The sequence below is a fragment of the Mercenaria mercenaria genome, chromosome 3 (assembly GCF_021730395.1).
Source record: "Mercenaria mercenaria strain notata chromosome 3, MADL_Memer_1, whole genome shotgun sequence".
NCBI lineage: Eukaryota > Metazoa > Mollusca > Bivalvia > Venerida > Veneridae > Mercenaria > Mercenaria mercenaria.
Genome location: NC_069363.1, coordinates 50,567,939 through 50,689,834, shown reverse-complemented (window position 1 = coordinate 50,689,834; position 121,896 = coordinate 50,567,939). Strand labels below are relative to the sequence as shown.

The window sequence follows — 121,896 nt, the reverse complement described above, 5'->3', positions numbered from 1 at the left end:
AGCATTGCCTAGAGGACCTCTACAATTTTTTTTTCAAATCATGACCCCCGGGGTCAAATTGACCCCGCCCCATGGGTTATTTGATTGTACATAGAAAAACCTTCAAAATTTTCTAAAAATAAAGCAGAGGGCCTAGAGCTTAGATATTTGACATATAGCATTGCCTAGTGGACCTCTACAAAATTTGTTGAAATCATGACCCCCGGGGTCAAAATTGATCCCGCCCCAGGGGTCACTTGATTTTACATAGGAAACTCTTCAAAAAATTTCTAAAAATAAACCAGAAGGCCTAGAGCTTAGATATTTCACGTGTAGCATTGCCTAGTGGACCACTACAAAATTTGTTCAAACATGACCCCCAGAGTCAAAATTGACCCCGCCCCATGGGGTTACTTGATTGTACATAGAAAAATCTTTAAAATTTTCTAAAAATAAACCAGAAGGCCTAGAGCTTAGATATTTGACATGTAGCATTGCCTAGTGGACCTCTACAAAATTTATTCAAATCATGACCCCGGGGTCAAAATTGACCCCGCCCCAGGGGTCACTTTATTTTACATAGGAAAATCTTCAAAGAAATTCTAAAAATAAACCAGAAGGCCTAGATCTTAGATATTTGACATGTAGCATTGTCTAGTAGACTTCTACAAAATTTGTTCAAATCATGACCCCCGGGGTCAAATTGACTCCGCCCCATAGGGTTACTTGATTGTACATAGAAAAATCTTCAATTTTTTTAAAAAATAAACCAGAAGGCCTAGAGCGTAGATATGTCAAATGTAGCATTGCCTAGTGGACCTCTACAAAATTTGTTCAAATCTTGACCCCCAGGGTCAAATTGACCCAGGCCCAGGGGTTACTTGATTGTACATAGGGAAATCTTCATAAATTTGCTAAAAATAAACCAGAAGGCCTAGATCTTAGATATTTGATATGTAACATTGCCTAGTAGACTTCTACAAACTTTGTTAAAATCATGACCTCCGGGGTAAAATTGGCCCCGCCCCAGGGGTTACTTGATTGTACATTGGAAAATCTTCCAAAAAAATTCTAAAAATCGTCAGTTTTACATTTGAAACATGTAGCTCATATTACTCTGGTGAGCGATCCTGGTTCATCATGACCCTCTTGTTTTCTTTCCTTGACATTGTTCACAAGCGCACTAATTTATTGTGTACAGGATAGTTTTTGCCATTTTTCAGTAGTTAGTTATAAAAACCACAGCAAACTCGCGGCAAACTTTCCGTATACCCTATAAATCAGAATAATAATGTGTACTCTTTTCAAAAAGAACTTCTATGGTGTTTTTCCATGAACTTCGTAAACGTATCAAATGCTCTTTGAGACCTACCTGTCCGATGACTGAAGAGAAATCTGTTTATAGATCTATGTTTGTTAATTAAATCATAGATATAATTTTCATTTGAGAACCTTTGTCGCTCAATCCAGCCTCTTCATCATACATATATTGAAACGCATTATATCGAAATGATATATATTTTTGCGTTCATCTACATAATATATATTGTCACAGGTAGTTTTCAGCCTTTATGCTACGCACTATTCTAACCGGTTCAAGTTTAAGTTTATTTTGAAGTCAAGGCCCTTATGGGCATCTGACATAAACATAACAAACAATGTAACATACAACATGGCATTTGAAACAAGATGTCATTATTGTGACAGTGTACAAGAACTGATGATTCCGGAGATGGCCGAGGATTCCCGATTGAATGCATTGTCTATTTATATATAACTTCCGGTGTATTAGTCATTCGATGGTACGTGAATGTCTGTAATATCTATGTACATACTCCGGTTTATTAGTCAATTTGTCAACCAAGTACGGATACTTGGGGTTTGGACCAGCTACGACCCTGCCATGCCCTGATCTACAATTTGTCAACTAAGTACGGATACTTGGGGTTTGGACCAGCTACGACCCTGCCATGCCCTGATCTACAATTTGGCCAAACACAACAAAGCATCATAGCAGCACCCAAAATAACAGTTTACTCAAAATCTTTTTTTTTTAATCATAGAAATATCCACTGATCTCTTATCTTCTAGAGGATAGTTATCAAAAACAATCCATTATATTAATTGAATTCGTTCTTTGGCAGTGGTATCATAATTACATCATCTTTATTAATTTGGAAACCCAGTCTAGTATTGCATATTTTTTATTAATAGATCTATGTATTATAAATAGCAGTGATAAATATTCAAAGAATCATAATTATCTAAGGTACTATTGAGAGGCTACGCAAAATAAAGATAATTTATGTTTCTTTCATTAAAAAAAGTAAATTCGTGCTGTTTTTAAAGGGTCGTTTTGTATTTTTATTTGGATAAAGTCATCACTGGGTACCTTTTGTCTTGTATGTTATTTATCAGTATTAATAAATGTCGTGCCTTGGCATTCTGGAATGAAGGGCTGTACGTAATTCAGGTCCATACATATCCTTGTATCATTTCATTTAAGTTTATACCGAGGAATCAATAATAATAATATAATGTATCACTGTGTAAATAAAACAAACAAGAAAATACATCACGCTAACATGTACTAGAAGGAATGTTAGGCTTCATATTTCGTCGTAACTGAAGTTGCACTGGACTGTGTTGTCAATTAGAAGGTAAGACAATTCATATAATATCTTAGTATACGTAAGAGGATTCACATAACCCGCGGTTGTCTTACCTTCTATCACAAAAGTACACCAGGCCAGAACATCAATTTTCTAAAATTACGAAAATGGTCATAATTCTGACAAAAATGCATCAGAATGCAAATTCCTTTACATATCTATCGTTAAAAGGAGGGTATTTAAATATAAATCTGTAATAAATAATATATAGATAACCGCTCCATTATCCACTGGAGTTGCCCTTCCTACGCCACCTTCAAAATACAAGGATAACGAAATTCAGGCGTACATCACTTCTTATGCTGATTCGGAATGAAGTTCGTTTAATACAAATAACGTTTCTGTATGAAATATTTCAAAATTTATCGTCAAATGAAACAACTTTTTTATACACAGGATCATGGGCTCAATAGATTCTATATACTGTCTTGGGATACCATATTTTGTTTTCAACGTTACAATAAGATGGATATTGATCGAAAACTTGACTTATGTGCGTAGAGTTATTTACAATGGGATTTAGAAATAACGGTTCAGAATACCCGTCTAAATATACTGTAATGGGATACCACATGTTGTTCCCTATGTAAACATCGCAATTTTATGTCACATTTTAGGAAACAACGTTACTTCACAATTTGAAGAAGAATCGCACCTTTTTGCTCATAAAAGCCCTGTACGACAAGCGTAAAAAGTGCGGCAATCGGAAAAGACTCCACGTAGGCCTATGTGTTAATATTTTTATGCAAAAAAAAAAAAAAAAAAGAAAAAAAAAAAAACACCTCTAAAACTATGATAACCGTACTAATAATGTACACAACAGTTCTGTTTGTTTAATCTAAATAAAATTGGCGGGATTTACTCTCTCTGAAATTCGAGAGTAAATAAATTATTCTCTAAACTTTCATAACAGTAAGAAAAAAAAAAAAAAAAAAAAAAAACCACACACACAGAAAGTACGAATAAGGCTAATATTTGGCAGTAAGTATCGATTTACATTATATATCAACACAATACACGTTTAATTCAGTATTCATCTGTTCTTGTCGTAGTCTTGTTGGAATGGAATGGAAAACTGAAATGAAACTAACTTAGAATTGAACAAAATTTCAAAGTAAACTAAAATAAAAGTAACTGTGCACTGCTTGAACTGAAAAAGAACTATATCTAGAAATGATTAAATGTAAAGCCATCAACGTCATATCCCCCCGAGTAACTCCGCCTGTGAAAGAACTGTATGTCAAAATAAAAATAAAATAAAAAATACTAGAGTAAGAATAATTTCATTCTCGCTTAGTGTCCATAAAGATGCAGACAACTAGAAAATCGTTTATAAAAATCTGAACTATTATACATCGATTGATAAGAATGCTTTAAACCTCTTAAGCATATGGGGAGGGTGGATAGGGCATACACTATTGTAAACTTCACTGCCAAATATTTAACCTCAAGATGAATTAAAGTTACATTGTAATGGTATATATATACCCAATACACAAATGCACGATAATCACGAGACCTGAACTACTGTAAAGACTGTTAAATTAGCAATACCGTAAAGACTGTTATTGTCGTACCGAGAATAATTTCATCTAATGTATTGAAAAAGCTATAGATAATGACCATACTTAAACCATGTGGAATTTCAATAATATCACTAACTATCAATCTCCCGCGCTGTGTTTACATAAGAAATGTATTACTTGATGCTTAAACTAAATCATCAGTCAGATGGTTTTGTATCTACTGTATTTTTAAAAGGTAGTGAATCATATTTTGATCAAATAATGGTTTTGTTTTAGTAAATAAACTCTATCTCCCGCTAAACCGTTGGTCCGATTTTTGAAAAAAAAAATCACCGAAATGTTTCCTTAGTATTTCTCTACTAAAGCAGTTAAAGCCTGTCCGAAGGCCGGCGAACAAGTCAACGCCCAAGACAGATGCACTTCGGTCTGCGGGGCGCGTTGGCGAGTCGCACGGGCACCGTCCCTCTTTCAGCCTCTCTCTTGGCGGCCGGGCGAGCGACGCGGTCAATAAACAGGGATGGGTCTAGTTTCCCTTTATGATTGTACAGAAAGGTTCGGTCGCAGTGTTATAAAAAAAGTTCTCCTTTCAAATGTCATTTCAAAAAGTATTTAGATTTACATAATTGACAAGAAATTCATTAAAATAGTAAATGATGGTTTTTATGATTATAACATTTTTTTCAGAAATTGGAGAAAAGGACAGAAGCAAACAACTTCAATAATGAAATCGTTAAGGAGATTAAAAAACTATATCTCCAATACTCGGACCACTTCCAAAGAGAAAATAAACATTACTGACTCTCTCGATGAGGAAATTGACAAACCATGTTTTATATATTTGTGGACATCATCATGCTGCATGTTAGGTTGTGGGCACATTTCTCTTGGACTACCCAATGGGGAATATATAAGTTTTTGGCCAGCAGATGGCACTGGATGCTGGGATATATTGTATAAAAAGTGTAACTACAAATATTATGCAAGTCTATGGGATGAAGTTGAGGAAAAAGGATATCCGGACAAAGTTAAAGAAATCTTTAATCTAAATGTAAATGCTATAACACAATGGTGGAACATTTTCAAGAAGGAAAACCCTAAATATGATGTCTGGACAAGAAACTGTGCCAGTGTAGTTCTTACAGCGCTTGGCAAGGGCAATAAATGGTTCCTAAATGCATGTAAATTAAAAACACCAAGAGGTGTCTTCGAGCTTGTTGAAGAAGAGTTTAATGAGAATAAAAAATGTACACTAAATTGTGAAAGGTTCGTTCAGTATGTATTGTTATTTTGTATTGCACATTGTCTACGAACTACATACTGGACATGTATAGCAATCCAGCAGCGTTGTTCAAAAATTCCGTGCCGCAGAAAAAAGGCATCCGCGTTTCGTATACAAAATGTATAGGAATTGGAGATAATTGGAATAATCTAGATGAAAATCTAGTATGGGATATTACATATACAAAAACACTTAAGGCAGTGCACGACTGAATGTGTTATTCCAAGAGTTCCAAGAACGGCGAACGAGGAGGTTATAGAGCCTAACAAAACTGAATACAAAAGACTTGGAAGAGTGTGATGACAATGAGCTGATATTCGGGTGCTATTAAATCCCAGCCGATATTGAAAAGTGATAAATTCAATTACAAGTGTAAGTAATTATCTCAATGTTATGTTAGTTTAAATTGTAAATATTGAATAAGATACAGTTTCTTTTACATTTACACAAATAGCAATGATACTTTATAGACAGATACAGTTTAAAAATGCGAGTTGAAGTTAAAGGCACTGACCTCCAGATTTTGGCTAAAATGATGTGTCTTTAAAGGCATTGGCCTCCAGATCGTACGACAACAAAAAAGGAGAAAATATTAGGTTCCAGGAAATTAATGCTATATTCTTAAGAAAGCTTTGAAGATTAATTAATGACAGGCTATATGTTATGGAAAGACATGAGAATTAGTTGTTTTTACTAATATTTACACTAAAAATCGAAAAGCGTTCGCACCGCTTTACTCAAGGTAATTAATCATAAATATCTATATTTAACGCATTAAATACATGCATTGGCAAAGGCATCGAAAAAGTTTTTCACGGCCCGGGTTCGATTACCGACGCTAGTATCTTCTTTCTTTGGCATTTTAATATAGCTCAGAAACAAAAATTCATATTCTAATGTTTATAATTTTACCAAACTTCACTTTTATAAAAAAGAAAGATCGTTTTTAGCCAAAACCCGGAGGTCAGTGCCTTTAAAGTTAAAACTTAAAGAAAAACATATGAAAAAAAATGTTTCTAATGTTATTTGATAAAACTTTTATTGAGTGACTAGATGGTCAATAGTCAAAATCTTTTACCCTTAGCACTTCAGACCTCGTGCAATAGTTTTGACTGTTAACGGGCAAGACATGTATGTGTGTACTACTAGTTACCCATAAAGATTGGCATCTATATAGTATGTTATACTCTTATCGAATGACTCGTCGGCCAATAATCAAAACTTTTCGGACCTGGGACTACTCGTTTTCACTATTGATGGGCAAGCTATTCTTCATTCAGTGTTTTATTACATTACGTTAGGAATGAGATTCAGAGTTGTTATTTCTCTCAATTTTTCACCTTAGCCATGTAAACCTGTGTCGAACTACAGACCGGTCAAAAGCACAAACCTTTAACCGGCGATTTATAGAAGGAGTCATGTAATAAATATCACCATATTATTTTCAGAAAAAAATGCGTAGGGTGAGTGTACAGACAGACAGTCCCCAGCTCTACATCTGACTTGAAAAATGCTACGTAGCACGCCACATGTATCTCGTGCTCAGTTCTTTATGGTAATACTGCATTCACTGCCAATGGCAAATAGAATCTTGTGCTAAACTCCTACGTAGGTAATACTCCATTCACTGCCAACGTCAAATAGAATCTGGTGCTAAACTCCTACGTAGGTAATACTCCATTCACTGCCATGTCAAATAGAATCTGGTGCTAAACACCTACGTAGGTAATACTCTATTCACTGCCATGTCAAATAGAATCTGGTGCTAAACTTCTACGTAGGTAATACTCCATTCACTGCCAACGTCAAATAGAATCTGGTGCTAAACTCCTACGTAAGTAATACTCCATTCACTGCCAATGTCAAATAAAATCTTGTGCTAAACGCCTACGTAGGTAATACTCCATTCACCGTTAACGTCATATAGAATCTCGTGCTCAGTTCTTTTAGGTAATACTGCATTCACTGCCAATGTCAAATAGAATCATGTGCTAAACGCCTACGTAGGTAATACTCCATTCACTGCCATGTCAGATAGAATCTGGAACTAAAATACTCCATTCACTGCCATGTCAGATAGAATCTGGTGCTAAACTCCTACGTAGGTAATACTCTATTCACTGCCATGTCAAATAGAATCTGGTGCTAAACTCCTACGTAGGTAATACTGCATTCACTGCCACGTCAAATAGAATCTGGTGCTAAACTCCTACGTAGGTAATACTCCATTCACTGCCATGTCAAATAAAATCTGGTGCTAAACTCCTACGTAGGTAATACTCCATTCACTGCCAACGTCAAATAGAATCTTGTGCTAAACTCCTACGTAGGTAATACTCCATTCACTGTCATGTCAAACAGAATCTGGTGCTAAACTCCTACGTAGGTAATACTCCATTCACTGTCAATGTCAAACAGAATATCGTGCTCAGTTCCTACGTAGGTACTACTCCATTCACTGTCGGCGTCATTTAGAATCTCGTGCTCAATTCTATTTAGGTAATACTTCATTCACTGCCAATGTCAAATAGAATCTGGTGCTAAACTCCTACGTAGGTTGTCAACATCGAATAGGATCTCATTGTCAATCCTATATCAAATTTCTGTTCACTGTCAACTGTCAAATAGAATATCATACCCAACTCCTACATAGCTAGTACCCCATACACTGTCAGATTCGTCCTCAATTCGTATATTGATAATTATCCATTCACTGCGAAGCTCAAATGAAACATCGTGCACAAATCTGTATACTTAGTTATCCTTGCTGTGTCAAATAGAAGTTCCTAGTGATATTTTGTACATTACTTTTATATATTTTATAGACACAATGCAATTGTCTCAAACGATGTTCATTTTTCTCGCTTTTTGAAGTAAATAAAATTCCATACGAGCTTTTAATAACACTTTAAATCAGGAGAGATAATATGTGGTATGTAATCTGTGTGATATATTTGATGTTTTTGATACATTTATTGTTATTTGTGTTACATTTGTATAACATTGATTGTGATATTCTTTTACATGTGTGTGATACGTTTTGTAAATAAAAATGCATTTGTGATACAGATTTTACTATAAATGCATAATACTTGATATGTTTTATCTTTTGTATCTGTTTGTAATACATTGTTGTTTATAAGTCCATACATATTCTGGATAAAAATGTAAGGAAAATTCAATTCGATTTTATTTTGTAGATCACCTTTTTGATATGAATTTATTTATTTACAATATACAATGATATTTGCTTTTAAAAAATTGCAACCATTACGCATATTATTATATTTCGAAAACATTATTAAATCATTAAAGTAAATTTTAAATAGAAAAGGTACCTATCATAATACTTCCGTCTATTACTTTTTATCAGTTTCTATATGGTCTTAAAGTTATTTTTAGATGTGTGTTTAATTTTCTGTAGGTCTTACATTTAAACATGATCTTCTTTTCAAATTAAAATTTTATACAAATACGGGTTCGGGACATGTATTTCAAAGCAAGGTATTTTAATTCTGCAAGCCAAGTGTGTTCATATTTTTCTATCAGTATTAAGCGTAATACTTTTTAACCTTTAGCCTGCTGAATTTCTAAATATGACTGGTCCATCATTGAACTTGGGCAGTGCCATTTATTGTTCAAAGGGGTGTTCACTGAATATTTACTGACTGAATAGCGAACAGTGCAGACCATGATCAGACTGCACGGATGTGCAGGCTGATCTTGGTCTGCACTGGTCGCAAAGGCAAATCACTTGCCACCAGCAGGCTAAAGGTTAAAGATTCTGCCATCAAGTATACTTTGTATTGTTTCTTCTTTTGTTGTATAGTGTAGATTTTAAGAAAACAGGGTTGTGCCATGACAAGAGATATACTGTTACAACAACATAAATATACAACACAAGTATGAAGTAAGAATAATTGTAGTTGTGCTATTTTCTATAAAATGGATACTAGATCTTATGAGTGACATTTTTGACGGAAAACTTAGTCGATGTTTTATAAGGGTACATACATTTATGTTATAGATCTGCTAGTCAGAATTTAAGACATTTTTCCAATAAGCTATGCATGACCATTAACAATTCATTTAATATGTATTGGTTATGTAGATGCATAGTTTTGTTATTTTTAAAAATATCATTGGTAGGAGCTCTATGTTTTATCCTGGTGTGATGATCGTGTAATGTCTTAAGTTCAGTTTCACTACATAATATAACAGAATTCGTTTTAAATCATATCATTCCCTTATTTATTAATTAAGTCTGACTTCTGATAGTTTGCCGTTTCTTGTCAACTGAAGGGTATTCTGTGACTCAGGTTTTTCTTCTTATTACTATTGTATTTTGTTACGTATCTTGTACATTTTGTATTCAACATTTATTATTCAAATTTGTTATGTAGAGTCTGATCCGTAATCAGTGAAATTTGCTATGATGATACATAATACAGTAAGACATTTAAAAAAATCTTTTATATAGTGGGGAATCACATGATCAAAATAAGCTTTTAGCCAAAGTAAATTTATGAATAACATGGGAAAACTATTGAAGCACATTTTGCTGTACATAAATCTAAAATATATAACTTATCATCATTGCAACATAAATGTATTCCTGAGTTACATAGATTTCAATTACAATCACCTTCTGATTAATTAGAAAACTTCAAGAAACTGAGACCTTATTTCCATAAGTGTTTGTAATTACAAGAAATCATTAATCATTGTAAACTTCATAATTATTTAACAACTTTTATTAGTCATATGTTAGATCATGTTTAAATTTCATATCTTCTCATGGTAGGAAGTTTATTCATGTTCTTCAAAATATCACTTTGGCTTAGAGATTATTTGATCAGTTAGTTCCCCACACAGTAAAAATGTAATGTAACACACAGTCAAATAATTGTTGATATGCTTTCTATGATAACTTTGAAATACGTTATTTTGTTACAGAGTCTTTTGAAACATAGATTATGCCTATATTTAATGTGACAACATCTTTAACTTCTCAAAATATAACTCAAAAGGTAATTTTTTGAAAGAGTTGTTTTAATTATTGACAATATTTTGATACTGTTGGTCACTCTGCCGGTCGTTAGACCATCTAGTTTTCCATTCATTGGTTCTACACTTTTCAACTTCATACGATGATCCTTTATTTAGCCCAGACGTTAAACTGACAGTAGAATCGAGACTGAAAACGGTTTCTTATCGATAACCTTAATAGGATGATTACCTGTGGTCAGTAAATAACCCCTAAAGTTTTAAAGTTAGAAAGTTAAAGGTCAAAATCAAAGTAATCTTGAGACTGAATACAAATTGTGCTCAATAACTGGAGAAAACATTGGTTTTCAGTGGTCAAACTTCATTGAGATGATTGCATGTAGTCAATGAAACGCCAACGATTACCTTGGTTCTGTGAGTCAAAGGTTAAGGTCAAAGTGACCTTAAGACAAAAACTGGTTTCCGATCAATTTTTCCTGCGTCTTTCAAACTTTATGATATGATTGTTTTGATCAATATATGGCATATAATGGTTTTTGGGTCAAATGTCACCAAAATTACTCACCAAGTCACCTCCGACAGGCTATTACGTTGTTTGTTTTTTTTGTGCTTGTTCATAAAAAATCTGTTTTTGCTGTTGTACTTATTAATCTACAGTGAAAATGTTTCTTCGAATTCAAACTTTTTCTGGTAAATGAGCCATGATAAACATGTGTATTATTTTGTTGCATGTTATGGAAAATAAAACAAAGAGACTGTTTCAACTGTCTTTTTATACATATATTATAATCTGGCCAACGTTGGTTAATTCGCTCAAATAAATAACGTTAGTGCGAGTCGTCACCACAACTACAAAGAAAATATCATAAATACTAGTAATGCTCACCTAATTATAGTTTTCGACCTGTGTATTTTCCATAAATGTTGTAACGTCGTATAATATTCTTATCCGTCATAACTGAGATTTCTTCGTAGACTGAATATCAAGGTCTTTTCTTTTTATCTATTATTCTTCCTCCAGAGCTATACAATGAAGGCAGTAGCTCGAGTATTTCGGTGCCGGATAGTGAAACAGGGCACATCAGAGGAAGCTGGCGCTATCGCTGAAGTGTTTAATGACCCCAGTGTGGGTGATACTTTTTCATTATATTAGGGATTCGATTCAAATTTAAAATAGTTCTTGCTGATCATCTTCCTCATCATATTACACAAGGTTCATAATTCTTGCACACATATATTTTTTGATACTGGACAATGGTTTAAATCTAAAACAACTGTATTTAAGTAATAACAGAGATAGAGTGAAAGTCACAAAGTGTATCAATACATTGACTAAGTAGAAAGGGACATAATCCATGGATTATTTCTGCAAAAATAATACGCCATGTATCATATCATGTGGTTTATAATATGCAACAAACATTTCAAGTTAGAATCGAATCCAGTTAGTAATAAGTTATCTAAGAAAGAGCACATGTGCATAACAACATAAACCTGAAATTCTAAGTGAAAAGGAGCATAATTCATAAAATGTTGGTGCCAGAGTTATGGACCTTGTGTCATATAATGTGGGAATCCTTATAAAAAAACACATAAAGATTCAACCGAAAATCTAAGTAAAAAGGGACATAATAAAAATATATTTGTGCAATTATGAACTTTGTGTAATGTGACGAGTACGATAATCAGAAAAAACTATTTTAAATTTGAATCGAATCCCTTTTGAAAAATTAGAAATATAGTGAAAAGGTATCAAAATTAACTTGAAATTCTAAATAAAAAGTAATATTGACGCGAGAGATATGACCTTTGTGTCTTATAATTCTGGTGGTGATTTGGACTAATTATTTTAAGTTTGAATCAAATCATGTAGTGAAAATGCATCAAAAATAACATAAAATTCTAAGTAAAATGGGAGCATAATTCATGAAGAAATGGTGTCAGAGTTATGGATCTTGTGTCATGTCATATGAGTGATGATGTGAAACAATTATTTTAAATTCAGACAAATCCATTTAGTAATAACAGAGGCAGAATGAAAGTGCACCAAAACTTTGACGTGAAATTCTAAGTAAAAATGTGAAATATAAAAAAAATCATGCAATATTGGTGCAGGAGTTATGGCACTAGTGTCATATGATGTGGTTATGATGAGGAATAAGTGTTTTAAATTTGGAGCAATTCCATCGATAAAGTGAAAGAGCATCAAAACCTTAACCAAGGTGTGGACGCGGGACGGACGCCGACGCCGGACCGAGTAGGATAGCTCTCCATATACTTTGGATAGTCGAGCTAAAAATGAAAAACTGTTGACGTGACTGCCATTATGCTCCGGGGATTCCAACCATTTTAATATGACACATATCAGTTAAAAGCTGATAATTGTAAGGGGATTATCGATCTGTGTATTATAATGAGTTCTGGTGGATCAACCGTGTTTGGGAATTAGAGGGTGGGATTTTACATTTTACTTAAAAATTTGGTGAACAGGAACACGATTTCAAGAATAATAACTTTCCATTCTAGTTATTTTGAGTAGAAACACATTTCAAGTACGGATGATTACGAATGATGTGACAACCTTTGAAGATTTATATGAATTCTGCGAGAAATTAGATAAGAATATACCGACTGATACCTACCAAAATCATTAATATGATTCCTAAAAACAAACAATCGCACAAGTTACACGCGATTTTTATACATTTACGGTGAACGGAAAAAAATGAATCGACGCCGAGTTAAAAAAAAGGGTGTAAACAAGAGGAGAAACAAATACCTAAGTACATTGTTGGAGGCAGTGCGTATGGGGTTGGTAACAGATACAGCAAAATCTACTATGGATTAGATTGCATTTTTGATGCTACAAAAAGAGGTTATTATGAAAGGAACAAGACGCAGATACCAGATGTCAGTCTGCGCAGAAATACATATACGTCCCTGGCAAAACATTTCAAAAATAAAAATCATGCATTAATAGCACGCAGTTTGCCTTGTTTGCAACCGATTTTTCTCCCGTCAATATATGGGCGGGTCCAGAAAAAAGTAGTTTTTATGCACGAATGTAGTTCATTGGTAACATGCTTTAGATTAACAAAAACATATAATTATAAAATGTAAGGGCTATGCACTGCATTTCGGGCGCATCCATCTCGGTACACGCGCTTTTAATGGTTCTCAAGATTAACGCGGAGACATCCATGAGACACGCTCACTATCCGCGCTTTGCATTTGACAAGGCTTTGCCTTTTTATAAGATACATTCCATTTTTTGCGTGCTGTGCAACTGCAAGCCTAGCAGGGCGATTATCAATGTAATACCCGTATAACTGCCCACATGCTTTCTGGATCCCATTTTTACCTGCTGTTACAATTTTCTATATATTGTAGAGTTACTGCTGCGGCATTTTCACATTTATAATTATTACATTATTATTTATATTCCTCGTTAAGTTAAATGGTATCGGAAACATCAATATTTTTCCATACACTGACACCTGCATTAATTGTTTTATTTAGTTCAGTATTGTCAATCTTATTCGGGCTATTGAACAAATTCATAATATTTACATTACATTTATAAGTGTAGATATGTATGTGATAAAAAGGTTATTATCTTTTCATCGGGACTATGCACTCGTTCTTTAGCGGAAGAATATTGCGCTCCTAAAGTCGCGCAATATTTCCGTTGCAGAACTCGAGCATATTTCCCGATACAAAGCTAATAACTTACAAATATCAAACAGTGACATCATATAAATTTCCTTATTTTGCAGTTTTGAAGTCACAAAACTACACTGAAATGACAGTGTAGAATTTGTAAACTAGCGAAAAACGTTATGAAGATAGAATATAACAACAAAAACAAGACACCGTTGTTGTCGTAACTCGTCGAAGAAGAACCTCCCACGCTCGAAGCGGACGCTCTACCACTAGGCTATCGAGGCGGTCTTACTGTGCATTTTTTGTAAATGTCAATCAGTTGTAGGGATTCGTTTCCGAGTGGTTACGTTCTATATTATGTATTCTTTTGTAAATGTCAGTCAGTTGTAGGGATTCGTTTGTCGGGACATAAATAATACACGCCACGTTTTGCTCACTATTCAGTGATACTCGAGACCTACGACACAAACCCTTCATTGATGCTCGAAACTCAGGAGACGCCAATCTCAGAAAACGCTTTGGCTACGCCTACTTTCGCCGCGGCACAAACACCTCTTCTGTTCCGGGCACATCCATTTCAAAACAGACTCAGTTCAAAATGTTCTGACGATATCCAGTTTTTCCTAGAAAATTTCAAATTACCAGTATTTTCCAGGGAATACCAGTATTTCCCGGGAATTCCCAGTATTGCATACAAGTATTTACCGGTACTCGTGATTTCTGGGATAGGCCTCTTTCGGCATACTTTATGTTGTGATATTCGAATATACTGCGTGACATACTAAGCAAACGTACATGTATTCAGTGAAACCTGATGCTATTGGCACGTTAGTCAAGGTACATGCACGCTGTATTTGAGACATTGTAAAAAGTCACATCGACACATGCACTTCAATAAGTCGGGCATACTTATTTTGGAACCACCCAGAGACCTCTTTCATGACATACTGGCATGAATTTGAGATCTGACGTCAAGACGAAAATCTGACGAAGCAATATCGTGAAGAGAAGGAAAAAATACGAGTATAAATCGCTGGGGTTCAGACATTCTGGTCTCGGCACACGCTCTTCAGTGATTTTCGGGACATCATACATGCACATCTATTCGCGAGCACTTCAGTCATACTTAAGTCAGTGCGAGCTTTGACATATACACCGTCGATCTATTTGAGATAGCAATATGGGTAATACTTTGTTTTGCGGAACATCGTTATTGTACTTTATAGGTAAAATTTATGAGAAAAGTGAGGTCTATGCACTGGACTTCGGGTACTCCCATCTCGGCACACGTATTTCAATGATTCTCGAGACTCACCACACGCCAGTGATCCTCGATCAATAACCGAGGGTCACGTACATGGACGTAACAGTAAGCGATACTTTCCCGGGATGCCCGCTCACTAGTCTCGACTCCGGAGATATTTTCTCATTGTTACGTGATCCGCAGCCGCATCATAAGCTGGCCACCTGCCGATGCAAAGCCCAATAACAGTCCATCATATGCTTTCCGGACCTCATTGACGCCCTAAGTTACAGATACTTATATACTGTGGAATAAATACTGCGACATGTGTACAGTTTGGAGAATTGAATATATTTGTTAGAAACATGTTATAATAGAAACTGCAGCATAACACTTTCTTCGTACCGACTGCAAAGAAATTTTAAAGATTCAGTCTGCACATATTATATTCTTAAGAGGAAGCGTTTTGCAGAATAAAATGTCACAGAAATGTATTTATAGAAATGATAATTGTCTACTTTAAAAAGGTTTTAGTAATGAATGACTGGTTTCCGGGCATATCGCACAGTTACAAGACCGGGAATAAGACGAACACAATTATCGGCTGCCATATTAGATTCTTTGAGGTGAGCAAATGGATTCTTTGAGGTGAGCAAATTAGAACTTCAAGTTTCTGCATTTTTAAACATCAAGATGGGTTTTTATTTTTAACTATAATTATTATTAAGCGAAATAATACTATTGTAACATAAACAAACATTTAAACTGCTTGTACTATAAATAGACTATATACTGTCTAGTTACCTGTGTGCTTATCAGCATAGCAGAATATTGTGTTTACATTTTATGCTGCAACATATTCTGTTTTCTTCCTATGCGTTGGAATACAAGGGCGAACTGATATTACTATGTTTTTTATCTGTAATAAAAGAAGTGTAATTATACGTTCAAGGTAAATCCGCGATGTGTCTATAAAAACAACGTCGTAACGCTACGTTGGTATAATTTTTTAATTTCTCATCTTCTTTCAGTATGTTTTACAAAAATGTAAAAGGTTTATCGTCCTACATAGTGTTTAGGAAGCGTTTTGCAGAATAAAATGTCACAGAAGTGTATTTATAGAAATGATAATTGTTTACTTTAAAAGTTTTAGTAATGAATGACTGGTTTCCGAGCATATCGCACAGTTACAAGACCGGGAATAAGACGAACACAATTATCGGCTGCCATATTAGATTCTTTGAGGTGAGCAAATAGATTCTTTGAGGTGAGCAAATTAGAACTTCAAGTTTCTACATAGATAAACATCAAGATGGGTATTTATTTTTAACTATAATTATTATTAAGCGAAATAATACTATTGTAACATAAACAAACATTTAAACTGCTTGTACTATAAATAGACTATATACTGTCTAGTTACCTGTGTGCTTATCAGCATAGCAGAATATTGTGTTTACATTTTATGCTGCAACATATTCTGTTTTCTTCCTATGCGTTGGAATACAAGGGCGAACTGATATTACTATGTTTTTTATCTGTAATAAAAGAAGTGTAATTATACGTTCAAGGTAAATCCGCGATGTGTCTATAAAAACAACGTCGTAACGCTACGTTGGTATAATTTTTTAATTTCTCATCTTCTTTCAGTATGTTTTACAAAAATGTAAAAGGTTTATCGTCGTACATAGTGTTGTAACAGGAAAGGTTTGTATATATATTTCAATACATTTATGTTTTCATTCCATTTATCAATTTTATAATTACAGATCCTTTGGGAAACTGACTTATATTCAAGATGGCAACAGTACAATCTAATACACGAAAACGCGTATACTATTACCGTCTTCAAACCCTCTTAATTGATGGCGGAACAGAAGTTATTAGAAATGTCTTTGATCAGAAGATCAACATACCTTTGACTGTCCACCTAACCAATAATCACACCACCATCTTACAACTGAAGAAAAAACGCATTATTAACCAAAAGCAGTATGATACGTTGTTCTCGGCACCTGTTCTTCCAAAGCCACTAACGTCTGCAGACCTAGACATTACGATGTTGACCTGTTTGTTACAACATACATGTGGTCTTCTAAAAAGTACACCAAACAGTGTCTGGTTTTCAACTCCTGCCCAGAATGACACATCGCTTGAAGCTGAAATTGTCAGAATGAGACATTTTCGAAATGAGGTAAATGTTTTATGCTTTTTCAAATATGACCACTCTGATAAAGCTGGGAATTTTAAGCGACATTTTTTTTCTCATTCGTAGTGACAAGGAAGGGAACTACTTTCGGACTATATGGTGCACGTAAAAGTATCAATATTTGCATAAGTGGAAAGGTGGTCAAAAGATTAACATTTGTCGGAATGACTTAAATATAAAATCAAATTTGTACAAAATATATTTTCTGGAGAGACCATTATATAATAAAAGTGGCCAAATTGAATTTTTTAAATTGAAAGAAATTTCCCTATTAAAATGAACGCAGTGAAATTATTATGTTATGGTAAGTCATAATAAGATCAGTTAAGTTTTTCAAATGTTGTTTTCTGTTTTATAATTTTATTCACCCGATTCCTATATAACTGGATGAGGAAAGTTAATTTTACTATCCAAAATGAAATAAGGAAGCCACTGCAAATTCCACAGGCTATTTCTGAGGCACGCGCGCTAAAAATTGTTCCTTAAAGATTGTTTCATACCTTTGTCCATTGTTTTCAAGAAAAAATGAGGTTTAAGTTTATGTCCGTATCACCAAAGTCTTAAAATGCTTCTATTACAGCTTGCACACAAAAAGTCTATCCCGCTTTTACAGCAGTATTTCAGTGCTATGTGGAGCGAAATTGAGACGGTAACTGTTCATTTTTTTATGAATCAAAATATATAGAACTATAAGGAAGGCGTATGCGAGAATATTGTGTTAAATACTATCTGTTTTTTACATAAGTGTATGGCATACATTTTATGTCTGACCATACGTTTTTTATATTTTCTGTTTTTTAATAATTGCTAATATAAAAAATGAAAATATTGATATATGTAACTAGAACTAAAATGCAGAATGTCTAAAGGCGGAGAAGTTGTTAAAAGTTACTTTTTAAATACAATGCACTGTGTATTTATTGCTGTCGTAAGATGATACTGAAATTCTAGTTTCTTTTTATATTTCTCAGGTACTTTTAAGATTAAATGGTAGTACTACAAATAGCATTTCAAATCTGCAAGCAACAATAAATGCGTTTAAAACTGGCACTGTTGATGAAGAATCCCAAGAGCGAAATGATCAACTACTTGAAGACTGGGGAGAGATGGATAAAACTGTACTGGCGGGATTGGAAGAAGTTACCCAAATGTTGCACGACGAGAGATGCAGGACTACGGCAGTTGTAAAGGAGGTGACTGAAATACGTGGTAAGGAGAAGCATAACATATTGCAATTACCTAAGTAAATTATAGATATAGGTGTTAACCTCTTTACAGAGTACTCTTTACAGAGTAATATTAGAATATTAGAATAGGTAAAGTTTGATCTGCTTACATGCATATATCTGACAAAATGTTCTTGATCCTTTACGGTTCTCTGAGCGTTGTTTTCCATAATTTACTCTGCTTTTCCTCCGTTTCTCGGATCCTTTACTAATTTCTTTTTGAATCGTAGCAATACCAGATTTATAAAACAAGGTCACATGTGGCATTCTTAAGAACACAACTATTGATTTGAAATAAAATTGGTAATTAAATGTCACTTCTAACCTAAGAACAAAATCTATGGTCCCTTTGGTTCTTTATTCCCTGTGTACTTGATTGATATAATAACAAATTTGTATCTTTTTATTACAGAAAATATCCAGGCAATTCAACATAAAGTATCGCCAAGACTGGAAAGCCTTAAAGGTAATATGCTTAAACTGCCCTTCATTGTTATGACATCTAACATCACAGGATTCCACATAAGTGGAAACCTATTTTAGTAACACAAATGTATATTAGAAATACGCTCTAAAAAGCTAAATGTACGTTGCAGTTACATATATCACTAGGGATTGCTGTTGGAACACACTTCCTATGCGCAATATTGCATCCGGTAAAATAAAATTATCTCAGAGGATGATGTAGCGCCTGTTAACAAACAGCCAACCTCTAGAATATCAAGGGTTAATATAGTACATAGTAGACAAAATGTAATCACTTTAAAGGAAGCCATGAAAATGTTGCAAAATGGCAAAATGTCTGTGTTATACTCTATATGTTAAATAATTGAATCATCATTTTTCAGTTGTTTCACAGCGATATTTCAACAAGGTAAAAGAAAGGAAAGACCTGTTTGTAAAAACGGACGTTTACCAACTAGCATTGAAACGATTTAACACATCCGGGATTGCTATTTTAAGCGGCTATGCAGGAGAAGGAAAAACCACAGTTGCATCACAAATGCTTCTTGAAACATGTCCGGTGAATAAAATCCTCAAACTGTCAACTCCGAAAGATTGGAAACAACTGAATGTCAAAGACAAAGACTGGAATGGAATATTCATTGACGACATCTTCGGATCTGACGCATTTGATCCAGAAAAAATGAAAGGCTGGAAACCATATTTAGATGAACTCCAAGCTGAAGCACATGGATTGAATTTGTTAGTAGTTATAACAACACGTCAGAATATTCTAAACGAAGCAAAGGATCATCGTACTTTGGATCTTTTTAAAGAAGAAAATGTCACAATTCTCTCTTCTTCAGATCTTTCAAAAGAGGAGAAAAAGAATATCCTATGGCTTCATTTACAAACGAACAAAAGAGAGTGTCCTCCATCAAGTCTCAATTCGTGTGTTTCCCGATGGAAAGATGACGAGTGTAAAGTAGGGTTTCCAGAATGTGCAGTCATGTTTGCTCAAAATGACACACTGTTTAGAAAGGGTGCTGAATTTTTTGCTGCACCATTCGAATTTTTCCGCAAGTGCCTTTCAGAACTTTCGAAAAATGAGGATGAGTTTATGATACTTGTACTTTTGTGGACGAAATCATCTAGAAAATTGTCAAAATTTGACCTAGAGCCAACACATATTCACTCGCTGTTAGAAATAGCTGCAGAACTCAATTATCCACTGGAAGAGAAGTCAAGGACTTTACGAAAAACTCTTGACCACCATAAAGGTGGCTTTCTGAGCCTTACCGATAGGAAAGACGAATACACATTTAGCCACAGCGTTATTGGCGATGTTGTTGGGCTTGTTACTGGCGAAGAATACCCGGATGTAGCAATAAAATACGGACCAAAAAGCTTCGTTTTGAATTATGTTCAAACGAGAAGCAGCGACAGTAAAAATTGTATTCTTGTAGACGACAGAAGATACTCTGTTCTCAGCAAAAGGTTGAATCAGCTACTTTTTGAGAAGAAAGAAAGGTCATCAGAGTTAGATAGCACACTGAAAAAACCCACAATAAACAACAAAGGAATAGAAAATACACGTATATCGCAGTCAAATCCAGATGTTTCAGTTCTTGAGCACGAAGCATTCAACAATGAAACGTTTGTTCGAGAGCATATAGACCCTACAAATGGAAACGATATTGTGACAACGCCAATTTTAGAAGTTTATAAACATTTTCGCAATCCTTACTGCATTGTATTCGAAAACGGTCATATGGGCATGTGTATGCCAGCATTTTATCTGGCAAGGAAAAATGAAATAATGGTCACTGAATGCATTAAACGTAATATGCTGACAGACAGAGAAAAATATATAGCACTGCTGTTCGCTACACGCGACAATAATGAAATGATGGTCCGAAAGCTGATAGAAGCAGGTGCAAAAGTGAATGAAGACGCCTTGCATATTGCTACGGTCAATCAAAATATTGGGATCATGAAACTCCTGTTACACCATTTTTCTCAACTCAATGCAACCAATAATCATATACAGAAAAGAAATTCCCAACTAATCACCGCGACCAAGAGACATTCCCTAAAAGCTGTCACCTGTTTGCTCCAAAGTGATGTAGACGTAAATTACACAAATGAAGATGGCCTTTCCGCGCTTGATAAGGCTGTTATTTGCAAAAATGTTGCCATATGTGAGACTCTGGTTAAAAAGGGATGCAAACTTGATGAAAAAAGTGGAAAATTCAAACGCACACCTCTACACAAGGCAGTCGATTTGGGATGTTTCGATATTGTGAAATTGCTATTGAATGCCGGCTCCTCAGTGGATACCACAGATCATCGCGGAGAATACCCTATACATTCCGCAGCTATTCGAGGCCATACAGAAATCGTCCGAACTTTGCTTGACAAGGATAGGACTCTGGCAGTTAAGCCATTCAGTTTTCGCGGAAAAGTTTATTACAAAAATTCGACTCTTTTCCATTACGCTGTATGGAAGGAAGACGAAATATTGCTCAATCTTCTCAAAGAATTTGAAATAGATTCAAATATCCAGGATGGTTATGGTAGAACGCCTTTATACCTAGCGACTTACTATAACAAACCAAAATTTGTTGAACTTATGATAGATAAAGCAAATGTGAAAATTGCGGATCGGAATGGATCCACACCATTACATGCAGCCGCTTTCAAAATGTTTCCAGAACTTGTTGAATTATTGTGCAGGTTCTATACAGACATTCGGATGGTCGACCGAAACGGAAACACAGTGTTTCATGTGTTGAAGAATTCGAGCGAAAATGCAAGTAGCATCAAAGGAAATACTTGTTGTGACATTCGTGAAAACCTTTCAAAATGCGTGAAGATACTTTTAGAAAAGGACGCAGAATTTGAATACGCGCTCAGACGAATGAAAAACAAAAAAGGGATAATTGTCTCTGTGGAATGTGAGAATGGTGTATATTCCCTTACATATTACCGAGGAAATATTTAACAATAAACAGAAGAAGTGGAAACAACAGGCCGCCCAACACGACAAATATGAAAATGTTGCCGGCTCGGTTTCATTTAGCCTGTTCAAGTCCGCCTATAATTAAACATACTATACAAATTCTACGAATGGTACGTTTTCAAGGAAGCGTATTTGGTCTGAAAGGAAGAATTAAAAAATTTGCAAAGTTTTACCGAGACTTTTAATTGGCAGAATTAGCATGTCCCCCTAATTGCAGCAGACGATGTTAGAAATGCCAAGGTCAGTTCTAAAATAAAATATGCTGGGATTTACAGACCACCAAAAGGAAGTTGCACTAATAATTATTCCATACAGAGATCGTCCCAAACGTTTGGATATACCGGAACTTGTTTATCATCTGCATAACACGCTGCAGCGTCAACTAGTGCATTATGGGTTATATGTTGTAGAAACGGCCTTATCCGTGCAGTTCAATAGTGGCCATTTTAGCAAATGCACGTTTCCTTACAGCAAGGAGTATAAACAATTACACGTGCTACATCATACATGACGTTGATCTCGTGCCGAATAATGACCGTAATTTATACAAATGTAGCAAAGCTGGAAAAAAAGGCAATCTGTCTCGAGTAACGCGTTACGTTTCTCAATCTTCAAAGTAAAACTCAGTTAAAACAACTAATTCTCATGTGTTTTCTATATATAGTCTAACAGTAATTTCTTCAGGTATTAGGCCCATAATAGAGTACCTCCTTTTTGAAGAGTATTCAATTCCTACCATAAAACTACTTTGACTGCAATTTTCATAGGGGCGTAGGTTCAAGTCCCACTGGCACCAAATTTTTTCCCCCTAATTTTTTTTTTTCTAGTAAGGTTTTACTTCTTTCAAAACTTATTATTGATTTAGTGTACAAAAGTGGAAAAAAAATTGATAAGCGATTTCTTGATGTTCTAAGTGAATTTAACTATGAAACAGAAGGTGTAGAGTTAGACATTTTTAAAACTACTGAGTTACATGCGGTAAAAGTTCTCTATTTTGCCTTCATTCTTTAGATTACGTATTGTGGAAGAAATGTAGGTAGGGTTTACTTCTGCCCTAAGGTTATTTTTGAATGAAGTGAGCAAAATTCAAAACAGACCCGCAGGATTCGACCTTAATTTTTCAATGTTGGAGTTAGAATTCTGTCTCATTAAATCTGTTTACTTGAGGCACCCTAGAAAAAATGATATTGACAGCTTTATTTTAAATTTTATGATTGTTTACCAATAGTTTGATGTTTCTTTTATAAAAAGATAATGGTATAATGAATTCTCTGCAAACGTTTTGGATAAAGGCCATCACTTTGAAATTTGTCTCTACTTGAGCTTTAGGAAATACCATAAATTATACAAAATTTATAAAGAACGGCACGGTAAAAGTTTTTAAAAATTTGCAACACAGTGCGAAGCACGGCCAACTGTAAGAATATACCAAGCAAATGCCATTTTTTAAACATTACTATTAGGGGTCTAATACCTTAAGAAATATATTCTCTTTTTATTTTGTTATCGTATGATCTAGAGGCCAATACCTCCAATTACATAATAGGATGGGTGTGACATTAAGATATACAGGAAATTGTATCTAAATATATAATTTGGGAATATCAAATTGTTCTTAAAATAGAAATTACATTAGCGATTGTGCTTTATTCCCAAAAAATCAATACAAAAAAGTATGTATGATTAATAATAGGTAAGAATTTAAAATTCAATATTATCATTTTTCAACTATTAGGAAACAGAGCTGTAAGCGGTAGAATTAATTGACTTGGCAATGTAGTTGTTGTTGTTACTGCTGTTGCTGATGTTACGCTGATGATAATGACAAGATATGTTAATAAAATATCACGACAGCGATATTGTTAGTTCTGAGAAAGTTATATGACTCGCTGTTGATTGATTAGGTGATACGTGTGGTATTGCTGTTCTACTACTGCTGAAAATGTTTTTGTTATTGTTGTTGTTGATGATGATGATGATGATGATGGTGAAAGGGATGCCGCTGATGAGGATCGTAAGGATAAGGACCTTGATAAAAATCTGATGACTAGCCTGTTGCTGATGATGATGTTGACGATCTTCAATTATTAAAATACTAGATACGAGATATGATTTCTGTTTACGATGTAGTGTTGCTAATTGCCCTGTTATTGATGATAGAATTGTTTGAATTAATGATAATAAAACAAAGCATATTTTAACATATCAAATAATCGAATAATGAATATCTATAAATCGTTTTGAGATTTGATGTTTGAGATACAATAAAATGAATTCATGTTGCCCGTAAATGAATTTTGGATAATAAATAGTAAAACGGTGAATTTTTCTATTCTTTTTTTAATTTAAGGCATTACATGATTATTCCCAATTTAAGAACATGTATATATTATAATCTTTAAATATCTATGCTAAAATTAGATGGATCTATAAAAAGTTATAACCGATTCTATGAGATTTTTCTGATGATGAAAGAACACGTATCTTCTGTTTCAACTATAGTAAAAACAATTGATATCAATCACTCCAGTTTTTTCGCAAGATCAGGTCAGAATAGTTTATTTACGGATACAGTCCCATGGGCAGCAGACCAAACATAAACAACGGACATTGTATGATCTTGAGCACATTGTGTTTGGGTGAGTTAAAAAGTAGAATTTTTAATCACATCTTTAGATTTTTTTAAACTATATAATTAAGGAGAATTCTCCATCTGTATACTTGACATTTGTAGACACTAAATAAATACTGTAACACTAAGGGATTTAATCATATGCCGAGCGAGGAGCGTCTCTAAACTGCGACACGGGAAACCCAAGGAATATCTATATATATAATGTGGAAAACATCAATTCTATAAATAGAAACTATATTTGCGATGCAAATAAATAAATTAGCATAAATGAGTTGTTTATTGAATAAACATGCTATATCATAGTACTGTTGAAAAATTACAATGGTCGGGATTGATAGACTCAAATTGACATAGATGTAGAGTTGATTGTCTGATACTACTGCTACTGCTGATGATGATGATGACCAAATATTTTAATAAAAGATCAGTATTAAGACAGCGGTATTGTTCTGAAAAAGATTTGGTGATAGTAATGTTATTGTTAATGATGATGATGATGAAAATGATGATGAAGTTACTAATGATAGTGCCACTAATGATGATCGTTGGCATAAGAAAAAAATAGTATCCTTCATTTGATAACAAGACTTCTGCTGCTGCTGCTGACGGTGGTGACGTTAATCAATTCTTTTATGATGATGATGATGTTGTTAGTGTTGGTGATGATGTACAATTAGAAATAAATTACTGGGTAATATGTAGATGATAATGACACCTTTCTGTATACATATTAAAGATGGTCTTCGTTTTGTTGATGGCGTTGTTGATGACGTTTATGAATGTTACTATAAAACTCTTAGTATACTAATGGGTACTATTATAATGTTGACATTTTTATATTCATCATGATGTTTTGTCATATAACTGCTCTTTTGCTGTTCGATGATTATGAGTATTGCGAAAAAACATAAATGTGTTGAAAAAATGTCTATTTCAACAAATTTCGTATGTTCATCCATGTTAGATATGTCATGTTATTAGTTAGTTACAAGGGAATGATATTAAACTATTGCATTTTTCTTCCAGTCTGAGACACCTGCAGTAAATGTGGTATTTGCGAACAAAATAACAATCACCATTCGAAAGTACCATGCCTTTCATTGGGCTGGGAAAAGCTCTGTGGCATCAGACAGCAACTTATAATATGTGTTTGTATCAGAGCAGTTAAAAATATTAGGAAACGGGCATCTGTTTTATATCTATGGAAGTCGCCATCCTATATACCAGGCTTTGGTCATATTTCTCTTCTTCTCTCAAATGGGGTATACATAAGCTTTTATCCGATGGAACAGTCGAGCATTCGTGTAATGCTAAATGATACCTGCACTGCTAAGTTTAACGGAAGTTTGGCTGAAGAGAAAGAAGACATCAAGCGAGAACCGGTAAAAGAGACTCTAATTGTTGGACTTGATGTTGATGCTGTTACACGTTGGTGGATCAGTTTTGTTACAGGAAAACCAAAGTATGATCTTCGGACGCAAAACTGTGCAACAGTTGTATTTACAGCGCTTTGTAAAGGTTCAGATTGTTCAAAATACCAGCAATTGTGAAAAAACTCCCAAACTGGTTTTCCAGTAGGTACAGAAAGGATACCACGAGAGAAAGAAGATATCATGCGGTAAAGCATGCATGTGTTGTCTTGAAGCATTGCCCTATAAAGCTTTATGCTGCACGTGAAGACATTCGTATAAACTGCTCAAAAGGAAACCTTTTAGTAGAATGTTCAATTTGTGTTATACGGAAAGGAAAAGCAAAGAATAATTCTGATGCCCCAAAGTTCGACCTAAGGCAAAACTCAATCCAAGGATCAAAAAGCCTATTTTTATAAAATTTTGATATACCTCTGACAATCAAGAATATGTACCTCATCTGTCTCATTTTGACATTCGGTTATAAATTGAGTAATAAACATACTGTGCTTCGATCTTGCAACTATTCTTGCAAATTATAACATGTTCTGTACTCAGAATAGACTTTGATCGGTACTTCAGACATGTTTAAATGAGGAAATACATCTCATATGACAAGGCATTAATAGATGTGGATGTTAGTTTTTTACAATAAGGTTTGATATTAAATGGTTTCACGCGTAATACTGTTTGATATTTGAAATCTTTTATAACCAACCGCCACGGCCTTTTTCAGATAATAGTTTATGATAAATTCGTAGATATTGTTCTTACATTTATAGATATTGGTGATACAAATATAAAATACTGGGAAAACTGAGGGCTGCCAAAGGCAAGTTCTTTCATTATATGGTGTATAAGCAATTAATATGTCAACAAAAAAAAACCCAAAAGAAAACAGGAAAATATTACCATTAAAACCGCATTCTACAAAAACACGTGACATATTAATTTATAGATACTGGTGTTACGTCTGTAAATAGTTTTGATACATCGGTACATATAATTATACTACATGTGCTTTTAATTACTTTTTACTTTAACATGTTCTTCATTGGTATACAAATGATGTTTTAAATGACTTTTTTGTCTTCTAGTGTCATGATTTGAATGGCATTGAGTGAAGTATAATAAAATACAGTCACGAACGGAGCGTATAACGTTTAAAGAGTTTAATTATCATGCATTTTCCCCGTGATATTTATAGAAAAGTTTTCACGATATGCAGAAAATACCGACATAATAGTTTGCCTTTTTAAAACTGTTTGGCTTTTATTCTCTGAACCTGAAGATTGGTAAACAAAAGGCTTGGTATAGTGTATCTATACATTTTCTGGTTCTCTGGAATCATATATAATTAAATTTATGTCATTAGCGAAAGAAATAATTTTGCAAAATCCATGACTTACCGAAGTACACAGAAATATAATACTAAGTAAATACATTGTATACCAAACATCAGAAGATCCTTTCTAGCTGCTATACCTACATTTTGAACTTTATCACATCTCTATCATTACTAAAACTAATCTTTGCACAATTTTGACTATGCAGAAAAAAATTATTATATAAAATAATGATAATTTCTACATTGTTTTCACATTTAATCTTGGCAGTTCAAGTATCCATGTAGTATTGGTTTACCATTTCATCACTTATAGTATCGAATGTGTTCATAATTTTTACCAGTATATTTATAACCAGTTTCTCAGATTTAGACATTTATGAAACTGAATATGCTGTGTATTATATAAATTATATTAAGGCATGTTGTCAATTACAATACAACAAGTATGATGTATACAAAATGATGTGTTCAGTTTGGCATAATATTCATTAGTACTGTATACGAATAACATCCATCTAGAGAATGGCATTTTATTAAACTGTGTAAAATTGTTAATTAACCTTTAGCCTGCTGGGGGCAAGTGATTCTGCCTTTGCGACAAGTGTAGACCAATATCCGTGCAGGCAGATCATGGTCAGTCAGTAAATTTTCAGTGAACATCCATTCAAAGAGTAAATGGTATTGCTCAAATTGAATGATGGACGAGTCCATTTTAGAAATCTAGCAGGCTAAGGGTTAATATATACGGGCATTAAATAAAGTAGCCTAAAGGTAATTTTCATTGCAACTGCTCAAAGAAAACGTGCTTTACCTGACTGTAAACTTAAGCTTAACTACAAAGATATTTTACTTGGACAAAGTTCAGGCGAAAAACTTCTTGGCATATATTTTCAAGATAATCTTAAGTGGGATACTCATATTAAACATGTTTGCAAAAAAGTAGCATCATATATTTGGCTACTGTATAGAATCAGAGATTTTTAACAGTATCATATCGAACTTTGTTTTATAAAGCATATATTCAACCGCACTTGGATTATTGTGCTATTATTTGGGGAAAAAACGTCTATAATTAACACAAACAAAATTATAAGACTACAAAAACGAGCCTGTCGCACTATTTTAGGTAACGAATTTCAAGAGTTTGATCAAGCTTTGAAATTACTTAATATTCAAAGATTTGATAAGCGTCTTTTTTTCCAGAAGGCATGCTTTATGTATAAAGTGTCAACTAGCTTACATCCTTCTTATATAAATGAAATGTTTCTGTAAAAGCCACAAACAAACAACACATCCTTAACATTGCGTTCTAATACAAACTTAAATTTTTATATACCAAATACAAACAGTGAAATATTTAAAGGTAGTCTTTTATACTCACGGCCAATTGTATGGAATGGTTTGCCAATAGAAATAAAAACCTCATCTTCATTGTCATGTTTTAAATTTAACTATATAAAATGGATCGATGAATGAATGGATTTTAATGCTAACTACATTTCATGTATTTTTACTTTTATTTTATGCATATATAATTTCTTCTTTGTTTTCTGTTAAATATTTGTTACTATGATCACAATACTGTACATTCTAGTCGTTCATTCTAGTCGTAAGAGGGCCCCATGGATGATTAGCTTTGCTAAATGGGTTACCCTCTTTAAATAAAGAATTTACTTACTTACTTACTTACTTACTTACTTGCCTTATTTTATTACGAGCTTCAAACTGACAATGCAACTCAGGTATGATGTTTTCCTTTATAGAGGGATGTCTTTAAAATTAGATTTAGAGAAAGCAGTTGATAAGAAGACATTAGTATTATTATCCTTTAGATTTGTAGGATACACTACACTAATTCATATCTTCATATAAAGTTTCTTTATATTTGTTAAAATGTGAAGTTTAAAAAAATATCCTTGAACATTGTTCAGTATGTAAGCATATAAATATCACCTTTAAATTGTTAGATGAGGTGTAGTTACTCAGATATAATTTGAAATATTTTACATTTACAAAATTTTTATATAACTAATAAATTAACTCTTAGACTAGCCGCTTGACTGATAATAAAGATATTTCTACATTTATTTTGTTTAATTCAATTTCGTAGAGTCAGAATCGAGTCTGTTCCACAGGAACAATATAAAATTTTCATATGATATTGGACTTAGGATAAAGACTGACTCATACCACTTCATTGAATCATAAAAATATAAAAAGATATATGAGCCGTGCCATGGGAAAACCAACATAGTGGGTGTGCGACCAACATGGATCCAGACCAGCCTGCGCATCCGCGCAGTCTGGTCAGGTTCCATGCTGTTCGCTTTTAAAGCCTATTGGAATTGAAGAAACTGTTAGCGAACAGCATGGATCCTGACCAGACTGCGCGGATGCGCAGGCTGGTCTGGATCCATGCTGGTCGCATACCCACTATGTTGGTTTTCCCATGGCACGGTTCATATCATAGTACAGGTGCTAGTCTAATTAACCCTGTATGTTTTGGTAGAATGATGTTTCATTAGATCGGTGTTATAGGCAGAATAGAAAGAGGATGAACTTTACATAAAGAGCATTTGTTTCAATCTTAAAAGCGCATATCATAATTATAATTCTCGTCTTTTGCCATTTAATGCTATTCATCAGCCTAGAAATATGTATCCTCATTTTGAGAAATACGAAGTTTTGTTTGTAGTCTCTCAGTATGCAGTTTAGTATGCATTGATTATAAAATACTCACATAATTATTGTATTGATAAATTTGATAAACATCAGTGAATTGGTATTTCAATAAGTATACTATTGTGTTGTCTTTTAATCACGTCTCATTTATTTGTAAACAATGTCCGTCACATCTTTTTGTCCTGTACAATGTTGCTCACGTCCGCACTATAAAAATCCTTAATAGCTTTTATTAAGATGTTTCGGCCGGGAGCCTTTATAAAGTCACATGCACAAGTCTTAGATTAGATATTTAACAATTATTCTGGCTAAAAATATACAAGATAAGTTTTGTCATATGGACTGTGATTCCGTATAATGTAAGTTATTATTTGTGATGGGTTTTTGTGAGTGCAGTATATGTCGTAACCGACTTTTTCTTTAACCCTTAACCTGCTATATTTCTATAGTGGACTGGTCCATCTTTCAATTTGGACAGTACCACTTATTACTCAAAGGGATTTTCACTGAAAATTTACTGACTGAATAGCGAACAGTGCAGACCATGATCAGACTGCACGGACGTGCAGGCTGATCTTGGTCTGCACTGGTCGCAAAGGCAGAATCATCTGCCGCCAGCAGGCTAAGGGTTAAGGTTTGCAAAATTTCAAATTTTTATTTTTAATGTCTGATTTGACCCATAATAATGGCATCAGGTTTAACAACACATCAAGAAAAATAAGTTTATGAATTGAAACATGATAGAAATTAAGTTTTGGAAGAGTCAATTTAATGTGTGTAATGATTTGAACTGTTGCGTATCGTTAACGTTTAACGATATTTTCTGCCATTATAACTTGGAAATGTTCATTTAATTTACTAGAAACTTTGTCCTTCTGATAAAAATTTAAAACAGCATTTAAAACAGCACGTTAAAAAAAAGGTTCAAAATATAATCAGTTTGAGTGTTCTTGAGCGCACGCGCATATACGGGAAATATAGCTGTTTACAACAACTGTTGATTTTTTTTTCAAGATTCTTCAGAAATATGGGATAACGAAAGTGAAGGGATACGTTTTTAGGGACGGAGAGGGGACATAGGACAAATAAATGTATATCCTAACAATATAAAAGCAATACCATTTTTTTCGCCGAGACGTGGGTGCCTGTATTAGGGAGAGCGTTTATACTCGGCTATATGGTATTATATGCATATCTCAAAACATGCACAAGTTCACATTAATAATAGCAACGTCAGTTGATTGGGCTAGATCCACTGAAAACTGTTGCAGGAGTTATCCGGTTTCAAAATACAGAGTTTTGTAAAAACGTAAAGGAATTTAATTGTTGGACCCGGAATGGTTCAAATATATGGCAATATTCGCAAGATCTCACCATCATGATATATTTGTAATAACGAAACCGGGAATGGTTCACATAAGGCAATATTCGCAAGATCTCACCATAATGATATATTTGTATTAACGAAACCGGGAATGGTTCACATAAGGTAATATTCGCAAGATCTCACCATAATGATAATTATATTTGTATTAACGAAACCGGGAATGGTTCAAATATATGGCAATATTCGCAAGATCTCAACATAATGATATATTTGTATTAACGAAACCGGGAATGGTTCAAATATTTGGCAATATTCGCAAGATCTCATCATAATGATATATTTGTATTAACGAAACAGGAAATGGTTCACCTACGGCAATATTTGCAAGATCTCATCATAATGATATATTTGTAATAACGAAACCGGGCATGGCTCACCTAAGGCAATATTCGCAAGATCTCATCATAAAGATATATTTGTAATTATTATAACGAAACAGGGAATGGTTCACCTAAGGCAATATTCGCAAGATCTTATCATAATGATATAATTGTTTTAACGAAACAGGGAATGGTTCAAATATTTGGCAATATTCGCAAGATCTCACCATAATGATATATTTGTATTAACGAAACCGGGAATGGTTCACCTAAGGCAATATTTGCAAGATCTCATCATAATGATATATTTGTATTAACGAAACCGGGAATGGTTCACCTAAGGCAATATTCGCAAGATCTCATCATAATGATATATTTGTATTAACGAAACAGGGAATGGTTCAAATATTTGGCAATATTCGCAAGATCTCACCATAATGATATATTTGTATTAACGAAACCGGGAATGGTTCACCTAAGGCAATATTTGCAAGATCTCATCATAATGATATATTTGTATTAACGAAACCCGGAATGGTTCACCTGAGGCAATATTTGCAAGATCTCATCATAATGATATATTTGTATTAACGAAACCGGGAATGGTTCACCTAAGGCAATATTCGCAAGATCTCATCATAATGATATATTTATGTTTCATAATGTTTGATAAGTTTTCTTGTACGCACTAGACATAATCCAAACCAAGATTTTAGAACGGACGTACAGCGGCAACTACATGCCAACCGGAAAATATTTTCGGGAAACAAACATTTTATTACAATTATTACTGTTTGTACTGTTTGTATCTCATGCATGTTAGACGGCAGTCGTTTATACGAATACGACATTGGATTAGAGTCAAGCGATTCATCAACCACCATTCTCAATGATGGTATCTGGATTTAATAAAGGTGGAACAACGTTTTGTACAAAGCAGATATTTGCAGCTAGCTCTACAACATATAGTGTGATGTCAGCGGCAAACCCTGTAAAGTATTTAAGACTGATTAAGCGATCCTGACTAGAATAAAAGGAAGGACTGTTGGGTGACCACAGGCGATCCATAGAAACATCTCAACCAGGTATCTCATCTAGAACAAGAACCAATTCCAGCTAGACAATGCTGGTAGAGACCAACCCTGAACACCAGCACCTGGTGCTGTTTTACGATATAAGACCTGATTTTTCATCATCTAGCCACATATTAAGAAGCTAGGACTTGTCAAACATACCGAATAAATTTCACTCGTGAACATCATAATTTACTTTTTTATTCGTACACCACTCATGAAAATGTAAATTCTGGTGTCCAAAAGTGAAATACATTTCGATTTTACTTTGAAATAAAGAAATATCGCCTGTTTATTCCTTGTGTATTTTGTGTGTTGATGGTATTATTCATCTGGACTGCTATTATGGTTTTCAAAGGTGAAATATATTTCGATTTTACATTGAGATAAACAAATATCCTCTGTTTATTCCTTGTGTATTTTGAAATATTCTGTGTGTGTTGAAAGTATTATTCTATCTTTATTTCATCTGGACGGCTCATTTCATTGTTACATTGCGGATCGTACGACACTACAGAATCCCATTAAACCCGAACATGCACGCACGCACAGAATCCCATATATGTAGCGACAAACACGTGATTTTATATTTACATCATATGCATGAGTCAAATTGACGTAATTGCTTGATACTTGCTATGTTCATAAACACTTGTGACAAAACTATCGTAATTGCTTGCTACTTGATATGTTGATAAACACTTGTCACAAAACCGCATGAAGTGTAACAATATCTGAAAAGTACATCAGGCGTGTCAGTTATTTAGAACATTTATCAAATAAATTTGAAAATAATCTAGGTCTTCGGTAAGTTTATATGCAAAATAACTCATTTACCAGTACACATAAGGTCGTAATAATGTTTGTATGAGCGTTTTATTTTTCATGTTACTATGTCTATGTCTAACTGTAATTTAATTTTGATTTAATTTGTAGAGGCAGGGTAAAAAAGTTTGCATGCCGAAGTTTAAGCATATTCATTAAAGGGCAATATTATAGGAACATAAGATGTAGGATTAGCGGCTAAGTCAGTTAGTGGTTGAATGTCAATATAATCATCTTATCATCAGGTTCGTGACCTTTGTCGGTTTGACTTTCTGTGGGTGAAATAAAAGTCATACATAACCTGTGTAAGAAAACCGGTGATAACAAAGTTTAAATATTTGAATTCATTTTTGATCAGACACACGTTTTGTTCATTTTAGGTAAAACACTAGGACTTAAATCTTGTTATGGGTTCTAAAAATATGTTTGGAAGGCGGAGAGAGCTTCCGGCTTATATTCAATATTGTGACAATCAGGGATAGACCATGAGAGGTATTAATATTATCTTATCAGCAAAATTGTACGTGTACCGTTATTTAACCCGTTGAAACACTCCGTATTCTATTTTAAAAGGTTTTCAAAATTGTGTACAATCATGTAAACAAAAAACAGATTTTAGAAGGCTATTTCACAGGAGCGGCTATGTGAATAATATTATTATATATGTCAGAGAAATACATGTTTCTTAAGAAACGACTTTGACTGGATAAACTTTGTTCTAAAAGTAGTTTTAGCTAATAGGATTGAACGATAGTATGGTATATATTGTTGCCGTTCGAGGAAAATGGGACAAAATTCAGATTGAAGGGATAAACTCGTTAACCCGTTGTCTTAAGGTATATGCATTATGCCTGACCCTTGTTTATATGGTCAGGCATTGACCAGTATGTATGAAATTATATGTGACTTTAAAATTGAATACATATTATAAAATATTTATTGTTCATTTGCTATACTGTCTCCATATTTTTCTCGCCCCAGCCACAATAACTCGAGGGGCCTCCGTGGCACAGTGGATAAGGTCGCTAAGTTCGAAGAATCTCCTCCTCATCACCTTTCCGGGGTTAATATTAGACGAAGCTATCAAGTTGACTTATGAAAGATAAATGATTCCACCTTCGTTCTACCCAAGTTTTACACAAATCACACAAATGCTGTATCGTTCTTGAAATAAATAAGACTGGAAAGTCGTAATTTGGCGTAAATTCCGTCTATAAAAAAAAAACGAAAAAAAAAAAAAAAAAACAACCACAAAACTTTAAATGTTTTCTTTCTTAAAATCCTAGCTATTACTACTCTAAATCTATCACCATGTTTAAATCATAATATGCACACTTTTATACTAATGACTGAATTAATTTCTAGTCAAAATGCTCTATAATTCCAAGTACTGCATGGACACCAGGACTTCCAATATTTAAGATAAGATCACAGGGCTAAATGAGATTGCATAAGCTTAATCAATATTGACCAATGAGATTAAACTAAATAGTAAATTCAAACTGAGCGAAAAGTTTAAATATCATTTCACTGAGCACATAATTTGCTTAAGATTAGATATGCCTTATTATAAATATCTTTAATTATACATAGAATTGCAATGTTTACTCATGTGCATGTAGTTATTTATTATAGTTATAACTGTTCATTTGCCCATGACATGCTATGTCGATATTGCTAAATTAGATAATGTTTTGTTGTTGTTGTTGTCGCCATCGTTCAATTTATCTGCCAACCTTTCCCATGGAAGTGATGCACGTTTGTAAAATAAACTCCAAACAAAGTATCTACTTCAAGACATATAGAGGATATTACATGAGTGTCTTTTCATATTGACTTTATCGAACGAGTTGAATAAAATAATAAAATGCGAGGCTCTGCCGAGCATTTTATCAATTTTATTTAACGAGTTTAATAAATTCAATATGGAAAGTCACAAATGTAATATTCTTTTTATCACATGTTAGCCTTTCTTGTCGATAAATAAAAAATTCGACTTTCTTTTACTATATAAACAAGACAATTTGACCGACGTCGCCTATAGTATAAATGACGTCGCCGTCCAAGCTTTATTACACTAGTGTTTTATCATTTTTATTCAATGGCTTTATTACACTCCCGCGACGTCAAACATGTGATAAAACCACTTACTGAATTACATGCCTTTTTTGCTCAGGTGATTTGATGTCTTTGGAATCAGTGTTTGGTCATGGTGGTTTTTTGTTTTGTTTTTCTTTTGTTTCCAAGCAACAAGTTAAATTGTCATATATGCCTATCTAATTGATAATATGTTGCACAGTGTATTTCTTTCTTCTTTGAACACTATTGTATTCAAATAATTTTCACTCATTATCTTTTTGAATAGTTGCTCGATTTTAAAGGTCTTTCATCTTTTGATTGAATAGACGATTACTTCCTTTTAAAATGATGAAATATTTCATCATATATAGTACAGTATTTCCCCCATTTAAATAGACAATTTCAATACATTTTCAAAAGAATTCTCCCGTCAAAAATATCTCATAAGTACGACTCGATAATTTTAGAAGATTTTGTATACTCTGACAATATACTGCGTTGCGCTTGGAGTAATGCTTTGATGTGAAAAGCCTTGCTTCTGTTTCATCAGCTTTGAGCTTAAGCATGTCGCAATACATGCACGAGATGATTTCAGCGAGAAAACTCTCAATGTGGTGCAATGCCTCACTCTCCTAACCACAGGTTTGAATGGCTAAAGTGACAGGTATAACTAAAAGCCGTCGGCGCAAAAGTAATAAAGCATTCTGTGACGTTTGCATATAGCACATTTGCGTATAGGATACATTGTGTAGACCTTTGAACTTCTGTATTAATCCGTGAAGTCCGTTGTATTACATAGACGCCAATATTTCGACTTCAACGTACACTGTTTGATATAAGTTACTTACAAACGACAGCATCCATGCATGTTCTTTATATGTGACTCCACAATGATGTCGGAAACTACCCTCAAATCAAGTAATACGAGAACTGTTACAGAATTTGGTCAAGAGACCAGAGGACGTCATCCTGAACCATTATCTAAGCCAAACTTTTTGTAATCTTCCTTGCACTATTTTCATTATGAATTCCTGATAAATATCGTTTAATATTCGTGTGGATTTTATATGTGTACACGTAACACAACGTTAAGGCTTTTGTTTACTCATTTATTAATCGACATGTGATGTCAAATCTTCATTCACACTATCTTTCACTCACTTGATAATAGTAAGACCAGCATGCTCATTTATTGAAATGAAATCCTGCCGGCCTTAAGTTAGAGAGATCAGAATTCCTGCATTCCAGTTTGATGGTGATGATCTGATGACAAGTGATTAAACTGGTCACTAACAGTGCAAAACAAGCGTAAGCACTATTGCAATATAAGCGAACAGCCGAAAAATAGATACTTTTCCATAGCATATACCATAGTTTTATTAGAAAACAACGGAAAAGACGGAATATTTCAAATTTTGTGGAGATTTTTTAACTATAAGCCGACCTATAACTCAAAAAATAGGTCATATCCACGACCTATATTCTCGAATATTAGACATGTTTATACCGAAGAAATCAGCCAACCTAACATTTGTTAATTCACCATTACCTTAAAAATATACTGAAAGCTCTTTTTTAAATTTAACATACGCTTTTACAGAGCAATAAGTTATTGCTAACATTTCAAAGACTATGTCATAATAATATCTAGCAATTGTATCACTTCAACCCATTCTTTTTAAATGTTACAAATACACTAAAACGTGATGAATTTATAAAAATTTATATATCGAAAACCGATATGAGGGAAGAAAATGACAACACAAACAGAATAATGTCCTTGTCCTGCCCTGTCGAATAAAATTATTGAATGGGTGATATTTTCTGGTATGAAATAAAAATCTGATTTTTATATTCATATACACTTCAGCAAATAACAATGAGAGCGTTACTGTTCACTAATTTTAACTTGAAATATCATTGCATTAGATTTTGTGCATTTTTTACTTTCAGGCCTTCACTCAAAGGCAGTTAGTCATTGACGCTGTTGACCTCAAAATGCCATTCCAGTCGGAGTATAAAGTGCTGGAACAACTTCTACGTGATGTACATGAAAATGAAGTGGAAATATCAAGGAATCGTTGTCAAAAAGAGGCACGTGATATAAAAGACGCTGTAAATGATGTTACTGAGGAATTTCTTCTCAAAGTGTTTGAGAATGATAAAATATTTCACATTCCGAGAACAGAGATCGCAAGTCACTTACTACTGGTAGGAGGTGTGGCCGAAGAGTCGAAAATTAATGATCTAGACGAATTTGATTATACTTTTATATTTCCGCATTTTGATAGCAGAACTATCGAAGTATTAGGTCGTGAAAACAAAAGGGTGATAAACTCATCTCCATTCCGTCAAATTAGATATAAAGGACCAAAAGCAATAAAGAGAAAACTTCTCAAAAGGTGCATCCTTGCAAAAATTAATTCAGACGTTTATCTGTCAGCACTTGATGTGAGAAGCTTCTTTGAAAGTCGTGTTCGAAAAGGTTTGAGAAAGTTTTTTATTTTAGAAATGTTAGGGGTCGTTAAAAGTACCGGCAATTTGACACTAAATGAGTCTTTTTATGAAATACATGGCCCTGCTTTAACGCTGTATTTCAGATGGAAAAACAATGATGATATAAGATTTAATCGGAAAGGTTTACTCATATCAGTGGACATCACAATAACGATCATGTCAAAGGATAACTCAGTGACCACTGGTGTAAATGCTGCTGATGAATATCAAGAAATATTATCGGAAGCTGGATTTGGTAACCTTATCCCACAGAAATTTGAGTACCCTTCTCATGCAGGGTTCTGTTTTGGCTTTGGGAGAAACAAATATATTCTCGAAAGTAACGAAGAAATAATCGATAGATGTACGTTCAGAATTTCATTTGTACAAGCGGAAAAGAAAATTATGAACAAAATAAAGAACCAACAACCAGGATGGTTTGCGTGCTACAGACTGTTGAAATATTTTTGCGAGAGACATGCTTTATCCATGTATAATGAGAAACATTTTAATGAACCCAAATTTGACAGAGTATTTGGAAAGCAGAAGAGAATTGTTAAGTTTTCAAGCTATGTATTGAAGACATTAGTATTGACCAAAAGAATTGAAATACCTGACTGCGACGCGAATAATATTGCACCAAAGTTTATGCTTGTGTTTGATGAAATAATCGCTATATTAAAACGATACTGTGATAAGCCGTTGGAGCTTGGATATGAATGTGTACCGTCAATATGGTTTGAAGAATTATCAGCCATGCATACGCTGATTCCTGAAACGGATGAAAATGATAGACAGAGGGAAGAGGAATATCAGAAGGCACATACAAAGCGACAACTGACTAGGTTTGAGTCAATTAAGCGTCTTCTGCTACAAATAAATGACGATGAATGTTACTCATATAGAAAGTACAGAGATCTGTTGATACAGGAATGTTTAAATCTTCATACTGATTTACTTGATGTACTGTTTAAGAACAATACCACTGAATAAGCCACGCACTGATTGTGGATATTTTTTCCGGCCAATTTAGGATCAAACAATCACTTAAAATGTCTTCAGATAAGAAATTTGTTTCAGATTAAAATCAAAACATCTGCGGATGAATTAGAGGTGCAAAATTGCTACAAGAGACATAGCAACGAGTGAAAACTAATATCTGAATGACGAATATTTAAATATGACATGTAAACAAACGGATGTTTTGTCATGTATTTCAGTATCTCAACTACAAATAATCAATTTTGTCTGCAAATCCTTACACTACAGTGCTAGGAAAAACATCATATTTCTGAGAGATTTGTTTCTTTTTGGCATTGTAATTTAAACGCGTGTACATATTCGTTATCTTGTAAGAAGTCTTGTACATTTTAGTATTTTATGTTGTTCCAGTTTTTCATTTTTCAAGCTCAGTTTCGCATGTTTACAACCTCCTCGTTGAGATAGAATTGATGTCGAGTATAGTTCAATGTACATGTACAAGAATAAAAGGTATAATGAATACGTTTTCTGTAATTTGTATACATTAGCGGAAAAATCTCTGTTTGGATAAGTTGGATAGGTTTGTAATTCCAAAAAAAATGTCGATTCATTACATCGGCATGTGTATTGCCTTACTGTCACTGAATGTTTGAAAAATATGAAAGGTTCATGTATAATACATTGATTTATTCTTTTCTGAGCCATTTCCTTTACAACTATATGAATTAACGCTAAAATAGCAACTGACTTGGTCCCGTCCCAGAAAAGGGTCATTTGGGATAGCCGTCTGGAGTAAGTAAACCAGCACATTTTGCTAATTTTAGGTAATACACTCGGACTGTTGTCTTACCACGAGTTCAAATGATGTTTTTGCCACGTTACGTTGGGAGGAGCCTTAAGGATTTTGTTGTGACCATAAGAAGTATAAAATATTAATATAATCAAATTTAACATCTGCATTGTTACATATTTTGTGACATTTGACTCAAGTGTAACGTAATCATTTGATAACATTAAGATACCCTTTATTCTGTTTTAAAAAGTTTTAATGGACTGTGAACATGAATGATTTTAGAAGGCATCTGAGCATTTTGATTGGACTGGTTATGTGAATATATGCCAGAGAAATACATCAGTTCTTCGAGGCGATCCTGACTGGACGAACGCCGTTTTTAAATGACGTTTAGCTTTAACACTGAGTGATAATATAATGTACATGATGTTTCCCTTTAAGGAATTGAGATATCAATCCACATTCAGATTGGCTAACGACTAACACATGGAAGCTTTTCCGAAAAAAAATTCATTGAAGTTTAGTATAGTATAAGAAACATTTGTTTATGTGATTGTGATCAACAGACGTTATGCTTTTGTCAGGACAGTTAGATATATATATGTATATGTCCTTGTAATACACACCGACTAAACAATTTATGGCTCACTTGCTATAATGTCTCCATATCTCTTATTGTCCTGACCTCTTTCATAACTTTAGGGGCCTCCGTTACTGATAGAGACGCTGTGTTCGATTCTCTTACCCCTCACTTTTGCCGGTTTTAATAAAGATTTAGTACATTTTATGAAGCTGTCCAACTACTTATAGAAGAAAGGTTGTGGTTCTACCCGGGCTGAGTCGTTTCTAAAATGTGTAATTTAACTGAAAAGTAGCATTTTGAAGTATATTGTTTCAGTAAACACTGATCTTCAGAAATTTTAAATTCTTTCTAATGGTATTGGACCCGTATCGCTCTTTATTTCGTCAACATGAATACGCCCCTATTCGATGTACGCACGTAGGCCTATTGAGTATACTATTACCGACTAAAAGTTAGGGTTAGATTTAACGTAGGGTTAATAGTGTACACTCAATGTGTGCGTACACTCAATAAGGGAGATTTGATGCCGACCCTCTTTATTTGTCATGTGTTATTACACCTATATGTATTTGCATCTTTACACGTTAAATTGTGATATTTATGTTCACTATTATACAAAATCATAAATGATTTCGTAGTTTGTTGTATGAAACATTTTAGATCAAGTTATTAAGCTAAATGAGAATATGAAAGTAAAATCAATATTGACCGATCAAGTTATTAAGCAAAATGAGAATGTGAAAGCTAAATCAATATTGACCGATCAAGTTAAAGTAACAGACGATACTATGAATCAGTCAATTCAAAGAGAGCGAAAATACGACCCTCTATTAAAATAAGATTATGCTTGTTAACTGAAGCCAGTTCATTGAATATGGTATATATATAAGAAATGCCGTCATATATATATGTTCATCTTTCCTACAGAAAAATGAAAGAAAAATACATACCAGCCGCATGTTTTTGATAGTTGTAATATATGACTAAATTAGTGACGGTGTCACTGACAGAGTCACTTCCCTTTGCAGCTAAACGCCATTTGTGCATTAACTTGTTCGAATCACGGTAAGTAAATTCTATATGAATTTTCAAAATAGATGATAGAAGACTTGAATGCAAGTGATCAGCTGTGTTCAGAATATTTGATTTAGACTAAAACGCATATGATAACAGATTTGAATGAATTTTACAATGATAATAATGGCATTGATGATTGAATAACCAGTTTTCGAAGTACATACAGACATAATGCGGACAGTCCATAACTTTAAAAAAATTGTGGTGTGTAAATTTACAAACTATGTATGTCATTCAATGAAATTACAATTCCACTGAAATGGCAGGTTGAAATGAAATGTTTAGAATGAAATATGGCCCCCTGGGTGTTCACATGATTTACATAGACTTGTATAAGGAAACACTTTAAAAATCTTCTTGTCTGAAACCACAAGATCTATGTCTTTAATATTTGGTATGTAGAATCTAGCATTGCCTTGTGGTTCTCTATCAAGATTGTTCAAATTAATACCCTGGGGTGAAAAGAGGCCTTGCCCTGGGGGTCCCTAGTTTAAATAGACTTATATAGGCAAAAACTTTAAAAATGTTCTTGTCTGAAACTGCAAGCCCTAGGCTTTTGATATTTGGTATGTTGAATTGCTTAGTGGTCCTCAAATTATGCCCATAAGTTGAAAAGAGGCTCCACCCAGGTGATCCCAAGTTTTACATAGACTTATGTAGGAAAAAATAAAAATCTTCTTGCCTAGGCCTTTGATATTTTGTATGTATCATTGCCTAGTTGATCTTTAACACGATTGTTCGAACTATGCCCTGGGTGAAAAGAGGCTCCGCCCCGGGGGTCACTTGATATATGAGTTATATAGGAAAAATACTTAAAAAATCATCTGATCATATTTCCTAGAAAGTTTAGTTATAAATACTTGATGAACCCAAGTGATAAGGGGTCACTCGACTGTGACATTGGCCTACTGACCTACTTTCTTTTGTTTTAAGATACAGACTTCAGTGATTTTTTTCCCTTTTGGGAAAAGGTCCGGTACTGATAAATTGGGAAAAATATCGTTTTTTTTACTCAGATTGGGATTTTTATAGTTAATTAATAACATCATTTAGAATGCTTCTTCCTTTAATTCCATGTAAATATCATCAAACAAACAGTTTGAATGGTTAAATCATGGTGAATGTCAATGTAACTAAGTTTTCCTTCTGCAATCGTCAAAATGCAAACTTAATTTGGTCATTTGGGGAATTTTTGGATGATAATTGGGAAAAAAAGATTGCATTTTTCAATTGGGAAAAGGTCCTTTTAGGGGTACTTTATAAAGAAGGAAAAAAATCTCTGGACTTGAAATATGAAATATGGATGACATGTACAGTTTCGCACACCGATCTTAAAACTGACTTTAAGTGGCCATGAATGTGACCTACTGGCCTTTCTTGATTTTTAAGATACAGTCTTGAAATTTGGGTGACGTATATTCAGTTTTGCACACCGATCTGTAAACTGACTTTCAGTCACCCTAAATATGACCTACTAACTTACTTTCTGAATATTTTAAGTTTGACATTTGAAACAGGTAGCTCATATAACTCAGGCGAGCGATCCAAGGTCATCATGACCCTCTTGTTTAGTAAATAACGGGAAAAAAATATTATGTAAAATATTCCATCAAAAAACGAACAGGCAGAAAAAAATCCGTATTACACTATTTCTCCGTAACAATTCCTCTAAAAAAATGCAAACTTTATTTTTAAGCATTCTAAAAAAGGCTCAATTTGATTTCAATTAAACAAAGAAGAAGGTAAACATATATTAATATTTAGATTCGCCCAATTCTTTTCCATTGGAAATTATGACGTTCATTTCGTATGAACAGCAAAAGGAAAGGCGCGAAAGTTAGGCAGAGGGAACGTTCCTTGGATTACGTCGCAGTTGCTTCGTCAGGCGGACAGAGTGGCCGGGAAGCTGATTTTAATGTGTACAATTTATAATTTAATATTGTTAACAAATGGAAAGGAAAAATAATTTATCACATGTTTGACGTCGCGGGAGTGTAATAAAGCCATTAAATAAAAATGATAATACACTAGTGTAATAAAGCTTTGACGTCGACGTCATTTATTGTATAAGCGACGTCGGTCAAATTGTCTTGTTTATGTAGTAAAAGAAAGTCGAATCTTTGATGTTTCGACAAGAAAGGCTAACATGTGATAAAAAGAATATTACATTTGTGAATTTCCACATTGAATTTATTAAACGAGTTGAATAAAATTGATAAAATGCTCGGCAGACCCTCGCATTTTATTATTTTATTCAACTCGTTTCCTTTAATAAATTCAATATGAAAAGACACTCATGTAATATCCTCTGTGTAAATATAAAAAGTGAAACTTTTTTCAGTGTTCATGCGAAATGAATGACAGACTACGATCGGGAAATTAAACATCGCTAGCGCGATACATGGATTTTCTATCAGGACTATGTTTTGGTTCATTTCGCGTGAACACGGAAAAAATTCATTTCTGCAGTATATTCTGCTACAAACAACGGTTGTCGCGCGGACCTGTAAAAGATCATTTTGTTGTAATAACTCTATAATTTTAGGGAGAAATAAAGGAAAGATCATGTGATGGAAAAACTGGATCAAACAGCAGTAAATATCGACTGTAACGTATAATATTTTACTTTCAGATCATCAGTCAACGCAACTAACACAAACAGCAACGATTAGGAATGTCATTCCAGTCTGAATTTGTGGGATTGGAAGAACTTCTTCGTGACGTGTATGAAAGTGAAGTGGAAATATCAAGGAATCGTTGTGAAAAAGAGGCACGTGATATTAAAAACGCTGTAAATGATCTTACTGAGGAATTTCTTTTCAGAGTGTTTGAAAGTGATAAAATATTTCACATTCCGAGAACAGAAATCACAAATCACTTACTTCTTGTAGGAGGTGTAGCTGAAGGGTCGAAAATTAATGATCTAGACGAATTTGATTATACTTTTATATTTCCACATTTTGATAGCAGAACTATTGAAGTATTGGATCGAGAAAACAAAAGAGTGCTAAATAGATCTCCATTTCGCCAAATTAGATATAAAGGACCGAAGGCAATAAAGAGAAAACTTCTCAAAAGATGCCTCTTTGCAAAAATTAATTCAGATGTTTATCTGTCAGCACTTGATATAAGTGCCTTTTTTGGAAGGCGTGTTCGAAAATGCTTGGATACATTTTTATTTCGGGAGAAGTTAGGGGTTGTTAAAAGTACCGGCCATTTGGCACTAAATGAGACCGACTATAAAATACATGGTCCTGCCTTAACACTGTACTTCAGATGGAAAAATAATGATGACATTTTATTCGATCGGAAAGGGCTACTTATATCAATAGATATTGCAGCAACTGTCATGTCAGAAAATGACTCCCTGTTCAAGGATGTAATTGCAGTAGATGAATATCAAGAAATCCTATCGGAAGTTGGATATGGTAACCTTATCCCAGTGAATTATTTTAGATCCCCTGCTATTGCAGAGTTGTATTTGACGTTCCTACGAAAAAAGTATATTCTCGAAAGTAACGAAGAGTTAATCGTTAGAAGTACCTTCAGTATTTCATTTGTAGAAGCAGAAAGGAAAATTATGAACAAAATAAAGAATCAACAACCAGGTTGGTTTGCGTGTTACAGACTGTTGAAATATTTCTCTGAAAAACATGCATTGTACATGTTTAATGACAAATACCATAATGATCCCAAATATGACAGAATTTATGGATCACATGATTGGATTTTTAAATTTTCGAGCTATGTTTTGAAAACATTGATATTTACCAAAAGAATTGAAAAACCTTGTAGCGATGCGAACAACATTGCACCAAAGTTTATGCTTGTGTTTGATGAAATAATCGATATATTAAAACGATACTGTGACCAGCCGTTTGAGCTTGGATATGAGTGTGTACCGTCGATTTGGTTTGAAAACTTATCAGCCATGCATTCGCTGATTCCTGAAACGGAAGAAAATGATAGACAAAGGAAGGAGAAATATCAGCAGGCACATATAAAGCGACAACTGACTCGGTTTGAGTCAATCAAGAGTCTTCTGCTACAAATAAATGAAGATGAATGTTACACATATGGAAAGTACAGAGATCTGTTGATACAGGAATGTTTAAACTTCCATACTGATTTACTTGATGTACATTTTAAGGATCATACGACTGAAAAGGCTTCAGAATGATTTGTTCGCGCATATAGTGTTTAACGCAGAGGTTTAGAATCAAATGATCCTTAAAATGTTTCAGATTAAAATCAAAATATCTTCTCCAGATAAATAAGAGGTGCAAAACCATTTTCGGGATGTAGCAACGAGTGAAGCAATAATATCTGAATGAAAGATATTAAGAGCTGCCATGTAAAACAAAAGGATATTTTGTCATGTCTTTCAATGTTCTTAACCACAATTTATCAATTTCAGCCTGCACACACTAACACCAAATGTATTGATTTTGGGAAAATAACATATTTCTTTCAGATTTATTTCTCTTTATTCAGCATTGTAATCTGAATCTCCTTATATTCATTTCTCTGATAACAAATCAGGTACATATTATCTTAATTGAAATTTACTTAAGATAAAACATTTCCAGAATGTACAAGCATTCATTATTAAATCTATATTTACAGTCATTTCCATTGGTCTAAATACAGTCACGTGATAAATAATAAAAACTCATACTGACTCGTGGGCGTAGCCAAAAACAGGTATTGACCAGTTGTGACGTCATGACATTTTGACGTCAAAATATTGTAACTTTGTACACAATTTACTGTGGAAAAATGGCCAACCCCTGCAAATGTTTGCATTGTATATGTCTGAATCTAATTAAGCTTCAACATACATACGAATATACCGATTCCATTCACACTGACTTATTTGATGGAATGGATTTTTTTCTCTTTCTTTTCCTAAAGTGAGGGGCCTCCGTGGCCGAGTGGTTAAGGTCGCTGACTTCAAATCACTAGCCCCTCATCGATGTGGGTTCGAGCCTCACTCGGGGCGTTGAATTCTTCATGTGAGGAAGCCATCCAGCTGGCTTACGGAAGGTCGGTGGTTCTACCCAGGTGCCCGCTCGTGATGAAATAATGCACGGAGAGGCACCTGGGGTCTTCCCCCACCATTAAAGCTAGAAAGTCGCCATATGACCTATCATTTGTCGGTGCGACGTTAAATTCAACCGAAAAAAAAAGAAAAAAAAAAGATTTCCTAAAGTGGCAATATTATCAAAGCGCATTAGACGTATGGCAGGATAACTGTAGCAGAATCATTGAGAATGGTAGGATAGCAATTGTAGAATGAAATATTGCCACCTGCACTTACAACCTGTGATAGATTATTTTTCTTGCACACCGTATGTTACCAAATGATGGAATAAATAAAGCGAAACGAAATACTTGCTTTGTGGCAGCCTTTCTTATAGTAGAGTATTTAAACAAAGCTCGAGAAATTAACGTCCGTAAACAGACGTCATGACATTAACAATGACGCACAACAACAAAGTTCCGGTTTAGTTTTATCGTTTGTATAGTAACTTGTTGTTTTTGCTGTAAACTTATTCTAAATCGAGAAATACTATCAGGAACGAAGCGCAACTATATCAGGGTATTAGATCCTTATCGCATTTTACTTACACAATATAGTCGATGCACTAATCGTTAGTTGTCTTTAAAAGCACGAGAGTCGCCTAACATGAGGGTGCCAGATGTTTTTACCGGCATGGAACGCCAGTTTGTTGTGCAAGACTATAGTAGTATGTGACTGGTTGTAGATGTAGATGAGAAGACCCAGTTCGAGTGTAAAAGGGGCTCTTCCAGATAAGGTTTGTCGACATAGGTAAATTGGCCGGAAAAGCCAGTTTGGTATGCAAGCATAATATTTCAGCATGTACACTTATGTTTGTATACCATTATGTACATTGCTAATAAAAAGACATCGAACGCCTTTAAATATGAAAAGCGCTTACTTGCCTTCTATTCATTTTTCCCGACCACTCTGAATGAGGCTATTGACACTATAGTTGTTATTGATTTTCACATGTAACTGTATGCCTACTGACACGATGTACACTTTGTGGCATAAACGTATCAAAACGGAACAAAATATGGTGATTCGGAATACCCGTAAAAAATGGTTTTTGTTTAATATAAATAAATGTTTATGACAAACATTTCAAAATTGATATACTTATTGTTTGATAAGCTTGTCCATGCATTATTTCATTTGATACATTATTTAAGAAATAATTTATAACAAAACCGTGTTTTAACACTATTTATACACAATGGGCGGTTATACGCTGGGCGTAGAAATTATTTTGTACTACGAGGTTTTAGCGCCCGAGTGTATAAATAGTGTTTAAACACGGGTTTGCTATAAATTATTTCGATTCTTATATGGCTTTTAATGTAAATTGTATATCAAATATAATAGAACTGTTTCTTGGCGCATGTATGGCGCCAAACTGTAGATTTCCGGTCCAGAAGTGTATAAACAAACTGAGCGTGACGACCTATCATTTGGCACCATATATCCGCAAGGAAATAGGTCTATTACAATTGATCTAAATTTTACAATAGAAGACGTATTAGAACCGAAATAATTTATAGCAAAACCGTGTTTGAACACTATTAATACACTCCGGTGGTTATATTGTTACGACTCAGGGGTGTTGCGGAGATGGGTAGGCTAGGCGTACTGTAGAACTCTGGGTAAACTTTACTCAAGTAGTCGAAAGGGCAAATAGGGTATAGCCAGGTTGATTCAGTGTACCGTAAAACTAACTAAACCAGAGAGACTATAAGACTCAGGATAACAGTTAATGAAGTTTATTATTAAAATGAAAATATATCATACTCTGGAAAATACAGGTGAAATCAACACATTAAACAAACGCATCTCACTGATAACAAATGTAATCACAAATTCTTCTTGATAATAAACGTATTTATCTATTGATGGTTAAATTCTGTCAGTATAATTACAAACTTATCAAATTAAGCTTATGACTGTTCCGGCTTTCCATAGTTTACAGGTAGCGAAGCGAATTACAATGAACTTTAAAATGTTTTGCAAAACAATACTGCACACTCTTAAGGTACTAAAAATGCAAGATTCAATATACACCTCCTTTAAGATTAATCTACTTATGACTGATCTGGCGTTCCATAACTTGTAAATATTGACGCGGATACAAAGACAATGTTCAGCAACAGAAATTCCTTCTATAAAAATATAGTCACTTATATTCTCAGTACTTTAGAATAATCCATTAATTTACTTTACTTTAAATAAGCAATGAATATGAAATACATCTGTGCAAATAAAACTCGTATAAATGTTACTAAATGTTGTATCAAAAAGGGCTTACATAGACCTATGGCTTTTAATTAATATAAATTCTGATTGCAGAGCAACTTTCTTACATCTATGTTCAGCATAGTGTTCATTTTAATTAAAATCTGTTTAAACAAGCCAAACGTGGTTTTAGGTCTGAAAGCTTGAGCTGAAGTGATTGCAGATGGCCAAAATCGGGCCCTTTTATAGTTTTCCAGAGAAAGTGACCCAAAAAAGTCACCAAAACAGTCAAAATGGGTTACTTTGGGTAAATTGACCAAATGGTTAGGGACCGACGGGTCACGGTGACCGAATGGTCACAGTGACCTAAAACGTTAAACTCTATGCTGAATACTGCCGTATCATAAAAATGGCGACTTTAAAGGGTGTACAGATGAAAAGAACATCAAAATATGCACCATTGGGTTAACTCTAGCATGTACAAGTGGTTTAAACATCTTAAAAGATTGTTGTAGATTACAACGATATCAATTTTACTTAGCAACGGAAGTAAACAAACCCAGAATGCAATGCAAAATAAAGTACATCCTGTTAGGAAAGTGTGACAACTTCGAGAGAATAATGATGAAATGTGTAAATCACAGACTAAATAAAAGGAAGATACTTATCTTAAACAGACAATTCGGATGTTTGGAACAAATTTGTAGCAGCTGCAGTAATTAACACTCTGTGAAATGGATGAAAAGTCCGAAAATAACATCGACAGATGTCAGCGGAAAAGTAAACAAAGTTTTGGATTAGATTTAAACGAGCATGGGGATGTATGATAAGTGTTTGATCGTTCTTGTTAATTAGATCAACACTCATGTGTACAATTCTGTGCTTCGTTACATGCAACATAAAAGAAAATACACTGACCAGAAGACAATAAATGGTAAGCCCCCCATAATCCAGGTTGTTACAATATGTCGTACGAAATACGCCCTCGTGAAATTTTTTGCGCCCCATCGTGTGTTGCAACACTGTTTTGCTATAAATTATTTCTTAAATAAAGTAAGCGTTCCTTAAACAGAGCAGCTCTATAGAATATTGAATCAATATTATGTGTAAGCGTAAATGTCATAATCAACGGTTGTTTAATTCAACAAATAATATTTTAAGAAAAAAAAATGTTTTCTACTTTGTGCCGGAGTATTTGTCATCAACTGCGGAAGATACGTAATACCCGAGTATACTGTAGCATTAACTTGTCAACAGGGAGTTTATAATACATGTCCCTTGTATAATTGAAGATATATTTGAATTAAGTTTGATTTTATTTTAAACAGTAAGTCTTATTATTAAAACCCTGTTTTAAAACGTGAATAAAAACCTTTAACTGATGACCACCTTTACATTAAGCCTATGTTGTATGATTCAAAATACAGTTTATTTTTAACTTTGAATACGCTCTGTGATTCATATTGCGAAATTCCAATAGTTATTTTTACATTTGCGCATGCGTATGAACTTTCTAAATATATACCTTGGAAAATACAAGACATGCTATTTATAGTAGAGCACGTATTTATAATTATAGAACAGAGGCACGTGTGAACATTTTGCTATAATACATGCTATGATAGTAAATGGGCTCACTGAATAATTATTGATAGGTAAATTTATGTTTTCTCTTTGTATAAATGCTGTATTTATAAATTGTTTAAATCGTTTTACGTATGATAGGTGTTAATTTTCGTCTGAAAACGTTTATCTTTAAGTCTTACTGATTAAAAAACGGGACAAAACACAGAAAGGCTGTGAAATTAAATTCCTTAAAACGGATGAATTGATTAATATTTGTCATTTTAATCATTTTAATATACATAGTTTTTTTATGGAAACTATAAAATGTTTGAATGACTACAGTGTATTAAATTATTATATTTTGTTTTTATAGGAACACCAGAGCGTTACGTATTTACTGAAATAAACGACATGGATGAACAGCCTTCAGTTCTTCACATTTGGGGCTCGGATTCGTCATTAATAAGATTTGGACATGTTTCGCTAGAACTAATGTCTAACAAATGCTACATAAGCTTTTGGCCTAGAAAAGGTACAAAATGTTGGGATATTTTGAACAAGAGATGTCCCGCTGAATGGTATCAGTCTGTCAAGGAGGAGATTAAAGTTAATGGACATCCAACTTCAGTGTTTATCTATGGACTAGATGTTACAGCAATCAAATCATGGTGGAATAAATTCATTTCTTACGAACCAAAATATGATATACGAGAACAGAACTGCGCTTCAGTTGTGTATAACGCACTTTGTGCAGGATCAAGCTGGTTTGAAAAGAATACAGGAGAATGTGTTGGAATCAAAACTCCAACACGTGTACTCCACTACGTACAGAATGGTTACAATAAACGAACAAAAATAGGATGTGCAAGGTCATGTACACACTGTCTGTCGTTATACCCTTATCTAGTTTTCGGTCTCTTTTCTAATAACGTTGACAAATATGTGGTATTGGCTCAGAAATATCTCAAGTTCAGACATACAGCAGAACAAGGCAAAACTGTTAAGAATTGTAAACTTGAAGATACTTCATCAAATATTATGGAAAGTGATGAATCAATCAAAGATGCTACGTTATGTCAAGATTTGCATGAAAAGAAAGAAAACCTCCAACCAAGTGTACAACAAGACAATTTAGAAGATTTTATTGACTTACGGACGAAAGGTAGAAGAATAAGTTTGCCGGACATAAAGCATTTCTGTCAACCAGATAGGGATACCTACGGTGAAGCAATACTCGTTCCTTCATATGGTGAAAATGGCGTAAGATATAGAACATGAATAAGGGAATGTGTATAAAACAATAATTTTCACAGAGATATTTAGGCAAAATCACTCGCAAGAAGACAAGACATCCTTACTTCACAAGTATATAATGTCTATAGAAACTATATACAAAGAAGGAGACAATCGTTATCAGTTTATGCTGGTATAAATACAAGAAGCTATCCATGCATACACTGACCTGTTGAACGCATACACAGTGACTAAACTCTCCAAAAATTGTATCACAATGCTGAGCAATCCAAAGGATATACGAAGGAGAAAGAACAGAAAGGTAATCCAGAATATACATTTTTATCCTTTTCATGAACTCGTTGTTTAAGTATGAATAAAAAATTCAGGTAATACAGAGCTTTCGTGATCTGCATTATACAAATTGGCGTTATATTCATTACAGTAGTTTACGTGAATGTATGTATAATTATCTGTAACATACCAGTAATTGGTAATTCGTAATTGGGTTTTAATTGAATGTGTCTTATCAAACATTAATGAATGATTATTTAATTGAATAGATACTTGAAAGGCTACTAGCTCATTTCTTAAGTCTTTGTTAAAATTTCTACTAATTCATAAGAACACTTAGTGACCAAACCTCAAAGTGTTAATTCAGTGTAAGGTAACTTGTTCGATATATAATTGATATTATTTGTATAAATTGGAAATTTCATATTTAAGAGATTCTTCAAGGACATTGAAAAGTTCTTACATCAGCTCCTGCATTGTTGGGAAATGTGTGCTAACTCTAGTTATATGCTGAAATACAAATTTGCTTATGTACAAATTACATTTTTCTTTACAGACGTATAGCTGTCAGGACTTTTCGAAAATCGGCACGCTATTGGAGTGCATTCTGTGATCGACCTGAATACATGAATAAACCAAATGATCAACGATGCTGCTAAAGTGAATATATTGACGTAACAAAAGTGCATCAACAATTTTTGGATTGTGGATTGTTGTGTTGAATTGTTTTCGTGCGACTTGTGCCACAGTATGAAAGGACAGCGAAAGAGATTGTAGGTGTAGAAATGTTTAATGGAGAAGCAGACATGTTTTCATGCGTTAACGTTTTAGGGAGGAGAAACACAATTAATTTTATGTAACAGATCAGTGATGCATTTTTGTAAAACAGAATGCACACTGTATAACCATTTGTGAATTGTTTTTATGAAGTTGAATTGTTGCCTGATTACATTTTGTGAAAATTGTACTTTATCAAGGTTGTTTCAACAGTGTAGTGAATGTACATTAATTTTATCATGCTATAATCATATGATTTCAACACATTGATCAAATTGTATCAAGTTATACTGAAATACATCTATGCAATATTACGCTATTTGCTTTGTATTTTGATTTCTGATTAACCAGGAAATTTTGTGGTAATGTAAATTTTAAGAAAATATGTATAATGTTTCAATTAGTGTCCATCTTAATTGATATTTGCATACATTTAAGAAGCGTTTGTATTTTGGGAACAAGCATTTGGTCTGAAAAAAATGTACCGGTTTATCATTGTTTGTCTGTTGTTTATACTTTTGTTTATACTGTTGTTTATACATTCTTATAACTCTGTCTCGTAGGTGTGGCTTTTTGTCTCCACGTACTGATGGTTTCAGTTTTATGAAGAACAACGGTAATAACTAAAATGAGAAATGAGTATAATTGATTTAATATCCTTCTCTATTTGTTCTAGTACCCTCCTTTCATCATATAGATCAATTTCGTAGGAACGTATATGTGTTGTTCAAAGACATGGTCATAAACTATTAAGCGTTTTATTGGTCAATCCGTTCTTCGTATGATGCGTTTGTACTCTGACAATTACAAATTTGACCGATAGTTTGAAACTAGTCTTTATCTGTAACAAAAGCGCTGTTACTTGACAATATGTATCAGGGGTGGTAATACCATCCTGATCCGCCGCAAACCCCGACACAGCGTTACTTTCCCTTCCTTCACGCTCAATATATAAGTTACTGTTTTGTATATGCATAACTGAATAAAAACACAAACTGAAGTGTTTCGAAGACATTTTATGCACATTTTCGCCCTAGATCAGCATATATGTAGATTCAACATATGACAATTATACCAAAATTATTAAAATGCGTATTCACATTTCGTTATTTCCGCAAACATTTTACACGTGACGTGGGAGTGTCATTAATCTATTTTGTCAAGAATCAGAACAAATTAAATTTGTAATTAATTTGAATGTCTACAAGTAAAACTAGAAAATAAAGTGTTATACTTAATAAATTCCCAATTTGACCAGGGGTATTTTGCCCAAAATCCTAGAAAAAGTCCTGGTGTATGTTATGTAAAGACTAGTGTGTGGATAAGAAAGAAAATATAGCCTTTTCGTCATATCTGCGCCACAATACAAAACATCTTATGAAGTCTTACTAATTAGAACAAGACCATGGTCCAGCTGGCTTACATTTGGACCTAAAAGAAGCAGAAAAAGCTTGTTTTGGAAAATTGTAAAATAAGTTGTTTAATTTGCAAACAAATAACTCACGTGTATATGAATAACCAACTGTCTGTGCGTGCACTGCTGCATGTACGTTACGTTTCCAGACAATCTGTACCAATTCTAATATGATATTCTTCAGGCCCTGCTCTAGAAGTTTCACAAGATATATAATTATTGTTTAATCTATAGTATTAAAATATACATACATCCGCTCTTTATTGTCGCTCTTCATGAAGTCTTAATAAACGCTCTCGCGCTCCTCAAACTGTTTTCTCCTTAACACTCTTCTTCCTATTCTGCCTCTTGTTTCCTGTACTTTTCCAAATCCCCTTTCCCCCCAACGACACCAAAGGAAGATCTTCATCGCTGACAGAAGCCGGGGACTCCTGAAACAAACATTTGACATTGTATTAATAAAGAAATAATTTGCCAAAACATAACTACTCTTGGCAATGAAGCCTTGTTGTCAGTCGTCATTGAATATGCCTAATAAGGATGTGCGCCTCCATCCTATTAGATAATGCTTTCTTTGGTCTATCAGCTAATTGATTTATTTCTTCAAGAGAAAACGAATAAAAAAGTAAAAACAAATGCAACTTGGGAAGTGGTGATATAATCTGTCTATAATAGGTGATATCTCTTATATAGAGGAACATGATATCATGTGCTACTGCAGAAGTACTTAATAGTAAAACTGCACCAAATAAATGCTCTCATTTTTTTTTATATTTCAACTGCAATTTTCAAACAGAGCCATGCAAAGACACAAAATTTGTGGATTCATGTCGGATACAGCACCTTTTTCCTATAGTATACTATGATGAGGATCAGATAAAAACATAATGACCTAAATGCTGTAGCATATTATACAAGGCCCATTTTACATGTTTTAACTACTCAAGACCAAGGACCATAATTACCCTGCCAGTAGTTCTCAAACACCATTGCTTGCCAAGTCAGGGAAATGTTTATGTCAGCCAAAATATCATACAAGAAGTTAATGAATATTGCTGGGATTGCTTGGGTAAGAGACATTATCTACTGCATTTTCGTAGTTTCTCTTACATTTTCCTGCAAGTTTTCATAACGGGAACCTACGGAAAATCACAATTTTGATGACTTCTTCGCAATTAGAAATGTTGCTATAATTCAGATTTTTTCACAGTACATCAAAATAATGTCTATGGTCATATAGAATATATAGGAATGTGCGCTTATTTTCAAGACATTTTCAGCAATTTGAAACTGTAGTTTACAACTGATGCGTCGACATTTTTATCTACTATCAGAAAGAAAGTACAGTTGCCATTTTTATAGCTCTATACAGCGGGCTTCGAGTTTGGCTACCTCTTATGGGCAGCAATTCAATACATACAATCAGCTGTTTAAATAAAATAGGAGTTATGACTCCCATTTTTATAAATGTAGACCCAAGATGACAGTGTCATTTATATGCAGGATTATTTCCTTTTCAGTAATTATGCCGGGTCAAGTATTTTAATTTATATTATCGGATAAATAAAGTAACGCCATGGGCATCACGTCCGATTCATCAAACATGCAGAACTACCTTCTGTAAATTAGAAGTTAAACAATTGTTAGATAATCTTGGTTTTGCTTATATATGGAACGATGTAAATATTACAAATGTGCAGTTGCAACAATCAATACAAAGAGTTAAAGATCAATATATTCAAATGTGGTACAATGATGTTTATAACATGACAAAATTAAATACGTATTGTATGTTTAAAGAAGAATTCTCTGAAGAAAAATATATCAACTGTATAAGCAATGTGAATTATCGTAGAGCTTTAAATAGATTTAGATGTTCTGCACATAATTTGTTAATAGAAGAAGGCAGATAGCGTAATATTGATAGAGAAAACTGAAAGTGTACAGAGTGTCACATGAATGTCATCGAGAACGAATATCATTTTTTGCTTATACGACCACTATACAGGACTTGAGACTCAAATGTTTGCCAAGACATTATTGTGCTTGGCCAAATATTCAAAAATTCAAAAATATAATGAATAGTAGTCAAAAAAAGTGTACTTAACAAATTAGCTAAATTCATTTATTTGGCTATTTTAAAACGTGATCATGTAAGATTAAACACCGATGACGAACCTCAGTAATAATACACATAAACATGTTAATGTATATATAACAGCTGATTAAAGATATAGTTGTATTGTAGTTAAAATAGCAAGAGAATATAATATTATATATACAGATCAATGTGTAAATGTGATATGGTATTTGTAACTCACACCTTCTCATACTTTTCTCATACTATTTGTTTAACTATACCGCCATACACAAAGTATATATGTAATGGTGATGAACATGTATATATGTTTATGCCTAATAAACTATTGAATTGAAGTGAATTGTAAACGTGGACAGAAGAACCAAAGGTAACCTACCATGGAAGGGACTGAACCAGAGACCTCCTTGTCCTTAGTGGGACTAGTGAATATTCTGACCAATTTTCATTAAGATTGAACCAAAAATGTGGTCTCAAACAAGTATTTTCTTTGATTTGACCTAATGACCTAGCTTTTTCGCCACATGTGACCTAGATTTCATCAAGGCAGCCATTCTGACTACATTTGATGAATATCCAGTGTAAAATGCAGCCCCTATTCATACAAAAAGGTTTTTCTTTGATGTGACCAGGTGACCTAGTGTTTGACCCCAGATGAACTATATTCGAACTTGACCTAGATTTCATTTAGACAAACATTCTGTTCAAGTTTCATGATGATCAGGTGTAAAATGCAGTTGCTGTTGCATACGCAAAGTTTTTAATTGATTTGGCCTAGTGGCCTAGTTTTTTAACCAAGATTACCCATATTCAAACATGACCTTGATTTCAAGGTGGCAACCATTCTGACTTAATTTCATGAAGATCCGGTGCAAAATGCAGTCCCTATCGCATACACAAGGTTTTTCTTTGATCTGTCGTAGTGACCTAGTTTATGATCCCAGATGACCAATATTCAAACTTGACCTAGATTTCATAAAGGTTATCAATCTGACAAAATTTCATGACCCTCAATTGAAAAAATACAGCCTCTATCGCATACAAAACATTTTTCTTTGATTTGTCCTAGCGATCTGGTTATTGACCCCAGAAGACTCATAATCAAACCTGGCCTTGATTTCATCAATGCTATCATTCTGACCAAATTTCACGAAGATCAATTGAAAAATACGGTCTCTATCGCATACACAAGGTTTTTCTTTGATTTGACCTAGTGACCTAGTTTTTGACCACAGATGACCCATATTCAAACTTGACCTAGTATTCATCAAGGGAATCATTCTGACTAAATTTTATGAATATCTAGTGTAAAAAGCAGCCCCTATTGTGTACACAAGGTGTTTCTTTAATTTGACCGGGTGACCTAGTTTTAACCCTAGATAATCCATTTTCAAATTCGACCTAGATTTCATCCAGGCAAACATTCTGATCAAATTTCATGAAGATCTGGTGCAAAATGCAGCCCCTATTGCATACAAAAGGTTTTTCTTTGATTTGACTTAGTTAAGGTGTAAAAAAAAATTGTTTGTTTCCGGTATCCCGACCTACCCTAAATTTTTGGCCCGACCCTAAATGTTTTTATGGCCTTGGAGAACATTTTTTTCAACTTTTTGACAAAAAGTTGCAAAACTGCACTTTTTATGCTTTAAACGTGGACAGTGATGTTATAAATCAACTTACTGATGCTCTAGAGGCAAAACCCCCCTATTTGTATTCATTTTTTGACACAAAAATAATATCCGAAAAGTCTCCCTTAATAAAAAAAAATCAAAAAAAAAAAGTTTTTCCGACCTACCTACCCTAATTTTTTTGAGCATGTTACCGGAAACAAAGAATTTTTTTTTTAGGCCTAATTAGTTTTTGAACACAGATGACCCACATTCGAATTTGACCTAGATTTCATCAAGGCAATTATTCTGACTAAATTCTATGAATATCCAGTGTAAAAAGCAGCCCCTATTGCGTACACAAGGTTTTTCTTTAATTTGACCGGGTAACCTAGTTTTTGACCGTAGATGATCTATATTCAAACTCGCTAGACAACGAGCGATCACAATGTTGTTCGGAATGACCTTAAACATACATTCTTTGCGTCAGTAATATCAGCTAGGCAAATACATTGCCTACCCTGTTGGATGTTGTATTCAGGTATTGAATTTGCCGCAGAACCAATACTGTGTAAACAAAACGGTCGAAAAACCGACCGCTATCGTTGAACGCCCTAGTAATCATTTAAGTGATGTAAATATGCTGTTTCCCGTCGTATTTATCAGAATGAATAATTTGTTTTCGTTTTGGTAATAAGGCAGTTGTAGCGAAACTGTTGACCCCTCACTAAAATACATATTTACCACATATATTCTCACATACAGCCTCTAGTCAAACGCCTTTGATTAGACAAATATATATATATTCTCATATTTTACGTTATGAAAATTCCGCCATGTATTTTGTCTCACTGTCACGTGCTCGCTGAACGGAATCCCGTTCTTTTATGAACCGGGAGACCCTCTTGACGAATGCTTTTATTCTAAATCTATTAGAAAAAAAGAACGATTTTCAACAAAAGTAAATGAAAAAGTCATTGTTATAACATCAAATATGTGACATAGGCCTAAGGGTGAATGAATATAAGAAAAGTTTGATATTTTAAAATCTCACACCACGATGCGCAGGCGTCGCTTTATATCTATTTATAGGTATGTTTGTACATCACGTTAATATACTACAATTGTAATTTATGCCCTGAATATCTTTCGGTCTATATTTAGTAGTGACCTCGGGAATTACAGTAATTATTGGAAAATTTATTGAGTCATTTTAGTGGGGCTGGCATTATATAAAAGAGGTAAGTGTAAACAATAGTCATTTTAGAACACTGTTTAATAATAAACGGAATAAAGGTATTTTTAAATATAAATCAGATTCTTTCTTCTTAACTATGTAAAGCGCCTTTGAACGTGAAATTGATCATGAAAAGGGCGCTATATAAATCTGGTATAATAAATATAAATATTAACCCTGAAATGCTCTTCAATGGAATTAAATTTATAAGCAACATTTCGATCGTTTTACGCAAGTTGTTAGATATTTCAATGATCTTGTGATTTACGTATCCTTTTGTTTTCAGGATCAACAGAGTATCGCATATTGATCGAAACGAACGACATGGAAGAACAACCTTCAGTTCTTCATATTTGGAGCTCACCTTCGTCATTAACAACATTTGGACATATTTCGCTACAACTAATGTCTAACAAATGTTACATAAGCTTTTGGCCTAGAAAAGGTACAAACTGCTGGGATATTTTGAACAAGAGATGCCCCGCTGAATGGTATCAAACCGTTAAGGAGGAGATTAAAGTTAATGGACACCCAACTTCAGTGTTTATCTATGGACTAGATGTTACAGCAATCAAATTATGGTGGGATAAATTCATTTCTTACGAACCAAAATATGATATACGAGAACAGAACTGCGCTTCAGTTGTGTATAACGCACTTTGTGCAGGATCAAGCTGGTTTGAAAAGAATACAGGAGAATGTGCTGGAATCAAAACTCCAACACGTGTTTTCCAGTACGTACAGAACGGTTACAATAAAGGAACAAAAATAGGATGTGGTAGGTCATGTACACACTGTCTGTCGTTATACCCTTATCTAGTTTTCGGTTTCTTTTCTAATAACGTTGACAAATTTATGGTATTGGCTCAAAAATATCTCCAGTTCAGACATACACCAGAACAAGGCAAAATTGTTAAGAAATGTGAACTTGAAGATACTTCATCAAATGTTGAGGAAAGTGATGAATCAATCAAAGATGTTACGGTATGTCAAGATTTGCATGAAAAGAAAGAAAACCTCCAACCAAATGTACAACAAGAAAATTTAGAAGATTTTATTGACTTACGGACGAAAGGTAGAAGAATAAGTTTGCCAGACATAAAGTTTTTCTGTCAACCAGATAGGGATACCTACGGTGAAGCAATGCTCGTTCCTTTAACTGGTGAAAATGGCGTTAGATATAGAACATGAACAAAGGAATGTGTTTAAACAATAATTTTCACAAAGATATTTAGGCAAAATCACTCTCAGGGAGACATCCTTACTTCACAAGTAATGTCTAAAGAAATGTCTAAAGAAACTATATACAAAGAAGGAGGCAATCGTTATCAGTTTATGCCGGTATATATTCAAGAAGCTGTTCATTTTTCATGTATATACTGACCTGTTGAACACATACACAGTGACCGAACTACGAAAAAGTGTATCGCGATGCTGAGCAATCCAAAGGGTATACGGAGGAGAAAGTGCAGAAAGGTAATCCAGAATATACTTTTTTTATCCTTTTCAAGAACACATTGTTTAAGTATGAATAAAATATTCAAGTAATTCAGAGCTTTCGTGTCCTGTACTGTATTATATAAAGTGGCGTTATATTCAATACAAACTAATTTACATCAATGTATGTATAATTATCTGTAACATGCAGTAAAATTGAAATAAAATGTGTAAAAAGTGTTCGTTCCGGTTAAGCAAACAACTATGTTATTTTATACAATAAGAAAGGACAATAATGTGCATCAAAAGACTACATATAAGTATAGTTTGGGTTTTGTTCATCTACAAAACCTGATAAAGTCGTGAAATTTGATCCCAGTCTTCTTCTGTTTAATACGACATCTTGAAAATTGCAATTTTCACTAAAAACAACAACTAAATATGAGCCGCGCCATGAGAAAACCAACATAGTGGCTTTGCGACCAGCATGGATCCAGACCAGCCTGCGCATCCGCGCAGTCTGGTCAGGATCCATGCTGTTCGCTAACAGTTTCTCCAATTCCAATAGGCTTTAAAAGCGAACAGCATGGAGCCTGACCAGACTGCACGGATGCGCAGGCTGGTCTGGATCCATGCTGGTCGCACACCCACTATGTTGGTTTTCTCATGACACGGCTCATATAACAGCACAAATATTTTTTCAGTATATTCAGAAGTGTTTCAGTGTTTTAATTCGTAATTGGTTTTTAATTGAATGTGTCTTATCAAACATTAATGAATTATTATTTAATTGAATAGATACTTGAAAGGCTACTAGCTCATTTCCTAAGTCTTTGTAAAAATACCTACTAATTCATAAGAACACTTAGTGACCAAACCTCAAATTGTTAATCTACATTCAGTGTAATAATTTGTAAATCGTTTTCGATATGTAATTGATATTATTCATATAAACTGGAATTTTCGTATTTAAGAGATCCCTCAGGGCCACTGAAAAGTCCTTACATCAGCTCCTGCATTGTGGATAAATGTGTGCTATCTCTAGTTACTTGCTGACATACAAATTTGCATATGTACAAATTACATTTTTCTTTACAGACGTATAGCAGGCAGGAATTTTCGAAAATCAGCACACTATTGGAGTGCATTCTATGAACGACCCGCATACATGAATAAAGCAAATGATCGACGATGCTGCTAAAGTGAATATATTGACGTAACAAAGGTGCATAAACAACTGTTGGATTGTTGTGTTGAATTGTTTTCGTGCGACTTGTGTCGCAGTATGAACAGACAGCGAAAGAGATTGTTGGTGTAAAAAATGTATGTCTATAACAGGACATATATCTAGATTTAATGGAGAAGCAGAAATGTGTTCATGCGTTAACGTTTTAGGGAGGAGAAACACGATTAATTTTATGTAACAGATCAGTGCTGCATTTTTGTAAAACAAAATGCACACAGTATGACCATTAGTGAATTGTTTCTAAGCATTGAAATGTTGCCTGATTATATTTTGTGAAAATTATACTTTATCAAGGTTGTTTCTACTGTGTAGTGAATGTACATTAATTTTATCATGCTATAATCATAAGATTTCAACACACTGATCAAATTGTATCAAGTTATAATGAAAGAGATCTATTTGCTTTGTATTTTGATTTCTGATTAACCAGTTTATTTTGTGGTAATGTTATTTTTAAGAAGATATGTTTAATGTTTCAATTAGTGTCCATCTGAATTGATATGTGCATATAAGAAGCGTATGTATTTTGGGTACAAGTATTTGGTCTTAAATAAATGTACCGGTTTATCATTGTTTGTCTATTGTTTATAGTTTTGTTTTTACTGTTGTTAATACTTTTTTCTTATAACCCCTTTATGAAGAACAACAATAATGATTATGACGATAAAAACTGAAATGATCAATGAGTATAATTGATTTGATTTCCTTCTCTATTTATTCTACTGCCCGTTCTTTCATCACAAAGTAGCCTGGGAAGCCGTTGATAATATTCGTGCTTTGTTAAAAGAAATCATACCTAATATCTATGCATTAAAGACCACACTTAATTTGCGCTTATTAGTGTTAATTGGCATTCATCGAGTTTCTGATATTATCTGTCAATTTGCATGTAGAAAATAAGTTAGAAATTGTCAGACTGGATTCCCAGGCTAATCACATAGATCAGTTTCTTATATGTGCTGTTCCAAGCCATGGACATAAATTTGACCGATGAAGGAAAGTTCTCGTCTATCTGTAACAAAGGGTACATGTATCAGGGGAGGTAATTACATCCTGATCAGCCGCAAACCCCGACACTGCGTTACTTTCCCCTCCTTCACTCTCTATATATAATATATGAAAACTCATAAGACTGAATAAAACACAAACTGAAGAGTTTCGAAGGCATTTAACGCATATTTTCGCCCTAGATCAGCATATATTTAGATTCAACATTTGACAATTATACCAAAATTATTAAAATGCGTATTCACATTTCGTTATTTCCGCAGACATTTTACACGTAACGTGGGAGTGTCATGAATCTATTTTGTTAATAAATTACGTCTTCATTGGTCGTCTTCTTCCCAGTAAGTGCCATATTTCACTCGTCTCAATGTTGGCTTGTCATGCTTGTTTCTTCTAACTACAACACTATAGTCCGAAGGCAAAGTTACGCTTTCACATGGATATTTCTTGCCCGGTAAATCCGGATCAAACACGTATATTGTAATCATTCCTTTGTCTGTACATGCTTTGATTGTCTCTCCTGGCTGAATAAAAAAGATATCACTACGACCTTCTGAATGTTTTATTCTGACATGCACTGCAACATTGAGTCCGTTGCTCACATGAGTGTAATGATTCCCCATTCCTAGAAAACACAAATTCAGATACAGCATAAATCGTTAACAACTTTAAACATTGAAAGTAAACGTAATCTATGACGAACAAGTATCTTTGATGTTACTTTACGAGAGCGATCACCGACTTCACTTTTCACCATTAATTATAGTCACTGGCGGATAATTTAGTTTAGTCTGACCTTCTTTGCGGTTCTTTGGAGCAACCGAATCATGGAGAAATCTTTGGAAAACTTTTATGAAATCTCTTTGATTTGCGTGTTTTGCTGTTTTCATTTCATGTTTTCGCGTTTGCTTTCTAAAGTGGTCATTTGTGTAGATCCCCCCACCCCCACCACCCGCGCTATGCGTTTTACTATTTGCTTTCTGCGCTTTCCTTCTTGTTCCTTGCTTCTATACTTCAAAATGATCATATGAGCCGCGCCATGAGAAAACAAACATAGTGGCTTTGCAGAATAAACCTTTGCGACCAGCATGGATCCAAACCAGCCTGCGCATCCGCGCAGACTGGTCAGGATCCATGCTGTTCGTTTTCAAAGCCTATTGCAATTAGAGAAACCGTTAGCGAACAGCATGGATCCTGACCAGACTGCGCGGATGCGCAGGCTGGTCTGGATCCATGCTGGTCGCAAAGCCATTATGTTGGTTTTCTCATGGCGCGGCTCATATATATTTTACTGTTTGATATTTTATCTTGATGTATTTAATTAACGTGCACGCTTCTATAGGTCTATGCAGACAGATAGAAGCCGAATGCAATTTGAAACGCAATTAGCAAAGAAGGAAAAAGAAAATAATTGGAAAAAGCAAACGTTGAGTGAATAAAACATTTTCGATCTAGATTTCATAAAATGCAGCTAATTCCGCTGCTTAAATCTAAACTTCAATTTTATATCTTTAAAACTTGCTAAATACTTTGATGTCTTTTTTTTATAGCTATAAGGAGATATCTAAGCATATTTATTTATTTAAGAAAGTAATATAGCAAAAAGCAAGAAGCAAAAAGCAAATCGCAGAAAGCAAATAGCAAAAAGCATGTCGCGGCGGGGTTCCATATCCTTCTGATATAGAAAATGAAAGGCTTGACTTTGTAACATATCGCTTGATATGTTATGCGTTTTTGCATTAACATTTGAATTTCAATGCTCATTTCGTATATTGAATACTATCAGGAATAAACCATTCATTTTCAAATTCAAATTAGTTTTTCTTATATTATGATACCATATTTTTAGTATTACAGACTTAAATAATATTTCACAAATACATTCCATGGATATTTAGCTACTAATAACAGTGTGACATACATGTCAAATAGCATATAAGTAGCAATTATCTGGTCATGTTATGGCATTAATAATTTTGAAACAATAATTAGTATTCCAGAAAAATAACATTGTCCTGTACCAGTTATAACTTGTAACAGCAATAATATCCGTATAGCATCTGTTTTAAATTACCTGCAGTTCCGACTGGTGCCAACCAGATACTAGAGTATCAGTATCTTTTCTTATGTTTTTATTAGGTTGGAGATTTTGACGAACATTTTAACCTGTGTATTTGCAGTTTTAAGTTTTATGTAAGTCGCATGTCTATGACATCATTTAATGGCGAATCATACAAGACGCTACAATGCTCGTCACGTCGTACATTTGATCGCATGTACATTATGGTGCAAAGTCAGAACATTTCGAGTTCTATTATTGATTCTAATATGCTTTTCTTTTTTAAAACACTTACGTTACAATGACGTCACGTTTACGTGCGGTGACGTCATTGTTTTTGCTACGACCAAGAAAGAGAGCTACTATATTTTACTACTGTTTTAGAATCGAAATGATTTATAGCAAAACCGTGTTTTAACACTATTTATTCACTCGGGCGGTAATACGTCGTACAAATAATTTCACTCGGGCTGCGCCCTCGTGAAATTATTGCGCCCATCGTGCATAAATACTGTTAAAACACTCTTTTGCTATAGATTATTTCTTAATTCTAGCATGAAAACTGCTGTTCTTGTCACTTTTCGGGGGTGTTTGAACAGGAGAGAAAATGGTATGAACAGAGAGATTCTCGTGCTCACGTGCAGTTAAAACAACATTTATATATGCGCGTTCCGTGGCGAAACTTAAACGTACTACGGCACAAAAACGGATACTTCAAAAGGAAATAACGTCAATGGAAAAGAACAACGTAGTCTTTACAGCACATTTCATTGAAATTCGATAACGTTGAGAGACAATATATTCGTTTACTTGGTTTTTACACGTTTTATGCTAGAATACAGAACTCGGGTTTCACCCAGTCCCTCGGGATTCTGCAGATGTTATAACACGAAAAAACATGCGTTATCTCAACATATAAGTGAAGGTAACAGAAAACAAAACTATAGATATAACATACAAATCGCAAATAGTAATTTCCATGTGGATATGGAATATACAAATGAGCCGCGCCATGAGAAAACCAACAGAGTGGCTTTGCGACCAGCATGGATCCAGACCACCCTGCGCATCCGCGCAGTCTGGTCAGGATCCATGCTGTTCGCTAACAGTTTCTCTAATTCCAATGGGATTTGAAAGCGAACAGCATGGATCCTGACCAGACTGCGCGGATGCGCAGGCTGGTCTGAATCCATGCTGGTCGCAAAGCCACTATGCTGGTTTTCTCATGGCAGGGCTCAAATATATAATTGAGTCTTTGGAAACAAACCCATACATTTCATACCTAAAGTTTGACCGTGATTTATTTCTTTAAAACACTTCTTTATGAAATATGATAATCTGAAGCTTTATTTTAGTTTATGCTTTTTCCACAGCAACGTCGCAGTAAGTGGTAGATTAGAACAAATGCTTTAATAGAATAAAGATGAAACAATAATCATGAAGACTTCTATAGATATTTATCTAGTACATTGCTATTATAAATAAATTCCAAATGGCTTATTATTGTATTTCTAAATATGAGAATATGTTAGAAAAATGAAGTAGCGACTTACTTTTTGTACTCCAAGCTGAAAGTTTATTTTCCATTGAAGCGCGTTGATAAAATAATTTGTTAAAGGGTCGTACCTATACTTTTGAGGAACAAAAAGAGTTTTCAGTTTTATTTTCTCAAAATGGGCAGAGAAATACTTTATATACCACAGAAACATTCTCTAAGTTGTTAGATGATGGACAGGAAATACGGTATATTTCAAAGAAACACCACAAGGTTAGGTAATAAGCAAAGAAATATGATATATGCCTTAAAATCATCACGTAAGTGGTTGGAGAATGGACAGGAAATACGTTATATGTTACAAAAACATCATATTAGTGGTAAGGCAATGGGCAGATAAATACGATATATGCCATTAAAACACCATCTAAGTGGTTTGTTGATGGGCAAAGAAATACGTTATATGTTACAGAAACATCATATAAAGTGGTTTGGTGATGGGCAAAGAAATACATTATATGCTACAGAAGCCCCATCTAAGAGGTTTAGTGATGGGCAGATAAATGCGTTTTGTGCTACAGAAATCCCATCTAAGTGGTTTGGTGATGGGCAGAGGAATGCGTTATGTGCTACAGAAACACCATATAAGTGGTTTGGTGATGGGCAGAGAAATGCGTTATGTGCTACAGAAACACCACATATGTGGTTAGGTGATGGGCAGAGTAATGCGTTATGTGCTACAGAAACACCATATAAGTGGTTTGGTGATGGACAGAGAAATGCGTTATGTGCTACAGAAACACCATATAAGTGGTTTGGTGATGGACAGAGAAATGCGTTATGTGCTACAGAAACACCATATAAGTGGTTTGGTGATGGGCAGAGAAATGCGTTATGTGCTACCGAAACATCATATATGTGGTTAGGTGATGGGCAGAGAAATACGTTATGTGCTACAGAAACACCATATATGTGCTTAGGTGATGGGCAGAGAAATACGTAATGTGCTACAGAAACATCATATATGTGGTTGGGTGATGGGCAGAGAAATACGTTATGTGCTACAGAAACACCATATATGTGGTTGGGTAATGGGCAGAAAACACGTTATATGCTACAGAAACATCATATAAATGGTTGGGTTATGGGCAAGAAACACGTTATATGCTACAGAAACATCATATAAGTGGTTGGGTAATGGACATGAAATTTGATATATGCTACAGAAATACCATATACGTAGTTTGGTGACGGGCAGAGAAATATGTTATATGCTACAGAAACATCATATATGTGGTTGGGTGATGGACATGAAATTTGATATATGCTATAGAAACACCATATATGTGGTTAAGTAATGGGCAGAGAAATATGTTATATGCATGTAAGTGGTTTTGTGATTGGCTGAGAAATATGTTATATGCTACAGAAACATCATATAAGTGGTTGGGTAATGGGCAGGAAACACGTTATATGCTACAGAAACATCATATAAATGGTTGGGTAATGGGCAGGAAACAGGTTATATGCTACAGAAACATCATATAAGTGGTTAGGTAATGGGCAGAGAAATACGTTATGTGCTACAGAAACATCATATAAGTGGCTGGGTAATGGACATGAAATTTGATATATGCTACAGAAACACCATATAAGTGGTTTGGTGACGGGCAGAGAAATACGTTATATGCTACAGAAACATCATATAAGTGGTTTGGTAATGGACATGAAATTTGAAATATGCTACAGAAACACCATATAAGAGGTTTGGTGATTGGCAGAGAAATATGTTATATGCTACAGAAACATCATATAAGTAGTTGGGTAATGGACATGAAATTTGATATATGCTACAGAAACACCATACACGTAGTTTGGTGACGGGCAGAGAAATACGTAATGTGCTACAGAAATAACATATAAGTGGTTTGGTGATTGGCAGAGAATTATGTTATATGCTACAGAAACATCATATATATGGTTAGGTAATGGGCAGGAAACATGTTATATGCTAAAGAAACATCATATAAGTGGTTGGGTAATGGACATGAAATTTGATATATATGCTACAGAAACACCATATATGTGGTTTGGTGATTGGCAGAGAAATATGTTATATGCTACAGAAACATCATACAAGTGGTTTGGTGATGGGCAGAGAAATACGCTATATGCTACAGAAACATCATATAAGTGGTTTGGTGATGGGGAGAGAAATACGCTATATGCTACAGAAACATCATATAAGTGGTTTGGTGATGGGCAGAGAAATACGCTATATGCTACAGAAACATCATATACAGTCAAACCTGTGTTAAAGAACACCTCTGAACAGAGTTCACCTGGCTCTGAAGACCACATGTTTTGCTTCAAATTTTTACAATTACAATGTATTTTAACCTGTGAATAAAGACCACCTCCCAATAAAGACCACATTTTGGCTCTCCCAAGGGTGGTCTTTATAGACAGGTTTGACTGTAAGCGGTTAGGTAATGGGCAGGAAATACGTTATATGTTACAGAAACATCATATAAGTGGTTTGGTGACTGGCAGAGAAATATGTTATACTCCATATAAACATCATATAAGTGGTTAGGTAATGTGCAGTAAAATCGATATACACGTACGTGCCAAATAAACATATAAACTTTTAGATAATACGATTTATTCAATTACTTGGTCGGGCATAAACTGTTAATCAAATTGGTGGTACCTCTTTAGTTAATAAAAAGAGCAAATAAGGAAATATTGTATGCAATGAAAAAACTGGCAAAAGCAATATCTTCCCCTTTATACAACATGCCATAAAATTCAAAAAAATGTATGCAGGCATAGCTTTTAAGATTAATTGATAACAGGACAACACACCATGGTAGGAAATTATTTATTCTTTAAAATTCTGACAGCATTTAAACATACAATGTACATAATAATAAAAAGAAATATTTTCCTTGGTCTGGGAAGTCGTTGACAATTTGTGATTTGCCTGTAAAACAATCCACACATCCCAGCACTGAACACACTTGTTATCTTAACTGGTATACCTGAACTTTTCATTATGATATTGTAATGTTTAATTGGTAATAATGAAAAGGAAAATATCTACAAAGAGAAACACTGACCTCTTCGACATATGCATCTTTGAATTATGCAGTCCCTATTTAGAAAAGGAAACTTTTAAATACAATATCATTAACGAATTTATTCTACTTTATCGTTTGGTTTCATCTTCCTTGTTCCTTCTGTCGTTGAAATTTATAAAAGTACAGTAACATTCCTAAATTAGAAATGATAAGAGACTTCAATTTGGGACATACATAACTTATCAATTTTTTGTTTTATATCTGTTGCGTTACAATCGAGTTATTTCATAAAGATGCGTAGCATTAATATATGTCTAGCTGTGGTGTTCGCTTTAAATGTTGCAAACTCTGAAGCTAGTGATCTGACCATATCAGCGACAGACTATGAACACCTGCTTGATAGGATCAGTCAGCTTGAGAAAAAGGTAAAATATGTTTTATCAATATTAAACATTCATAGACCAGATTGCCGGTCAATAGTCAAAATTATTGCCTGAGGTCCGAAGGCCCAATGGTCAAATGTATTCACTATTGACCGACAAGCCATTCAATATGTGTTTTACATGACATCAGAAATAAATTTTAGGGTTACTAAAGATTTGCCAAATCGTTCCATGTCATGAAAATTATTGTAAATGTCAACTCTATTTCTTTAAATGTAACTCACCCTAAAAATAAAACAAAAATGCAGAATATTAATCTAATCTAATTCATAAATTGTCAGGGCACGTAACCGAGCGTTACATGGTACTTTTGTATAATGCATTACTTTTCTATTATCTAATGATTGAAAGAGGAAGTTGAATAAAAGGCTTATAAGTAATAAGTCAAGTACTTGCGCACAGATTATTTTATGTTGGGTTTAATTAACGTCACACCGATGCAAATATAGAGGTCACAGTGTGACTTTTCATCTTTTTCATGGTTGAGGAAGTGTCCAAGTGCCCATCCATGCATTATTTCAATATGGGTGGGCATCTGAGTAGAACCACCCCACCGACTTTCAGCTAAATGTCTTCCTAACGTGAAAAATTCGCCCGAGCGAGGTGTTTTGGTGAGGAACAAGTGATTCAAAGTCAGAGACCATAACCACTAGGCCTCAGAGATCCCAGTTGCTTAGATTAAGTTCCGATTCCATTCGTTTTACATGTATTTTAAGCGGCATACCAACTAAAATTTCAAACTCATTTTTTATTTGAAAATTTAACATTTTGTTTTTGCCGATTCGGTAAGTGATGTATTCAGCTCATACAAGGACATTGGCAAAATCAAAATGAAACTTGGTACGTTTATCTGATCAGGCTGAAAAACAAGAAATGCTGAAACAGAGATGGATAAACATGGAGACGAATTTACGTCGGCAACGCTACTACAGGAAACTTGTGACCTTGGAATCACGCATTGCCCATATAGAGTTGCAAGGATCTCGAGAGCAACAAGCAATGAAGTCTCAAATTATCCGTCTAGAGGAGGAAATGATTAACCAGCAGTTACTGATAGAGAAGCAGCAGAACACAATTGAAACATTCAGGAAAATGCTGGAGACGGAGAATGTTGAAGATACCGACACAGACAAAGAGGATACCGAGCTCGAACATGAATCAGAAGCTCCAAAACAAAATGGTAACTTGTTTTACTGTCAACGTTGACTTTTAGCAGTCAACGTTATGATACAAATTAAACGGTAATGGGCGAATCAGTTCGGCGGTGAATTTGCATGAGGTAAAAAGTAACATGTTTCAATGTAACTATCTTAATATTACTTGTGTTGCAAAGAGTTCACTTTAAAGAATAAGTTTATATAACTCTATCTTTACTAATAGATGTAGATTTGCTTTTCTGTCTCTAAAAATATGTAAAAAGACAATGTAAACTTGCCGCTGTCTTAAAGACACTCACCTACAGATGATGTGAAATTCTTATTTTCACCATTAGTTCAAAAGCGTTAAAGTGGTTGAAGTTACATCTTCACAATAGTTAGATTCTTGCAAAATTAATTTACCAATGAATTTGAACCATCGGTCACTTTCACAGCACTCACATTTTTATCGAATTTTGAGGGAAAATCACCTAAATGGTGTAAACGAGTCGCTTTAAAAATTACGGCTAGTAAGGTTTAAATCCAGTTTCAAATGATATATCAACGGTCAAAAGCGTTAGCCAATGCTCCAGGATTCTGTGACTCTACTGAAATATTCTCCAAAAATACTAGACCACTCAGTCACGTTTTTTTTTTGTTTGTTTGTTTTTGGTATTATTATATCATTAACTTGTAATAATAGGTTTTTCCCTGTATTAACATTTTGGTATGAAGTACTTAAAAAAGATACACGCAATCAATAGCTTTTAAGTTGCATTTAAATGATTCTTTACATTATTTCAGGAGGAAGAATAAAGAGAGCTATTATTCAACATCCTGTAGCATTCACTGCAGTACTAGACCATAATATAAACCATGCTTTGATTGATCAGACCGTTATCTTTAACAAGCTCCTTCTGAACGATGGCAACGGTTACAGCACTCATACCGGTTAGCAAGGTTTACCTCTAGCTTTTTATTCCACGTCAAATTACGTATTTTTTTAAAGGATATCCGTTGAGATGCACTTTCTCTTTAAACAAATTTTATGTTAAACAACCATAATATGAAATATTTGGCATGGTTGAATAATATCCTATATCAAATTATGACAAGGACAAACCGAGGACCACGTTGTTTCTAAGTATTGTTAAGGACGTCATTGTTGTCATTGTTTTGTATTCGACTACAGTATATTAGCATAATCCTGCACCAAGGGAGGTTGTTAAGAAAAAATGTCTTAGTGACGGGGAGCCTAAACTATCCGACCGCTATACAACTTTGAATACCTCCTCCACAAACGTTTGTATGCTTAATCAGAATCAGCAGAAACCAATGCCTTACGAGTTTACATAGTAGTATCGGGTTGTACACGTTTAGATTTAAGAACACTAAATTATGACATTTTCATATATCTTTAAACGTGCAGGACCCTTTGATAAACACAGCCCACTTCGTTCTATAAATTATAGCAAAATTAATTTTTGGAAGATGACGTAAAATTGTTTCAAATGATCATGAAAATTTTGAGTAACTAAGATGTTTTATAAACGAAAAGATCATTAAAATAAACGATTATTTTAATCTTTAATTTAGGCGTGTTTACGGCGCCCAGAGAAGGAATGTACATGTTCTATTTCGTGTTTGCTTCCGGATACGATCCGCAGTATGTGTGGATGCAGATTGTTGTAGACGGAAGCAGTAAAGCGGCTGGAGTAGCAGACACGTTGCAAAGAGCTCACGACGCGCAAGGCTCAAACCTCGTTATCCTACACTTACATCCGGGCGATTCCGTGTGGGTAGAAACAATTAAATATTCCGATGTTACAATTTACGGTAGCAGAGGCTTCACAACGTTTTCTGGTGTATTGCTTTATGAATATTGATATGTGTTTTTGTGAAAAGTATTTGATTTACCTTGTTGTGAAATTCAACGAAAGATAATAGAATAATTCTGATATTTTGTTTATGTTTTTATTTGCCTTGTTTATGAAATATAAACTCAACATAGATCTGTATGTCATTAATCTAAGCAATAATTCCTAAATATTTGTTGTCATCTCCTGCTAGTTAGCATTTTTGATAGTAATGTCATAGTTTATTATGCTGTTGCATAGTTATAAACAACTTGTGACTTCTTTACGACATAGTCACTACTCTTTTTACTATTGCTCAATGTTACAGCGATGCTAAGAATATTTCTGTATAACTAGCTAATCTTTACGACCTCATTATCACGAAATTTCAAAATGTTTAGTTCACCAATTTTTTAACCCTCGAAATTTAATTTAAAAAACAGTTAATGTAATATATTTATGATCGTATATGCACGGGTCTGGGTCTTACGTATGACACGTTGTCTTATTATGGGGAACATTTCAAAATCTCTTGATGAATGGCAAAGTGATGGACCGGACATGAAACAGAGCCTGTTAACATCTTACCTCCAATTGTAAACTTGACCTAGGTGCTAGGGATCTGGGTCTTAAGCACGATATGCTGTCTCATCACGGGAAATATCTGTGCCAAGTTATTTCAAAATCCCTTCATAGATGCCAGAGGTTTGGACGGAATTTCTATGTATATTTCTATTTCTACGACGAAAACGCCCATACCAACGAAAGTCACAATTGCATTACGTCCCGTGAATATCGCATATGCCCGTCGTCCGCATTTATTACCACCAAACAACGGTACCAGCAAGTCGCAGCATAACACTGGCCCTGGATAACTCACAGCGCCCAACTGATTTTCGCGGAAGACACATACTAAGGAAAAGCAACGTTGGAAGAATCGATTGGCCCGCATATAAAAACAGTATAGCACAAATAGGACTTGAAACGACAAGTACAACACCTGTCGCACACAGCCTTCACAAAGTCACGAATTCTCATAACCTCTGGATCCAGGGAACGCTGTCTGGCGACAAAGTGGGCTGCAACATGCATGATATTATTGTGATGTAATATGCAATTGTGACTTTAACTGAAATGGGTGATGTTATTTAACCTGTTGTTATTCGGTGATTTTTTAACTGAATGAAACAAATATTTACACATTGTTGCTAATATATCAACAAAGGTAACGGTACAATTATTTACCATTATGTTTTGTGTTTATATTTATATCACAACTGGAAAGCTTAGGTGACTCATTTTGAAAGTTAATAAATGTATATTAAATAACCTTTTCCATGAACCGTTTGTGTAATTAACAAACATGAAGATTCTTACAATGACCTCCCTTAATGTTAAATGGTTCCTTTTGATTGCATTGTATGGTTGTCATTAATTTCAAAATCAAATGAGTAAGCGAAAACCAGCATCACCCTTTGGAATTTCTAGAGGACACTTTTCACAATTTTTCATTCGAGTAACAAAAAACGCTCAAAATGTACATTTTTTTATATTTATTGTCATTGAATTATCATTAATACCTGGTTGTGGTTTGTATGTACACTTTCAACTCATTGTGGTACTGAACTGCAGTTATATAAAGTACAAGTAAATACCAAAATTGAAACGAATTTAGGAAGTTACTGACAAATTGCTAAATTGCGTAGCTTCCATTTTAAGACGTAACAACAGATTTATCGGTGTCGTTGTGGACTCTAAAATGTTGTACAAGCCAATGAGGTGACATGCTTTGTCCAGTAAAACGAAAAGAGGATGCATTTACTGCGTTCTGGAAGGTATTTCCAGGACATATCATCATAGTGCGATCGTGAGAAAATAAGCACTTTAGCATCAGGCTAGTCTGGGTCAACACCTCTCACCTCTGTAGAAAGAATTCCCGAAACAGAAAATCTTCCATTTGGGCACTCTCTGCCTGTACTGTCCATGTAAAAATATTACCAGGTCAGATTATGGAGTTTTTCATGAAAGGCTATTATCATAATTTAAAGCTAATTACTCCAAAATGTAGTTCCGACAAGCCATTGTGAGTATAAGTAGGTGCTGAAATACAACGTTATCTAACCATTTAAGAAATATCAAATCTAAAATAGTTATTTTGGCGTTAAAAATATTACTGCAAGTATATGCAGTAACATTTGAGTACTGTTATGTACATGTCTTCATTTTATTATTTTTGCTAAATTGATGATCCATTGTTTACTGTAAAGCGGTCCTAGTTATGAGATACCATGTATGTCAATAAGTTATTTATATTATGTGGTTTTCCGGAAGGTTCTATCACAAATACTGGATTATTCTGGGATTTTCGAGAATCTTCTTTTTTTTATTCATGGTAATACACGGAAGTTTTGGAACTTTCTATAATGCTTTAAAGGGAAGCTGTTTGAAAAGTTACCAGTTTGGATATTTAACATTTGATGATAGATTTACATTAACATTGTGGATTTAAATATTTATGTTTAAATACATGATTTATATTCTTTGGCTATGCTAAAATTAGTTTGGATTCTTTGAGAAATTTGGAATTATTATCAACTGGATTTAAATTTGACCAGGACAGGATTTGAACTATTCTTTCATATTAGAACTGGACTTTACAGCTAGTTCATATTTTCAAGGTATTTGAATTGTTACTTTTCAATTGTTAATAGTTGGCGGTCTGTTTTTCTAGTATTTCAAGTAACAAGCAATTGTTACTCTTAGGCGTAACAGTATCTTTTCAAAACTGATCATGATGTGATGCTTTTTTGCCTTTTGTAGCAGTGTGTATATAATGTATATGATAGGTCTGTGATATCGATTGTCTGATTAGCTCAGTTCGTAGAGCATCTGACTTGCAAGCAGAAGGTCACAGGTTCGAGTCCTGTATCGGGCTGCACATTTTTCCGCTGCTATTGCATTGGTGCCGTGAGTGTGGTGACTAGCCTTGGAATCCTAGAGCTAGGGTGAAGCAATGGCTGGGTTAGTCAAAATAATCTGAGTTTGTCTTTTAAAAATGGAGGGAGGAATGTAGCAGGGTGTATATAATGTATATAATAGGTCTATGATATCGATTGTCCGATTAGCTTTGCTGGTAGAGCATCTGACTTGCAAGCAGAAGGTCGCAGGTTCGGGCTGCACATTTTTCCGCTCCTATTACACTTTCATCAATTATATGATTGTACAATAGGTAAATAGGTCCTACAAGAATAAGTATGCTGTTACATCCATAATATGTCCAGCAGTATTTTTCTATTGTATAATTCGTACATTAATTGTTTACATTCAATATATTACTTTAAATAGTCTAAAAATGCCTCATCACTCTGCATTCATATTTATCATTTCAATGTTTTGCCTATAAGTAAGAGTTGTCAATTATAATAATTATTTGAGCCACACCGCGAGAAAACCAACATAGTGCGTTTTCCGCGCAGTCTGGTCAGGATCCGTGCTGTTCGCTTTCAAAGCCTATTGCAATTAGAGAAACCGTTAGCGAACAGCATGGATCCTGACCAGACTGCGCGGATGCGCATGCTGGACTGGATTCATGCTGGTCGCAAACGCACTATGTTGGTTTCCTCATGGTGCGGCTCATTTATATTAACTTTATACACTTACCTGATTTTAAAGTTTATTGCCATAACGATTGCAGTTTTTGTTGAATTGATAACAATGTTTGCCTATTACTAAGGCGTTTACAATATTATATTATTTAGTTAAAACACAGTTTTTATTATATGATAATAACTAGTGACAAAATACTTCTTAAGGAAAATAGATATGTTATTAAACAGCAATATCATAAAAAGAAGAAAAAAAGTTCAACCTCTCCTGCATCATAATTTAATTTTTGCAAACATTTTAACTGCATATTAAGTATGTAATTCAGATTTATCAAACATAGAAATATTACGTTTGTCGGTAACTTAATTAAAAGAAGAAAACAGCCGAGGAAAAATCTAAAATAAACAACGGGTAAAGTGGTGAGAGACAATTATGACGTCAAACTGCAAAATTACATTGCGTTGAATGTAGATTATCAAAGTTTATGTAAGCAGGTAAGAAAAAAATAATGAGGACATTTATGTCATATTTGTCTAGTATACCATACATTCTGTACTTTGATCCGTTGTAAATTACTGTCAGTATTTTATAATTCGCAGTCTTATCTGTTTATTTTATACATTTAGTTTATACTAATTTATTTTAGCTCGATTGTGATGAAAGCTTCAGGCTTATTTGAACCACTCTCGAGTCCGCTTCCTGGAAAACCCAGTACTAGTGCCATATAAAAAGGCATGGTCGTGACCCCAGTGGAGTTTGATCCCACGACTCCTGGCAACTTAACCACTAGACCACCGCTCCCCTCCAAAACTTTTATACATTTAAAAATGATACTATCCTAAAATAACGCCAACACATCATTTTCTGTTCTGGCATCGCCATATTTTCCACGGGTAGAAACTGACGCAAATTTTAACAATTTTGGACCAACTCCATTTGGGAAGCTTCGCTCGTCTGTGCGTCCGTTCCACCATTCTTATCCGGGCTATTGACCTGATAAATCATACTATTCCATTACGTAAATTAGAATTATATCACTTAGACGGGTCCCCCTTTTCTTGCTCTGCATCCTATGTTCATGTCATACCCCACCCCCTCCCACAAAAAAATACGTTTCTGGTGTATACTCAGATCCAAGTACATGTATGGTTTCTTCTGGTGTTCCTCAAGGCTCAGTGCTAGCCCCCCTCCCCCCACGCCCACCCCCTCCCCTCCCCTCCCTGGTATTTTGATATACATAAATGACCTGTCACTGTCTGTTGACTCTGCACTTGCTGATATATTTGCAGATGATAAAACCCTTTATAGTTCCCATTCATATCTTAACCACATATTTAAACACATGGCAAATTGCATTCATTCAATAATTAAAATGAAATTTGTGGCTGAACTATTGTCTAAAAACATAGACAATATTGATACAAGGTGTATAAACGAATGTATATCAATTAATTTAGCAAATAACTAAAGTCTGGTATATAGCATCAAAACATAATGACCCGCCTGTCGTTCAATTGAGAAATGAACCACTTGCTTTTAAAAGCACAGAAGAAAAACTGCTCTGATACACCAATTAAATGATTGTTCGCTTATGGAAGATTTAATATATCTAATACAAAATTAAACTAAGTCGTAGGTATTAAGGATAATATGGTGTAATAGCCATATTTCATATCTTGTAACTGGATGGTAATATTTAAATGAAATTTGGTCACTTTAAAGACATTCAAAATTAAAAACGTTTCACCGAGAGATTTTTCGATTTTTATCATTTTTTTGGGGAGATAATCGGTATTGAAGTTAACATTGATGCCTATGGGAAATATATAATTTCTTTGATTATGAGAATCTCAGCTTGAGTTTCGAGAAAATTTTGCGGTAGAAAGCTGCATTATATGATTCTGATACAAATATCAAAAAGAAGTTTAAAATTCCCCGTAGAGAAAAGGAGAATTTTTTTTTTCTAGTTGTCAGGGGAGATAACTCATGAAAAACCAAAATTATCAGGGGAGGTAATCAAAAGGGAATTTTTGAGAACTTCTGTCACTATATAACTTGTCAATATGCACCTTGTTTCTATCGTTTGACATTTTCAAAGCTTACATTATCAAGCTGTATGTACGCTTTTGGTGAAATTGAGGCCTATTACGTGTAGTCATCCTTAACTTCAGCTGTATTCAAAGTGTTTGGGAAATTAATAATTTTAATATTTGAATTGTATCATATTGAACATTTAACTCCACTACCAGAAAAAAATCTTCAGCCGAGCTTGAATTGTGGCTCCAGAAGAAAAATATATGTTCATTTGTCCGAAGTAAACGGCAACGAATTTTTCTAGTATATGTTTTAATCGCTTTAACGTTAGTCTGTAATAAACCGACTATTCAAAATCATTTGAATGATGACAATATGTTCTGTGAAATTTCAAGTTGTTTTACGTAGATTTATCACAAGTTTGTCCTCATAATATTGGAATATAGGCATTGCATAATTTTGGTATTACTTTTATGCAAGTAGTAACATTTTGATGTTGACGTCATTTCAAGTAAAGAAGATGTTGGTCGAATTGACTTGGCCTAGGATAGGTGAAGACAGAAGGAATGTCCATGTTTCAGCACAACTGAATATTAACATGTGATGAAAATAAAAGACTTCCATCATCCTCTACAAAAAGGGTAAAAAAACAATAACTGAAGTCACATGATCTGTATTTATGCAAATTTGAATGTTTCATTTGTTTTAATTAACATCGTAGGCCTATTAAAGAGGTATGATTGACGAGATAGCATGAATAATAAAATTAAAATCTTTATTGTTTATGTGTCTTCATTTTTACAGTTACATCAGCTCCCAATCGAACATTTTTGCTCGGTTGGTGACATATTTTCTATTTGTCATAAGCTACTAAATTCATACAGAGGTCTGCGATTGGATAAGACTGGCTCGGCCCACGGGAATTTTATACAGTATTGCTTATAACATGAGACCACATTAAATCTTTGCTTACTTTGAAACGTGTGCACACTTGAATGTTCACAGTTCTTACATTATTTTTTTTTTATTATCACGCCTAGTTCTCTGCAGTCTGAGCAATATGAGAAATTCGACGCTATTGTTTGCCAAAATAGCAATACTGGTTATTGCTTTAGGAGGTAAGTTATATTCCATTTTATTAAATTTGATAACGCTGTAAACTAAAGACAGATTGTGTAGCTTTGTTATGTACAGATATTTCATTTTGAATGTGATAATCCTACAAGACTAAAAACATCCCGTAGGTTACGGCTAGTCTTCAACGTATGCAAACTTTTTTTAAAAACAAGAACGTTTGATATTATAAACCCGGTTTAAAAGTTCAATGCGTCACTTATAAATTCCTATAAACGCTGCATTCTCACGAAGACTAGTCTCAAGAGTTGTCATGTAAGGGGAACAATACGTTTTTTTTTCTTCTTCAGAAGTTAAAATTGTTCAAGCGGCATACCCGCCTGCTTAGCTCAATAGGGGGAGCGCAGATCTACGGAACCTCGGGCAGGGCGTTTGTTCTCTGTGACAATTTAATAGAAGACATTGTGTCTGGAAGCATTCGTCCTCCACCTCTGATTCATGTGGGGGAAGTTGGCAGTTACTTGCAGGGAACAGGTTTGTACTGGTACAGATCCGGGAACACTGGTTAGGTTAACTGCCCGCCGTTATATTACTGAAATATTATTGAAAGACGGCGTAAAACCCAAAACAAACAAACTTTGTCTGTAATTATGTTTGAAGAGGATTTACAAATCACTCATTATTTGCATTCTAACCATTGTAATAATAATTTGAATTGTGTTTATGACACATTATCATATGAATTTTCTAGGTGCACATAAAACTATATTCCAAACCTTTGCTTCAGGGTACTTATTAGGAGATTCAAATTGCCTCATCAGCTTCCCAATACTCGAAATTTTTATGTTTCCTCCATTTTTGTTTACTAAACATTCGATTGACGTCAAAGGCTGCAGGGAGGACTGCATACTTTACATTACAAAAGAGTTAATGACGACTTGTATTTTTAAATATTGGAAGAGACGTTGATGATATCGAGCACTTGAGACATCTCGTGATTGTCTGTTAATATGTTTAAAACTGGCATTGAATCCATAAAAATGCTTTGTGCGCTTTAGCAGACAATTTGTACGACTTGTTTATGGGTTTTGACAGATTCATTCAATTATTATTGAAGCTAATTGTCAGAGCTTTATATTATCGCCAAGAGCCGCTGGGGGTATATTGAATGACACTTGGTATATCTTAACAGAAACTTGCTAAAACATGTAGATTGATATCGCTTTATGCATAATTTGTTATTTTTATCCCAACTTCAGCGGTGACAAGATGTTCTGCAGCCGCTGTTTAGGGAAAAGGTACCTTAAAGGTTGGTGGAATACAAGCGGATATATCGGGTAAGAGCACTGGCAGTCTGGCAACAACAGTGCCTTTCAACATGTGCCTTTATCTAGCTGTCTTCGCATTCCTTTTCAAAACTTTCTCATTGTGTTAAAATATGGGACATACTGGAAATATTCAAGACTTGCAGATCCATGATAGACATTAACTTTTAAAGTCCGAATATTCTGTGTAAATTTCCAGGAGGAGTACTACCGTATAGAAAACACGTTAATTTAACAATTTTTGTGACTGAAGTCTCTGAATGGATACATCGAATCTATGTTTTAACAAAACATGTGATCCAAAACAGATAAAGTTTTATAAGACGATTCTACATCCGCTGTGACATTTTTCACACTAATTTTACTATTTAGATAATTGAAAGAAAGCACACAGCAATACATGTTCACAATTTGAAGGTATTATTTAATCTGGAGTTAAAAATTTAAATCGAAAATGGAATTTATGGTCTTCAGGGTCAGTGGTCTCTGTATTAGTGTTTCAGAGCAAGTGGTTTCTTATCTATTCATTCATGTATATCTATGATTTTTTCCCTGATATCTTTGTTTTGTTAACTGTATGCATGCACAGATGTATGACATGATTACAATATTAACACATTGTTCCTATATTTTGTGTCATATTTTTTTTTCAACAAAATTAAAAAGTTTTAGTTTAAAATAAACCAGTAAAGCTAATGTGTAAGGTATGTTTCAATCCGTTTTCTGGTTTCACAAAAAATCTTGAATCTAATATATTGATGACACTGGGTCCGTGTTTATTGGTGATTCAAAAATATATTTTTTGAATTCTCGGGTAACAATAATGATATTAAAACATACATTATGACAAGTGTATGAATGTATAATGTGATATCTGTGCTTATTAAACTGATATATCTTTGTTGCTTCTTGTGCTTTAAATCTTTACTCATTTAGCTGAATGGTTATCTGATGTTGGTAAAACCTGATAAAACTGGTTTTGCATACTTATTTTCCGTCAACAATATGCTCACATTACATTGAAAAGTATATCTTTTTACAAGTGTTAATATATTTTCGAGTTGAGGGGAAAGCAGCTTGAGTCAGCTTCATGGTTTTTAAAAATATCAATTTTATTTCAACTCAGTCTGACATTATGTCAATCTCCTCTTGGTCCAAACAGCGGCTAGGGATATAAAGTTAAAACGAAAACTTTGCATTTTGTTATTTGCATGTATGGTAAAGACATATTATCTCTGAAAGATTAAACTTTGCAGAAAAACTGGAATAGAAATATGCAGTATTTACCTAAAACGTGAGTGAGTAAGAAAATAAAGATGTAAATTTCAAATGTAAACATATTACCACATCCAGCTGGTTTACGACAGTATGTCATAAAATCATAATCACGAGTACTCAATGTTTTTTTTCGGCGACGCCGTCTAAATTCGTTTTCGTTACCTATGCCACGTGACTTCAGTTTGCAAATCAAACTACTTGATAACGCATTATAGATAATTTATCAAAATGGAAGATTTGTGCAACACTCTGCCTGATTGGACGAGAGTGTCAATTTCTTTCACTCTGTTGATTGTGCTACGCTGAGTGAAATGTAGACAAAGCGTTTATCCTAAACGACGCTGTTCACAGTTTTAAAGCTAACTTTGGCTCAGTATATTTAGCAAGAATATTGATATATCTCAAAATGATAAGTAAGTTTAATAAATATGATAAAAACCTGTTCAGATACCAAAATATATCAAATTAAAGAAAGAGCTGAATACGGTCTGCGTATCACATGAATAAGGCTGTGATAAGAGTCTTTTATGTAGAGAAGTGCTTTTTAAAAGAGTTTCCTTGTTACAATTGTCGTCTGTATATGAAAAGGTTTCTTGCTTTTGTGACTTATTCAGATTTCATATTAAAATGAGTACTTGTTTGCTTTGATATATTTGTTATAAATTATTTAAATGATTTATTATATATGAATATTTTTCTTTAGTATGGTATGCAAATATTGAACTCAGTTGAAATCTGTTTCATTATATATATGCTATATAATGACTGAATCTCATTACATTGAAATGAAGGTACGCTGCATACAGTTTATCTATGTGATATGACTAGGGTCAAACTTTGCTTATGAAACAGAAATATTGAAATAATAACAATTGTATGTTTTGCTTGAACTTCACTTTTTTATAGGTGTGACGTCATTGTCCAAAGATTCATGAATAGCGAATATGCATTTGTTAAAGCGGGATCAGTTGGCCTATTTTAGAAATAAAAATAATAAATAAAAAAATCCTTTAATTGATTTTTTTCTCATGTATTCTAATCAAACTTGATTTGTAGCATCTTTATTAGGCCCGCAGCCAGCTTTGTTCAGCTGGGACATTTGACCCCTTTTAGGGGCTGCTAGAGCTAAAACTAGAAATGCCTTTATACAGCGTCTCATGAACAGCTCGGTGGATCTTTGTCATACTTGGTCTGGAGCATCATTATAAGGTCCTCTTCCAAATTTATTTATATAGGAACTTGGGCCCTATTAGGGACCACTATAGCTAAAAGTAGATATGTCTTTCTTCGCATTAACCACTAAAATGTAATGGATTTTTATCAAACTCGATGTGTAACAATATCGTAAGGTCTCCTGCTATTTTGTTACAAATGGGGATAGGGACCAATTTAGCTAAAAATATAAACACGTTTAATGACCTCTTCTCATGAACCGCTTCATGAATCTTCATCAAACTACTGCTGTAATTATTCGTCTAAGGATAAACGAAACAAAATTGTTACGAAACCTTTGCGAAAAATTAAAAGAGAACCATTTAAATTGTTAAAGTGCGGCGTTTAGTTTTGCAATTTGAAAAATGTTAGATGAAAGATGAATGTTAGATGGAAAAATTCATAAACTTCTTTCCTTATTACAATTCGCCGACCATCATTTTTAAAGATATTTCTTGTATTTTTTGTTTCGTCGTTTTTGCATAGTGGCAGGGTCTATTAGGAGAGACAAAAATAGGTCATTATACAAAATAGTATTTTTCATAAATATGTTACACACTTTTTATAAGGAAATGACTTTAAAACACATTTTTCATAAAAACGCATTATTAATTCTAATTCGGATGAGTTGAAGGCAAATTGATCGCCGATTTAGACATTGTCTTATTTTTGTATGACGAATGCTGTTATTGTGCTCTTTATATGCATGCTCAATATAGTAGCAAATCCGAGTTAAAAAAAGAAACTTCTAATTAGAGATAATAAACGTAGGACGCAGCCTCAAAGCATTTTGAAACATTTAATATCAAAGAAAAAGCATTAAAAAACATGAAATGTTAGTACTTATAGAATCGGTTATAACGCAACATCAGTCAGATCACTGTGTATAAAGACAAAATAACGAGACACACAACAATATCTCGTGGTACAACTGAATGTTTTATTATCACTTGGCCAAGATACACTATATTGTCGGAACGAGATAATATTTTGTGGCCTCACGATAATTAACTCGTATCTCTTTCCTACGAGTAAATAGTCTTGACCACACAATAAGTAAACCGCCGCAACAATACCTCGTTCTCGTGCCTTTAATAATTAACTCCGTGCCACAAAATAGGGCCTCGTTTCTATGATGAGTTAGTATCTCGTAACCAAGCGAAAGATTCTCATGCCCACGAGTTAGTATCTCGTTGCCACGACTTATTTAACTCGCGGCAACGGGATTGTATCTCGTTGCCACGAGTTAGATTCTCGTTCCCAAGATTTACTTGACTAGTAGTATCTCGTTTCCACGAATTAATTATGCAGTCAGAATTAAACATCCTTGTATTCCTCCTCTTGTAGACTTCCCACGAACTACTGTGTACAATTTGGTTCAAATAACTAACCCAGTCATGTAAACAGCTCTGTATACGTATAAGCTTAATTTTTCTGAAACATTCTGTACAAACATTTTCACCAGCCGCTAAAAATAAATAAGAATATGCTTTAGAAATTATCCTCTAACTTGCAAAAAAGGGTGTATTGATATGGATCAAAATATGTCAAAGATGGTCCCGTTTGTGAAGAAAGAACCAAAATTTCAACAAAATTACTTTCATGCATTCCATTTCCTACCTGCCTTGGAAACTCCTTTAAAGTTATTCTAAAAGGGAACATCACTTACATGGACTGACAACTATTTGGTATTTACAAACATACAAATGTTCACCCAAAATGTAATACAACCATTCTTAAGACACATAATAACAAGAGCTGTCTTGACAGCGCGCTCGACTATTCGAATAATTGATGGAAGTATGGGGTCAAAATATTTCCAGAGATTTTCAAACAAATGAAGAGAAATAGATAAGACAATGTACCTGTATTTGTGGATTTGGATAAGTCTTGCACTATATGGTAATGTGTGACCATGATGGTAAGCAAGTGTTTAAAGTCTCAAAGCCATATATCGAACAGTTTAGACAAAATATGGAATGGTATGCGAAGCTTAAATAATTTCTGTGTCAAAAAGGGCCATAACTGAGCCAAAGTCCTTGTCCTAGTCATGTAGTCTTGCCTACATATGTAGAATATGATGGTAAACAAGCTGCCAAGGTTTCAAAGCCATATGACAAACAGGTTAGGCAAAATATGGCCTGGTATGAAAAATTTAACAGTTCAAAAAGGGCCATAATTCAGCCAAAATAGTTGACAGAGATATGTATTCTTGCCTACAGATGGAGATCATGGCGACAAACAAGTGTTCAAAGTTCCAAAGCCACATGTCAAATACTTTTGACAAAACGTGGACTTGTACGAAAACTGAACCAATTTCCATGTCCAAAAAGGGCCATAATTCAGCCGAAATAGTTGACAGAGTTATATACTCTTGCCTACATACGGACATTATGATGATAAGCAAATGTTCAAAGTTTCAAAGCCACATGTCAAATAGTTTTGACAAAACGTTGACTTGTACGAAAACTGAACCAACTTCCAAGTCCAATAAGGGCCATAATTCAGCCAAAATAGTTGACAGAGTTATGTACTCTTGCCTACAGATATAGACAGTAATAATAAACAAGTGATAAAAGTTTCAAAGCCATATGTCAAACAGTTTACACAAAATTTGAAATGGTACGTAAAACTTAACCAAGATTAGTAAGTTTAAAGGGGCCATAATTCAGCCAATTTCCTTGATGGAATTATATACTTTTGCCTAAAACTGGACATAGTGATGGTACACACGTAGCTTCATCTCAAAAAGTTTTGTCAAAATGTGGACTGGTACGAAAAACTTAACCAAGGTGTTACGCCGCCGCCGACGCCGTGGTGAGTAGGATAGCTCTACTTATTCTTCGAAATAGTCGAGCTAAAAAGGGTCGTAATAAGATATTTATTGTACGTACGTATCTGCAAAGAAAGCATGAACATTTGTTTGCTCTATCAATGCAGGATTGTGCACACGCTTCGTCAACTTGAAATTACCCAAAAATGAGACCCGAAAAGAGAAGCAATACTTTTATCAAGATATCTAAAACAATGTCCAAAAAGTTGTTTCATTGATTATAACCCTTGTCACAACGTTAATATTCAATTATATATTTACACAAAAAAGTCATGTTCAATATACAAGGCTCAGAACAAGAGCTGTCACAGGAGACAGCGTGCTCGACTATTTCGATGCTGGATAGTGAAACTGGGCACATCTGAGAAAACTGGAGCTGTCACTGGAGTATTTATTAACTCCAATGGTGGGCGAAGATATTGCACAATAGCCTGAGTCTGTGTCAAAAATATTAAGTAATAAGAGAAGTACAGATAAAGTGTATCAAAACACTATACAAGTACAGCCTAAGCAAAAAGGGGGCATAATTAATTAAATATTGGTGCAAGAGTTATGCATCTTGTATCATATGATGTGGGTGATGATGTGGAACAACTACTTCAAGTTTGAATCAAATGCATTTCATAATAACTGAGATATAGTGAAAATGCATCAAAATTAACTTTTAATTCTAAGTAAAAGGGGGCATAATTCATGAAAAATTGGTGCCAGAGTCATGCACCTTGTGTTAAATGGTGTGGGTGATGATGTTGAACAACTATTTTAAGTTTGAATCAAATCCATTCAGTATTAACAGAGATAAATGAAAGTGCATCAAAACTTTAACCTGAAATTGTTAGTAAAAGGGGGAATAATTCATGAAAACTTGGTGCCAGAGTTATGCACCTTGTGCCAAATGATGTGGGTGATGATGTTGAACAAGTATTTTAAGTTTGAATCAAATCCATTCAGTAATAACAGTGATAGAGTGAAAGTGCATCAAAACTTTAACCTGAAATTCTAAGTAAAAAGAGGGAATAATTCATGAAAAATTGGTGCCAGAGTTATGCACCTTGTGTCATATGGCGTGGGTGATGATGTTGAACAATATTTTAAATTTGAATCAAATTGATTCAGTAATAACAGTGATAGAGTGAAAGTGCATCAAAACTTTAACCTGAAATTCTAAGAAAAAGATGGAATAATTCATGAAGAATTGGTGCCAGAGTTATGCACCTTAATTGTGTCATATGGCGTGGGTGATGATGTTGAACAACGATTTTAAGTTTGAATCAAATCCATTCAGTAATAACTGAGATAGAGTGAAAGTGCATCAAAACTTTAACCTGAAATTCTAAGTAAAAAGGGGGAATAATTCATAAAAAATTTGTGCCAGAGTTATGCATCTTGTGTCATACGATGTGGGTGATGATGTTAAACAAGTATTTTAACTTTGAATCAAATCCATTCAGTAATAACAGAGATAGAGTGAAAGTGCATCAAAACTTTAACCTTAAAAACTAAGTGAAAAGGGGAGATAAATCATGAAATATTGGTGCTAGAGTTACTGCCCTTATTTCAGATGATGTGGGTGATGATGAGGAATAACTATTTCAAGTTTGAATCAAATCCATCAAGTAAGTACAGAGATAAGTTGAAAAAAGAGAAAGTGTAAAAAAAACTTACACCAAGGTGGGGACGCGGAAAGACGCCGACGCCGACGCCGGGTCGAGTAGGATAGCTCTCCTTATACTTCGTATAGTCGAGCTAAAAATAAAATGAAGTCCTAAAAGGGGGAGGAAATTGTTAAAAAAAATCATTTTAAGGGCAAATTAATTTATTCAAATAATAAATATCATATCACTAAATTAAACATGACAAACAGAACTGAATTTATACATTAGATATACAATTTTAGAGATAAATGAAAATCTTTACATTTTGAGAAACATTTTTAGGTTCACGAAGGTTATGTTATGTAGCATGCTTACGTGCACCTACATTTATATAAATGGTTCGTTTCATCAGTCTTCATTCCAGTTCTGTACTAGTTTCATTCTAACATCCACTTAACCTTAAGCCTGCTGGCAGCAAGTGTTTGCATGCATAACCAGTGCAGACGAAGATTAGCCTGTACATCATGGCCTGCACCGTTCGCTCTTCAATCAGAACGTTTTCAGTGAACACTCCTTCGAATAATAAGCCGTGCTGCCCAAAGTTAATAATGGACTAGTACATTTTAGAAATTTAACAGGGTAAAAGTTAACAATAATAATGCTGTATTTGATATTACTTGAAGTAAATGTTAGCATTTTATAGTTAGCAATTATATGCGTATATTAGGGCAAAATATTAACTTTCAAAAGTGATACCCCTTTAAGGATCATTTTTGCATGATTTTTTGCTTTTGTTTTGTTATTTTTTTTTTTTTGTACTGAAGCATCAAAATTAATTACATTGAAAAGGCTATGTTACTATACATAACCTTCTGTTTTTACGTAACAGTATATGATTTAAGCATAAAATGAGATTTGTACCCTTTCATTTTTCTAATCAGACCGAAACATGTGTTATAATGTAAACATGTTTTATCGTTTCTCATTATGATGTTTTGCATTTTAATAAGAAGTTGTCAATCATAATCATCATTTATTATAACTATGTCTTCTTGTAAACATGTTTTTATAATTGATAACGATCCTGTTTTTTTTCTTTCACATGCCTAGCGTCTGCTAATAACACATTAAAACATAAAGAACAACTTTTTTTTTCATATTCCATTTATCATAATTAAACTGTAACAGATTGTTTAGAGAAAATATGTGTTGCTTACTTTTCGAGTTCCCCTTTTTAAAACAGCAAAATCAAAAGAAATTTCGTAAAGCGTAATTTCTCCTGCATCATAATTTCATTTTTCCACATACTAAAATCACTGTCGTCACTTATGCGTGTTCATTCTTATAATTTTACCCAAAATGGCTGTAAAACTGAAAAGTTACCAACCGATATTAGCACGGCGTCAAATAGACATTTTAGATAGTATCCATTAACACATGCTCATTGAGAATTCATTGTCCTTGTATCTAATTCGAAATCACATTTATGACAATTTCTTTAGTTAAAAAGAAACAAGCATAAACACAATTATATTATCCTAAAATAATGTAACAGGAAAACTGATCAAAACCTTTGTCCAGCATTTATGTACCATTAATCCGAAATGATTACGTTTATTCTAGTTTAGCCAGGCACTCCGGCAGCATGGTTATTTTTTTTTATAAACCCGGCAAACATATTTTACAGGTAAATTTTAAGCCTCTAAAATAGTAGGCTAGAATGGTCCATGTCACTATGTTTGGTCTGTCAATTTTTTCAAAGCTTTCCTCAATGACAGAGGAAGTAACTCCTGCAGGTTTTTTAGGTATTAACATTTTATTCTTAAAATTTACTTATAAAATGTTTGCTGTATTTATAAAAACAAGCAAATTCGATGAATTGGTATCCCCCGCCGAAAGGGTTTGTGGTGAGGAATGGCAAAAAGATATATCCGGCAAAAAGTTAAGGATGTTAATAAGAAGCAAATAATTTCATTAGTCAAAATCAATTTAACAGAAAACAAATGTTTAATTAAAGAGTACATAATAAATGTATGGTACTTTGATCCTGACTAAAGAATTTATTTTGAATGGGATATGCTTACTGTAATAAGCTTAGCTTTTAAAATTAAATGCAGTTAATTGAAATGTGAGCTTGAAGTTTAACTGGAACGAAATATTGTCTTTGAATGGTTTGGCACCAGGTGTTGCTGTTTAACATGTACATTTGAACTTAAAAGAACAGATGTCCTTAAGAGAACACAGGTAAGATATCTTGAACATGGCTGAGAGCAAGGTTTGTGCAGTCACAACTTAACATGTTGAAGGTTTGAACATTTAAAAAAAAAAAAAAGGAATGGAAAGATATATATGTATATATAGATATATGTATATATTTATTTTTTTAGGGGGTGGGGGTGCAGGGGAACGGGAGAGGAAACAAAATTTCACATGTTGATTATAAATATTGATTGAAAATTAAAAATTAAAAAAAAAGGTAAAAGGGTGAAGTTGGGGGTGGGGGGAGGGGGCAGAGGATGCATGATCAGTGGTGGGCATGACTGGGTGGAGAAGTGAGGTGGGGGAATGGTACACTTTGGAAGGTTTGAAAAAAATCTAAAATAAGAAATGAAAAAAAAAATTTTTTTTTTTTTTGGGGGGGGGGGGGGTGGGGGGGGGGAGGGGGTGTGACCAAGGCAAATGGGTGACCAGGTGTGGATGCGCAACTTCACATGTTTATAATAAATGTTCACAGAAAAGAATGAAAGAAATTTAATGAAATTCTGCCAAATCGTAAGTTTGTTACGTACAAATATGTGGATTTTTAGACAATTAAAGGGCAATAACTCTGAAGTTACAAAATAAATCCGTACAAAATTGTCTGTGCACAACCACATTATAGTGCTCTAAATTCTGTTAAAGTTTCATAGTTCTAGGTCAAATATATCAAAAGTTATGATGCAGAAATTGCCATATCTATAGATCTATAGTACCCTATATAGGTAACACTAGAAACTTCTAAGGGCCATAACTCTGGTGTTACTTGGGCAATCTTTCTGAAACTTGATGGGCCCCATAAACTCATAGTGGTGAACATGTATATGAAGTTTGTTTGAAAAAAATCTAAAAAAAGGAATGATTTCTTTTTGTGTGTGTGTGGGGGGGGGGGGGGGGGGGGGGGGGGGGGGGGGGGGGGGGGGGGGGGGGGGGGGGGCAGGTGTGTGATCAAGGTAAGGGGGTTACCAGGTGTGGGTACACAACTTCACATGTTTACAATAAATGTTCATGGAAAAGAATGAAAGAAATTTAATGAAAGTCTACCAAATGGTAAGTTTGTTATGTACAAATATGTGGATTTTTATACAATTAAAGGGCAATAACTCTTAATTTACATATAAATCCGAATGAAATTGTGTGTACACAACCACATTATGGTGATCTAAATTCTGTTTAAGTTTCATAGTTCTAGGTCAAATATATCAAAAGTTATGATGCAGAAATTGGCATATTTATAGTACCCTATATAGTTAACACTAGAAACTTCTAAGGGCCATAACTCTGGTGTTAACTGGGCAATCTGACTGAAACTCGACGGGCCGCAAGAACTCATAGTGGTGAACATGTATATGAAGTTTTAAATAAATATTCCCAACCATTTCCTAGATATGGCTCCGGACGGACGGACGGACGGAAAGACGGAAGGACGGACGGACGGAAAGACGGATGGAAGGACGGACGGACGGACGGACAACACCAAAACTATATCCCTCCGACTTTCGTCGAAGGATAACAAAAACAACTCTGCAGCCAGGGAGCAAGGCTATATGTTCGGAGCCAGGGGCAATAAACATGTTATTGCTGTCATACTAGGAAAGAAATTTTGATTTTTTTTGTAATATGAGAGTTTTGAAGCATCCGTATTTTTGTTATCTCTAACAGTGGTTCTTACGTGTTTGGAAATTAATTTTGGCGGCCATGTAATTTGATTTTTTTTTATTGAAAAACGTAAATCACCTTAAAAGCTGCGATCAAAATGTAACAATAGCGAATTCACATAGTCTATAATTTTCTGAAATACGAATATATTCCATTTATCTTTATCATGCTATTAAATTGCAGTGATTGATAAGAAAGCTTGAACAATAAAAATCTGCTTCATTATGTATATAAAACTTGTTCGTAGTTATCAGTGTTTGATGATACAGAATACTTGTGCCGAAAATCGTGAAACCAAAATACTGATAACGTTTTTACTTTAGTTGATTCTACTTTTACGACCAATGCAGACCAAGACCAGCCTGCACGGACGTGGTTCGCACTGTCCGCTATTCAGTCAGTACAGTTTTAATAACCCCTCTGTTTAATCCCAAGTCTGGTGGTTAGCTCAGTTAGTTGTTGCGTGGATGATTTTAAATCTGTTGTAATAGTTTATGTTACAATCCCTCTCCTAGCATCCGTGTCCGTGCTCGTGTTGTAATGCATATATACATGTACGTATGTTATTCATAAACGATAAAAAATCATCATATGTACACACGTTTGCTTCGGACTTTGCTTTGTGTTCTTGTCGTTTAACTGGAGTTCGTACTAAATGCATTTGACTTCGTATATTCAGTCATATAAACGGTTATCATCTCATTTCCTAGGAATCTCTGAGAGCATCTTCGCCTCATTATCTCTACAGAGTGAACAACTAGAACTTTAACTTACTATAGTAAAGGAACCAGAGCCATCTAGTCTAGTCGCGAATGGCAAACAGGATTTTGAACACTATATTTTCACTTGGCATGGCCACAGAGGTCTAAATTAAAGCTGGTTTATGTTTGTATTTCATTGTGCACGTATATTTGACATTTTGGTAGAAAAAATGGGAGAGGAGGTTGCATTTGGTGAAGTGAAAACAAGTCACAGCAGTGTGATTTTAATGTGATTTTACAGTAAGCAAATGTGACACTCTCTCTTAGAAGATATATGACCCCTACTTTTCTCTTCATTTTGTATCATTTTTATCAAAACTCTTTAAAATGAGGTAAGGATTTGTTCCCTGAAATGGGTCTAGCTATGTTTGGTAGCTCTTTAAAAAATGTCAGTTTTATATAGAATATATAGGGAATAATATTTACTGGTGTGTGACCTTATAGGTCTTAGTGTATTCAGTTTGTGCTTATTATTATAGTTTTTTGCATGTTGTGTCTATGCATCGTCGCTGGAGCAATGTCCATCATATTTCCTCATTACTTTCCAATATACCATGTCATATATTTACAAATACATAATTTTCATTTGTCATGGCCTTATCACAAATAATCGTGTATTGTTATTAGTCCCCTACTGGTTGAAAACCAGTTTCGGAGACTATAGTAATGCGCTTTTCCGTCCGTCCGTATTTCCGTCCGTCCGCAATTTCGTGTCCGGTCATAACTCTGTCATCCATGAAGGGATTTTGATATTACTTGGCACAAATGTTCCCCATGGTGAGACGACGTGTCATGCGCAAAACCCGGACACCTAGCTTAAAGGTCAAGGTTATAACACACTAAATAGTTGTTGTTCTTTATTCTATATAAAATTGACCTATTTCCAATGACCGCAGCACACATCAAGACCCATTTTAAATTTCTGTAACTTACATTTTCTTGAAGAATATTGTCAGTGCTAACTAAAAATCAAAGGAAAAGTGGGGGTCATGTTTGATGCAAGAAAAATAATTTCAGTCAAACACACAAACTGCAAAATCAGCTAAAAAATGAGACCCCAAATTATACTGGTGGTGTATGATCTAAGTTTCCATGAAAGATTTTGTCATGTTGTTATTTCATTATGAAAATGTTACCTACATGTCAAGTATAGATCTGTCATGTGGTTTTAGCAAAAAACAATTGCAAAGAAAATAAGGAAAATAGCTCTACAGAGCAAAAGAACTGAGGACTATTTGTATCCGCCATTATGCGACTACCATTTTTTTTCGCGCCATTTTTCTATTTAGTGTCTGTATGCCTCAAGGTCACAATTGGAGGTCAAAAGTCAACAGGGCCTTTTTCCTGTCCGGTCCATAACTCTGCCATCCATGAAGGGATTTTAATATTACTTGGCATAAATGTACCTCATAATAAGACGATGTGTCACGCACGACTTTCAGACCTCTAGCTGAAAGGTCAAAGTCACACATGGCAGTCAAATGTTAACATGGCATGAACAGGGTCTGTTTCGTGTCCGATCCATAACTCTGCCATCCATGAAGGTATTTTAATATAACTTGGCAAAAATGTTTCCCATGACGAGGTGACGTGTCATGCGCAAAAAGTGGCAGGGGTCAGTTTCGTATTTGGCCTGGGTACGTTTTTAAAATAAAATAGACAGATGCACTTTAAAGGCATTTATATTCAACTGGTTATTTATGATGTTTATAGAACTGAGGATTCCTGCGTACGAGTAGTTATTGTGTAAAGTAGATATCTACTTGAATCGATTTTCCTAGCTCCGTGTAGACGGCCGGGTCTAAAATCTTACCTGAGGTAACGGAATTCAGACGAAATGGAAACGGTCATTCATCCATCCAGATTCAGCTCAAAATAGCGGAAAAAAGTAAACGGTTATGTGACACTTTTCTTCCCACCATTATTTTCGTCTGGCCACATGCTTTAAAAATATGCATGTATTTTAGGTCAGTCATTTGCAGATAATACGGTACATGTCGCGCAAGGTGAGCATTTTGGGCCATTAATGCCTCAAAATTTAGTGTCCTGAAACCTGCGTTTTACTCGTTTTTATCACAGAAGCAACAGAATCGGCAGGCTGAAAATGTCACACAATGAAGTGCTAAGTCTATTCAATACATTCGCTCAAACTTGCCTTGAATTTATCAAAATTGGATTTTCATGTGTTTTTTTTCGCACTGGTATCAGCGCAGATTTGTGGAATTTTCAAATTAACTGTCCCTTGCCCCCAAACCCGGACCTCTAGCTCAAAGGTAAAGGTCACAATTTGAGGTCAAAGGTCAATAGGGTTTTTTTTCCTGTCCGGTCCAGAACTCTGTCATCCATCAAGATAGTTTAATATTACTTGGCATAAATATTCTCCATGATGAGGTGACGTGTCATGCGCAAACCCAGAACCCTAGCTTAAAGGTCAAGGTCACACTTGGAGATCAAAGGTCAATGGGACATTTTTCCTGTCCGGTGGATAACTTGGTCATGCAAAACAGGATTTGAATATTACTTGGCACAAATGTTCCCCGCTATGAGACGGAGTGTCATGCGCAAGAATCTGGTCCCTAGGTCGAAGGTCAAGGTCACACAGACAGGCCAAATGTCAGATACAAGAATGACTTTGTCTAGAACACTTTTTCTTCATGCATGGAGGGATTTTGATGTAACTTGGCATAAATGTTCACTACCATGAGATGGATTGTTGTGCGGAAGAACCGGGTCCCTAGATCTAAGGTCAAGGTCACACTTAGAGGTCAAATGCCTTCTTTATGCATGGAGGGCTTTTGATGTAACTTGGTACAAATGTTCACAACCATGAGGCAGTCTTGTTTGTAGAACTATGTCCCTTTGCTTTACTATAAATAGCTTATATTGTAACTTATTTATTACAGGCCCTAGGGAAAAATTGAGACAAGTTTTCTGTGGTACAACATGCGTGTTACATCCAAGTTTTAGGTGTATTTTGACCTATCTCTACCTGGTAAAGAGTTTTGTGTGGACTTATAAAGAATTTTTTTTTACTATAAACAACTTATATGATACCTTTTTCATAATCGGCCAAAAATGCTATATGAAAACAACTATAGGTTTTTATATAACAAATTTTAATCCAAGTGTTTTGTTAAAACATATTGTATATGTAGTACAATACTGTTTATACATTATTGACAGATATCAGTTCATCATGTTATACTGCAGTAGAGAAAATTAGGTGCCCTCCCGCCCGCTTCGTTTGATTGAGAGATCGCAGATCTACGGATCGCGGGGTCGTGAGTTTGAACCTCGGGCGAGACGTATGTTCTCCGTGACGATTTGATAAAAAAGCATTGTGCCTTAAAGTACTCGTCTTCCACCCCTGATTCATGTGAGGAGTTGGCAGTTACTTGCATAGAACAGTTTTGTACTGGTACAGACTCCAGGAACACGGGTTAGGTTAACTGCCCACCGTTATATAATTGTAATACTGTTGAAAAAAATCGGCGTTAAACCCAAAACAAACAAAACATTTTGCTTGGTTGCAATCTGTGTTTTCAAAGGGTCTTCTTATATACATGTATTTTATTAACTATTACAACAGCAGTCCTTAAGTGCCTTACGGTGGCCATAGAAATTCTTATTACTTAAGTGTTATTATACTTTTGGTCCTACGCCATTATGGAATCCATCTAACATATCTTTGTAACAGAATTTTTCTTAAGGCGGTGCTATAGGGTGTGATGGGCGTTATCTTATATAATAATTGGTTTCGCTCTTTGCTTCCAAAAAATCTATTTATAATTTCGCAGGACCTTACATCGGTTAATTAAGGACACGTCACGGCTGAGATAGTTTAGCATTATTGCAATACACAATCGGTATTAAAATTGTGTTTACAATACATGTGCTCATTAGATAGATTCTCAATATCTATGTGAAAATAAGGGATGTGTGAGTTGCTCTAATTAGTGACAAACGACTGAAACAGTAGGAATTAATACGTGACTTGGATAGACAAAACGACAGTGAGGTAACAATATGTTTTTATATTGTTTTTATTCACGAGTTGTAAGCTACAATATAGAATACCCATTTTTAAGAAAATCAAACTGGAAGTTAGAAATAACAGAAAAAAATTAATTAGGTCTTGAGTCATCATATACCTGTCAAAATTTGTCATTAGTTTTCACGAGCTGTCAAAATTATTTTTATCTCTCAATTCTGCAAATGCATTGTTTTTGTAAGTATCTTGGTCGGATATTGTAGTGTGTAACTTACTTTACATTCCACATTAAAATTTGTGCTTTGTTGAGCTGACCGAAGCCACGTATGAATTTCTATTGTTTTAGTTTATTGTCTGTTACAAAGGTACCAAACCTCAATATTAAGATATAAGGATTGTTCCTTTCTGTTAGATAAAGGAAACTATTTGGTTGAATCATAACATAACGGTGTTTGGAAAGAACTGAATATTCTTTGTTTTTTTTTGTTATTCATCGGAAATTCAAAACGTGACCACCTTAACGCGGACATGGCAAAAAACCTTAAATATACGATGGGGACATTCTTCTAAAGCTTGATGGTCATAGTAACAGTCAGAAACAGCATAATATAGACAACCTTCTATGATTCAATCAACGTGGTATATAAAAACTAAAACCTAAATGACAATATTTCATTCCCATTGTTTTTGATGTTGCTGTGTTCACAGCTTACGTATAGCTGCTTTCTGTCTTCACAGAAATAGACTGACAATGGACTGTAAATACCATTCTTTTCTGTCAAAACGGTTTCAAAGCTTGACAGATCTGCTGAAATCTTAAGTATCTTATTTGCAGGATAATCACAAACATATAGACTGCCGTCAGATGACACTGTGATTCCATGAGGCTGATATATCACAACACTGCAAACTGCTGTCACGGTCCCTGTCATTGAAAGTTTTGTGATACTTCGTTTTCTATAATCACAGACATATAGATAGTTCTCGTCTGGACTAACTGCCACATGTTCTGGATCCTATAGTATCTCCTGAATCTGTTGTAGCAGAAATCGTGTTCAAAATATCCCCATCGTAGGTAAGTACCACTACTTTTGCTGGATGCTCAAAAGTTGCTATTATCTTATTGCTAGACAAAGTCGTGATGCCTCTGCTCTCGCCACTGATTTTAATTGTTTTATAGACTTGATAGTCCAACGACTTACAAAATATCAGAATATATTGTGTAAAAGCCGCTGCAATTCTTCCATTTCTCAAAACTGCAAGGTCCCACGGCTTTCTCACCACTTTTAACGTACGCTTCACTTGGTTTCGGTTACGGTCAATAACTTTAACTGTTTTGTTTGCAAAATCTGCTATTACGAGCTCATCTTTGGAGAATCTGTCAATTCCATAGATCTTACAGTCCGTTGTATCTACACTTGACTTTACATTTATGGTATCAGTTACACTTGGAACAATGTTTACTGCCCTTTCCGGTATGGGTTCAACATAGGTTTGGTTTACAAACACAAGTTTCCCTAGCTCATTGATATTTCGTATTGAATTGTTTGGCTTAAAACTAACAGTTTTGGCTTCCTTAATTGATTCATATTCTGACATTTTTTTCTGGTGTGTTTTTATTTCAGTTTTATATAATTTCATCATTACAAACGCATGCGGGTTTTCAATAGCATCGCTTTTCATTTCGTTCTTATACGTACTTGCATTTTTCATGATGAGGTGGCATTCTTTTATTATACTGTCCATACTCATTTCTTCTTCTTTTTTTACTTGCATAGCTTCCTCAGAAAGAATATGTTGCAGTTGGTCAAGGTCAGCATTTATGTCTTTTCTAAATTCACAAATAGATCTTATTGCCGCTGAATAGCTTTGCTCTGTGATTTGTTTGTTTGTTGTTGCTTTTGTCTCTTTTCGGACTGCTTCAATCTCAATATCATCAAGTTCTTTGAGCAGGTCTTTGTATTCTGAACCATCCTTGGTTCCATCGGCAATATCAGGTATGTATTCATTCACACACTTGCTATGCTTTGATGACATACAAATGTGGCATCCAACTTCGTCATGGGATGCACAGAAGTAGATGATGATCTCTTTGGGATGTTTTGTACAGTTAACTTTGCAGTCAGATTCTTTGTTTACAGATTTCTGCTGCTTGGGCATGCTGCTTTTGTCGAGAAGTATATGATTCTTAGTCAGTCTCACTCGACGATGAGACGCAAAACACGTAGAGCAAAGAAATTCCTCACAGTTCTTGCAGTACCCATTTGCTTCAACGTGGGTACTTTCACTAGCACAAGGTTCACAGAAAAAGTCAAAATCTTCCGATGACCCTTTGGAAAACGATGAAGTTAGCTGCGGCATTTTAGTTCTCTTTCCAGATACTTCCATTTTCAATGTAGTTTTCTTCGCTAGACTGCAAAAAAAAGATTTAGTACATTTTTGTATAATATACACAATTTGATGAAAGCGATATTGCATTTTCACACTGACGATGTAAATCAGTAGATATATTAATATAATTGACTAATATACTGGAGGCCAGTGTGGAACAAGACTATTGCCCAGCAATAAGTCTCCTACCTAAAGGAGTATTTTTCACATTTCTGCCATAGGAACCACATTTTTATTAAAATTTGACTGAAGTCTGAAGAACCTGTATATTCTCCAAATAATTTACCATCTTCAAGACATGAAAACATTTCTTCTACGTATTAAGCTATGAGCCTTCTTTTTTGTCATATTTTGTTGCCATAGTAACCACAATTGTTGCAACAGCAACAAAATAAAATGATGTGCATATTTTCTATTTTGCTATATATCCATGTATCTGGTATCTTGTACTTTTTCAATTATGACAAAATCCACCATTTGTGTCTGACACTAGGACAGACAAATGGACAAGCGGACGGATAAACGGAGAAAATGAAATGATAAAATACATGTAATAACGTGCATGTTCTCCACATTGTCTTTTACCTATATGTACTTTTTAGTTTTTAAGTTTTCACATAATCCGCAAATTTGTCATATTTTTGGACTATTTGTTGCCCTAGCAACCATATAGTTAGCCATAATAAGAAATAAATAGGCATGTACATTGTGCATATTGCCATCTAACTTTGTCTTAAGGTTCGTGACAAATTATCTTCTGCTTTTTGCTCCAAAGTAACAACTTTTTTTCCGCAGCAACAAAATAAACAGACGTACATATTTTCCATATGGCCATCTATCCATGTACCAAGATTCATGAAGAGAATTATAGTGTACATGTAAAGTGATTGGAGGATCCTACTTTGTGTGACCGGATACGGACGGACACGGAGCAAACCATAAATCTAAAAACAACGTAATTAATTGCTTGAATATTTCTGAAGAAAAAACAACAACAATAGGAAAAGTTCAAAGAACACCAGCCGTACAACACACCACATAGAAATGTATACATGGAACACAGACTCTGCATAAAATACGAACGGAATGGTATTACAAGAGCTGTCCGTATGACAGCCAATTCTTGCCTACCTAGCGGGGAAAGTATACATTTGTCCGAGCATGCGCCGGGGAAAGATACAGTCATTCAATCAGTTGCGGCACACGTTATGCCTTTTTGCTGCAAATTCTACATATGCTATGCAAACTTTTCTTTTTCTTAAATGGAATGAAAGACAATTCTTTCAGCTACAATTTAAGCCCAACTTTAATAAAATTGAGCATAAACAAGTACGTTAATCCCGCATGTAAACAAAGCGTCCAATTCAAGTAGTTCCGGTATCAGTCAATCAGTTCCGATCTCGTATCTATTTATAGATCTTTGCTATCTGGGGGTCATCTCAAAATAGATTTTGATTGTCATTTTTGACAGATACAGTTGTGTTATCCACTAGCCACTCAAATCTTGACATAATTTCATGTAGTAAAAAGATATGGGCTGAAATTAAACTAAATGATAAAACTAATGATTTTATAACTTTTATATTTAACATATCAACTTTAATATTTAACATATCAATTGCATGTTGACTTAAAACAAACAAAAAACAACAACAAGAAAAACAGTACAGGTAATGAGCAAAGACAGTCAAGTTTCCTGATCTTTAAATATCAATCACATTTATTTAGCAGAAAAATATATTACGGCATATTATGGCATTATGAAAAGAGATCATAAAATGAGATAAAATATATAACTTTATGTACAAAAACAGCAGTACCTCTGCATATGAATAAAATGTATAAAAAATAAAAATATAAGCGCATAACATTCTAACCTGATTTGTTCAACATTACTGGAATGGTAAACACACTATTTAAAATGTTGACAGAAATAGATACAGTCCTCCCCAAAAATTCTGGGGACAATTTAAAAAAAAAATGAACATTTTCTCCCTGTAACTTTTATAATTCAATAACTGAAACGCAAAAATATTTGAATACAGTATTATTAACTACAAAGGGAAGGAAAAGTATCAAAACAATGGTACATACATGCATTCTATATAGCATTTGCATAATTACTAGTACAATATCACCTTTTGAAAACATGTCTAGGGGCACTGTAAATGACTTGTTCAATCATTAACTGTTACATTCAAAACTGAACGTTCTTCCATACTCTGTATAGCACTTTTTAGACCTGGAACAGTTTCATCAACATGTTTTGTTTTGATCACATATGTACAAGGTATTACCGCACCACCACCTTTCTCACTGGGTGCCGGCCAAGGAGGGAAATTTTGTGTTGGTTCTGCTGTTATCTTCACAAAGATGTAGTTATTCTGATCAAGAATTTTGCGAAAACATCCGTCCAAACCCCTTGGTAGATGACCTATTGGGAGCCCTGCTACGTCACTTAACTTCAGGTGACGTGTTTCATCTGTCTGCATTTCATGAAGATCTTGTGGATAACAGTTTAAATTTGGAAGCCAAACTAAGCATGCATCATGATCATGAATGTTTCCATATTCTCTATCAACTGTTAGTAAAGGCTGATTTACTTGTGGGGGTTTTATTTTGAAGACATGGTAGCCTTTAATTACTGCATGATTTACAAACACTTCCTGCTCTGTTACAGATGGTTCTTGTTCAGTTGTTACCTGAAAAAATCAACACTATTTTGTGAAGAAAACAATGTATTTCTAATGTGTAAAAACATTTTTTTTGAGAAAAATTTGAAATAGATTAGTTAATATATTTATATTAATCTTAAGTAAAATAATGTATATGTATGTAAATGACATGTACATAATTACAGTAAAGATTTTTTTTCAGTAGGTAATACAATATTAGAGACTATCATATTTAGATTTGTTCATTTCTGGTAAGAAATCTTAATGAAACTAACACATAGGACAGTGGAAATAGCATAGGTAAAACCATATAAAATATGTAAATATGTACATTCTGGACAGCAGAAAGGCTCTTCACTTTCAATATTTATCTCCTGTGAACAACAATCGGTGTGAAGCCACTTCTTGCGGTAGTCACAATTCACCCATGTTCTTCCCAGTCCAAGCTCCTGGTCCTCTTTCCATGAACCTCCACAACCTAGGCATGTAACATTTTCTTCATCATCCTCTTCATTAGGTTGAGTACCCTGTGTTGTATCAGACCTACTCTGCTTTACAGCTTTATTTTTCTTTTTCCTCTGACCTTTTGGTGATTTTTCTTGAGTGGAAGTCATAAATTTATGTTTTGCTTTCTTTTCCTTTTCTGCAAGGGTTTTAATTTTTGAGAGTTCACGTAAAACCATTGTTCGAACACTTTCAGCGGAGGTAAGATGATGTGTAAGGGTATGTACGAGACGCTTTGGTTGCATTTTTTTTTTGATTTAGCAGATTTAGGCAACGCCATTGGCTTCAGAAGCACAGGTGATACGGGAGATGACTCCGCTTGAATATCATGAGACACTACCTGTTGTTGTTTGTCGTCTTGTTGTATTGCAACACTGGCTAACATGTCCAATGCTGATGAAGGGTGGACTCCGGTTTGACTACCGCTGGCTTCAGTCACTCTTATTTCTGGTGCTAATGGCATAGCCAGACCCTCACTAGCTGTCCTAAGCTTTTTGTATGCATCAAAACATTGTATCCTTCTTCGATACGTTTCTGGTATTTCTGTCTTGTAGGTGTTGTACTGTTTCTAATGCACGCAGAGCACCCTGTGCTTCAAGCTGCTCCTTAGAACACACAGTCGCCTTTGCTTTCTGGCTGTCTCCAGTTTCATCATCACTGTGTGAGTAGGTTAATCCATGTTTCAGGTCTGAATCCTTAATTACTGTGCTATTGACTGGATATATCCCAGATGATATGAAGCTGTTGATGAGTATTAAAGGTTTGTAAAATAATAGGTAGGCTTCCTTCAACTTTTCAGCAAATGAGTCCTTGCCTATTGGAACACCAGGATGTTCTCTGGAATGAACTCTAGTAACAGCATACCATTTCTGTTTCAAGGGCCCAAAGACACCTTTATCCAAGTGTTGCATTAGGTGCGTAGCATTTGGTATTATCCGGTATAGAAGAATTCCATCTCTTTTGGCACTTTCAAAAGCAGTCATACTTTTGTGGCTGCTAACACTGTCAATTAACAATACCACTGGTCTGTCTTTTGATGCATGTTTGCTGAAGTGATTCAAAAACACCTCATAAATTAAACCTTTTTTTGTGAATGCCACATCACTACCAACTATGCCTCCAGTCAATACATTGTAGCCACGGGGTTTGGGCTCTGGAAACACCATGAATGGTGGTATCATGGTTCCATCTGCACAACCACAAAACATTACTGTTAATCTTCGCTTACTTGCCCCCGAAACATATGGCACTGGTGTATTTTGGTTATTTCTAGCAGGACCTATGACCTTTCCAGCTTTACTAGCCATGATGCTAAGCTTGACTCTAAGGGGGTTTCATTTTTAATTTCAACTATGTGTCCATTCCTCTCCATGAATTTCTGATACCAAGTGTATGATGGCCTGTCATTTACAAATGGAGTATTTCTTTTCTCCTTCTTTACAACGTTTTGAATAAAGTCCACAAATTCGCCTGGCTTTAGCCCCATTCCCCTCTGAGCCATTTCTTTGAGCCATTCTGCCATAGCCTCTTCCTCATGCTTACTGAAGACAGGTTGTGGGCCATTTCTGCTGTCCAAAGCTACTTCACCAGCAAAGCTCGTCTGACTCTGTGACATTTTCCTGGAGACAGGCTTCCAGTACCATATTTCTAAAATGTTGTAGACATGATTGTGTCAGATTTAAATGGCTAGACAAGATTATAGCACTTTGGCCTTGGGGTGCTCAACTGATTTTGTTATTGACAGACGGACAGACGGTTGAGCACCATTCATATAATATAAATAAGTTCATTTGAATGATGGATGGCGAACATAGGGTGATGATGTGAGCTATAAAGGCTTAATATGTATATCTAGATGTTACTGATTATATACTATATGAAATTGCATTATATTTTATGTTAATATATTTTTACATCACATTAAAAAGCAGTTTGATTTCCTAGTAATAAGCATGATATCATATTCTATTTGATTGCATTAGTTAGGGGTTCAAATCAGATGACAGCAGTAATTATTTCCCCAGCCTTCTGCTCTGCATTCAAAGCAAAACTGACTTCAATTGACATTTCTCGCATAATGTACAGAAGTTGCATATCAAGAATTATAGGCTGTAATACTTGATATGCAATGTACCTGGAACAAATTTGTATGCACTTATTTATACAGTATCATTATAAAACATGAATTGCATTAATTACCCGCTTCAAAGACTTTGCAGTCTTGACTGCAGGACTGGACTGTGCAGATTTCTCTGGTTTCTTTCGTGTTTTACCCATGGTGCATCTCGTTGGCTATCAATATCTGCAAATGTAAATAATATACAAAGAGTTAAATGAATATATCAAATACATAAAAATCTGACTAGGGAGATGCATTGTACAGTATTTTATTTCCTTTTTCAATGTTTTTATTTTTACGCATAATGTTTGTTTACTATACATTTATATATGTGTGTAATATGCTAATTGTTGTCATTCAACCATGCTAAACAACATAGCTCAATATATGTCCCATGATTGGAAATATACTCCATTATGTTCCGTTCTATTCAGGAGACAGCATGTGTACTTAACAGTAAATTACAAGACTAGAGTACACTGTACTTCTTAGTGTTCTAAGAATATATAATTAAAACAAAAATTTCAGGAAAATATATCAAGTTATAATGAATACTTTGCATGTGGACCAAAATTAATACCAACCATAAACAATGAACAACAGAGCATGATGCAAAATAGCATTAAATCTAGTGTGTGACACACTAAGATAACGTCTATACGGCCCCCAACTTATATATCACGTGTACCGGAAATGATAAGCGAGCGGCCTTTAAAGGGAATTCCTATAGTTTTTTATGCGCATCTTTCTGCGCAGCCGACACTTTCTATGGAAATCTGAACTGAAGTCAACATTTGTTGAAACATGTTACAGACAATCTGAAATATGAGGAATTTTGAATGAAATAACATTTTTGATAAGTTATATCAGTAATCAAATGTTGATACTGGTTTATGTTGTATTGACAAGTATCATGCCTGACAGGTATCTAGTTGTTTTTGTGGTTGTGTTTTCACATCGCATATTAGTACAAAGACAGTGTTGTTCATATAATGTAAGATAATTGACTTAGTACTGATAAGACAATATCACCTTTCAGATTATTTAGTATTCAATTATAGAAAGAATTAAGAATTTTTAAAACTTTTTTTAGAGTTTTAGCAAACATACATGTAATCAATTTGGCCAGGTTCGCGCAATTTCCGTCCGGACAGGTGTTGTATTCTAGCGGTCTTACATAAAATTTAGCCTGGTGACCCATACATTTTTAGCCATTTTTATGCTCACAATACAATTATCTATACACAAGAAGAAAAAGAAAAAATTCTATGAAAGAGTTTTTTCAAAATTAAAAAAAAAATATTCTTCACTATGGATATTTTTCATTGAAAAAAGTTCACAAAAGTAAATATGAAACAATATTTTTTTTCATTTGTACCCATTATTGTAAGGATAGAGTATTACAAATATGACTATGATATCAAATAAGTATATAATGAAATCTGTAAAAAGAAAAAAACGTATTGTGCTGCCTGGATGTATATTTTGGTTGGTATCTATAAAAAAGCAGAAAATTAAGAAAATGTTGAAAAATCGCTGGCAGTTTCAGCAACAGTGGGTGTGTTCAAAACAATTTTTCACAAAAACAAGCCTGGTGACCTATTGTTTTTATATGTTCATTGTTTTCAGCACAAATTTTCCTATCATATATGTGAATTTAAAAAAATTCTATGAAAGAAAAAAAACTATAGGAATTCTCTTTAAATAATGTTGTTTTACACGCTTAAATGAAATGCCAAGTCGTAAAGATGAATATCGTTAATAAAATGAACATAAATACACAAAACAATACCAAACTTTTGGTATTTATATTCTTAGAACACACCAAATCCCTCTCCAACTTTTAGGCTCCTCGAAATCAACGTAGAAAAAACGCAGCATCCAAAACCTCGTTTTGAAACTGCAAGTGCTTGTTGACCCAGATTCCATGCATGTTTTGTAAACATGCGAGCGTTTGGCGAGGAAATGTTTACTTTACATGACCCGATAGAAATAATAGAGTTTCTGAACATACTCACACCGTACCAAGCTTAATTTCAGGAAGTGTGACGGAACTGATTGAATGCCGGAACTGATTGAATGACTGTATCCTATAATTGATTGTCACTGAGATAGATCTGAAACATTGGCACACGATTTCTCAAATGTAATGTTTAACATTAAGTGATCAATGTTAAGAATAAAGAAACTTACATTGTTTAGCCTTTTTTCAATACAGTACTTTTGTTTACTTCTTTTACTTCCTTGTCAACAAGAAAACACCCAGGCTCACATGACTTCACTGCGCATGCCCGTCTACCTCCAGTAATACGGGTATTATACAACCCAGACCATGATCAATACTGCGTTAAAATTGTATGGAACGCCGCACCTGTCTCATGTCGGGACATTTCATGTTATCATGTCAGAAAGTAATGCTCGTCAAAGCCGTCTTATAAATGTTAAAAAGTTCTGCTATTATATAAAATGTCGAAACAGTGTTTTATTATATTAACTAGCCATGCTATCTTGTCAATGTGTGGTGTTAACTTGTCGAAACAGCGCCTTTATCATGTAAAGTTGTGAGGTTAACTTGTCCAAATAGTGTCTTATTATTATAGTGTTAACTTGCCATAGTGTCTTATGTTAAGTGCTAAGTTATTATGTCAAAGTATCATGTGATCTTGTAAACAAAGCGTATTATAATGTTAAAAAAGTCATGTTATCACGTCAAAGTACCATGTGATTTTATAAACAGAGCGTATTATAATGTTAAAAAAGTTATGTTATCATGTCAAATTGTCTACCGAGCGTGCTATAATGTTAAAAAGCTATGCTATTTTGTCAAAGTATGGTTTTACTTGTCCATATTGTGTCTTATTACGTTAACTAGCCATTTTTCATGTCAATGTGTGGTGTTAACTTATGAGAACAGTGTCTTATTTTATCAGTGACAAGAACACATTTTGCAAAAATTAATAAGAAATACAAGTTTATAAAATCATTATTACCTCCCTTTATCCCGGTTGCGCAACCAAATTAGATTAAACTATATGAATTCTGAAGCTATACGTTGTTTTTAAACTTGACATTTGTTCCAGATAGTTTAGATATCCAAATATTAATCAAATACAAATGCAAAACTAGAAATTATATCGAAATCAAAAGAAATAGACCATTTATATTAAAGGGCGGTAAATATGATGGTAAGGGTATTTCATAAGAAAACATCTTAGGTCCAAGATCTACCTCGTATATGGCGCACTAAAACATCAGCATCCTCTAAAAACATTGCTGCTGTAGCTGCCATTGTAGCAGAAGACTCGAGATATACAGTTTTCCGAAAAAGCTGCATCAGCGGGTATTTCATCACGAGTGTTCATCCGCCCCCCGACCCAAGTCCCTTTGATTTTTTCTCTTTCGTTTGCTGAAAAAGTGCTGGCTGGGCGTCGCTACAATTCCAGAAGCGCCCTTGGTAGTGCAGTGTTACAGTGTCTGCATAGTATACCAATGGCAGGCTAATCTGCTGATTTCAGGTCAGGGATAGCCCAGACGAGTGCATTTCCGTTAGGGGTGAATATTTTGCGGGACTTGTGAAAGCAATATGCTTAGATACAAGTTTTTGTTTCTATATTTTATATGGACAGTCTCAACATTTTCTGAATTCCCCTCGTATACAATCAAAGTGTGAAGCAATTAACAAGAGGACCATTGTGGCAACAAGTCGCTCACCTGAAACTGACTATTTGACCTTGAATATATGTAAGACACACTGAATCATGGATGGTAACAACTGTGTTTAGTAGAAAAAGTTTTTATCTTTTTTTTTTGCGCTGGCAGCCCATAAAATCAGTCAAGCCAAACCATTTGAATTAAACAGAGAGGACCTTACAAGTATGCTAAGACCAAGTTTGGTAAAAATCCATCAAGTTCATGAGAAGGTTGTTTAAAACTTTTTTTCTATTTTTATTTTTACCTCTGGCTGCTCTTATAATCAGTCAAGCAGAGAAATTTGAACAAACACAGGAGATAATCTTATAAGGATGACACAGAGCAAGTTTTATGACAATCCGCCAAGGGGTTCATGAGAAGTCATTTAAAGGTTTTTCTACTATTAGCACAGACAGCCCCTAAAATCAGTCAAGAGAAACCATTTGGACAAAATTGAGAGAGGACCTTAAAAGGATGCTAAAGACCATGTCTGATGACGATCCATCAAGCCTTCATGAGAAGTAGTAGTATGGCACTTGAAATACATATATAACACAACGTTGCAGTACTCGACAGTTAGGCATTTGAAATAAATACCATAAAATGTTGCATGCAGTACTAACAGTTAGGCATTTGAAATACATATAACTATTCCACAGAAAATTAAGAGCAATTTCTGAAATTTAAATGATGGTTTTATAAATAGTTTCAATGTTAAATATCTGTTTTCTAAGCAAGAAAATTGCAACCCAGTTCTGTCAGCCTACCTTCTGTCACATGACCAGTTGTCTTCCACAGACAGAACAGACAGAAAATACAACAAGAGGGCCATGATGGCCCTGTATCGCTCACCTGAGTACCATTGCTTAAAATGATATGATCGTTTCAAACCAATCTCATTAGAAGCTGCTAAGGTGTATTCATTTAGATAAAAAATAAAGGGAGGTAATTTGTCATAAATTCAGTCAATATGTATCTTCATTGGTTGTCCGAGTCCATCTGTTGACATGAATGAATTTTCAGATCAGTATCTTCATTAGTTATGGAGATGTACCCATTTTAATTTGAAATAAAGGGAGGTAATTTGAAATAAAATCAGTCCATAGTTATCTACCCTGATTGTCTCAGTTCAACTAATGACAATAATGAAATTTCAAATAAATCCTATAAGTACTTACTGATATAAATCCATTTTGATTACAATCAGGGGAGGTAATCAGATATAAAATAACTCTGGAACCTACGATTGGATCTGACAGATTCATCATGGAATCCAAGATTTATTGTTGTTGAAGATATTTTGGAAGTTTGTATCAAATCAAACCATAAATGAAGTCTCTTATGGCTGCAACAGCCAAAATAGCAAATTTTGGACTATTAAGGGGCCATAACTCTGGAACCCATGAAGGAATCTGGCCAGTTAAAGAAATGCACCAAGGTCTTGTGGTGATACAAATTGTGTGCAAGTTTGGTTAAAATCAAATCATGAATGAAGCTGCTATTGTGCAGACAAGGTCAAAATAGCTAATTTTGGCCCTTTCAGGGGCCATAACTCTGGAACCCATTATGGGATATGGCCAATTCAAAAAAGGAATCGAGATCTTATGGTGACACAAGTTTTGTGCAAGTTTGATTCAATTCAAATCATAAATGAAGCTGCTGTTGTGCAGACAATGTCAAAATAGCTAATTCTGGCCCTTTCAGGGGCCATCACTCTGGAACACATGACGGGATCTGGCCAGTTCAAGAACGGAACTGAGATCTTATGGTAATACAAGTTGTGTGCAAGTTTGGTTAAAATAAAATCATAAATGAAGTTGCTATAGTGCAGACAAGGTCAAAATAGCTAATTCTGGCCCTTTCAGGGGCCATCACTCTAGAACACATAATAGGATCTGGCCAGTTCAAGAAAGGAATCGAGATCTTATGGTGATACAAGTTGTGTGCAAGTTTGGTTAAAATAAAATCATAAATGAAGTTGCTATTGTGCAGACAAGGTCAAAATAGCTAATTTTGGCCCTTTCAGGGGCCATACCTCTGGAACCCATAATGGAATCTGGCCAGTTCAAGAAAGGAACCAAGATCTTATGGTGATACAAGTTGTGTGCAAGTTTGGTTAAAATCAAATCATAAATAAAGCTGCTATTGTGCAGACAAGGTCAAAATAGCTAATTTTGGCCCTTTCAGGGGCCATAACTCTGGAACCCATAATGGGATCTGGCCAGTTCAAGAAAGGAACCGAGATCTTAATGTGATACAAGTTGTGTGCAAGTTTGGTTAAAATAAAATCATAAATGAAACCACTATCGTGCAGACAAGAAATTGTTGACGGACGGACGCACAGACGACGGACGAAGGGTGATCACAAAAGCTCACCTTGTCACTATGTGACAGGTGAGCTACAAATAAGGCCCTACCATGTTTGAAAATGATTACCATGTTCGTTTCTTTAGTAAGTGATATATTCTAAGAACATACCTTAGTAACCCAACAAGTAACTGAACTTTATCCCTTCAATACGTAAATTTAATGATTTGGATTATGATAGCCTTAATACCTTCCAAAATGGGATTACGATAACCTTTCTAGTTTCACAGAGGGGTTTATAATACCCCCTGCAAAAGATGCTAATGGATGACTCATTCCTGTTTTGAATGACTTTCTACATCTCAGTTCAGCTTTTACTGCAATTGCTTTTATTAACTATATATCTATATATCACCTTTTTAAAGTTAACAAAAATCAATTTCAACACGTACTCCTCTCATTTATGAAGCCTATAAAATGTAGAAAATTAAAATGACTTGCACTAAAATTCACGTCCTTTAGTAAGTGGACGCAGTGGTAGAGAGGGCTAAGATGCTTTCCTACAGAGGTGAAGGCCCCAGGTTCAAATCCTGGCTACTCCCATTGTGGCGTGTCCTTAGGCAAGGCACTTTATCACAATTGCCTCAATCGACCAAGCTGTAAATGGGTACCGGCAAATTGTTGGGGGTATGGTATAAAATGTTTTAACTCTTCTTAAAATAGGTTCGTTCAAAAGAGCTGATATTATTCGTTTCACAAAGCGACAATAAATAAAATTTACCTTTACCTTTACTTCTGTGCTTTAATATTTTTTCCACAGACTGGGCATTACCTTCCATATCTTATTAACAAAATGCTCTTTACCTAAAATTACAATTTTATCTGGAGATTGGAAACAATGGAAATAAAAAGAACAGAAACTACAAAATTGAAATTGCATCCTTTATTTATGTCCACTTCAATATACATGTAGCTGTTGTAACAACTTTATTGTAACAAACACATATATTGAATATGCATCACCATCATGATGTATTAGTCAGTTGAGTGCTGTCTGGGTTTCTTAAACCATGCTTAACTTTTGATGCCATCAAATTTCCAATTATATATGGTACCCTTCAAGGATTTAAAAAGATATAGACCCAACAGGAACCTAAGGCTCAAATGTTTGACCTTCAGTAATGACCTTAAACATTGTTGATATAATTGGAACATTGGTTCTGCGTACCAGTTGATGAGATCATCAATCCACCAAAGTTTCATGAATATTCTTGAAGAGGTTTAGAAGGTATGTACCAGGCACGAAATTTGAGCCAACAACGTGATGGGGGGGGGGGGGGGGGGGGGGGGGGGTGCGGTAATATTACCTTAAACGAAACTTATAATTAAAAACTCATATTGCATTAAAATCAGGAAGTATTTCAGTATTAAATTTGTTAAAAAGTTCTGAAGTTATCAGCATACTAAAGCACAAGGCACTACATAAATTGTGAATATTTTAAATTTTTGTTTTCTTTTCATTTTAAACAATTTTCAAAAGTATTCCAGTACAATAAATGGGATCAGTTTATCCACCCAGTGCTCCTGAATTCATACCATTTCTACAAGACACTTCCAATTTCCAACAGAGGACAAACAACTTCAGTCATACAGCCTTTTCTCACATCATGCGCCAAAATCAAATGGCTGAAGTAATTGTTGAGTAGACTAAAAAGTGTTCTGAATTATAAGACAATCGTAAACTTCATGTTTGTTTTCTCTTCCAGCTTTAGGAGCTATTAAACTTAATTATTTTTAAACATCTGTATGAACAAAACAATTCCCCATTCTTCTGATTTTAAAGTTAATCCAGATTTTCTAACATACTGGTATGTATTATGATCTTTTACCTACAGGGTGGCAAATCCAAAAGAAATCCAAAAGTAAAATTCCCTGACTTCCCTTCAATGAGTTTATTTTGTTGGGTTAAGCATGGCAAAGACACAATTAAAGGTCATATGGCGACTTTCCATCTTTAATGGTGGAGGAAGACCACAGGTGCCCCTCCGTGCATTATTTCATCATGAACAGGCAACTGGGTAGAACCAGCCACCTTCCATAAGCCAGCTGGATGGCTTCCTCACTTACCACCATTTTGACAAGTTCTAAGTTTTTCTAACATGTTATAGTAATTTAATGTAGTTTGCTTTTATATCAACAGATTGATAGGCATTGGAACTACTTTTAATCTAGTTTAACTATGTGGGCAGGTGGTCTAGTGGTAATGAGCTTGACTGTGGAAAATTAACCAAACCATCACTGACAAATTCCCTCTGAGTGAAACTTCCTGGCATGAAGAAAAGCTGAAGAAAGAATTTATTCCAATACACTTTCATCTGCTTCTAAAACACTATTTCACCTGAAAGTTAACTGGCAATCTCTTAGTTGGTAATGTTACCCTCTACCTACTGTTATCACCTCCATTTAACAATAGCACATTTATTCAATCATAACATTAAATATTTAATTTGCTTTCATGATTAAAATCCTCAACTATTTTATGAATCACTCAAAGTGGACCGTAAGAATCTTAAATTGCTTTTAAGTGTAGATGGGACTATCAGGCTCCAGGGCAACTGTACAAGCAGTAGCGAGGCTCTGTCGAGTTTCTGCTGAAACAGTAATCTGACAGCCAGATAATTCCAGCAGCATTTACTATCAGTGATTAACTCTTTATCCTTTCATACCTTATTCTACAAATAAAAGAAGCGATTCTATAAAATAAATTTGTTTCTTTGGAGGACTTTATTCCTTAATCTGCATATGAATTCACACATTCCTTCATAAATTCATTTGAGTTGCATGGAAAATCCTGCATAATGTCCCATGGTATAAGAGCCCTGTATTTCTGTACTGGTGAAAACACAGGAACCTCCAATCTGGCATGCAATATGGCTTTTTCTGAAATTATTCCCATATCCATCGAGGCAATCACAGATTATATTTCCATCAAGAAGCTTTATTTTCAGTCCACACACTATCACCATGATGTCAAGTTCATGTAACAAACTGTTTAACGAGTCCGTACACCCGCCACACCACTGCTATAAACATCACAATCATGGAAATCACGAAGAACCAGATACCTTTACTGTTAATCACGACATCAGTCTGAAAATGGGAAACAAATACTGTGATTTAGCATTATCTCTAGATAAAATTGTTTATCTGGTTGATAATTGTTAAACGCCATTTGTAAACAGCTTTTCAGCAATGTAATAGTAGTGACTTGTTCCATACCACTTCCAGAAAAAAAACAAGTTTCAAACATAAATCAAGTTCAACACATGAAATGTTTTTGTATGCCAAATCATTACAAGGTATCAGTGGCCAAATATGTCACTTCTTGGTAGGTATTCATGCACACACCTTATCAAGTTAACGAGACAGGGCTTACATGTTTACAATTTTGCTCTTGTTCTTTGAAATGAAGGCACACCTTCCCTACATGAAACAGAAGTAGCAAATGAACAGTTAAATAAATATAATGCTGGTTAAATTGTCACAGAGAGCATCAGCCAAAACCTGGGATCTAATTGGTTGTTTCTACTGTGCATGCCAGAAGACTTCTAATACGTATGAGCTTTTACATTTATAATGTACACAAAGATTTACTTCTGAAGAGTTTACCTCTCATCTCAAACCTTAATTATATCACTGCAGTCCTTACTGTTCTGTGTAGGAATTTCAATAATAGAGGATTTTTTTCAGCATTCTAGTATTAAATTGGTGATACTGTCATTTTCATGGGATGTTTTAACATGACAGAAAATGTGTCTTAACAAAGAGATCACATGCTGTTAAAACAATATTTTAAATATGCATGCTCGGTACCAAAATGCAAGACTGAAATGCATAATTAAAACAAATCTAAAAACAAGAGCACCGCCTTGCAGGTGCAGACACTCATCTGATTATTTTGTCTCTACATACTGTCCTACCATGATTTTCTAAGTCCAAAAAGGGCCATAATTCTTGCAAAAAGCAATGTAGAGTTATGGTACTTGTTGTACAGAGTCAGCTTTTAATGGGGAATAACTGCTCCAAGTTTTAAAGCAATAGCTTTGACTGTTAAGGAGAAAAGTTGACCTAAACATAAAACTTAACCTAGAAATCTGATTTTTTCTAAGTCCAAAATGGGCCATAATTCTTATAAAAAGCAGGATGGAGTTATGTTTCTTGCTGTACAGAGTCAGCTATTGATGGTGAACAAGTGTTGCAAGTTTCAAAGCAATAACTTTGATAGTTTAGGAGAAAAGCTGACCTAAACATAAAACTTAACCAAGAAATCTAATATTTTCTAAGTCCAAAAGGGGCCATAATTCTTGCAAAAAGCAGGAGGGAGTTATGTTTCTTGCTGTACAGAGTCAGCTATTGATGGTGAACAAGTGTTGCAAGTTTCAAAGCAATACCTTTGATAGTTTAGGAGAAAAGTTGACCTAAACATAAAACTTAACCAGGCAACGCCAACGCCGACTCCGATCATGTGATGACAAATACTCATCTTTTTTTCTCTCAAAAAATCAGATGAGCTAATAAATAAATACTTATTGATAAATTCTCATTTAATTATTAAGCTTTTTCCACATTTTATACAAGCATACTGTAAATGCAATTCTGTTTCCTGTCACAGCATGTGCATAATCTCTTAGGTTAAGTTGGTGCACCCATCCTTCTGTGCACTGGCACCAGTCCTATTCTGCAGATGTTATAACAAGAAAAAATATGGGTGATCCCTACCAATTAAACAGCTCAATGTTTTCATTTTTTTTACAACAAAGATTAATTTCAAAATGAATTTACAATTCACGCAGTTCTATTTCTTGCAACTAATGTTAAGTCAGAGATGGTGAGTGTCGGTCTGGTGGTTATGGTTTTAGCCGGTCAACCAAATGGTTGTGGGTTCGAGCATCTATAGCATCACAACAACACCTTCTCATGCAACACCAGTACATACAAACATTTTTTCTTTAATAGTACCTGTTTAAATCCTGAGACCTGACCTTTAGGTAGTGGAGGTGGCACTGATACAGGTCGTTTCACTTCTCCATCTTTCACTAGTCTACATTTCATAAAATGTTTGCCTGTCTCCGTAATCTCCACAGTAACTAACTTCCCCATCAAATTCTCATCTTTAGGAACCAGCACCTATTTAATGTAATACAAAGTTATTTTGTTTTTGTTTTCAAGTGTTTAGTTGCAATGACTGCAGTCATAAGGAAACATTCAAGCCACTGTTCAGTGAGAAAACTGAAGCTCTTAACACTGTTTCAGATACAGCAAGATACTAAGGTAGAAATGCTAATCTACTGTCTCTGCATCTAAGTTTATCCATAGTCACCTCTGGTAACACTTTTGGCAATTCCTGTAGTGAGAGGAAAGTGCACTTAAATTATTGACTTGTCCCTGATTCATTTGCACATTAACCCACCACTGTTTACCCAATTATGACTTAATTTGGCTTTGAAATACATAAAACAGTGTTCACCTTACATGATTATGACTTCTTATGGCCTACATAAAACACCATTCACATTACCTGATCACCAAATAATTTATGGCCTATGTAAACCAATGTTCACCTTACGTGATTGTAAGATTTATTATAGCCAATGTAAAACACAGTTTGCCTTACATGATCATAAGATTTACAGCCAAGGTAAAATACTATTCACCTTACCTAATCATAAAAGACTTGTTATGACCTATGTAAACTACTGTTCCCTTATCTGAACACAAGATCTGGTATGCCCTATAAAAGATACTGTTTGCCCTACCTGATAAAAAATTAATATGTTGTGACCTACGTGAAACACTGCTCACCTTACCTGATCATAAGACTTGTTATGGCCTACATAATATTGTTTGTCATGAGATATTTCTGTGACCAAGACTTCTTGTGTCTCACCAAGCTGAAAATGTAAGTGGATTGTTATCATATATACAGGCATATGCTTCACTGTCAGTAACCATCAATGATACATACTACTGGAAACTGGAAAAACTTTCAGGGTTTAAACAGAACATTTTATAGAGCAGTTATATCAAATATAGTTTCCATATATGTAACATTTTTCTCAAGCAACAATTTCTAATTTTTCTGGTAACATACACATTGTTGTTGCCTTAAATTAAATGCTTGATATACCACTCTTCCAACTGAGTAGAGTCTGGAAGGCCTTAGTATACACTTGATGCCTCAAAATGTAGCTGTTAATATTACATTATAAACAAGACTTTTTCATTATTTGAATTTAAGTAGTGAATTTAGTATACGGTCTAAGAACAGCATGCTATGGCACTAACCAAACTTAACTGACATAATATCATAAAGTGTAGTCGAATCAGTTTATGTAAGATATGTGAGGATAGTGCAACACAAACATTAATATTTTTCTTTATTTTATAGTGTTAAAATTTGTATTATAATCCAACTTTAGCATTTACCTTGTGTGTGTAGGGGTGATATGATTGAAACAGCTCAGACACCCTCTTTGTTCTTTTCTTTACCTGTAATAGAGAAATGATTACCTATATTCATGTACATTTTGTAAACAAAATAATCAGTTTGAAAGGCATCAGTACATTAAAATAAAACTAGAGCTGCTTTTGAGAAAAGCACATGTCTCCCACAACTGCCTAACCATCTGAATAAGTCTGTCTTTATATACTGTTTACTCACAGAAAATATACCTTTCATTATTTGATAGTTTTGGAGTAAGTTTTGGAGTAAATGGCCTTTCATTATGTATATGAGTCAACCATGCACCAAGACCTGTAACACTGGCATCAGTATTTTCTGTAATTCAAGGGCCATAATTCCGAAGTGCCTGGGCCGATTTGGCTAGTTATCGAACATGGCTGAGGACTTATTGGCAAACACATTTTGTTCAAGTTTGGTGAAGATCGGATGAGAACTGTTCGACTTAAGAGCGTGGACAAGATTTGTGACAGACACACACACACACACACAGACAGGAGTAAATCAATATGTCTCCCACCACAGTGGTGTGGGAGACATAATAAATATGTGCTTCAATACTTATTTATATCTACAGTATGGAAAACAACACATTAATTGAAATTATGAATTTCATTTCCATTACATGAAGTACATGCAAAACTGTTTTTGGATTAGGTGTTCTTTGGACTCCTGACCAGCACTTGTCTTTTAGCTTGATAAGTAATGGTCAAGCACTTCTTAAAATACCCTCCCTGTGGGGATCCATATCAGTATTTTTAAGCTCCATCCCTAACCCACCACTTACAAACAATAAAACAATCTTACCTCGGGTGGTGGTATCCGAGGCATATTTGCTGCTGGTGTTCCAGGGCGAGGGAAAAACTGGTTGATAAATAAACTCGGGAATTTATAGTCTCTGACTAGCTGCATTGTTTCCTCAAAATCTGCTTCTGTTTCTGTTGGAAACCCACATATCAAATCTGTTGCTACAGTAACATTTGGAACACTGAAACAACACAGACCTCATATAAAAATTTATTTACTAGGTACATGTAACACATAGAGGATATTTGTTTGTTTTGAGTGAATATGGAATATATCTCACTGAGCGCGAGTGAAAATGTGAAAATTTCTCACTTTGAGGTGAGATATTCTATATTCATGAAAAACAAACAAATTTTCTTTTTATTTTATGCTTAATTATGTTGAGATATGCATTTTGCAACAATTTTTAATCGCAGCGCGGGAAACAGACGCGCGTAAACGAACATGACGTCAGACGTGTTGTGACGTTAGAAAGACGCACACGACAAAGTTACATTTTATTTTATTTCTTTTTGCACAACATTATGAAATTCTCATTAAGTAAAATAATTTGAATCGAGAAATATACTATAGAGAACAAAGTGCGACTACAATTTTCATCCTGTTATAAGCAAATAATTAAAAATTTATACACAATGTACAAGTATATCGGCAAAGCTATATCATTTACAGTGAGTGATATGCAATGAGTGATATGGATTATATCTCACTGATAAAACAAAGTACTTCATCTATTGTAAAATAAATTTAGTTATCTAACCTTTACCCTACTCAGTTTCTATAATGAACTTGTCCATCTCTCAATTTGGACAATACCATGAATTATTAAAAGAGATGCATACCAAAAAGATATTGACTGAATGGCAAACAGTGCAGATCATGATCAGACTGCATGGATGTGCAGACTGATCATGATCTGCACTGGTCGCAAAGGCAGAATCAAACATGTCCAGCATGGTAAGCGTTAATATATCATAACCAACAAATTCAAGTCAATCAAGATTAAAGTCTAATCTGGTTAATTTGCTTGCTTGTCTTTAGGTAATTGCTAAAATCAATGACACATCATTTTTACTTTGATTAATCCTTGAACTATTTAGTATAACATCAATATAAGTTTATAATCCATGTTGCTTTGTACTATATATATATATACCAAATGGACAACAAGCAAGAAAACTGAGGTCATTCTCTCAAACAGACCTACAAATAGTGAATCAATATATACTCTGAATAACTCATATGCTTTAATGGTTTCTTCCTAACAAGTGAATTTTTACTGTAGAATTTCAAACTTAATAAGACCATTGTGAATCATAATGTATATACCAACTTGTTGAGAAGAAGTAGGAAAAATATACTGTGTTTGGAAATATTTTTTGTTTTGTACTGACATTATATATTCCATACAAAACAGAGAACTTCTTTTTCAAAAGTAAAATAACTTCTTTAAACGGATAACAAACATGTAGTTTAAGTAATATCCAGGAGAAATTTTATTTGTATTTTGAGTTCCTGTACAAGTTTTGAGATAACCAATTTGAGGGAAAGACAGCAGACTATAAAAATACTGACTGTTCTTTCAGGAAGTCTACAACATGTCTGAAGTCTGCCTCACAATATTCTCTTTTCATATCCATTAAAACACTGTCTGATGCTGACTGTACGGGTACATGGAGGAACGAGTATACACGGGGGTGATTTAAAATTTTGGCTATTTCCTGAAATGTAAGAACACTATCTGAGGTTTACTGTACAAGAACATGGAGGAAAGAGTATACATTTCAGGGCTTGACCAATCCACTTGTTCGCTCATAAATACGAGTAGAAATCCACCCTCCGCAAATGAAACTTGCTGTAGTACTTGTCCTGCAGAACGAGTACAATTTTTAACCAAAAATGTAACAAGAAATGCGGCAATGCCACGAAACCAGGTTTTCAACACTTTTCATAAGAATAAAAAAGTATACTGAATCACAGTGCACCACTTTAAAGCACAACCCTAACCCTAACCCTAACTTTAAAGCACAACCCTAACCCTAACCCTATTTTTAGTAACAATGACCTTGACCTTGATCCCAGAAACCCCAAAATCAATCCCAAGCTACAACATAAGAATAAAAAGTATACTGAATCACAGTGCACCAGTTTAAAGCACAACCCTAACCCTAACCCTATTTTTAGTAACAATGACTTTGACCTTGATCCCAGAAACCCCAAAATCAATCCCAAGCTACAACTTTATATAAGTTTTCTATACACCAAGTTTCATCATGATAGCTCATTCCTAAGTGAAGTTATTGACCGGAAATACTTTTTCTATTTTAAGTAACAGTGACCTTGAGCTTGACCCCAGAAACCCCAAAATCAATCCCAGCCTTTGTCTTGATATAAGCTACATACATACCAAGTTTTATTCAAATATCTTTACCGAAACAAAAGTTATTGACCGGAAACACCAGTTTGACGCCGCCGCCGCCGCCACCGCCCGCCCGACCAACGACATACCCCAATCTAATAACTTAGGTTTTCAACGAAAACCTGGTTCCTGGTTAATAAATCCAGTTAAAATGGAGACATGCAGATGCCAGAAAGCTAAAAAATCTAAAACAAAAGTTTATTTGTTGTTCACAACTCTAAAATATGAACGGCACCACTATGGTACATTAGCTAGATGCTTGAATGTCCATAAAAAAGATTCCAGTATAATACTGTTTTTAAAAGACTTTGAAATAAACTTGTTTTTCTTTCGTAAATTTCAGGACGAGTACAAATTGTGGCAGGGAAAATGAAAATTCTAAGCAGCTCATCCTGCAGGACAAGTTCCTTTCAAAATATTTAATGAGCCTTGCACTGGTATGGTTTAGAATTTTTGGCTATTTCCTGGAATGTAAAAAAGAGTACTTTCCTAGACTGAAACTAAACATATATCACTTTTACATCTTTTAAATGAAGAAGCTAGATCTCATGCAATAAAGTTCATAAAACTGAAATATTCCACTTACAGGAAGATGTTCAAGAATATATGGGGGATTCGTCATCCCAAGCCTCATTCTGGCCCCTTCAGGGATCACCTCAACCAGCTGCCATAGTAACTGAGGTAATGTCACGCCTATGTCGTGACCATAGGCTCCAAGATCTTCTGAAGTCAACCATATTTCTACAACACCCTCTGAAGTTTAGAAAGTTATTTGTAATGATTAATTCTGTATTAAAACTTAAAGTGGCATTGATTATGCACGTCTTACTGCACGTCTTACTGCACATAGTGTGTTTTTGGTAAATGTTTTATAAAGGCACTTTTCGGCTGCTTTGTATTTAAATGTGTTAAATCAACAATAATGCCGCATAAGTATATGAAGCTGATGCTTTAGAAATAAAGAAATCGGACAAATAAAATAATAGTTCTTTTCTTCAATCTTCTATGCAGTAATCTCCTTTACCTAAAGGTAGAGATTTCTGAAGTTGAAGGGAAGAAACTCCTGCATGCAGTTTGACTTTTCTCAAAATGACTGCTCCGGTGAAAATAAGAAAAGTCATATTTGGAAACTTATCATTTCGTACTGGTAAAAGGAAGAGTTTAGTATAATATTGGGTTAAAAGCTATAATTTCCTCCACTTTTTACACACATCTATTTTAGCTGGATTTTTACTTGAAAAATGCATATTATTCCACTTTAAATAAATCAAATACATAGTTAATACTAATTCATTTTAGCTTGATTGTGAAGAATTTTTAAGCTTATTTTAAACTACTCTCAAGCCTGTTTCCTAGAAAAGCCAGTCATGGCCTTAAAAGGTGTAGTTGTAGCCCAAGTGGCCCTCAAATGTACAACGTTTGGACTGAGCAGCCAACTCCTTAACTACAAGACCACCGGTCCCACTGTGAGGTGTTCTATTATAGCGTTAATTATTTTGGAATCTACAGATGAGCATAGGACATCTTAACCTTCAGCCTGCTGACAGCAAGTGATTCTGCCTTCGCCACCAGAACAGACCAAGATCAGCCTGCATATCC

The 121,896-nt window shown here is 34.5% G+C and overlaps 7 protein-coding genes and 2 long non-coding RNA genes across 20 annotated transcripts in view; 7 read left to right on the top strand and 2 right to left on the bottom strand.

The window, feature by feature from the left end:
• The first annotated feature begins 2,256 nt into the window (after window positions 1–2,256).
• On the top strand, window positions 2,257–11,227 carry LOC123524893 (uncharacterized). The gene is made up of 2 exons (XR_008370217.1): window positions 2,257–5,828; window positions 6,905–11,227. It is a non-coding gene; the product is annotated as an uncharacterized LOC123524893 (long non-coding RNA).
• A 5,268-nt stretch (window positions 11,228–16,495) lies between these two features.
• LOC123524892 (uncharacterized) lies at window positions 16,496–29,754 on the top strand. Of its 3 annotated transcripts, none has more exons than XM_053538459.1 (7): window positions 16,496–16,614; window positions 17,139–17,563; window positions 18,159–18,227; window positions 18,550–18,787; window positions 19,217–19,270; window positions 19,653–24,909; window positions 25,932–29,754. In XM_053538459.1, the coding sequence occupies exons 2-6, from the start codon at window positions 17,168–17,170 to the stop codon at window positions 22,250–22,252; spliced, it is 3,357 nt and encodes a 1,118-aa protein (XP_053394434.1). In that variant the 5' UTR covers window positions 16,496–16,614; window positions 17,139–17,167; the 3' UTR covers window positions 22,253–24,909; window positions 25,932–29,754. The 3 variants fall into 3 exon arrangements, with proteins under 3 accessions (XP_053394434.1, XP_053394435.1, XP_053394433.1); XM_053538460.1 differs by having other exon boundaries at window positions 16,575–16,636; XM_053538458.1 differs by having other exon boundaries at window positions 16,575–16,685.
• Window positions 29,755–32,839: 3,085 nt separating this feature from the next.
• Window positions 32,840–40,025, top strand: LOC123524891 (uncharacterized). Of its 5 annotated transcripts, XM_045303479.2 has the most exons (3): window positions 33,971–33,989; window positions 34,330–34,441; window positions 37,982–40,025. In XM_045303479.2, exon 3 carries the CDS (start codon window positions 38,027–38,029, stop codon window positions 39,515–39,517), a length of 1,491 nt encoding a protein of 496 aa, XP_045159414.2. In that variant the 5' UTR covers window positions 33,971–33,989; window positions 34,330–34,441; window positions 37,982–38,026; the 3' UTR covers window positions 39,518–40,025. The 5 variants fall into 5 exon arrangements, with proteins under 5 accessions (XP_045159413.2, XP_053394432.1, XP_045159414.2 ...); XM_045303478.2 differs by lacking the exons at window positions 33,971–33,989; window positions 34,330–34,441 and adding an exon at window positions 32,840–33,210; XM_053538457.1 differs by lacking the exons at window positions 33,971–33,989; window positions 34,330–34,441 and adding an exon at window positions 33,909–33,931.
• A 9,879-nt stretch (window positions 40,026–49,904) lies between these two features.
• On the top strand, window positions 49,905–53,617 carry LOC123524888 (uncharacterized). Of its 2 annotated transcripts, none has more exons than XM_045303472.2 (3): window positions 49,905–50,186; window positions 51,192–52,373; window positions 52,902–53,617. In XM_045303472.2, the coding sequence occupies exons 1-2, from the start codon at window positions 50,144–50,146 to the stop codon at window positions 52,094–52,096; spliced, it is 948 nt and encodes a 315-aa protein (XP_045159407.2). In that variant the 5' UTR covers window positions 49,905–50,143; the 3' UTR covers window positions 52,097–52,373; window positions 52,902–53,617. The 2 variants fall into 2 exon arrangements, with proteins under 2 accessions (XP_045159407.2, XP_045159408.2); XM_045303473.2 differs by lacking the exon at window positions 49,905–50,186 and adding an exon at window positions 50,758–50,907.
• A 5,900-nt stretch (window positions 53,618–59,517) lies between these two features.
• LOC123524889 (uncharacterized) lies at window positions 59,518–62,736 on the top strand. The gene is made up of 3 exons (XM_053538455.1): window positions 59,518–59,537; window positions 59,765–60,954; window positions 62,014–62,736. The coding sequence occupies exon 2, from the start codon at window positions 59,803–59,805 to the stop codon at window positions 60,667–60,669; it is 867 nt and encodes a 288-aa protein (XP_053394430.1). The 5' UTR covers window positions 59,518–59,537; window positions 59,765–59,802; the 3' UTR covers window positions 60,670–60,954; window positions 62,014–62,736.
• A 7,255-nt stretch (window positions 62,737–69,991) lies between these two features.
• Window positions 69,992–73,343, top strand: LOC123523520 (heavy metal-binding protein HIP-like). Its single transcript, XM_045301186.2, has 4 exons — window positions 69,992–70,231; window positions 71,108–71,429; window positions 72,190–72,336; window positions 72,982–73,343. The coding sequence occupies exons 1-4, from the start codon at window positions 70,100–70,102 to the stop codon at window positions 73,269–73,271; spliced, it is 891 nt and encodes a 296-aa protein (XP_045157121.2). The 5' UTR covers window positions 69,992–70,099; the 3' UTR covers window positions 73,272–73,343.
• A 2,185-nt stretch (window positions 73,344–75,528) lies between these two features.
• Window positions 75,529–82,181, top strand: LOC123524886 (uncharacterized). 2 transcript variants are annotated; one of them, XR_008370216.1, is made up of 3 exons: window positions 75,529–75,919; window positions 79,922–79,999; window positions 81,215–82,181. It is a non-coding gene; the product is annotated as an uncharacterized LOC123524886 (long non-coding RNA). The 2 variants fall into 2 exon arrangements; XR_008370215.1 differs by lacking the exon at window positions 75,529–75,919 and having other exon boundaries at window positions 79,531–79,999.
• Window positions 82,182–95,979: 13,798 nt separating this feature from the next.
• On the bottom strand, window positions 95,980–107,082 carry LOC123524787 (uncharacterized). 3 transcript variants are annotated; one of them, XM_053538454.1, is made up of 3 exons: window positions 106,748–107,078; window positions 104,635–104,737; window positions 100,819–101,958 (listed from the first exon to the last, which is right to left on the bottom strand). In XM_053538454.1, the coding sequence occupies exons 2-3, from the start codon at window positions 104,710–104,712 to the stop codon at window positions 101,434–101,436; spliced, it is 603 nt and encodes a 200-aa protein (XP_053394429.1). In that variant the 5' UTR covers window positions 104,713–104,737; window positions 106,748–107,078; the 3' UTR covers window positions 100,819–101,433. The 3 variants fall into 3 exon arrangements, with proteins under 3 accessions (XP_053394426.1, XP_053394429.1, XP_053394427.1); XM_053538452.1 differs by lacking the exon at window positions 100,819–101,958 and adding an exon at window positions 102,787–104,082 and having other exon boundaries at window positions 106,748–107,082; XM_053538451.1 differs by lacking the exons at window positions 100,819–101,958; window positions 104,635–104,737 and adding an exon at window positions 95,980–99,278 and having other exon boundaries at window positions 106,748–106,895.
• Window positions 107,083–113,312: 6,230 nt separating this feature from the next.
• LOC123524882 (threonylcarbamoyladenosine tRNA methylthiotransferase-like) overlaps window positions 113,313–121,896 on the bottom strand; it is a 20,277-nt gene continuing 11,693 nt past the window's right edge. For both annotated transcript variants that reach the window (XM_045303468.2, XM_045303467.2), the window contains exons 8-14: window positions 120,884–121,050; window positions 119,454–119,599; window positions 117,879–118,059; window positions 117,038–117,100; window positions 116,419–116,502; window positions 115,571–115,738; window positions 113,313–113,701 (exon numbers count right to left, since the gene is read on the bottom strand). In XM_045303468.2, the coding sequence (XP_045159403.2) occupies window positions 113,588–113,701; window positions 115,571–115,738; window positions 116,419–116,502; window positions 117,038–117,100; window positions 117,879–118,059; window positions 119,454–119,599; window positions 120,884–121,050 (923 nt within the window). In that variant the 3' untranslated portion in view covers window positions 113,313–113,587. The remainder of the gene's footprint in view (window positions 113,702–115,570; window positions 115,739–116,418; window positions 116,503–117,037; window positions 117,101–117,878; window positions 118,060–119,453; window positions 119,600–120,883; window positions 121,051–121,896) is intronic.

Bases quoted from the DNA above. Each gene is read 5' to 3' on its own strand.
- LOC123524888 (XM_045303472.2), top strand. From the start codon at position 50,144: ATGCAACATAAAAGAAAATACACTGACCAGAAGACAATAAATG. The intron at 50,187-51,191 runs GTAAGCCCCCCA...TTGTTTTTATAG, and splicing joins TGACCAGAAGACAATAAATG to GAACACCAGAGCGTTACGTA.
- LOC123524889 (XM_053538455.1), top strand. From the start codon at position 59,803: ATGGAAGAACAACCTTCAGTTCTTCATATTTGGAGCTCACCTTCGTCA.
- LOC123524891 (XM_045303477.2), top strand. From the start codon at position 34,705: ATGGTATATATTGTTGCCGTTCGAGGAAAATGGGACAAAATTCAGATT. The intron at 34,786-37,981 runs GTATATGCATTA...TTTTACTTTCAG, and splicing joins CGTTAACCCGTTGTCTTAAG to GCCTTCACTCAAAGGCAGTT.
- LOC123524787 (XM_053538451.1), bottom strand. From the start codon at position 99,253: ATGGAAGTATCTGGAAAGAGAACTAAAATGCCGCAGCTAACTTCATCG.
- LOC123524892 (XM_053538459.1), top strand. From the start codon at position 17,168: ATGGCAACAGTACAATCTAATACACGAAAACGCGTATACTATTACCGT. The intron at 18,228-18,549 runs GTAACTGTTCAT...TATATTTCTCAG, and splicing joins TGTGGAGCGAAATTGAGACG to GTACTTTTAAGATTAAATGG. The intron at 18,788-19,216 runs GTAAGGAGAAGC...TTTTTATTACAG, and splicing joins GGAGGTGACTGAAATACGTG to AAAATATCCAGGCAATTCAA.
- LOC123523520 (XM_045301186.2), top strand. From the start codon at position 70,100: ATGCGTAGCATTAATATATGTCTAGCTGTGGTGTTCGCTTTAAATGTT. The intron at 71,430-72,189 runs GTAACTTGTTTT...ACATTATTTCAG, and splicing joins AGAAGCTCCAAAACAAAATG to GAGGAAGAATAAAGAGAGCT. The intron at 72,337-72,981 runs GTTAGCAAGGTT...TCTTTAATTTAG, and splicing joins CGGTTACAGCACTCATACCG to GCGTGTTTACGGCGCCCAGA.